Source organism: Sciurus carolinensis, chromosome 5 (assembly GCF_902686445.1).
Source record: "Sciurus carolinensis chromosome 5, mSciCar1.2, whole genome shotgun sequence".
NCBI classification, from domain to species: domain Eukaryota; kingdom Metazoa; phylum Chordata; class Mammalia; order Rodentia; family Sciuridae; genus Sciurus; species Sciurus carolinensis.
The window spans coordinates 43553491-43697669 of record NC_062217.1 but is presented as its reverse complement, the minus strand read 5'-3'; the positions used below and the strand labels follow the sequence as shown (position 1 = coordinate 43697669).

The window sequence follows — 144179 nt, the reverse complement described above, 5'->3', positions numbered from 1 at the left end:
AAGCACCAAGGATGCTGCAAGGAACAAAGCGGTATTCTAGTGGAGAGAAAATGATAATCACAATTATACAAATAAGATAATTTTGGATAGGGGCAAGAAGTTTGAGATGTGCTAGTGTCTGGGAATAGGGCTGTTGTACTTCTCCAAGAAGGTGACCTTTGAGCCAGATACCTGCACAATGAAAGTGCCAATCACACCAAGATCTGGGAGGAAAGCTTTCTGGGGAGAGGGGAAGGATCAAAAGCTCCAAGGAGAGGAGCGAGTTTGCTGTGTTCAAAGGAACTGGAAGGAGGCTGGTGGAGCTGGAACACAGAGAGGGAGGCTCAGAATGCATCTGGGAACAGCTGGAGAGGAGGAGGAGCAGATTTAAGCTGATCAAGCCCTGTGCCAGCCTTACACTGAAATGGAGAACACTTTTCCTTTCCCTTGGGAAAAATGTCATGGAGGCAGATGGGCCTTGGGTGGTGGTCGTGGTAGAAATTTTGCGAAAATAGTTAACACAGGCTTAGGGGCTGGGCATTATTTCACTCATTTCATATGTTCTACCAAGGTAGAAAAGACAGAGTAGTGGCTTCCATCTTGACTTCCTCCCCCCCTGTCCCTCTTCCTGTTTGTACCTGTGGTTGCCTCCCTATGCTCAGTGCCTTCCCAGTCAGTGCCTTTCCACTGGCATAGCCCGGCTCCTCCCCTGGTCTCACTCAGCCCCACTGACTCTCCTGGCAGCCTCCCAGCTCAAGGTTGAGCTCTCCTGGGGACTTTGCAGCAGCTTGTCAAGTTCTCAGGTTTCTATTCCAATTAAAATTAGAGCCCAGTTTCCTTTTGTGTAAAGGGGGACTGCTAGTTCTTGCCTTGTCCCCTCTCCTACTGTTTATTAAGTGACACCATCTGGGCTCATGTTTCCCTTGGAAAGGGAGGTGTCCTGAGCAGCAGAGCTAGTGAGTCAACTTAAATTAGGATTTCATTCCATTTTGGGTTTTTCTAATAAATGTCTCTAACTTTGGGTTTTTGAGGAAAGAAAAGCAGAACTTCCTCTCTCTGAGACTTACAGAGTGGTCATGTCTCTCTAGACACTGGCTGGAAAAGAATCTGGTGGGATTTGCTCCATTCATTAGTCTGTTGACATACGCCATATTGTGTGCCAATCCCTGGGGATACAATCAGGACTTTGAACTTTAGGGAGTCACGGTGGACTCCCAATGCCAGACTCAGTGTATAGAAATGTCCCCGTATATCGTCTCATTTGATCTTCATCATCAACCTATGAGGCTGGAGGGTTGTGAAGTGTGTATGTGTGGGGGGCTCCTCACAATGGCTGGCTTAGAAAAGGTGCTTTGTTCAAGGTCATGCAGCTAGTTCTTGGAAGAACTGGGCCCAACTCAGGTCTTTTTAATCTGCTTTTATCCCTGCGGAATCTTAATTTTTTGGACTTTAGAACTGGTGGATTCAGGATGGGGCCATCTAACAAACTGGCCCATTAATTTCTCAGATCAGATTGACATTTGAATTGTAAGGTTGCTGCTGGGATTGGGACTTTTCAGGTAGACAAGTACTGTTCCCCTACCAACTGGCTGGACTTTTTGGGTGACCAGAAGGGAAGGAGGAGGAATAGATGGTCAAGTGGTCTCTAAACATCCTGAGTAGGGATCACGTCTCCTGCTAGCCATGTGACCTTCTGTCAAACTGACCTGGTGAGGGATGGGGAGGGGTAGAAAAACTACCCGAAAGTACTGAGAGAGGAAATAAGAAAAGGGGGGGGGGAGAAAAAAAGTAAAAGACTCTGGAAAGGGGTCAATACTTGAAATAAGGTTTAGTTTCTGCTTTAGGGCTTCCCCGAAGACATACGACTAACATAAAGGGTATTAGGAACATTAGAGGAAGAGAGAAAATGGGACTGAAAAAACAGTTGAAGAAATAATGGTTGAAAAAAAATTTCCCTAAGTTGCTTAGGGTCTCACTGAAATGCTGAGGCTGACCTAGAACTTGCAATCCTCCTGCCTCAGTTTCTGGGATCACGAGTATGCACCAGAAAATGGTTCATATTTGGTGAAACACATTCATAGATAAAAGAAGCTGAGTAAAGGACTGGGGATGAATTTCAGTGGTAAAGTGCTTGCCCAGCATGTGCAAGGTTCTGCGTTCACTTCCCAGCAGCACTCACACAGGAAACAGGAAACAGCAGAATAAATACAAAGTAAGCCACGGTGAGGCACATCACAGAGGCTGTGGTTCAGATGTGGTTTGTCCCCTCAGGTTCGTGCAATGGAAGCTTGGTCCCTAGTGTGTCAGTGCTAAGAGGCAGTGAGACCTTTAGGTGTGGGGCCTAGTGGGAGGTCACGAGGTCATAGGGAGCATCACCTCAGAAGGGATTAAGGTAGTCTTTGTAGGACCCTGAGTTAGTTCTCTGGAGTATGTTGTTATAAAAATGGTATTGCTGGTTATCGGTGACGAGTTGTACTTCCTCAAATGTCAAAGTCTGAACGTTAGAGAAGCATGCTGAGGCAAGCATATGAAGCAGGTTTTATTTAAAAGTAGTAACACAGACTTTTCCTGGGAGGGAGAAGGAGGCTATAGCTGGTATTCTGTTTTTCCAAGAAATGAGAGCGTCCTGCCCCTTTTATATAATGTACTTTCTTTGACCTCCTGCTCTCTCCCCCCTTATCTCTCTCCTTCCTGGTGTGTAGGTGACTAGGCCCAGGAGATGCTGGTGGGTTGACCAAAAGGTGAGAAGCAGATGGACTGGAGGAAGGGCCAAATGGAGTGATCCAGGCTGGAAGCAGCCCAGGGGGCATTAATTAACAACTCCCTGTCTGCAGCCTTTCGGGAGGGGTAATATAGGCAGGTAATCTTGGACTCTGGAGACATTAACATTCCAATCTCCCTGGATTGGAATCGGCTTCCATTTTCTCAATCTGACCCGATCATCTATCTACACTAATTGCCTATCTTTAATTCTGGCTTCAAAAAGAGCAAGACGCCCCTTCCACTCTCTGACTTCCCATCTCTCCATGTGATTTCTTCCCCATGTGTTACCAACCATGAGGTCTTTGCCAGAACTGAAGATACTTGTGCCATGCCCTTAAACCTCCAGAACTATAAACCGAATAAACCTCTATTAGAAATAAAATATTCATGGCTGGGGCTATAGCTCAGTGGTAGAATGCTTTTTGCCTGGCACACGTGAGGTGTGGGTCAAATTCCCAGTGCCCCAAAATATAAATACAGTACCTAGCTCCAGGTGTTTCATTATAGTAACAGAAAATGGGCTAATATGATAGCCAGATTACTAAAAACCAAGATTAAATAAAAATAATTCAGGGCAATCAGTCACTTTCTGTACAGGAAAACAATAATTGGAGACTTCTCTTTAGAAACAATGAAGGCCAGAATACAGTGGACCAACATACGTAAAAGTGTTGAAAGAAAAGAAACAGAGAAATCTAAGAATGCTGATTTTTTTTTTTTTTTAAATTCAGAAAGACCAGCCATCAGGATCAAGGTGAAATAAAGACATGTTCAGATAAACAAAAACTAAGAGTGTTTCTCACTAGAAGACCTGTACTATTAGAAATGCTAAAGACATTTTTTGGGGATGGAGAGGAACCTGGATCTTTAGGAAGGAATAAAGAACATCAGAAATGATAAATATGCAGGCAAAGAGAAATATCCTTGGCAGTATGCTGCCCCAGGGGGAAGCTTACAGAGTCTGGGGAAGGTAATGCCCAGGTCCATCAGATTGCAGCTGGGTTTGTGTGGGCCAGCCTGGGTCTGGCAAGCCTATGGAAAGCCAGAGACTAGGGGCAGTTCCTGGGGGGAGCACAGGTTGAGGAAACTGGAGAAAACTGGGCCCTCTTCAGCTCAGTGAGTCCTGAAATGTGTAGGGATGGAAGGGGCCAGTGAAGTGTGTAGGGATACAATGGGTGGGAAGACTGTTAGAGGGTGTGAGGGCATCTTGCTATTGGGTCACCACCCAACAGGTCCACCACCCACTGCACTGGAGCTAACATCAAATTTCAGACACCCCACCTATTGGTGGAGAAGGGAAGTTGAGAAAATTTTTGAACACCAACGGAAGCAGTCAGTCAATTTTCCATTGAGATGTTCCTTCTTTTTTATTTATCCTTTTTTCCCTCTGTCTTATACCTTTACCATCTTTGAATCCAAATATTTTTCATGTATCAATTTATTGAGGAATGGGATACATGAATAGTATATGATAGTATTGTGTATTCTTATATTTTTACTTTTTAAAAAAATCTATACATATTTTTCTCTCACCTATCTTTGTAGATTCTCTTTCTTACTTCTCTCATACTAACAGCCAACCTCTATTAATTTTTCCCTCACTCTTACTATAAATTTTTACCTCTATCTTCTCTTCCTCTCCCTCATAAACATCACATCTTACACCACTTCTGTTCCCTTATTGTCCATTATTTGAAAACTAAACTCTATTAATAAACTTATTTTTTATATTGTAGACAATAATTGAACACCTCATTTCTGTCTATTGTGACAAAACTGTAAATGCCTTAATAGGGGCTATTTGGTTTAAGGTGGTTTATCATTTGCATTGGGTGCTATTCATATTGGTCTCCCCCTTAATGGTGAGGAACTAGAAGGCTTCAAGGACACTAAAAGACTACAGGGTAGAATCTGCACTGCCTGAGATCCATACTACTAGTTGAGAAGACAACATGAAAAAACAAGGGAACAAAATGCCTCAAACAAACCAAGATGTTCTAACAATAGAAAACAGACAATATAGTAGAAGAAATGTCAGAGGCATACTGATCTCCGACCGCCAGTGGAGCGCCAGCTGCCTGCTGTTGCCTGGAAGTTCACTGTTCACAGCAGGTTTGATTACACGTGGTTGCTGCCATTTTGAGGCAGCAGCCAGGCCCCATAAGACCCCTGATAGTCTGACTGAGCCCCGTCTCCAGGATTCCTCAGCCTGACCGATCACTCCCTGCCTCCGGGGTCCTCACATTGACTGACTGCTCCCTGCCACCAGGATCCCCAGACTGACTACTGCGCACTATCACCAGGACCCCCAGACTGACTGATTGCACCCTGCCTCCAGGACCCCTGCCTGACCAACCACACACCGCCTCTGGGACCTCCAGCTGACCGCGTCCACACCCGAGCTGCAACTCCCCACTTGCCAGCACATTTGGAAGCCAGAATAGCCATCTTGGATAATCCTGGAAGCCGTAGCCTCTTTAGGTGGTTCATATCCCATCCTGAGACGCCTGCTGGAGCTTTGAAGCTCATTGTCAGGTATCTCTCATACATCAGGCTACTGAACACTGGGAGGTTTGAATACTAAATGACTGTTATAGTGTAGATTTTCTTTTTTCCTCCTTATTGAAAAATTTTAAGTTTTTATTTCTTTACTTTTCTCGCTCTCTTTTCCTTTTGTTTACCTGTTTCCTCAGGGTCTTTTTCTCCCTTTTTGCATGCTAACAACCAACTTCTTTTGATTACACTGTCACTCTTTCTATTATCTAGAACTTCTATATATTCTTTCTCTTATCCCATTAACAGCTACATCCTACGCCCCTCTGCATCCTCTTTGTCCTCCATTAGAAACTGCAGACATTATTGCAAATATATTTGCTATATTGAAGATAATAATTGAACTCATTCTGTTTATTATGACAATATTGTTAATGTCCTCATAGGAGCTATTTGGTCTAAGGTTGCATACTGTCTGAACTGAGCACTGCTAATATTGATCTCCACCTTAAAGAAAAGGTTTAGGAAACCTATAGGGCCTCTATAAGCCTATAGGGGGGAATCTGTAATACCCCAGATCTGCACTGCTAGAGGGGAAGATATATGAACAACATGAAAAAACAAGGGAAGAAAATGATCCAAACAAACCTACATTCTATATTAATAGAATCCAATGAGAGTATGTTAGAAGAAATGTCAGAAAAGTACTTCAGATTATACATGATTAAGATGATTTGCGAAGCAAAGGATGAGATAAGAGAGCAAATGCAGGCAATGAATGATAATACCAATAAGCAGTTGAAAGAGCAACTGCAAGAAGCAAAAGATCATTTCAACAAAGAGATAGAGATTCTCAAAAAAAAAAAACAAAAACAAACAAAACAAAACAAAACAAAAAAAAACGGAAATCCTTGAAATGAAGGAAACAATAAACCAAGTAAAAAACTCACTGGAAAGCATCACCAAAAGACTAGACCACTTGGAAGACAGAACCTCACACAATGAAGACAAAATATTTAATCTTGAAAATAAAGTTGCCCAAACACAGAAGATGGTAAGAAATCATGAACAGAATCTCCAAGAACTATGGGACATCATGAAAAGACCAAATTAAAGAACTATTGGGATTGAGGAAGGGACAGAGATACAAACCAAAGGAATGAACAAACCATTCAATGAAATAATAGCAGAAAAATTTCCAAACCTGAAGGATGAAATGGAAACTCAAATACAAGAGGCTTACAGAACACCAAGTGCACAAAATCACAACAGATCCACACCAAGGTACATTATAATGAAAATGCCTAACATTCAAAATAAAGATAGGATTTTGAAGGCCGCGGGAGAAAAACATCAGATTACATATAGGGGAAGACCAATATGGATATCAGCAGACTTCTCAATCCAGACTCTAAAACCTAGAAGGGCCTGGAACAACATATTTCAAGTTCTGAAAGAACATAGTTGCCAACCAAGAATCCTATACCCAGCAAAACTAACCTTCATATTTGAAGATGAAATAAAATCCTTCCATGATAAACAAAAGTTAAAAGAATTTACAAATAGAAAGCCTGCACTACAGAATATTCACAACAAAATATTCCATGAGGAGGAAATGAAAAACAACAATGGAGGTCAGCAAAGGGAGGAAATACCTTAGAGAAAAACCACTCAAAGGAGAAATGGAGCCAACTTAAAAACCAAAAATAAGCCAAATGACTGGGAATACAAATCATATCTCAATAATAACCCTGAATGTTAATGGCCTAAACTCATCAATCAAAAGACATAGACTGGAAGAGTGGATTAAAAAGAAAGACCCAACAATATGCTGCCTGCAAGAGACTCATCTCATAGAAAAAGACATCCACAGACTAATGGTGAAAGGATGGGAAAAAACCTACCACGTACATGAACTCAGTAAAAATAGCAGGGGTTTCCATCCTTATTTCAGATAAAGTGGACTTCAAGCCAAAGTTAGTCAGAAGGGATAAAAAAGGACATTTCATACTGCTTAAGGGAACCATAAATCAGGAAGACATAACGATAGTAAATATTTATGCCCCAAACAATGGTGCATCCCTGTACATCAAACAAATCCTTCTCAATTCCAGGAATCACATAGACCACAACACATTAATTCTGGGTGACTTTAACGCACTGCTGTCACCACTGGATAGATCTTCCAAACAAAAACTAAACAAAGAAACCATAGAACTCAATAACACAATCAATAAACTAGACTTAATAGACATATAAAACATTCCATCCATCAAGGAGCGGTTCACTTTCTTCTCAGCAGCACATGAAACCTTCTCAAAAATAGACCATATGTTATGCCACAAAGCAGCCCTTAGGAAATGCAAAAAAATTGAGATACTGCCTTGTGTTCTATCAGATCATAATGGACCCAGAGTAGAAATCAATGACAAAATAAAAAACAGAAACTACTCCAACGCCTGAAACACCTGGAGACTAAATAATATGCTATTAAATGAAGCATGGATAACAGAAAACATCAGGGAGGAGATAAAAAAATTCTTATAGGTCAATGAGAAAAATATACAACATATCAAAATCTCTGGGACACTATGAAAGCAGTACTAAGAGGAAAATTCATTGCATGGAGTGCATTCCAGAAAAGAATGAAAAGTCAACAACTAAATGACCTAACATTACATCTCAAAGCCCTAGAAAAAGAAGAACAGAATAACAGAAAAAGTAGTAGAAGACAGGAAATAATTAAAATCAGAGCTGAAATCAATGACATTGAAACAAAAGAAACAATTCAAAAAATTGACAAAACAAAAAGTTGGTTCTTTGAGAAAGTAAACAAAATAGACAAACCCTAGCCACACTAACAAAGAGGAGAGAGAACACTCAAATCACTAAAATTCGTGATGAAAAAGGAAATATCATGACAGACACCACTGAGATACATAACATAATGAGAAGCTACTTTGAAAATCTGTATTCCAACAAAATAGAAACTACCGAAGACACTGAAAAATTTCTAGAGACATATGCTCCTCCCACACTGAACCAGGAGGGCATACACAATTTAAACAGATCAATATAAAGCAATGAAATAGAAGAAGCCATTAAAAACCTACCATCCAAGAAAAGCCCAGGACCAGATGGATTCTCAGCCCAGTTCTACAAGACCTTCAAAGAAGGACTCATTCCAATACTTCTAAAAGTATTCTAGGAAATAGAAAAGGAGGGTACACTACAAAACTCATTCTATGAAGCTAATATCACCCTCATACCCAAACCAGGAAAAGACACATCAAGGAAAGAAAATCTTAGACCAATATCCTTGATGAATATAGATGCAAAGATCCTTAACAAAATATTGGCAAACCATATCCAAAAACATATTAAGAAAATCGTGCACCCCAATCAAGTGGGGTTCATCCCTGGAATGCAAGGATGGTTTAACATCTGTAAATCAATAAATGTAATCCATCATGTCAATAGACTTAAGGATATGAATGATTGTTTCAATTGACATAGAAAAAACATTTGACAAAATACAACACCCCTTCATGCTCAAAACACTAGAAAAAATAGGGATAGTAGGAACATACCTGAACATTGTAAAGGCTATTTATGCTGAGCCCATGGCCAACATCATTCTGAATGGAGAAAAACTGAAACCATTCCCTTTAAAAAGGGTAACAAGACAGGGATGTCCTCTTTCACCACTTCTGTTCAACATTGTCCTCGAAACTCTAGCCAGAGCAATTAGGCAGACCAAAGAAATTAAAGGGATACGAATAGGAAAAGAGGAACTTAAACTGTCACTATTTGCGGATGACATGATTCTATATTTAGAGGATCCAAAAAACTCCTCCAGAAAACTTCTAGACCTCATCAATGAATTCAGCAAAATAGTAGGCTATAAAATCAACATGCATAAATCTAAACCATTTTTATATGAAAGCGACAAAACAGCTGAAAGAGAAATGAGGCAATAGCCTCAAAAAAAAATAAAATACTTGGGCATCAATCTAACCAAAGAGGTAAAAGATCTCTACAATGAAAACTACAAAACATTGAAGAAAGAGAATGAGGAAGACCTTAGAAGATGGAAAGATCTCCCATGTTCTTGGATAGGCAGAATTAATATTGTCAAAATGGCCATACTACCAAAAGTGCTATACAGATTCAATGCAATTCCAATTAAAATCCCAATGACGTACCTTACAGAAATAGAGCAAGCAATGGTGAAATTCATCTGGAAGAATAAGAAATCCAGAATACCTAAAGCAATCCTTAGCAGGAAGAGTGAAACAGGGTGTATCGTAATACAAGAACTTCAACTATACTACAAAGCAATAGTAACAAGAACAGCATGGTATTGCCACCAAAATAGACAGGTAAATCAATGGTACAGAATAGAGGACACAGACACACACCCAAATAAATACAATTTTCTCATACTAGACAAAGGTGCCAAAAATATGCAATTGAGAAAAGATAGCCTGTTCAACAAATGGTGCTGGGAAAACTGGATATCCATATGCAACACAATGAAACTAAACCCCTATCTCTCACCCTGCACAAAAATAAACTCACAATGGATCAAGGACCTTGAAATCAGACCAGAGACCCTGCACCTTATAGAAGAAAAAGTAGGTCCAAATCTTCAACTTGTTGGCTTAGGATCACACTTCCTTAACAGGACTCCCATAGCACAGGAAATAAAAGCAAAAATCAATAACTGGGACAGATTGAAACTAAATAGTTTTCTCTCAGCAAAGGAAACTATCAGCAATGCAAAGAGAGAGCCTACGGAGTGGGAGAATATCTTTGTCACTCATACTTCAGATAGAGCACTAATTTCCAGAATATATAAAGAACTCAAAAAACTCTACACAAAGAATACAAATAAATGAATCAACAAATGGGCTGAGGATATGAACTGATGCTTCACAGAAGAAGATCTATAAGCAATCAACAAACATATGAAAAAATATTCACCATCTTTAGTAATAAGAGAAATGCAAATCAAAACTACCCTAAGATTCTATCTCACTCCAATTAGAATGGCGATTATCAAGAATACAAGCAACAATAGGTGTTGGAGACGATGTGGGGAAAAAGGTACATTCATACATTGCTGGTGGGGTTGCAAATTAGTGCAGCCACTCTGGAAAACAGTGTGGAGACTCCTTAGAAAACTTGGAATGGAACCACCATTTGACCCAGCTATCCCACTCCTCGGCCTATACCCAAAGGACTTAAAATCAGCATACTATAGAGATACAGCCACATCAGTGTTCATAGCTGCTCAATTCACAATAGCCAGACTGTGGAACCAACCTATGTGTCCTTCAATTGATAAATGGATAAAGAAACTGTGGTATATATATACAATGGAATATATTACTCAGCTCTAAAGAATAATAAAATTATGGCATTTGCAGGCAAATGGATGAAATTGGAGTACATCATGCTAAGTGAGATAAGCCAATCTCAAAAATCCAAAAGACAAATGATCTCACTGATAAGCGGATGATGACACATAATGGGGGGTGGGAGGGGGGCAAGAATGGAGGAAGGAGGAGTGTATAGAGGGAAAAGAGGGGTGAGAGGGGTGGGGGGGAAGGGAAAAATAACAGAATGAATCAAACATCATTACCCTATGTAAATGTATGATTACACAAATGGTATGCTGTTACTCCATGTACAAACAGAAACAACATGTATCCCATTTGTTTACAATAAAATAAATTAAAAAAACATAATGAAAAAATAAATAAAAATTTAAAAAAAATTTAAAAGGTGACTAAAACAGAACCCAACCATAACACTCATCTGGATTTTCTTATCCTTTTTTTTTTCTCCCAAAGCAAAATCCAAACACATTTGGAACTAAGGAAGCAACCCTCTGGTGTCCCTTTCTTCCTGTTTACTGGAGTTACTGATGCTTGAGAATTTAATAACATCAGATGCAACCTTGTCCATAGTAACTCAGGGATGATTGTGGGTGGGCAGAACTTCATTTCCACCAGTGACCTCTGGCAGTGATTTCATGTGAGGCCCTAACCTCAGAGCCTCTACTGTACTACCTGTCTGACCTTGTCTTCCATCCCTTCAGTCTCAGTCATACTGGTCTCCTCACTATTCCTCATTCAACCCAAGCGCACTGACTTCAGGGCCATTGCATTTCCCAGAGGCCATGGTCTTGATTCTTAGATGTAGTGTTGCCTCTGCTCTCATCCAACTTGTGCTCCCATTCTCTCAGTCTCCTCTCAGACATGCCTTTCCCTGGCCACCCATCCAACACGGTGCCACCCCCTCCAACACGGTGCCATCTCTTCCAACACGGTGCCACCCATCCAACATGGTGCCACCCCGTCCAACACGGTGCCACCCATCCAACACGGTGCCACCCCCTCCAACACGGTGCCACCCATCCAACACGGTGCCACCCATCCAACACGGTGCCACCCATCCAACACAGTGCCACCCATCCAACATGGTGCCACCCATCCAACATGGTGCCACCCATCCAACACAGTGCCACCCCCTCCAACATGGTGCCACCCATCCAACATGGTGCCATCCCCTCCTACATGGCACCACCACCATCGTTCTCCTTCTTTTTTATGCTACTTTCTTCTTTTCTCTTTAGATAACGTCTTGCTAGGTTTCCCAGCCTCCCAAGTAGCTGGAGTTGTAGGTTCACACCATACAACCAGCTTTATTTTTCTTTGTAACATGTCTCATTGGGCAATATTTACTAACATGTTTGTTTACTATCTCTCTCTTCCTGTGTATGGGGTGAAGTTCAAGAGGAAAAGAACTTCAACTTATTCATTGTTACGTGCACTGTGCCTACTACAGTAGCTGCCATATAAATAATAAGTATGCATTGATTGTGTAATTTGTCTAAAAGAATATATATTTTTGAGAATGTACCTAAATGGGTACCTTAGAGCTAGGCTTTCAACCCAGTTTTTCCATTCTATGTGCTTAAATTGGTTTAAATCAAGAATAAGACTCTATAAGAATAAAGTATTGAGGAAATGACAGTAGGGGGATCTGATCTGCATTTAATTCATATTTTTGGCACATAGCGAATTTCCTGTAAGTTGTAAAATCAAGCTATAAAGAAGATGAAGTAAAATATCAATTGTATTAAGCACTAATTTTTTATTAGAAACCCTGGAAAATTGCTTCTTTAGATGGGTTTAGTTAGCACAAAAGGAAGTACAGATTGGGTAAAATAAAGAACCTATTCAGATAAAATCAGGGCATCTGATATCTAAGTTGGTCAAATTACATTGCTAATTTCTAAGTTTTTGTTTTATGTTGTGACAACCAGAGACAAACCCTGTTGAAGACTTCACTTTCTGCAATGATGAGAGAACGGGACAGGAGATTGTCTAGGTTCACCTACTTTAAACTGTGTCATACGCTTGACTTTCATATTTACATAAGGGCCTTTCACTGTGGTAAAACATTGCTGAGAAATCATTAGGAGGGAACTGGTCTGTCACATTTGGGAGTGAATCTATGGGTACAAAAGGATTCTGTGTAGTGGGTTGAATAATGGCCCCAAAGATGTCCAGGTACTAATTCCTGGAACCTATAAATATTAACTTACATGGAAAAAGAAATGTTGCAGATGGCATTAGGTTAGGAATACTAACACTTGAGATCATCCTATATTATCTAGGTGGTCCCTAATTATAACCACAAGGGTCTTTATAAGATGGAGGTAGAGGGAGACTTGACAATTGGAGAGGAGAAGGCAATGCGATGATAGCAGCAGAGATCAAATGGTACCTGGAAGTTGAAGGAAGGAATAAAGGCATCACTAGAAGTTGAAAAGAATAGAGAAACAGATTCTCCTCTCAAAGCCTCCAGAAGGAAGCAGCTCTGCCAACATCTTGATTTTGGCTCAGTGAGATTGATTTCAGATTTCTGACCTACAGAAGTGGAAGAAAATACATTTGTTATGTTTGTACTAAGTAACTAGATGTGATAACTTGTTACAGCAGCAGTAGGAAACTAATACATGTGTTTTCTGAGAGAATACTTTGCTTCCAAGGAGTGGATACCAGAGCATCTGAATTAGAAGCAAGCTTCCTAACTGACACCCAGGGACACTGACTGCTGCCTTCATCTTGTTTCCTAGAAAGCAGGACCTTTGGCAAAGGTTAGGATGCTAACATCTTATTGAAGGGTACACATCTGGGATATTAAGGTGAGAAAAAAGGGGAAGTGAAGCAAGAAAAGTTGCCTAAATTTACTATATTGACTCTAAGATATGTTGATTTCCTGGCCACTAATTTGTTTTTCTTTCTTTGTTTATTTTTGGTACTAGGGATTTATTCCAGGGGTGCTTTACCATGGCCTTGAACTTGTGATCCTCCTGTCTCAGCCTCCTGAGTCACTGGAGTCTCTCTCTCTCTCTCTCTCTCTCTCTCTCTCTCTCTCTCTCTCTCTCTCTCTCTCTCTCTCTCTCTCTCTCTCTCTCCCTCTCTTCCTGATGGTGATGTGAGCTGCTTCCCTCTACCATACTCTTTTGCATGATGTTCTGTCTCACCTCAGGCCCCAAGGAATGGAGCCAGGCTTCTGAGGACTAAGACCTCAGAAACTGTGAGCCCTCACATAAACCTTTCCTCCCCTACAATGGTGGGTTGGGCCTTTTAGTCACAGCTGCAAAATAGCTGACGAATATGCTTGCCGGGTAGCTGGCCAGGCTTTTTGGAGAGAGTTGGGGAGGTAGCATGAGGGAATCGTTTCTGGGTTGAGGCCTACAAAGTCAGGCTTCCCGCAGCTGAAAATGCAAGTTTCCCACTTGAGACTGGGAATTCCTTTCACCCGATCAGGACTGTCCCTCAAGAGATAAATCGAAAGCAGAAATCTGTCCGGACTTCCTCTACTCTATTGGATGACAGTGCTGACAGGCATCACAGTTACATCTTGTTTTCTTTAACTGATTCATTTACCCAGTTAGTCTAGCAGGGACCATGTCTGTTGGTTACCTGCTGTGTCCTGGTGCCTCAGTAAATATCAGCGTTATGAGTCAGAAAATGTAGACATGTGACTATGAATCCCACTAACTTTTTAAATATTTTTGAGTTTCTTTAAATACAGAGCTGTGTGTCCACAGAATTGGCATAGTGGCGAATCTTTTTTTTTTTTTTAATTGTAAACAAACGGGATACATGTTATTTCTGTTTGTACATGGAGTAACAGCATACCATTTGCGTAATCATACATTTACATAGAGTAATGATGTTTCATTCATTCTGTTATTCTTTCCTTCCTCCACCCCTCCCACTCCTCTTTTCCCACTATATAGTCCCTCCTTCCTCCATTCTTGTCCCCCTCCCACCCCCTATTATGTGTCATCATCCGCTTATCAGTGAGAACATTCGTCTTTTGGATTTTTGAGATTGGCTTATCTCATTTAACATGATGTTCTCCAGTTTCATCCATTTGCCTGCAAATGCCATAATTTTATTATTCTTTATAGCTGTGTAATATTCCATTGTATATATATACACCACTGTTTCTTCATCCGTTTATCAATTGAAGGACACATAGGTTGGTTCCACAGTCTGGCTATTGTGAATTGAGCAGCTATGAACATTGATGTGGCTGTATCTCTGTAGTATGTTGATTTTAAGTCCTTTGGGTATAGGCCGAGGAGTGGGATAGCTGGGTCAAATGGTGGTTCCATTCTAAGTTTTCTAAGGAGTCTCCACACTGCTTTCCAGAGTGGCTGCACTAATTTGCAACCCCACCAGCAATGTATGAGTGTACCTTTTCCCCCACATCGTCTCCAACACCTATTGTTGCTTGTATTCTTGATAATCGCCATTCTAATTGGGGTGAGATGGATCTTAGGGTAGTTATGATTTGCATTTCTCTTATTACTAAAGATGGTGAACATTTTTTCATATGTTTGTTGATTGCTTGTAGATCTTCTGTGAAGCGTCTGTTCATATCCTTAGCGCATTTGTGGATTGGGTTATTTGTAGACTTGGTGTAGAGTTTTTTGAGTTCTTTATATATTCTGGAAATTAGTGCTCTATCTGAAGTATGAGTGGCAAAGATTTTCTCCCACTCTGTAGGCTCTCTCTTTGCATTGCTGATAGTTTCCTTTACTGAGAGAAAGCTATTTAGTTTGAATCTATCCCAGTTATTGATTCTTGCTTTTATTTCTTGTGCTATGGGAGTCCTGTTAAGGAAGTGTGATCCTAAGCCAACAAGTTGAAGATTTGGACCTACTTTTTCTTCTATAAGGTGCAGGACCTCTGGTCTGATTTCGAGGTCCTTGATCCATTGAGTTGATTTTTGTGCAGGGTGAGAGATAGGGGTTTAGTTTCATTGTGTTGCATATGGATATCCAGTTTTCCCAGCACCATTTGTTGAACAGGCTATCTTTTCTCAATTGCATATTTTTGGCACCTTTGTCTAGTATGAGAAAATTGTATTTATTTGGGTGTGTGTCTGTGTCCTCTATTCTGTACCATTGATTTACCTGTCTATTTTGGTGCCAATACCATGCCGTTTTTGTTGCTATTGCTTCGTAGTATAGTTGAAGTTTTGGTATTGCGATACACCCTGTTTCATTCTCTCTGCTAAGGATTGCTTTAGCTATTCTGGGTTTCTTATTTTTTCAGATGAATTTCACCATTGCTTGCTCTATTTCTGTAAGGTACGTCATTGGGATTTTAATTGGAATTGCATTGAATCTGTATAGCACTTTTGGTAGTATGGCCATTTTGACAATATTAATTCTTCCTATCCAAGAACATGGGAGATCTTTCCATCTTCTAAGGTCTTCCTCATTCTCTTTCTTCAATGTTTTGTAGTTTTCATTGTAGAGATCTTTTACCTCTTTGGTTAGATTGATGCCCAAGTATTTTATTTTTTTTTGAGGCTATTGCAAATGGAGTTGTTTTCCTCATTTCTCTTTCAGCTGTTTTGTCACTTTCATATAAAAATGGTTTAGATTTATGCATGTTGATTTTATAGCCTACTATTTTGCTGAATTCATTGATGAGGTCTAGAAGTTTTCTGGAGGAGTTTTTTGGATCCTCTAAATATAGAATCATGTCATCCGCAAATAGTGACAGTTTAAGTTCCTCTTTTCCTATTCGTATCCCTTTAATTTCTTTGGTCTGCCTAATTGCTCTGGCTAGAGTTTCGAGGACAATGTTGAACAGAAGTGGTGAAAGAGGACATCCCTGTCTTGTTACCCTTTTTAAAGGGAATGGTTTCAGTTTTTCTCCATTCAGAATGATGTTGGCCATGGGCTCAGCATAAATAGCCTTTACAATGTTCAGGTATGTTCCTACTATCCCTATTTTTTCTAGTGTTTTGAGCATGAAGGGGTGTTGTATTTTGTCAAACGCTTTTTCTGCGTCAATTGAAATAACCATATGATTCTTATCCTTCAGTCTATTGACATGATGGATTACGTTTATTGATTTATGAATGTTACATCCTTGCATTCCAGGGATGAACCCCACTTGATCTTGGTGCACAATTAATGTTTTTGGATACAGTTTGCCAATATTTTGTTAAGGATCTTTGCATCTATATTCATCAAGGATATTGGTCTAAGATTTTCTTTCCTTGATGTGTCTTTTCCTGGTTTGGGTATGAGGGTGATATTAGCTTCATAGAATGAGTTTTGTAGTGTACCCTCCTTTTCTATTTCCTAGAATACTTTTAGAAGTATTGGAATGAGTCCTTCTTTGAAGGTCTTGTAGAACTGGGCTGAGAATCCATCTGGTCCTGGGCTTTTCTTGGATGGTAGGTTTTTAATGGCTTCTTCTATTTCATTGCTTTATAATGATCTGTTTAAATTGTATATGCCCTCCTGGTTCAGTGTGGGAGGAGCATATGTCTCTAGAAATTTTTCAGTGTCTTCGGTAGTTTCTATTTTGTTGGAATACAGATTTTCAAAGTAGCTTCTCATTATGTTATGTATCTCAGTGGTGTCTGTCATGATATTTCCTTTTTCATCACGAATTTTAGTGATTTGAGTGTTCTCTCTCCTCTTTGTTAGTGTGGCTAGGGTTTGTCTATTTTGTTTACTTTCTCAAAGAACCAACTTTTTGTTTTGTCAATTTTTTGAATTGTTTCTTTTGTTTCAATGTCATTGATTTCAGCTCTGATTTTAATTATTTCCTGTCTTCTACTACTTTTTCTGTTATTCTGTTCTTCTTTTTCTAGGGCTTTGAGATGTAATGTTAGGTCATTTAGTTGTTGACTTTTCATTCTTTTCTGGAATGCACTCCATGCAATGAATTTTCCTCTTAGTACTGCTTTCATAGTGTCCCAGAGATTTTGATATGTTGTATATTTTTCTCATTGACCTATAAGAATTTTTTTATCTCCTCCCTGATGTTTTTTGTTATCCATGCTTCATTCAATAGCATATTATTTAGTCTCCAGGTGTTGGAGTAATTTTTGTTTTTTATTTTGTCATTGATTTCTAATTTCATTCCATTATGATCTGATAGAACACAAGGCAGTATCTCAATTTTTTTGCATTTCATAAGGGCTGCTTTGTGGCATAACATATGGTCTATTTTCGAGAAGGTTCCATGTACTGCTGAGAAGAAAGTGAATCCACTTGTATATGTCTAATATCCACTGTATATGTCTATTAAGTCTAGGTTATTGATTGTGTTATTGAGTTCTATGATTTCTTTGGTTGGATTTTGTTTGGAAGATCTATCTAGTGGTGACAGTGGTGCGTTAAAGTCACCCAGAATTATTGTGTTGTGGTCTATGTGATTCCTGATATTGAGAAGGATTTGTTTGATGTACAGGGATGCACCATTGTTTGGGGCATAAATATTTACTATCGTTATGTATTCCTGATTTATGGTTCCCTTAAGCAGTATGAAATGTTCTTCTTTATCTCTTCTGAGTAACTTTGGCTTGAAGTCCACTTTATCTGATGTAAGGATGGAAACCCCTGCTTTTTTTGAGTTCATGTGCATGGTAGGTTTTTTCCTATCCTTTCACCTTTAATCGGTGGATGTCTTTTTCTATGAGATGAGTCTCTTGCAGGCAGCATATTGTTGGGTCTTTCTTTTTAATCCATTCTGCCAGTCTATGTCTTTTGATTGATGAGTTTAGGCCATTAACGTTCAGGGTTATTATTGAGATATGATTTGTATTCCCAGTCATTTGGCTCATTTTTGGTTTTTAAGTTGGCTTGGTTTCTCCTTTGAGTGGTTTTTCTCTAAGGTAGTTCCTCCCTTTGCTGACCTCCATTGTTGTTTTTCATTTCCTCCTCTGTCCCGACCCGCGGGACATCAACGAGGACGGCGAACCTAAGAGAGAAGGAATGAAGGGACAAGAGACACAAGGAGTGACAGCAAGACAGGAGTTCTGATCAAGCTGCAAATTTTTATTGTTCACACGGGTATTTATATCCTGAGGGAATGAGGGGTATGACGAGGTGCAGGCTGGTTGGCTGTGTTCTTCTATTGGGTTCCTGATAGGGTGCAAGTTCGCACTGGCGGGAAGATGAGTTCACGCCAGCAGGAAGGTGAAATCCTGGAAGAGAAGCAGGGATGGCCCCATATTGTTAGAACTGTCAGCCAGGAGGCGGGAGGGGCCCGCGCCGTGAATCCGTCAGCTGTCAGCTGCAGGGTGACCGCGCAGTGCGAAGCAAAGCAAAATGTTTCCTGGGCTGCCGCTCATCGAACGTTCTCGGAATGAGAACTTCCTCTTGGTCCCTGACACTCCTCATGGAATATTTTGTTGAGAACATTCTGTAGTGCAGGCTTTCTATTTGTAAATTCTTTTAACTTTTGTTTATCATGGAAGGATTTTATTTCATCTTCAAATCTGAAGGTTATTTTTGCTGGGTATAGGATTCTTGGTTGGCGACCATGTTCTTTCAGAGCTTGAAATATGTTGTTCCAGGCCATTCTAGCTTTTAGAGTCTGGGTTGAGAAGTCTGCTGATATCTGTATTGGTCTCCCTCTATATGTAATCTGATGCTTTTCTCATGAGGCCTTCAAAATCCTATCTTTATTTTGAATGTTAGGCATTTTCATTATAATGTACCTTGGTGTGGATCTGTTGTGATTTTGTGCACTTGGTGTTCTGTAAGCCTCTTGTATTTGAGTTTCCATTTCATTCTTCAGGTTTGGGAAATTTTCTGATATTATTTCATTGAATAGTTTGTTCATTCCTTTGGTTTGTATCTCTGTGCCTTCCTCAATCCCAATAATTCTTAAATTTGGTCTTTTCATGATGTCCCATAGTTCTTGGAGATTCTGTTCATGATTTCTTACCATCTTCTGTGTTTGGGCAACTTTATTTTCAAGATTAAATATTTTGTCTTCATTGTGTGAGGTTCTGTCTTCCAAGTGGTCTAATCTTTTGGTGATTCTTTCCAGTGAGTTTTTTACTTGGTTTATTGTTTCCTTCATTTCAAGGATTTCCGTTCGGTTTTTTTGGAGAATCTCTCTCTCTGTGTTGAAATTATCTTTTACTTCCTGCAGGTGCTCTTTCAGCTTTTTGGTATTATCATTCATTGCCTGCATTTGCTCTCTTATCTCATCCTTTGCTTCACGAATCATCTTAATCATGTATAATCTGAAGTACTTTTCTGACATTTCTTCTACCATACTGTCGTTGGATTCTATTAATATAGAATGTAGGTTTGTTTAGATCATTTTCTTCCCTTGTTTTTTCATATTGTTCATGTATCTTTCCCTCTAGCAGTGCAGATCTGGGGTATTGCAGATTTCCCCCTATAGGCTTTAGTGGCCCTATAGGTTTCCTAAACCCTGTCTTTAAGGGGAGATCAATATTAGAAGTGCCCAATTCAGACACTATGCAATCCTAGCCCAAGTAGCCCCTATGAGGACAATAACAAAATTGTCATAATAAACAGAATGCATTCAAATATTATCTTCAGTAAAACAAACAGGTTTGCAATAAGGTCTGTAGTTTCTAATGGAGGACAAAGAGGATGCAGAGGGATGGAGAATGTGGCTGTTAATGGGATAAGAAAAAAATATACAGAAGTTCTAGAAAATAGAAAGGGTGAGAGTGTAATCAAAAGAAATTGGATGTTAGCATGCAAAAAAGGGAGAAAGAGACTCTGAGGGAACAGATAAACAAAAAGAAAAGCGAGCAAGAAAAGTAAAGAATTAAAAACTTAAATTTTTTCAATAAGGAGAAAAAAGAAAATCTAAAGTATAACACTCACATAGTAATGAAACCTCCCTGTCTTCAGTAGCCTTATGCATGAGAGGTACCTGACAATGAGCTTCAAGCCTCCAGCAGACTCTCAGGATGGGTTTTGCCCCACCTAAAGATTGGAGCTATGGCTTCCTATATTATCCAAGATGGCCGCTCTGGCTGCGAAATGTGTTGGCAAATGGGGAACTTCAGTTCAGGGGTGGACGTGGTCAGCTGGATGTCCTGGAGTTAGGATGCGGTTGGTCAGTCAGGAGTCCTGGAGATCCAGTGTGTTTGGTGTGGTTGCGGGGATCCTGGAGGCCGGGTGCAATCAGTCGGTCTGGGGTCCCGGTGATAGGGTGCAGTCAGTTGGTCTGGGGGTCCTGGTGGCAGGGAGCAGTCAGTCGATGTGAGTGTCCCAGAGGCAGGGAGTGATCAGTTGGGCTGAGGGATCCTGGAGACGGCGCTCAGTGAGTCCGGCCAGGGGTCCTATGGGGCCTGACTGTTGTCTCAAAATGGCGGCAGCCACGTGTAGTCAAACATGCAGGTACTGTGACAGAGAACTTCCAGGCAACTGGTGCTCTACTGGCGGTCAGTGATCAGTTTGCTGACCATTGTCAGACGATCGGGAGGTGAACCTCATGCGTTGGGTGATGGATAGGTGTAAGGCAGGTGATGGACAGGCGAGAGGCAGGCAAATGGCGGATGATAGGCGCCTGACAGTGAACAATCTGCACTCAAAAAAGGCGTCAATATGCTGGCAGACTGCAGGGTCATCATAGCAGACAAATGGGGTAAACACCAGGGGATCGATAAGCAGCAAAAACTTCCTCACCAAGAAACAGATATCCTCTGCTTGAAACCGGAGTTACGGAACAACAAGGAATGCAGCCTCCCTCTAGTCTGCCATCTTGGATCTCTCCGGTGGCAAATCTTAAACATCGTCTTTTCTTCATGGAGTTTACATAATCATCAGCCACACAAGGAAAACCAAGGGTGCTGTGTGGTAGGAAAGAGAAAGGGGTGAGTTCTGTGGGATTTACAACAAAGCAATTTTTTTCCATATTTTTTAATTGGTGCATTATAATTGTGCACGATGGTGAGATTTGTTGTTACATATTTGTACATACACACAAAATAACAATATAATTTGGCCAATTACTCCCCAGTATTTCACCTTTATGTCCCCTCCTGCCTCCACCTGGTACCTTTCCTGTCCTCTACTGATCTCCCTTTGATTTTAATGAGATGTCCCCACATTCTACATTTTTTTTTCCTCTTTACCTTCCACATATGAAAGAATACATAATGGCTCTTGACTTTGAGTTTGGCTTATTTTCCTTAACATAATTGTCTCAAGTTCCATCCATTGTCCTGCAAATGACATAATTTCATCTTTCTTTGTGGCTGAGTAAAACTCCATTACAGCAAGGGAACTTAATCTGGGCTGGGGTAGGAGGCGGGTTTGCTGGGAATGAAAGGTTTAAGGAAGGGATTGTCCTCTGGAAGGTGGGTGCTCATCATGCACAGAGTGTGTGTGGCAGCTGAAAAGAAGCCCTGTGTGACTGGAGAGTGTGAATGAGAGAGAACACGTGCTGAGAGGTAAGCAGGAGCAGATCGTAGATGATGTTAAAACTATACAAACAATTTTGGGCTTTTCCTGCAATCTTCCTCTTGCTCTTGGGATAATTGCTTTTAACTTTGTATTTGGAGATGATTTTAGACTTATAAAAGTGTCGCAAAAATAGTTCAGAGAGCTCCCAAATCCCTTTCACTCCATTTCCCCCAATGTCAACATCTTATGTAATCATAGTACGATTAGTAAATCTCAGATATTAGCATTGGTCCAATCCCACTAATTATAGACTTTACAGATTTTTTTTTTCAGGTTTTCACTACTGTACTTTATTTGTTCCAGAAACCACTACGGAATTTCACATTGAATTTAATTATCATTCTTCTAAGTCTCTTCCAATCTCACACTCTGAACATGACATTTCACCCTTTACTATTTCAGCTTATCCTAATAATGAGGATGATAAACCATTATCACACCCCAAAATATCAACAATTCAATATTGTCTACTAGTAGTCCATTTTCATTTGTTGCTCTTAGAATGTCAATTATGGATAATTTTTCCATTCAGATTTTAGTTGAATTTCACAGCATGCATTTAATTATCTCTCTTTAGTTAGCTGAATTCTAGAACTTCTGTACCCAACATGGTGGCCACTTGCTCATGTGGCTATGTAAAATTAAATTTAAGCTTAGTAAAATTTAAATCCAGTTCCTTACTCACACTTGCTCGACTGTCACATGTAATATGTGGCTAAGGTATTGGAAAGCACAGATATAGAACATTTCCAGAAAGTTCTATTTGGACAACCCTGTTTTAGAATATTTTCCTCCTCTTTTTTCTATGTCATTAACTTTTCACAATAGAAGAGCAGTTGTCTCTTTGAGCAGGATTTCTCTACTTTGGTGCTGTTGCCTTTGTTGTGGGGAATGTCCTGTGCCTTGTAGGATAGTTAGTAGCATCACTCGCCAGTCAGAGGCCCCAATGGTGACAAATGAAAATGTCTCCAGGTATTTCCAAAAGTCCCTGGAGAGCTGAGAGCCACAATTTTAGGATGTTTTATTCTGTTTTAATTAAAAGTCTTAGGAGACCAGAAGAGATGAGCGTAATTTATACTGTATTGGTAGTATAACACTTGGTATGGATTCAATGAAGTTTGATGAATGAGTGAATAGATATTGAGATGTTAGGGGTTTTAGATTTAAGGGAAGAAGAATTACATAAGGAAAATCTATTGGCCCCTTGTTTCCTTCTTTCTCCTCCATTCTTGCCAAGTTTGATCAGGAATGTAGAGTGCAGAGGCCAGAAGATACCTTTTGTGGTTTACTTCCTGCGATACTTTTAGATTTTTTTTTTTTTTGATCAGTGATTTCACTGCTTAAAATGACCCCTGAGTATAGTGCTGGGGTGCAATTTTCCCTAAGCAAAAATAAGGTTATGACTATTCTTACAAAGAAAAAGGTTTTATAGACCTTTTGGCCTGAATTCAATGTTAAGAATAAAAAAAATATTAACTAGGGTGTCTTTAAACAGAAATATACATGAAATAAGGTTATAAATTGATCGGTTGCTGGAAGTGTGATTACCGGCTGCTCATAAGTGCCTGGCCTGTCTTCCCCAGGAGCAGGGGTTCAGCATTGGCTAATTCAGCACCACGGCACCTTGTGGAGCACACCAGTGCCCACGGTGAGGACCCGCTGTATTAACTTGCTTTTAAAAATCAGCTCTCGTGTGCCCTGGGCCTGAGGGATAGTGTGGGCAGATGCAGGGGTGCCAACTCCTCCCCTTCCCTCACCAGATGCAGCCCAGGAGGAGTGGGCATGGCGGCCCAGGCCTGGATTAGAATCCTGCTTGCCTGCTTCCTGCTTGCTTCCCCTGCCTTGACTTGACTCCAATTATTTGTGTTCTCATCAGTGAAATAAGGAAATAACAGTCCCCGCCTCACACGGTTTCAAGTCTGATAGAAGGTATGTCCAACATTCAAGCTGTGTATGGCACAGAGGAAGTATGGGAGAAAGGTTGCTCCTGTGGCCCTTGGGCCTTGGACATTTTCAAGGCCACTCTTTGGGGACCTTACTCAGAATCTGCAGTGTGCTGGTGCTGTGGTAGCTGTTTTCCCAATCATTATTTCATTAATTCTCTCAGTGTAGGTCAGTGACTATGTCACCTGGTATTCGCCTCAAGTCATGCTAATTAGAAAGAGAAGAGGCAGGAGTCAAATCAAGGATGATAAATACCCAACTCTCCACCCGGGCTCAGTTAGACCCTGGTGTGAGGGAGGGGCACCTAGGAGACTCCAGCTGGACCGCTTTCCTCTTAGTGGTCACTGTGGGGATGTTTGTCACATTCATCTCTACACCTCTTGTTTGTCGATGCATTTTATGACAGAGGTTTCCTAAAATAGTGCCTGTTTACTTCAGCAAATTAAAAAGTATGAAGAGCACCAATCACTCTCACCCACTGTCCAGAAATACTCAGCATTGACTTTTGGTGGCCATCTAGACTGTGTATGTATGAAATTTGTTTTATTAAATTTTTAAAAATTTTAACAGACTGCATTTGGATTAATTATACACAAGTGGGGTATAACTTTTCATTTTTATGGTTGTACACACTGTAGATTCACACCATTCATGTAATCATAAATATACATAAGGTAACACTGTCTGTTTCATTCTACTATCTTTCCATCCCCTACCCCTCCCACCCCATTTTCCTCTACACCAAACAATGGTGCATCCATGTACATCAAACAAATCCTCTTCAATTCCAGGAATCAAATAGACCACAACACAATAATTCTGGGTGACTTTAACGCAGTGCTGTCACCACTGGATAGATCTTCCAAACAAAAACTAAACAAAAAAACCATAGAACTCAATAACACAATCAATAACTTATACTTAACAGACATATATAGAATATTCCATCCATCAATGAGCAGATTCACTTTCTTCTCAGCAGCACATGAAACCTTCTCGAAAATAGACCATATGTTATGCCACAAAGCAACCCTTAGGAAATGCAAAAAAAAAATAGAGATATTGCCTTGTGTTCTATCAGATCATAATGGACTGAGAGTAGAAATCAATGACAAAATAAAAAACAGAAATTACTCCAACACCTGGAGACTAAATAATATGCTATTGAATGAAGCATGGATAACACAAAATGTCAGGGAAGAGATAAAATAATTCTTAGAGGTAAGTGAGAATGATGATACAACATATCAAAATCTCTGGGACATTATGAAAGCGGTACTAAGAGGAAAATTCATTGCATGGAGCGCATTCCAGAAAAGAATAAAAAGTCAACAACTAAATGACCTAACATTATATCTCAAAGCCCTAGAAAAAGAAGAACAGAACAACACCAAAAGTAGTGGAAGACAGGAAATAATTAAAATCAGAGCTGAAATCAATGAAATTGATACAAAAGAAACAATTCAAAAAACTGACAAAACGAAAAGTTGGCTCTTTGAAAAAGAAAACAAATAGACAAACCCTTAGCCACACTAACAAAGAGAAGGAGAGAGAAAACTCAAATTACTAAAATTTGTGATGAAGAAGGGAATATCACAACAGATACCACTGAGATACAGAACATAATGAAAAGCTACTTTGAAAATCTATACTCCTACAAAATAGAAAATATGGAAGCAATGACAAATATCTAGAGACATATGATCCTCCCAAACTGAATCAGAAGGACATACACAATTTAAACAGATCAATATCAAGCAATGAAGTAGAAGAAGCCATTAAAAGCCTACCATCCAAGAAAAGTCCAGGACCAGATGGATTCTCAGCCGAGTTCTACAAGACCTTCAAAGAAGAACTTATTCTAATACTTCTCAAAGTATTCTAGGAAATAGAAAAGGAGGGAACCCTTCGAAACTCATCCTATGAAAGGACTCAGGCCAATGCACTGACTTAGGATTTGGAAGTGGGATTACTGCTGCACATGTAACAGTGAAGCGTGTCCCAGAGATGTCCTCCTAAAAGGTCATTCCCTCAGCAGCAGGGATGAGCAGCCACCTCCCTACACCTCACCTGCCCTGGATCATCTAGATGTGTGACACTACAGAGGAGAACAGAGTCACTGCTTTAATATGCATTCCCTCAACTATTATGTAGATTAGTTTTATGTCTCTTGGTTATCTCCTTTTGTTTCCACGTATGATCTATTCTCATCCTTTTTCAGGTTTGTATTTTTCTCTCTGACATGTCAGGAAACTCTTTTGGATGCTGCTTCCTGGCATTGTATGTGTACTGCTTTAGTATTTACAAAGCACTCTTCCTGTGTGATCTTGAATCCAGTTCTGAGTTGCATTTTGTGGTTTCAGGACAGTTGGCCTGAAGAGATTCTGATCTGTCTTAGGTGTTCCTGCTAGTGACAGGTGGAGTCTTCTCTCCCAACCAGATTTCCAGAACCCAAATGGAATGTTCTCTTTGCTGCATTACAGTTTGCTTTGTGCACCTTCCTAATCCAGGAGTATTTTGGGAGGTTTCTATTTTTCCAACATCTGTTCCCCCATAGCAAAGCTTGTGAATGGCCACAATTTAAATTCCCAAGTCCTGCCAGAGTTTTCCCAGCTGCCATGAGGTCAAGTATGGTTTTATACCTTAAAAACAGTCATTGGAGTCTGTGAACCTTGCACAAGAATTGGAGGTGGCAGGCAGATCTGGATGGACTTCCAGCCTTGGTGTGACACTCAGTCTCTGATGTGCTTGGCAGAGTTAGTGAAGTGGCTCCAGTACTGTGAATACCTGGGGAAGTATTTCTGAGACTGCTGCCACTCATATGCAGAGTCCTGCATCCCTGCACGGATCCTGATGATGTGGGACTTCAGGAAGTACCCCGTCAGCAATTTCTCCAAACAGCTGGGGATAGCATATGGCACTGTTGAGAGCAGGGTGGTAACTGTGCTGCTAACTGTCTCAAGGACAAACAGGACTGCTGGGCCCCTGTGCTTACCAAGGTTGTTAAGAGATATTTGTCCGAGGAATGTGCGGTTGCCTGGAGACCTTATCTGTCAAGGACGGGAGCGGGGCTTAGCCCCGACTCATCTCCTGCATAGTTCACCCCTTCCCTCCTCCCTTCTTCCACTAGGACCGTTCAGTTCTGGCAGGACCCAATGAGAATCAAATAGATTGGCGGGACCCAACCAGAGGAGGACTAATGTTTAGCTGTTCAAATGTTAACCAATTAAAAGAACACTGTAAAACTGCTTGCCTTTCATTATAAAAACCCTGGGGCTGGGGAGATAGCTCAGCTGGTAGAGTGCTTGCCTCGCAAGCACAAGGCCCTGAGTTCGATCCCCAGTACCGCAAAAAAAAAAAAAAAAAAAAAAAAACCCTGCTAACGAGGGCTTGGGGCCTCTCTCTTAGCGTCACGGGTTAAGGACGCAGAGGACCAGGCTCGAGCTTGCTAATAAATGACTCTTTGTTGCTTGCATTGATCATGGTCTCTGGTGGTCTTTGTGGGGTCTCGAGCCTTTGGGAACAATAGCACCAACCCACTTTCAATCTGCTGAGTGTCAGCCAGAACCTGTGTGCAAAAGTCAAGGAAGTGGACATGGCGAAGGTGAGCAGGGGAAGTGAGTCTAGCTAAGTGTCCCAGGGCAGGAAACGTACCTCACTCTAGTTCTGGGGCATCCCCAGGCGGCCTCTGAAAGGCAGGAGGACTGTGAAGTCAATGAAGCTTGATTTTTGGGGCTCCTCATCTACACAGCCTCCTTTCCAAGGCCCCATTCTGAATTTTTACACTTTACATAGTTTGTGTTTTTCTTGAGGAAAGTCCCAAAGTTGTATAAAACTTCAGGCTCCACAAAACCTGGATCCATCCAGGACCCTCTGTGGATCCCTGGACTCAGTTCCAAATCCCTGCTATAGACACAGTTTGCTTTAAAGTCTTGTTTTCTCCAGGGGTGGCATTCCTCAGTGGTGAGAAGTAACCTCTCACTTTGACACGTACATTGCCAGTACTGTTGACCGTATCTAACTCCCCTCCTTTGGCTCCTCACCTAGGACTTCCAGGAGCAACTTTTTCATATCAAGAAGCTGTTGAAGACTTGCAGGTTTGCCGCCAAGTATGATTTTTGCCTGGGACAATCCATGTTCCCTCCTCAGCTGCTGGTTCTCTGAGTGCCTCTGGGGACCAGCTCCCCAGTTCACAGGGCTTCTTAGCACAGTGATTACCTCATGGCTGTCCTTGGGATCGCAGACCACCTCTCAAAATTGCTAAATCAGTAGTGGAGTAAGAAGAGTGGGTCAGGATAAGGATGAAGCAACTCTAGCCAGTGGCCTTTGATCATTATGAATAAATTATGGTGAATATATATGACCTCATATTTACATCTTCATCATGTTAAACGTGCGGTCCAGTGGTGCTAAGTCCATGATGTTGCTGTGCTCTTCTCACCCCTGTCCATCTGCAGAACTCTTTTCCTCTTGCAAACTTGAAACTACATATGCATTTGGCAGGATCCAAGATGGTGGACTAGAGGGAGGCTGTGTTCCTTGTCGCTCTTTAACTCGGGTTCCTGAGGCACACCTGGGTGGCTTCCCCTCTTTATGAATAATGCTGCTATGAGCATGGGGCCTGTGTAAATCCTCAGACAAAGAGACAGGAGGCATGTCAAACCTGGGCAGGATCATAGCCCTCTGACTCTACTTCTAGAAGCTTATCCTAAGGATATGCTTGCAGATATGGACAGAAATTTAGTTAAAATGTAGTTTTTAAAATAAGAAATCATGTTAGAAATTTACCAGGTGTTCAGTAACAGGATCATACTTAAATTGATATCACATGCATAGGATGGAATGCCAAACAGTCAGTAAAGTTTTAGGTATAAAATCAGTGAGATTTTTTTAATTCGTTGTATTTAGATATATATGACAGTAGAGTGTACTTTGACATACCTACATGGATTATAACTTCCCATTCTTGTGGTTGTACATGATGTGGAGTTAACACTGGTTGTGTATTCATATATGAACATAGTCAAGTTATGTCCAATTCATTCTACTGTCTTTTCTATTCCCACCACCCCTCCTTTCCCCTCATTCACCTTTGCCCAATCCAATGAACTTCTATTCCTCCTACTTATTTTGTGTTACCATCAGCACAGCAGGGAACATTTAACCTTTGGTTTCTTGGGACTGGCTTATTTAACTTATCATGACAGTCACCAGTTCCATTCATTTACCAGCAAATGCCATAGTTTCATTCTTTATGGCCAGGTAATATTCCACTGTGTGTGTGTGTGTGTGTGTGTGTGTGTGTGTATGTGTATAAATATATGTATACATATGTATGTATGTGTGTATATACATATATTTATATACACATACACACATCACTTTTGCTTTATATATATATATATATGTATATATATATATATACATACACACATATCCCATTTGCTTTATTCATTCATCTGTTGGTTCCATAGCTTAGCTATTGTGAATTGAGCTGCTATAAACATTGATGTGGCAACGTCACTGCAATATGCTGATTTTAAGCCCATTGGGTATATGCTAAAGAGTGGGATAACTGGGTCAAATGGTGATTCCATTCCAAGTTTTCTGAGAAATCTCCATACTGTTTCCAGAGGGGTTGCATCAATTTGCAGTCCTACAAGCAGTGTATGTGTAAACCTTTTTCCCCACATCCTTGCCAATGTTTTTCATTACTGGTATTCATGTTAAGTGCCATTCTGACTGGAGTGAAATGGAATCTCAGTGTAGTTTTAATTTGCATTTCCCTAACTAGAGATGTCGAACATTTTTTCATAATATTTGTTGACTGATTGTATTTCTTCCTCTGTGAAGTGCCTGTTCAATTACTTTGCCCATTATTGATGGGGTTATTTGTTTTTGTTTTTTTTTTGTTGTTGTTGTTGTCAAGATTTTTGAGTTCTTTAAATATTCTGGAGATTAATGCTTTATCTGTGATGTGGTTGGCAAAGATTGTCTTCCAATCTGTAGGCTCTCTATTCATGTTCTTGATTATTTCCTTTGTTGTGAAGGAACTTTAGTTTGCTACCATCCCATTTGTTGATTCTTGATTTTACTTCTTGCACTTTGGGAGTCTTGCTTGTTGAGGAATTTGGTTCCTAAGCCAACATGATGGAGAGTTGGGCCTACTTCTTCTTCTAGCAGGCACAGGTCTTTGGTTTAATGCCTAGGTCCTTGACCGCTCTTGAGTTGAGTTTTGTGCAGGGTGAGAGATCAGGGTTTAATTTCATTCTACTACATATGAATGTCAAGTCTTCCCAGCCTCATTTTTGAAGAGACTTCTTTTGTCCAACAAACGTTTGTGGCACCTTTGTCTAGTGTGAGATTACTATTTACATGGGTTTATCTCTGTGTCTTCTATTCTGTTGAATTGTTTTGGTACCAATACCATGACTTTTTTGTTACTACAGCTCTGAACTATAATTCAGAGCTCTGAACTATAATTGGTATTGTGATGCCTCCTGCTTCACTTTTCTTGCTTAGGATTACTTTGGCTATTCTGGTCCTCTTATTTTTCCAAATGAATTTCATGGTGGCCTTTTCTATTTTTATGAAGAACATCATTGGAATTTTAATAGGAATTGCATAAAATCTGCATAGTGCTTTTTGTAGCATGGTTATTTTGGCAATATTAATTCTGCTTATCTAAAAACAAGGGAAATCTTTCTATTTTCTAAGGTCTTCTTCAATTTCTTTCTTTAGTATTCCATAGTTTTCATCATAGAGGTCTTTCACCTCTTTTGTTAAATTGATTCCCAAATATTTTATTTTCTGGGTTACCGTGAATAGGATAGTTTTCTTAATTTTTCTTTCAATAGATTCATCACTGATGTATAGGGATGCAATTGATTCTTTAAGAGGAAGAAGAGTTGGTGACTTTAGAGGGGGTTAGGATGTTTGGTAATAATAAGTGAGGTCTTGGGCTTTCAAAATATTTTGTTTTGTTTTAAAGCTTTTTTTCATGATGACATGTTGCTTTTGGATTTAATTTTCTGGGAAGCAATGTGTCTCTGTAGTCGCTGGGCCCTGAGGCACCAGGGCCTTGTGGCATTGACCTGACAGGTTAATGCTTCTCAGGGCTTCAATTTTCCTCATCTAGGACATGTGGCAAAATCCACACATCCTCCCTTCTACAAAATTTCTCTAATTATCATTCTGTGCTTCAGATTAAAAAAATCAGCAAATCTATGTTAAGCCAGGGGGAAAGTCAGAGAGCTTACTGTCAGACTGTTATATACATGGGCAAGATGCAATGAGGATACAGAGGAGGCAATATGGAGCTCATCTAGGGATGGGGTGGGGTTAGGAGCAGGCAAGGATTCCTTGGGAAAAGTCTGAGCCTGGAGGGTAAGCTGGAATCAAGAAGAGGGATCTGGAGCCTTCATCAGAGGATGCAGCATGAGTGAGTGTTCCATGCTGGGTGGAGAATTAAGGCCAATATGGCATTAATAGAGTGCCAGGGTCAGCACAGGCCTTGGCTGTCTTGGGAAGACATTGAGCCATGCCATTGGTGACTGATTTAGGACATTCAGGAGGAGACCAGGTTAAGGCTCAGATGCCTTTGGGACACTCAGGCGACCATGACTGCTGCAACTTGGATGCCTAGTCTTTGGCCCAGTGCTGGACTCATGGATTTGGAGTCACACACCTGTCTGTGAGCAGTCATTCTCCTGCCAGCTGAGGCAACAGGCACTGGCACTGGTAGGCTTGGAATGAAGCTGGAATGAACAGGTAGTTATTTTGATTTCTTGAAATTCAAACAGTGTATGATACACATTTTTAAGACTTCTATATCAAATGTTCCATGGGAAGCAGTAGCACATGCCTAAGATCCTAGAAGCAGTCAGGAAGATTTCAGGTTCAAAGCCAGTTCTGGCAGATAAGCTAGACTCTATCACAAAATAAAAAATACAAATGACTGGGAATGTAGCTCCTTAATAGTAGCACAACCCTGGGTTCAATCCCCTGTACCAAAAAAATATATAATATCAAGTCTTCCATTTTCTCTTGTTCTGTGAGGGCCTGGGCAGCTTGCAAGCACTGCATTTCTCTGCTCATCCTTGGAGTTATCTTTTGTGGAATTTCAGTTTTTTCCTGGCTTCTAAGCATACTTTCAACATGTAGAGTAGTTAAGCAAGGTTCACTGATGTTCTCACAGCTGTATTTTTTTCTCATTGGTCAAAAAATTAAGGGTGAGTGCCAAGAAAAAGCACATGGCCCTGTTCTCTGCCCCTGTGTGCTGTGTGGGTGGCTTTCTGAATTCCTTTGCTTCCTTGCTGGCAAGTGCATCAGAGGACAGTGCAGTAAAGCAGAAAGCAATTCATAACTGATTTTAAGAGGATGGCATTACCAGATCATTCAATCAGAAAAGATGGTGCCAAAATAAAACAATGGAAGAAACCCAAGATTGGTTGGCCAAAGTCCATCATGAAATAGACATGAAAATCCCTATATAATAAGCTATTTCATTGACAAGTGTAGCAAAAATCACATCTATGGATAAAAACCTCTTAGAAAAATAGGAATAGATAGTGATATGGGTTGAATTATATTCCTGCAACCTAAGTTGCAACCTATCCCTGCAACTTATGCCCAGACTTAAGAAAAGGGAATCTATTTTCAGAAATGGCATTATTATGATATAATCACCCCAAGATGGGGTTATAAGGGAATAGGATGAGCTATTGGTTCAGTGTGACTTGCTTTCTTATAAGGAGAGCAGGGTGGGATGTTGGTACTGTTGCACTATTGTCCTTATAAGGAGAGCAGAGTGCGCTAGTGGTTCACTGGAACTTGTGCCATTATAAAAAGAACAGGGCTAGCACTTGATTCATTATACCTTTCATCCTTCTATGATTATCTTTTATCTAGTTGATTTTTGTAGTGAAACATTTGAACTCTCATCCCTTTCATTTTGGCTTTGTTCTCCAGGGATTTCTTTGTGGTTCCCACAAGGGTTCCTTTAACATGAGAAAGAGAAATCATCTGATGTGTGCATACAGCAGAACAACTTCAGTAATATAGAGAATGCTGGTCCTGTACATCTGCACTGCACATCTCACTGATGTCAGAAATGTAGCAAGTATATGCATTGTGTGTGGAATCAAGAATAACATGGGGGGCTGGGGAGATAGCTCAGCCAGTAGAGTGCTTGCCTTATAAGCACAAGGCCCTGGGTTCGATCCCTGGCACCCAAAAAAAAAAAAAAAAAAAAAAAAAAGAATAACATGGCCTCGCCTCTGAGGGTCTGTGTACCTTAGCATGGTGAAAAAACATTGTAGGTATCCTCTGGGTCAACAGAGGATTCCAGGATCTCTATTCAAAGAAATATTCTCTTCTGTATCTTGCGACTACCCTCAGTGGGTGTGGTCTTGCAAATTCCTGAGGTACCCTGAAGGCATCTTCCCTATTTTGTTCGTGCAAAGAACCTAGCATTTCTTTAGGATCTGTAATCTCTTCCACAAGCACATCTTCCTTAGCCTCAGTATTGCATGTGCATTTCTGTCCATGCTGAAAGTTTTGAAAATCCTTTAGGTCTGTTTGCTGCTGCCCATTCTCACAGTTAATTGGCTTAAATCTGCCAGCAATATCCATGCCAGTGACTGAATGCTGTGCTGTCTTGAAATTCCCTCCACCAGATTAATTAGTCCCTTGCTTTAATCAGCCTAAAACAGAGTCTCAACAAATGGGGAAAATGTAATCAAGTTCTTTGACAGAAAACAATGAACATGGCCTCTAGGTCAATTTCACATAGTCTTCATTTCCTTTGAAACTTTATTATTAGGGTCTGCATCCTATTGTATGCTGGTTTTCTGAGCCTCTCCCAGAATTAATTGCTCATTATGCTCTGCTTATTATACTCCAAAACTTTTCAGACTTTCAGCTTTAAAGTGTAAAAAATTCTTAGTACAAACTATCTCCAAAGGTTTCTGATTCATGTGGTCCAGGTGTCATAGAAATGACCTTATTTCTTGGTGCCAATTTCTATTTTTCAGCATAATTTAGCACTGTAACCTCCCTACCCAACTAGAACAACTTAGGGATGAAAACTTTATTTGGAGCACATACTTTCAAGGTCACAGTCCATAGATGGCTAAAAACATTGCTCTGGGCCCAACATGAGGCAGCACATGAGTCAAGGGCCAAGCAGTGGAAAGCTGCTCCTTTCACTACAAAAATGGAGTAGATAGAGCCGAAGGAGATACATGGAAGAAACGCCCTTTAGGGTGTTACTTAAGTGACCCACCTTCTCCAGTCAGGTTCTACCTGCCTACAGTTAACTAACCACCCCATTAGTCCATTGGAACTATGAGGGTCTGATTAGTACAACTCTCACAATCCAGTCATTTTTGCCTTCAAAATTCCTGCATTAATACAGCAGCTTTTGGGGAACACCTCATTGTAAAACCACAGGAAGCTGTAAGCTTGTCTACTTGGGACAATGAGGTAGGGGGAATCACATGTTCAAGCCCAGCCTGAGCAACTCAGCAAGACTCTTTTTTCACAATAAAAATCCTGGGGATGTATCTCAGTGGCAGAGCACTTGCTTAAAGTGAGAGGGGCTCTGGTTGAGTTGCCAATATGTTAAAAAGAAAGAAGGAAAGAAAAAGGATGAAGGGTTCTTGAGGGAATGAGTTGTTCCACCCTCTTCCCCTTCCATCATTTGAAGATACAGCACCAAAGTAGTGCTTTGACCTTGAACTTGCCAGGCTACAGAACTTGGGCCAGTTAATTTGTTAATAAATTACCCAGTCTAAGGTATTTGGTTAGAGTAGCATGAAGGTACCCAGTCTTCTTAGAATGCCTCCATCTCTTCCCCCTCTGGGAAGGACACTTTTACTGCTTCTAAGATCCTTGGCTTCCAGGGTTTGTCCTTTATCACTTTGAGTATTTCAACCCACTGTGTTTTTCTCCAGGGTTTCTTATGAGAGATCGGATGAGGACCTTATGGAGAAATTATGATGAACCCTTTTCCCCCTCAACTCCGTTGGTGTGCATACTGTGCCCTAGAGTGTCTTAGGGAACAGAGCATTATATATTATCATGATGTGAGTGAGGTGCTACCATTCTTTTGACACCCATTATTCAGAGTAGGAAATAAAGAAGGTGAATACCTTGAGTGTACATATAATGAAATCTTTCAAAGGCAAAGTTATGACAGACTTCTAGACTTGAAATGAAAAGTCCATTGAAGTACCATACAAAATTTAATTTTTAAGAAATACTATCCATTTCCATAACTCATTGAATTGAAAAGCTTTTGGAGTCTTTTCTTATTATTATTGTGAAAGTGGGAAAGGTCCTAGACCCAAAGGGAGATGCCCATGCTTGACTGGGTCATTTCTTGCTCTGACCTCACAAGGAGCCATTGTGAGGGAATGTCAAACACCAGGTATATAACTGAGTGGCTGCAGCTGGGTCTTTGTCCATAAGTACAGGAAGCTCTTGGTGGTGACCTGTCGGACTCCCAGATAGTTAGCGCGTTTGGTGGTTGGCGGTTGGCGGTTGGTGGCTGTGGTCTTTGGTGATTGGTTCTTTGATTTGGGTTTTTTGTTTTGTTTTTTGCTTTTGGTTTGTTGTTTTGGTTTTTTTTTTTTTTTAGCTAGCATCCTTAGTGGGTGTTCCTGCTTAGGATGGCTAGGAAGAGTAGAGAGACTAGTGTAGTGGTGCAGGAGGAGGCCTTCACAGACCGTTACCAGGTCTTGAGGGCCATTGGGCATGGGGCATTCGGTCAGGTGATCCTCGCCCGCCATCTGCTCACTGGAGCAGAGGTGGCAGTGAAAGTCCTGGAAAAGAGAATGGGGAAGAGTTTGGCCCGCTCTGAGAAACGGGCATTGATGACCCTGAACCACCCGAACGTGATCCAGCTCTTTCAGGTTATTGAAACCGACCAACATGTCTACCTGGTGATGGAGCATGGAGGCAGGGGATCGCTATTTGACTTCATCCCGGATGGGGGCATGCAGGAGGAAGAGGAGGCCAGGAGACTATTTAGGCAGATCACGTGTGCAGTGTGCTACTGCCACAAGATGTGCATCGTGCATGGAGACCTGAAGCCCGAGAACATTGTGCTGGATGCCAGGGGAGACATCCGACTCATCGACTTTGGCTTAAGCACCGTTGTCAAGCCTGGGCAGCAGCAGAACGAGTCCTGGGGCTCTCTCCAGGGCCCCACCGGGGACGTCTGGAAACTGGGTATCATTTTGTATTTTATGTTGACTGGGAACCGTCTGCTTAGGATCTTGTACCCAGAGTTGGAATTTCCCCTGCACGTGTCTGCTGAAGCACAAGAACTGGTCACGAAAATCCTGGCAGAGGACCCTGAAAGCAGGCTCTCGGTAGGGGACATCTTGGAGGACCCCTGGCTGAGTCAGGGTGAGGAGAACTCATCTTCCCATGACGAGCCCCTCCCCGGCCTCTCAGACCCCACAGTACTGACGGTCCTCTTTGACATGGGCTTCGACCCATACACTACCTGGGTGTCTCTATCCAAGAGGAGGTTTGACGATGCCATGGCTGCGTATCTCCTAGTGCAGCAGCAGATAAGCCAGGGGACAGGCTGCATGAAGCCTGTGAGGCGCAGGGTGGTGCCTCAGCCGTGCCCCAGGGATCCTTCCGTGTCCCCTGCCCTCCCAAAGAGGAGGGCGAGTGAGCCTGCCCTACACACCTCCCCCTTGCCCTGTGAACCTCAGCCACCTGAGGAGGCCGAAGAGTCAGGGCAGAAGGTTGAGAGAAGCTCCAGCGTCCCTGCCATTAGACTCCGCTTCCTGCATGACAAGACCCCCACTCCCAGCCTAGCCTCCCAGCCTGACTCTGTGTGCGAATCACCCACACCCTGCATATCAGCCGACAGCCATGTCTCCCAAGATGCCACCACAGCCCATCCCCAGGGCCACAGGAAGCGCTGGAAGCGGGTGAGGCAGAGGATCGCCGCCTGCCTCCGCCGACTGTGCTCTTGCATACCCTCCTGTTACGAAGACGAGGCCGAGACACAGGGAGACCAGAGACCTGCTAAGTTTGGAAACCGGGTGGTTCCTATCTAAATTCAGACCTCAGACGGACCAAACGAACACACAGCCAGCCAGAGGACCCTTTGCTCCGTGGATGCTGTTGTCACTATGTGGACATTGGTCACGAGGACTGAAACAGCTGCAGGACTGAGTGTGCTCACTGGCTCGGGCTTCTCCACTTGGAGTCCAACCAGGAGCACATCTGGATCTACCTGGACATCAGGTGTCTCCCCTGCCCCTACCTGGGGTACTTCCCCTGCTCTGCTCTTCTCTGTCCTTTCTCCCATGCTCCTGGGATGGCAGAGATATTTCTTAATAAATCTATTCCTCTCAAATTGCATAGTGAAGTTGATGTTGCAACAATTAAAAAAAGAAAACTGATATAAAAAAATGGGGGGAGGCTGTTCCAAGTGAGGCTGGAGTCCACCAGGCGTCCTCTCCAGGCCTGGACCCCTGTGCCTCCCTCTCCTGTTCAGTGTAGATAGATTTGCTCCCCAAGAGCCATTGTAAATGGGGCCTCAGTTGCCTTAGCTGGTGTAGAGGGTTTCTTTCTCTAGCCAGTGTAGATGAGCACTCACTTGCTTTGACCTAGAGCCTTGGAGACTTGCTCCCCTTAACCCAGTTGGATGGAGATTTTCCTTAGATCCAGTGTAGATGTGACTGAGTTTGATCCAGTGGCCATTGGCAGAAGGAATCCCTCCCTGCGGTCTGTGGAGAGGGTGTCACTGCTGGAGGAATCACATCTGAGAAGGCATTAGAGACCCAGAGTGTTCTGGCATCATCCCCTTCATCCTGTTTGCAGGGAAGGCAGAGGAGGGCCAGGGTATAGGGTGGGCCTGCCTGCAGGGGGACTGTGTGCCTCACCACCTGCCATGCTGCCTCACCACCCAAAATCACCTCAGGGTCCCTGCTGAAGGTACAGAGAAGGTAGCATATGGGTTTGGGGAGTGGAGGTGACAAGCCATCTTATAGAAGCTGTTTACATAAAAGCAAAGTGTACCCATATGCATTCGCTCTTTGCTTTGGGTTCTTTTGATGCTGAAGTTTATACATTGAATTGTGCACAAATGAAAAGTGGGAAATACTTGGGTTGGCCAGGATGGAGGCTCCTAACCCCTTCCTTCCCTGATCTCTCCCAGGACTGCACCCCAGACCTGCTCTGCAGCCTCTTGGTGGTCAGAAATGGACCTTTAAGAAATGTATGTCACATGTGTCATTTTAGTAGTGTGCTATTTTCTGATAGGACCCCAGCTGTGAAATTGTCAGATGCTTGGAAGTTTTTAAAAGAGAATCACTGTACATCTTTTTTTGTAGAAAAAATCCCAGTGGTGGTGAATCCCCCTAAGGCGAGGCCCCTTCCCAGCGTGAGGCTGAGGCACATGGTGTGCAGCCTGGAAATGGCCATTTTCTGGTCCAACCTTGCCCTAGGGAAGGGATTGCCTAATGGTTGCCTGAAAGCGTACAGTGTGCAGGAGGTTCTGGGAAGCAGGAGAGGCCCAGTGAGGATCATGGAGGAGTGTGGGCAAGTCCAGGCCCACATGGGGACAGTCACAGAGGCGTGCAGGGGTCCTGGAGGATGGGAGGGAGGAGTGTAGAGGAGGAATGGCTTTTTGCCTTTTGTGTGGCTTGTTCTCAGGAGCAGAAAGACAGGGTGTCCTAGCTGGAATTTTCCTCGAGGCCTGCCACTGGGCCAGGCTGGCACTTGTCAGGCAGGTGTTCTCCCTGTGGCTCCTAGAAACAGATGTTGGCCTTCCCTATGCGGGCAGTGTAGCTCCCGCTCTCTAGGTAAGAAGGAAGCGCTGTTTCACTTAATATTTAAATATTTGGATGCTGAGCTCCTTCACGCTGAGGCCTTACATCAAGTAGTGCCCAGACCATGGGATCCATCCTTGCAACCTGCACTCACTTTTCCACTTTAGGTTGCAGATGCCCATTGTCCCCAGGGCCTCCTTGCTCCACAACCTCCTGTGGCCTCTTCTTGCCTGCTGGGCCCAAATGCAGTCAAGTGGGGATGGTGGCTGTGGTCAGGGAAGGTCGCACATGACAGGAGGTTATTGGTGGTTGATTAATCCAGGTATGAAGTTCATCTTCACAAAAAAATTTTTTTTTTTTTTGCGGTGCTGGGGATCGAACCCAGGGCCTTGTGCTTGCAAGTACTCTACCGACTGAGCTATCTCCCCAGCCCCATCTTCACAAACTTTAAGTAGAACAGGCCTCATTTTTACAGTGAGAGCTAAATAAACCTGCTTTTTAATTTTTTAATGAATTATGCAGCCTCAGGGATAACACAAGAGTGAGAAAAAATTATTAGTGTGACTGAAGAACTTTAAACACACAGTCTACACAGTTTAGATGAAATAGGTCAGATTTTGGTAAACTATGAACTACCAGAAGAACATGAGCATTTACATGGTCCAGTGACCATTAAGAAAGTTAAGATCCTGATTTGAAAATTTCCAAGATCCTCAGGTATAGAAGTTATCAGTGGCAAGGAACTGGGTTCTGCCTACAACCCAAATGAACAGGCCTCCTCATGAGGAGAATAGAGACAATGTCCCTTGTGGTGACTGATGCACAGGAATACCTACGGTTAATACCTTCACCAGAAGCTAGAAAGCATTCTTAGTGGGAGAATGACCTTGAATGACCATCATGATTTTGGACATATATTTTCCAGAAGAATAAAGAGAATGTGTGTGCTGTTTTAAACCACTGACTTTGTGCTACCTGGTTGTGGCTGCCTTAGGAAGTCATACACAGGGGGCTTAACTTGATAAAGACCAACCAAACCATCATAGCTAATATTATACTTGATGGTGAAAGGATGATCAAGTAAGAGTGCCTACTCTCAACACCTTTATTCACCAGTACTGGAAGTTCTATCAGAGCATTAAGGCAAGAACAGGAAATGAAAGGCCTACAAATCACAAAGGAGGGGAGAAAGCAGTCCCCATTTGAATATGACATGATTTTACACAGAAAAAAATTTTAAATTTCCAAGAATTCCTACAACTTATTAGTAAGTTCAGTAGAATTTCAGGATTCAGAATAAGAATACAAAAATCCATTTTACTTCTGAATGGTAGCAATGAACTTGTGGAAAATTAAGGTAAACATGCAACATCACTTGCAGTTGCTCAAAAGAGGTACTCAGGTGTAGTTCTAACATTTATGGTATGGGCCTTTAATACTGCACAGCACCAAAGAATGAGGAAGAAAGTCAAGGAAGATCCAAATACAGGGAGGGGTATTCCATGTTTGTGAATTAGGAGATTCAGTTGTATTTGCCTGTTCATTTGGGTTGTAGGCAGAACCCAGTTCCTTGCCCTTGTGGGAGTGAGGGTCCTACTTCCTTTCTAGCTCTTTGCTGAGGAACATCCTAATTTTCTCATGTCCATCTGGAGTCCACCAAGAGTCCATGGCTCTTGTTCACCTTCCTTCATTTTCAGAATCAGTAAAGCGGCTTGAGACTCTCTCATATTTTGGCTCTTCCATTTCATCTTCCTCATCCAGTTTTGTTTTAGTTTTTAAGAGTCATGAGATTAGATTGGATCGATTGGGTAATCAGGATAATCTCCGTATTGGAAAATCATCTGATCAACAATCTTGTTTCATGCTTTACTACATGAGGTGATAATTTATAGTTTTGGGGGTTAGGTTGTACACATCTTTTGGTGGGCAGGGTGAGTACCTACACAGATGCCTAACCCTTTGGTGGCTGCCTGTTGCCTGAGGCATTGTTTGTAAGTTTTTCCATATCCCACACTTTTCCTACTTGGTTAGTTGAACGTCTGATTCAGCTACTGGTGGCGTTCATCACAGGCCATGTCTTTTATGGCTAATGTCTCTGTGTGTGTTCTCTCAGTAGAAAGTTCTCTCCTTTCTATGACTTAACCTTCAAGACTGGTCAGACGTCAGTGACTTTGAAATCACAGGAGAGAAAGAAATGTTATTTCTGTTCCCATAGCACCATAATAAAAGCACTTATTGCATTGTACAAATGATTTTGCTTCACATTTGTTTGAATTACTCGTGTGTGATGCTTTCAAGGGCACAGAACATATTTTATTAGTTTTGTGTTTCTTCTGTCTAATGCAGAATTAAGTGCACAGTGAGTCCTTTAACAAAGACTGTATTTGTTATTGACCACTTGATTTTAGTGATAATGAAGTTGCACACTTTGAGCAGCAGTAATTCACAATCTAAAGTGCAATGTAGGGAGGAATCCAGACTCATTGTGCTTGGTTCAGTATGGACACCAGTTCTGAAATCAGAATTGTCACTTTCAACATCAAAGTGGAGACAGGCTCAGTAACGCTGCCTAGAAGAAGTGTTCGTATTATGACCTTTTCTACATTATGAAGTAAGGGCATAGGCCTGGGAGTCAGCACACTTAAATGGTCTTTCTAAGAGTCCTTAACCTCTCTTGGATGACCCTTTATGACATACAAGATAAAAAAGGATTCATTTTCTTTTTAAACTATGTATTGAGTGCTTAGTCCATCCCAATGCCTGGTTGAATAAGAAATGGTTCCTATCCTTAGGGAATTTCACTGGGTAGAGTTGCTATTACAGCCTGGTAGATTTAACCCAGCTCTGACAAATCATGATGCATTTGTCTTTTCCTTCCTATGAAGCACATTTGGGAAGATGGGTAACAACTTTAATCAACTTTGAAAAAGTGTGGGAAGGTCATTGTTTGGGAGACATACTTGGTAGAGCTATGCTGCTTTGGGCAGGAGGGAAATGTAAGTCTGGCTAATGTCTCCATTGCTCTTTGAGGTGACTGGCTATATTTGCTTCCTAAAACCAATGAGATGTCAGAAACCACTTTACACACTTTTGATTTCATCCTGTGTCTCTGCAAGCAATAACTGAATTTCAAAGACTAATCTTTTTAACATTCATGGGTAGTTTGAACCTTGCGATTCTAGTCTTGCTCTTTGCTCTCTCCCCCTCTCCACGTCTGCCTCTTTCTCTTTCTTTCCCTTTCTTTTCTCAGTTACCTCTTTGCTTCTTAGCCTGCATTGAGACTCCTAGTAGGAAGTGCAACTTGATCATAGAAGTTTTCCTTAAGGCAATTAAGGAAGAGAAGAGTTTGATATATCCTGTTACAGAAATTTAAGAGGCAGATGTTGCCCTGGCATGTTGCCTATAATCCCAAAACCTTGGCAGCAGAGGCAGGAGGATCACAGTCTGAAAGGCATCCATAGCAAAATAGGGAGCCCCTGTCTCAGACTAAAATTAAACAATAATAATAATGAAACAGACTGGGGCTGCAGCTCAGCGGTGGAGGACCCTTGGGCTCAATCTCCAGTGCTTCTCTCTCTCTCTCTCTCTCTCTCTCACACACACACACACACACACACACACACACACACACACACAGGGGATTTTGTGTTAAATTAACATTTGCCACACTGTAGTTTGGTGTTTCCAATACTAATGTCACACTGACCTCTGTCTTTGGTGTTTGTGAAGCAGCATCAACACAGGGCTCATCCCCCGTGGATACAGTTTGTAGGTAAACCATGTACTGTCTGATGGTGCTGTGCTGACAGAGAGCTAACACTCTAGACTTTGTTTCCTGAAGACTGATCATTTATTGATCAGTTGACAGCTTTTTATTTTCCTGCTCATTTCTTACACTGATGAAAACTTTTTCACTTTTTTTTTTTTTTTTTGCAGTACTAGGGATTGAACCCAGGGCCTTGTGCTTGCGAAGCAAGCACTCTACCAACTGAGCAACATCCCCAGCCCCCTTTTCCCTTTTGTAGAAATCTGTGGATTTCAATAAATCTCAGTTAGGACTGCAGACATTAGATGTCTTTACAGTATTGCCCACCTGTCTGATTTTGTTGAAAAATTAATTCCCACAGTGAATTAAAAGACTGAAATATACAGAGATTTGGTCTAATGTCTCTTTACATGGTACTTTAAAGAGAATTAGTTTATATGTAATATACATGAGTAGGTGTAAATATTATTTTGATGATTCCTATTCTGTAGTTTAAAAGAGAGGTAGGTAGTAGGTTTAGAAATAGTTGATCAGAGACCTTCTATAGGTCCCATGATTCTAGTTTTAATTCTTATGTTAGGGGCGATAAATTTTAAATTGGTATGTTGTATTATTAATTATTCATATCAGAAAGCTTTACTGATTTACATGGATTGGCATGTTTTCTAAATGTTATAATGGGTCATAATAAGCCTATTAAGTGCAATACCATCTTTTGTTGCATTAACGTAATTTAAAAGGACTTTGTGTATTTTGGTGTAAGGCAGTTTGTGAATAGTAACATACCCAGTGAAGGTGGTAGCAGTATTAATAATCCTAATCATTTATATTAACTTTAGAATATCTGAATGGATATCCTTTGAATATAGAGTGGTTGAAACTTCACTACAAACAAAATATTGAAGGCCCACTGGAAGTTCTACCACAAGAGGGCTGAAGAGCACAGATTCTCCATAAATCTCAATGCCGACCAAGTCCACTCTCAAGTGACTCCTGATATGATTGATTTCAAGCTTCCCCACTGCCTGTAAATAAGAATAAATACAAAATAGAATGTCAACGAGGCAACCAGATAAGTGGATGCTTAGGTGTCCTCATGAGACATGAAAGCAAGATATGAAGTACCTACAGGCAGTCTGTCTATGCTGGTAGTGGAGGGTAGACTCTTTGATTTTGAAGTAGTATCTTAACTGGAGAACAGCAGCATCCATCTAACTATTTTTAGCCATAATAGCAGGCAGGCATCTGTCTTTTGGAGGGAGTATCTTTCCTATTTATGTATATTCTTGAATTACTTATCCTATGACTGTATTGGACAGAGAAATAGAAAATTATATTGACAAGAGATTGTCACTGTGACTGAATGGTATTCCAATGTTTCTATTTACCACATTTTCTTTATCCATTCATCAGCTGATGGATACTTAGATTGTTTCCCTATCTTGGTTATTGTGAATAGTGCTGCAACAGTCATGGGAGTGCAGAGGTCTCTGTGACACACAAATGTCATTTCCTTTGGATACATACTCAGTAGGGGAATGACTGGATCATGTGGGAGTTCTGGTTTTGAAGTTTGAGGAACCTCCATACTGTTTCCATGACAACCGAGCTCACCAGCCACTCCCACCAACAGTGTGTAAGGTTCTCTTCACTCCACATCCTTGTCAGCACTTGCTGCTATCTTGATTCTAGCCATTCATACTAGAGTGAGGTGACAGCCCATTGTGGATTTGATGGATATTTTTCTCATGATTAGTGATGTGGGACATTTTTTCCATGTACTTTTTTGTCTGTTTGTCTTATTTTGAGAAATGTCTATTTAGGTCTACTGCCCACTTTTAATTGGGTTGGATTTTTGCCTTTGATCCCTGGGAATTCCTTATAGATCCTGGACGTTAACCCTTTTCCAGAAGTAGAGTTTGCATATTTTCTCCCATTGTTTTAGGCTGGTTCTTCACTCTGCTCATTTTTTATTTTTCTGTGCAGAAGCTTTTGAGTTTGATGTAATCCCATTGTCTAGTTTTAGTTTTTGTTTTAGTGCTTTTTAGGTTCTTGTTCAGAAAATTTTTGCCCACTCCCATGTGCTGAAGCATTTCTGCTGTTTTCATCTACTAGATTCATAATTTCAGGTCTTACATTTAGTCTTTAATTCATTTGGAATTAATTTAAAAAATGGTGAGAGATAGGAGTAGTTTCACTCTTCTACATATGAAGTCCCTGGTTTTCCCAGCAACATTTACTGTAAAGACTGTCTTCTCTGCACTGCATGTTCTTAGCACTTTAGCTAAAAATGAGTTGATGATTAATTTTTTGGTTTACTTCTAGGCCTTCTATTCTGTCCTGTTTGTCTATGTGTCTGCTTTTTATGCAAATATCATGCTGTTCTCACAGGTTTAACTCTCCTTTAGTTGAAAATATAAAAAAGTAATTTTTTGACATGTGACTTAACCTTGTTTTTATCCTTTATGATATCCTTTTTATTATTTGATGAAATTTTGTTTCTAATACCTACTGTTCAAACTGTGTGCACAACATATGAAATCTTACATACAAACATGTATAAACATATATAAAGAGCTATATACCTACAAATCCTAGTTTAGCTTTCTACCCCACACAACAGTTTTGAAGACTGATTATTATCATTGTATTATTTATTTGTCTAGGCTTCCAAATCACCAGTGAAATAGGGTATTCATTTTTTATGAAGGTAGTTTTTCTGTGGTCAAGGTGAGCTGTTGTCTAGTGGTAACTATCCTGCCAACATAAACATCATGATTACATCAGTGGTTTTATAGAATAGGTGTCATTTGGTCAGGATGGAAATATTCATTAAAGTAAAAATAAAAGAAACATTCATTAAAATTAATTTTAGGCACTGAACTATGAAACCTAGGAAGTTCTTACCAATTAGTGAGTTTAGTAGTTTGGGAAAAGGCATCCCTTTTCTTATGTTGATTAAATATTGTCAGTAATCATTTTCTTGGTCAATGTGCATCTTTTCTCAACAGATCTTCATTTATTTGCCTATTTTCTACATTTTTAAGTAGATTGAGATGGGGCTTATCCTGTGGTGTGCTGGTAAACATTTTATAGTCCGATCCAGGAGGATGGGTGGGTGAAATCTGGTGTTTTTTGACATTTCCTGTATCTAAATAGTTATTATTGCTGTGGATGACTTCAAGTCACATACAAGATGCTACTGAACATGAAGCATCATTTGTATTTTTGTATATTTCTTCCTAGTAGGTACCCTTCTTCTTCCTTACTGAAAAGTTGGAGTTCATTTTTTCTATTGGAAATGTTGAAAAAAATCAAAGATGATGACAATCTTTAACACTTTACTCATAACTTAAGAATAGATTTTGGACAGTCTTTCAATGTTTAGTTTTGAGGTGAAAACCAAATTTGAGCAAAATGACTCTCATTATAGGTCTTTTTTCTATCTTGTGTATACCTGCCTGGATAGTACTCAGGACAGAGTGACTTGAAGATTTAGGAATTGCTAAGTAAAAGAGATTAGTTTGCTGTTAGGGTGTCTCATGGAGGCAAGCCCTGTCCCCCCAAAACCATCACAGTGACAATTATAAAATGTCACTGACAAAAGAAGATCTTTAGGGCCTACAATACCCCTTCCCCAAACCATTTTGCTGATTCCCTCTACAGGAAGTAGTTGTACAAGTTGAAATCATCCTGTAGTCTTGTTTTCCTCCTGAGAAAAATGCAGATGCTGCAACCCCTTTCATTCATATACAGGGGCTCCCAGCAACACTTCTCAGTGACTCTGAAAACCATTCAGTGCTTGGAGAGTCTCTCAACCTTGATAAACAGATTATTCCCTGGAATGAAAGAGAAATCCTGATGATGCGATTCATTTAGTTCTGGACAGCAAGGAGGAAAACGGGCATCGGCCACCAGGACGTGGATACTCCTAGGACCAGGGCATCTCAAATGGCAGCCAGGGAGCTTTCATTTTCCAGAAAATACCTGAGCCTGAAAGCATTTCCTGAGGCTGTAGGAATCAATCCCCTGGTTCTTCTTATTTGCACAAGATCTGCACATTTACAAAACACCTTCACATTTCCTTTCTCCTTAATGTTCTAATAGGTAATAATCCCAATTTAAGGGATGAGCAAATGCATGGCTGAGACACAGCTAGTGAACAGCTGGAACTGGAATCCACTCTGTCTGATTCTTCTCTGTGTTCTTCTGTACTTGGGGTCTGTAGTTATGGCCTCTGGGCCAAATTCTGCCAGTTTCATGTTCATTTGTTTTTTCTACTGCGTAAAAAACTCAAGTGCACTCAACCACTGAGACATATCCCCAGCCCTTTATTTCTTTATTTTGAGACTTGGTTTTCCTAAGCTAATTAGAGCCTTGCATGGTTGCTGAGGCTGGTGTGATCCTCCTCACTCAGCCTCCTGAGTCACTGGGATAATAGGTGTACATCATGGTACCTTGTTAGCCTCCACTTTTTATTTCAAAACTTTTGCTTTCCCAATAGCTGCTTTCTGATTACAGTGCCACAGATACCTTAGAGCTCTCAAATCCTACAACCTAGTCCTTCACCAAAAATTCACCAGATGGCCTTTTACAGCTCAAAGCCCCAGTTTTCCTTGCATCAGCCTCTTTCTTGAACAGGAAGAAAGGCACTTGAGTGATCCCGCTTGCCTTGGTTGTCATCTGTAAGTGCATGATTAGCAGAATATTTGCAGCATTTTGTTCTCATTTAGCAGGTTGGGACACTCACTCTTGTGGCTGTCACAGAAATGTTTGCCTTCAGTGTCGCAGTAAGAAAGCACATGGCAGAAATGTGCTTGTTTGAGGCTGGTCACTGCCAGGAATGGAGGGGCTAAGGGTGCAGAATGGACGATTCAGCAGGAGGTAACTTCTGCACTTTCTTCTCAGTTGTAACCAGAGGAAGACCATTTTAGAGAAGCAATGCTGATCTTTTTCAGATGGTTTTGTGTATTTAAAAGGAAGTTTGGGGTGAACCCGTAATTCTAGTAGTGTGCTTCTGGAATGTTTCCTCTGACTTTTCCACCTTATGACTCCTCTCCTCTTTCTACCCTGTTTGTCTCATTGTTCTCCACTCCAGTGGCTCTCCTGCGCTCTCTCTGGGGATTCCTCCCAGTTCTTCCAGTTCCTCCAGTAGCCTCCCATTTAGGTAAAACCTGCAAGAACTCCTACCACAAGGGTCCTTCTGCTGCAGCCCTCATTTATTCTAGAATTGTACCAAGTATATTTAATTAATTAATTAGCTTATTCATTTATTTTTATTTGCAGGACTTAGAACCTAAGCCCTAGGATTGTTTTGTTTTCTTAATCTTTGAACTTCCTTTCCTCCATTTCCAATGGCTTGCTATATTGCAGGTGCTGTTCAAATCAGGGGAGGAGCCATTTCTTGGAATTCCTTCTCACCAGAGCCATTTGTGCTGCCTGCTGACATAGAAAAGGTGACTGCTTTCTTCTTCTGCCTCTGTTTGAACACCCAGTCTTAATCCCTTAGGCAGTGCTGTTCTGATTTCAATCTGGAAGCTCCACCCTGGTGAGGCATAGCCAAGGTTTCATTTCAAAGTCTGATCTGTAGAGGATGCCGGAGTGCTTGGCAGAGGCTTGGAGGCAGGATCTGCTCAGCTGGAAAAACTTCCATGCTAGATGAGTAATGTTAGCTGTGGGGCCACCACCAATGTAGAGTTTTGTATGATAACAAGTTCAACTCGGGTCATCTGTTGACTACCAGGGGGTAGATGTATGTCTCTGGATGATGTGGGTAGAACTCATAGATGACCTATAATAACGTGGTTAAATAACACTATGTACATTAACTTCACTTCAAAGGAGTTTTTTGATTTTTTAGATTGAATATACCCTCCATTAAAAATGTTGATTGCCAGGCATGGTGGTGCATACCTGTAACCCCAGTGGCTCAAGAGTCTGAAGCAGGATGATTGGGAATTCAAAGCCAGCCTCAGCCACTTAGCAAGGCCCTAAGCAAGTCAGAGAGAATCTGTCTGTAAATAAAATTCAAAAAGGGCTAGTTCAATTCCTGGTACACCCCTTGCCCCATGTAGATTTTGCTTGTGAATATTTTTTTTTTTGTAGTTTCTTTTTATGTTTTTTATTTTTTTAAAATTTTTTATTGTAAACAAATGGGATACATGTTGTTTCTGTTTGTACATGAGGTAGAGGCATACCATTTGTGTAATCGTACATCTACATAGGGTAATGGTGTTTGATTCATTCTGTTATTTTTTCCTTCCTCCACACCCCTCCCACCCCTATTATCCTTCTATAGAGTCCCTCCTTACTCCATTCTTGCCACCCTCCAACCCCCCATTATGTGTCATCATCCACTTATCAGTGAGATCATTCGTCCTTTGGTTTTTTGAGATGGGCTTATCTCACTTAGCATGATATTCTCCAGTTTCATCCATTTGTTGCAAATGCCATAATTTTAATATTCTTTGTGGCTGAGAAATATTCCATTGTATATATATACCACAGTTTCTTTTCCATTCATCTATTGAAGGACATCTGGGTTGGTTCCATAATCTGGCTATTGTGAATTGAGCAGCTATGATCATTGATGTGGCTGTATCTCTGTATATGCTGATTTTAAGTCCTTTGGGTATAGGTCAAGGAGTGGGATAGCTGGGTCAAATGGTGGTTCCATTCCAAGTTTTCTAAGGAATCTCCACACTGCTTTCGTGGCTGCACTAATTTGCAGCCCCACCAGCAATGTATGAGTGTACCTTTTCCCCACATTCTCTCCAACACCTATTGTTGCTAGTATTCTTGATAATTGCCATTCTAATTGCAGTGAGATAGAATCTTAGGGTAGTTTTGATTTGAATTTCTCTTATTACTAGAGATGGTGAACATTTTTTCATATATATGTTGATTGCTTGTAGATCTTCTGTGAAGTGTCTGTTCATATCTTTAGTCCATTTGTTGATTGGGTTATTTGTATTCTTTGTGTAGAGTTTTTTGAGTTCTTTATATATTCTGGAAATTAGTGCTTTATCTAAAGTATGAGTGGCAAAGATTTTCTCCCACTCTGTAGGCTCTCTCTTTGCATTGCTGATAGTTTCCTTTGCTGAGATAAAGCTTTTTAGTTTGAATCTATCCGAGTTATTGATTCTTGTTTTCATTTCTTGTGCTATGGGAGTCCTGTTAAGGAAGTTTGATCCTAAGCCAACATGTTGAAGATTTGGACCTACTTTTTCTTCTATAAGATGAAGGGTCTCTGGTCTGATTTCGAGGTCCTTGATCCATTTTGAGCTGATTTTAGTGCAGGGTGAGAATTAGGGGTTTAGTTTCATTGTGTTGCATATGGATATCCAGTTTTCCCAGCACCATTTGTTGAAGAGGTTATCTTTTCTCCATTGCATATTTTTGGCACCTTTGTCACCTTTGTCACCTTTGTATTTATTTGGGTTTGGTCCGTGTCCTCTATTCTGTACCATTGATCTACCTGTCTATTTTGGTACCAATATCATGCTGTTTTTGTTACTATTGCTTTGTAGTATAGTTGAAGTTCTTGTATTGCGATATACCCTGTTTCACTCTTCCTGCTAAGGATTGCTTTAGGTATTCTGGATTTCTTATTCTTCCAGATGAATTTCACCATTGTTTGCTCTATTTCTGTAAGGTACATCATTGGAATTTTAATTGGAATTGCATTGAATCTGTATAGCACTTTTGGTAGTATGGCCATTTTGACAATATAAATTCTGCCTATCCAAGAACATGGGAGATCTTTCCATCTTCTGAGGTCTTCCTCATTCTCTTTCTTCAATGTTTTGTAGTTTTCATTGTAGAGATCTTTTACCTCTTTGGTTAGATTGATTCCCAAGTATTTAATTTTTTTTTTTGAGGCTATTGCAAATGGAGTTGTTTTCCTCATTTCTCTTTCAGCTGTTTCGTCACTTTCATATAAAAATGGTTTAGATTTATGTGTGTTGATTTTATAGCCTGCTATTTTGCTGAATTCATTGATGAGGTCTAGAAGTTTTCTGGAGGAGTTTTTTGGATTCTCTAAATATAGAATCATGTCATCCGCAAATAGTGACAGCTTACGTTTCTCTTTTCCTACTCGTATCCCTTTAATTTCTTTAGTCTCTCTAATTGCTCTGGCTAGAACATCGAGGACGATGTTGAATAGAAGTAGTGAAAGAGTACATCCTGTCTTGTTCCCCTTTTTAAAGGGAATAGTTTCTGTTTTTCTCCATTAATAATGATGTTGACCATGGGCTTAGCATAAATAACCTTTACAATGTTCAGGTATGTTCCTATTATCCCTATTTTTTCTAGTGTTTTGAGCATGAAGGGGTGTTGTATTTTGTCAAACGCTTTTTCTGCATCAATTGAAATAATCTTGTGATTCTTATCCTTCAGTCTATTGACATGATGGATTACATTTATTGATTTGTGGATGTTAAACCATCCTTGCATTCCAGGAATGAACCCCATTTGATTGTGGTGCACGATTTTCTTAATATGTTTTTGGATACGGTTTGCCAATATTTTGTTAAGGATCTTTGCATCTATATTCATCAAGGATATTGGTCTAAAATTTTTTTTCCTTGATGTGTCTTTGCCTGGTTTGGGTATGAGGGTGATATTAGTTTCATAGAATGAGTTTGGTAGGGTACCCTCCTCTTCTATTTCCTGGAATACTTTGAGAAATATTGGAATGAGATCTTCCTTGAAGGTCTTGTAGGACTCGGCTGAGAATCCGTCTGGTCCTGGGCTTTTCTTGGATGGTAGGTTTTTAATGGCTTCTTCTATTTCATTGCTTGATATTGATCTGTTTAAATTGTGTATGTCCTCCTGGTTCCGTTTGAGAGGAGCATATGTCTCTAGAAATTTTTCAATGTCTTCGGTAGTTTCTATTTTGTTGGAATACAGATTTTCAAAGTAGCTTCTCATTATGTTATGTATCTCAGTAGTGTCTATCGTGATATTTCCTTTTTCATCACGAATTTTAGTAATTTGAGTGTTCTCTCTCCTTCTCTTTGTTAGTGTGGCTAAGGGTTTGTCTATTTTGTTTACTTTCTCAAAGAACCAACTTTTTGTTTTGTCAATTTTTTGAATTGTTTCTTTTGTTTCAATGTCATTGATTTCAGCTCTGATTTTAATTATTTTCTGTCTTCTACATCTTTTGGTGTTGTTCTGTTCTTTTTCTAGGGCTTTGAGCTGTAATGTTAGGTCATTTAGTTGTTGACTTTTCATTCTTTTCTGGATTCTGCTCCATGCAATGAATTTTCCTATTAGTACCGCTTTCATAGTGTCCCAGAGATTTTGATACGTTGTATCATCATTCTTATTGACCTCTAAGAATTTTTTTATCTCCTCCCTGATGTTTTCTGTCATACATGCTTCATTCAGTAGCGTATTATTTAGACTCCAGGTGTTGCAGTAATTTCTGTTTTTTTTTTTTTTTGTTGATTTCTACTCTTAGTCCGTTATGATCTGATAGAACACAAAGCAGTATCTCTATTTTTTTGCATTTCCTAAGGGCTTCTTTGTGGCATAACATATGGTCTATTTTCAGGAAGGTTCCATGTACTGCTGAGAAGAAAGTGAATTCACTCGTTGATGGATGGAATATTCTATATATGTCTATTAAATCTAGGTTATTGATTGTGCTATTGAGTTCTATGGTTTCTTTGGTTGGTTTTTGTTTGGAAGATCTATCTAGTGGTGACAGTGGTGTGTTAAAGTCACCCAGAATTATTGTGTCGTGGTCTATTTGATTCCTGAAATTGAGAAGGATTTGTTTGATGTACAGGGTTACACCGTTATTTGGGGGCATAAATATTTACTATTGTTATGTCTTCCTGATTTATGGTTCCCTTAAGCAGTATGAAATGTCCTTCTTTATCTCTTCTGACTAACTTTGGCTTGAAGTCCACTTTATCTGATATGAGGATGGAAACCCCTGATTTTTTACTGAGTCCATGTGCATGGTAGGTTTTTTCCCATCCTTTGACTTTTAGTTTGTGAATGTTTTTTTCTATGAGATGAGTCTCTTGCAGGCAGCATATTGTTGGGTCTTTCTTTTTAATCCATTCTGCCAGTCTATGTCTTTTGATTGATGAGTTTAGGCCATTAACATTCAGGGTTATTATTGAGATATGATTTGTATTCCCAGTCATTTGGCTTATTTTTGGTTTTTAAGTTGGCTCCATTTCTCCTTTGAGTGGTTTTTCTCTAAGGTAGTTCCTCCCTTTGCTGACCTCCATTGTTTTTTTTCATTTCCTCCTCATGGAATATTTTGTTATGAATATTCTGTAGTGCAGGCTTTCTATTTGTAAATTCTTTTAAGCTTTGTTTATCATGGAAGGATTTTATTTCATCTTCAAATCTGAAGGTTAGTTTTGCTGGGTATAGGATTCTTGGTTGGCAATCATGTTCTTTCAGAGCTTGAAATATGTTGTTCCAGGCCCTTCTAGCTTTTAGAGTCTGGATTGAGAAGTCTGCTGATATTCGTATTGGTTTCCCCCTATATGTAATCTGATGCTTTTCTCACGCGACCTTCAAAATCCTATCTTTATTTTGAATGTTAGGCATTTTCATTATAATGTGACTTGGTGTGGATCTGTTGTGATTTTGTGCACTTGGCGTTCTGCAAGCCTCTTGTATTTGATTCTCCTTTTCATTCTTCAGGCTTGGGTAATTTTCTGATATTATTTCATTGAATAGTTTGTTCATTCCTTTGGTTTGTATCTCTGTCCCTTCCTCAATCCCAATAATTCTTTAATTTGATCTTTTCATGATGTCCCATAGTTCTTGGAGATTCTGTTCATGATTTCTTACCATCTTCTGTGTTTGGGCAACTTTATTTTCAAGATTAAATATTTTGTCTTCATTGTGTGAGGTTCTGTCTTCCAAGTGGTCTAGTCTCTTGGTTATTCTTTCCAGTGAGTTTTTTATTTGGTTTATTGTTTCCTTCATTTCAAGGATTTCTATTTTTTTTTTGAATCTCTATCTCTCTGTTGAAATAATCTTTTGCTTCCTGCAGTTGCTCTTTCAACTGCTTATTGGTATTATCATTTATTGCCTGCATTTGCTCTCTTATCTCATTCTTTGCTTCACAAATCATCTTAATCATGTATAATCTGAAGTCATTTTCTGACATTTCATCTACCATACTGTCATTGGATTCTATTAATATTGAATCTAGATTTGTTTGGGTCATTTTCTTCCCTTGTCTTTTCTGTTGCTCAAGTATCTTCCCCTCCAACAGTGCAGATCTGGGGTATTGCAGATTTGCCCCATAGGCTTATAGTGGCCCTATAGGTTTCCTAAACCTTTTCTTTAAGGGGAGTCAATATTAGCAGTGACCACTTCAGACACTATGCAATCCTAGACCAAATAGCCCCTATGAGAACGATAACAATATTGTCATAATAAACAATATGAGTTCAAATATTATCTTCAGTATAACAAACAGATTTGCAATAAGGTCTGCAGTTTCTAATGGGGGAAAAAGAGGATTCAGAGGGATGTAGGATGTAGTTGTTAATGGGATAGGAAAAGAATGTACTGAAGTTCTAGATAATAGAAAGGGTGAGAGTATAATCAAAAGAAATTGGATGTTGGCAAGCAAAATGGGAGAAAGAGACTATGAGGGAACAGGTATACAAAAGGAAAAGAAAGCAAGAAAAGTAAAGAAAATAAAAACTTAAAATTATTCAATAAGGAGAAAAAGGAAAATCTACAGTGTAACAGTCATATGGTAATGAAACCTCCCAATCTTCAGTAGCCTGATGCATGAGAGGTACCTGACAATGAGCTTCAAGTCTGCAGCAGGCTTCTCAGGATGGGATTTGCCCCACCTAAAGATCAGAGGTATAGCTTCCAGGATTATCCAACATGGCCGCTCTGGCTTCAAAATGTGTTGGCAAATGGGGAGCTGTAGCTTGAGGTGTGGACGTGGTCGGTTGGAGGTCCTGGAGGCGGATGCGGTTGGTCAGGCAGGGGTCCTGTAGGTCGGGTGTGTTTGGTGTGGTTGTGGGAACCTGGAGGCCGGGTGCAATCCATTGGTCTGGGGTTCCAGTGATAGGGCGCAGTCAATTGGACTGGGGGTCCTGGCGGCAGGGAGCAGTCAGTTGATGTGAGGGCCCTGGAGGCAGGGAGTGATCGGTCGGGCTGAGGGATCCTGGAGTCGGGGCTCAGTCAGTCCAGCCAGGGGTCCTATGGGGCCTGCCTGTTGTCTCAAAATGGTGGCAGCCATGTAAAATCAAACCTGCAGGTACTGTCACAGTGAACTTCAAGGCAACAGCAGGCAGCTGGCACTCCACTGGTGGTTGGTGATCAGTTTGCTGACTGTCCTCGGACGATCGGGAGATGAACCTCATGCGGTGGGTGATGGATAGGTGTAAGGCAGGCGATGGACAGGCAAGAGGCAGGCAAATGGTGGATGATAGATGATAGTAGCAATCTGCATTCAAAAAGGGTGTCAATTTGCTGGCAGACTGCAGTTGATCGCAGTAGACAAATGGGGTAAACAGCAGGGCTTGATAAGTAGCAAAAACTCCTCACCAAGAAACAGATATCCTCTGTTTGAAGCTGGAGTTACGGAGTGACAAGTAACGCAGCCTCCCTCTAGTCTGCCATCTTGGATCTCCTCACTTGTGAATATTTTAATTTTTTTCTCTGCAGGAAAATGCCTATGTTGCCAATATGATTATATCAGCCACAGAGAAAATGAAGTGCAACATCATGAGTCAACAGCGGGTAGAGAGCTGGAGCATAGAAGAAGCCAGTAGGTCCCTTGGAACGACCAAGCTCTGAAGTGACTGTTTATACCAACCCAAAGCAAGAATCTGGTCTTCCATGTCCTCCGACAGTGTCTGTGAAGGCAAGTTGGGCTGATGTGAGAACTTTGATGCTGCTGTCTCTGTCCACTTCTCCTCCCCTCTGTGCTGAAGTATGCTCATTTTTCAGCCTTTTGTCCATAACATCTTTAGTACCCCATGTAAGCCTCACATGGCTGCCATCTTACCTTGGGCTTGGTTATCATGCTGCATCCAATCTTTCAGATTCTGTGTTTTGTTCTGATTTTTCTTGAACTTCTTTCTGTTTCTTTTTCAGTGGTTGATGCCTTTCCTCATCTTCTTCTTCTTCTTTTTTTCCCCACACAGCATTCTCCTCTTTCCATATGTAGATTTTCCTTTTCCAAGTAGCTCTCTCTCCTTCTTCAGCAAACAGTGAACCTATGATGTGCTTAGTGAGTGCGGGCAGAGAGCTGTGCGGGCAGTGAGCTGTGGACAGGGTGTGCTCCTTCCCTCTGGGAGCTCACATGCTGGGATAGAGGGGAGCACTGGGTGCACTGAGCCTCCAAGTAGGAGAATCTTGCCCCATGTGGGGGCTCAGGAGTTCTCCAGGAGAAAAGGGCACCTATGCTGGCAACTGATATGAGTATTTGCAATTTGCAAATAGAACTTCCTTCAGTTCTATTTTTTTCTATATTTGCATCCTGGTTATATATATATTTGGTACTGGGGATTGAACCTGGGACACTTAACTACTGAACCACATCCCCAGACCTTGAAACAGGGTCTTGTGAGTTGCTTAGGCCTTTGCTAAGTTGCTGAGGCTGGCATTGAACTTGCCACCTTATGCCTCAGCCTCTTGAGCCACTGGGATTAGAGGTGGACCCTACTTCAGTTACTCCCTCCCAGTTGAAGGCTCCCAAATTTGTGTTTTCAGTCCTGCCTGTCTCTTCCACCTCTTTGCTCCATATGACTGGGACCTACTGACCTTGTCCAACTGGTTGGCCCCCAGAGCCTATAACTTAGCACTTTATTTCTGGGTGGCTTAAAAACACTTTACTTTCTTCATGGATGACATAATCACAGTGGGCAAAATTATAAAAGACAAAAAATGATGCAAAAAAGTAAATAAACCATACATTCATGTGAGTATATACACACACACACATGTATGCACACACATACATATGCACATGCACACACACACACACAACACATACACAACCAACAGTAGTTGAATTCTAATTTGTTCTGAGAGTATATGACAGGTTATAGGCAAAGACTACAGACAAAACATTGTCACCAAGTCTTTTTTCCACTCTTCTTGGTTTGTGTTATATTTGGGAAGCCCACTCCAGAGGTCTTAAAGGGGCTGTCGAGCCTGGTTGACTTGACCCATGGAGGTGCCTCGTAGACTCTTTTTGTTGTCTTTTACTTTAGAAAGGATAAGAAGAAGGTCTTTGGTGCTGTGGGGACAGAGAACTCATTGGCTCTCTAGACCTTATGAGAGGTCCCTTTTCTTGGCATGGAATATCTTCTCTCTAGGGTTTCTCTAGGTCTTTTCCAAGAGATAGCATATTTTTGCATTAGCCAGTTTTGGTGACATTTTACCACAATTGAATGTTAACCACTTTGTATTCCAAATCCCAGGTGAAATAGTGCATAGCAGTTCAGTAGGAAGCACTTCCATGGAATATTTCTTCACAGAAATGTTTGATAACTTCTTCTTGCATTACTTCTTTTCATTCAATTTCTCTGGATCCATTTGTGACTTTTCCAAAGACATCATCTTTCAGTGTCTGTCTTCCTGAGCTGTCTTCCACTGTAATATGGAGATAGATTTCTGTGCTTTGGTAGTGAGAAGTTCTTAAAGACCCCTTGGTAGAGTAGAAATGTGTGATTCTGACTCCTACTTTAAGGACAGAAGAGAGTTTTAAAGGGTTCTAGCTTTAAAAGATGCAGATAGTTCAATTAGAAAAATGCACTGAATAGTTCCATTTTTTTCCAAATGAAACATGACAAAATTAAGGTCCCAAGCTAAAAAACACATCATAATGTCCATTGGCCAAAAAATGTTCCATTGGCCACCTCTGAAATGTAATGATAACCATTTTCTGTCCTCAGGAGGGAGCTGGTGGTAGTGGTCCAGAACGCCTTCTGTGTTGGTGTGGAACTCCAATAGACCTTAGTAAGTGAGGATAATGCACTGCTTGTCTGTTACATGATAATACAGCAAAAAACATTGAATTTGGACACCACATTATTTTTTTTTTTGTGTGAGATGCTTTGACAGGGATTTGTTGTAAGAGATTTGTGGACTTGCTCCTTCATTCATGAAGAGGCCATAATGACCACAAGGCTGTGTGACTGACCAGGAAGCAGGAGGACCAGAGTCCTAATGGTCGCTCCATTAAGTACTTGGCTCCAGTCACATAGCTTCTCTGTTGAATCTTCAAGGACCAGCTCACTCTTGACTGAAGGACTGCATCTCTGTTTTTCTCCCTCCAGTACCCCCGACCACGACACTTCCATAGGCATACTTATGGCTAGTTCCTTCACTTTCATAACATGTTCACTCAAAAATCTTGGGGACTTCCCCAGATACCCTATGGAAAATGCCCAGTTTTCCATACTGGTCACAAGCATTACATGTATGCTTTGTATTAACCATCATTATGTTTTATTCTAAAATGATCTTCCTAGATTATTCTTTTCACTGATTTATCTCATTCACTGTCTCTATCACTAGATTTTAAGCTTCAAGGCAGATATGTTGCTGGTTTTGTTCTTTATCCCATTTTCATTTGTAGCTTTTAGAATATCAATTATGGCTAATTTTTCTCTTCATATTCCAGTTGAATTTCACACCATGCATTCAGTCATCTTTCTTTAGTTAGTTGTATTTTAGAACTTCTCTATCCAATATTTAGCCACTTGCTCATATGGCTATGTAAAATTAAACTTAAACTAAGTACAATTTAAATCTGTTTTCTTACTAACACTAGCTACATTCCAAGTGCTCAACTATCACATGTGACACGTGGCTACTGTTTTGGAAATCAAGATATAGAAAATGTCCAGAATGTTCTACTTGGACAACCCTGTTTTATGGTATTTCCCTCCTATTTTTTCCATGTTATTAACTTTTCACAGAAGAACAACAATTGTTGTTTAGAGCAGGATTACTCTACTTCAGTGCCTTTGTTGTGGGGGCTGTCCTGTGCCTTGTAGTACATTTGGCAGCATCACTTGCCAGTACCTATGCCCCAGTTGTGAAAATATTGTGCACTTGGATTTGTCAGGCAACTTTTTGGATACTACTTCCTGGCATTGTATATGTCCTCTTTTGGAATTGGCAAAGCACTCTTTCTGTGTGTGATAGTGAATCCAGTTCTGAGTTAAAATTTGGGGTTTCAAAAGGAATTCTGATCTGTTTTAGATGTTCCTGCTAGTAAAAGATGGAATCTGTTCTTGCAAACAGATTTCCAGATCCCAAATGGAATGTTCTCTTTACATTACAGTTTGCTTTGTGCATCTTCCTAATCCAGGAGTATTTGGGGAGGTTTCTGTTTTTCCAACATGTTTCTCCATAGCAAAGCTTGTGAATGGCCACAGTTTAAATTCCCAAGTCCTGCCAGAGTTTTCCCAGCTGCCATGAGGTCAAGTATGCCTTTACCACCTTAAAAACAATCATTGGAGTCTTTGCACAAGAATTGGAGGTGGCAGGCAGATCTGGGTGTGCAAAAGTCAAGGAAGTGGACATGGTGAAGGTGAGCAGGGGAAGTGAGTCTAGCTAAGTGTCCCAGGGCAGGAAACGTACCTCACTCTAGTTCTGGGGCATCCCCAGGCGGACTCTGAAAGGCAGGAGGACTGTGAAGTCAATGAAGCTTGATCTTTGGGCTCCTCATCTACACAGCCTCCTTTCCAAGGCCCTATACTGAATTTTTATACTTTACATAGTTTGTGTTTTTCTTGAGGAAAGTCCCAAAGTTGTATAAAACTTCAGGCTCCACAAAACCTGGATCCATCCAGGACCCTCTGTGGATCCCTGGACTCAGTTCCAAATCCCTGCTATAGACACAGTTTGCTTTAAAGTCTTGTTTTCTCCAGGGGTGGCATTCCTCAGTGGTGAGAAGTAGCCTCTCACTTTGACACGTACATTGCCAGTGTTGTTGACCATATCTAACTCCCCTCCTTTGGCTCCTCACCTTAGGACTTTCAGGAGCAGCTTTTTCATTTCAAGAAGCTGTTGAAGACTTGCAGGTTTGCCGCCAGGTGTGATTTTTGCCTGGGACAGTTCATGTTCCCTCCTCAGCTGCTGGTCCCCTGAGTGCCTCTGGGGACCTGCTCCCCAGTTCACAGGACTTCTTTGCACAGCGATTACCTCATGGATGTCCTTGGGAATGCAGACCACCTCTCAAAATTGCTAAATCAGTAGTGGAGTAAGAAGAGTGGGTCAGGATAAGGATGAAACAACTCTAGCCAGTGGCCTTTGAGTCATTATGAATAAATTATGGTGAATATATATGACCTCACATTTACATCTTCATCATGTTAAACATGCGGTCCAGTGGTGCTAAGTCCATGATGTTGCTGTGCTCTTCTCATCCCTGTCCATCTGCAGAACTCTTTTTCTCTTGCAAACTTGAAACTACATATGCATCAACACAATGCCCATTCCACCTCGACCCCTAGAAAATACCTTTCTGCTTTATGTCCCCCTGGATGTACTACTCTCAGTGCCTCAGATAAGGGGAATCTTAGAGTGTTTGTCTTCTTGTGACTTATTTCACTTAACATAATGTCCTCAAGGTTCATCCACATTGTAGCATGTGTCAGAATCTCCTTCCTTTGGGGTTGTGGATGTAGCTCAGGGGAAGAGGGCTTGCCTAGCATGTGTGAGGTACTTTGTTGGATCCTCAACACCACATAAAAATAATAAAATGAAGTTTAAGAAAAGAATATAAAAAAAGAATTTCCTTTCTATATAAGGCTGAATAATATTCCTGTGTGCCTATTTCCATGCACTGAAAGACACCTAGGTTACTACCCCTCTTTATGAATAATGCTGCTATGAGCGTGGGGCCTGTATAAATCCCCAGATGAAGAGACAGGAGGTATGTCAAACCCGGGAAGGATCGCAGCCCTCTGACTCTACTTCTAGAAGCTTATCCTAAGGATATGCTTGCAGATATGGACAGAGATTTAGATAAAATATAGTTTTTAAAAATGTTTGAAAATTTTTATTTGTTTTAATTAGTTATACATGACAGTAGAATGCACTTTGGTACATCATATATAATGGAGTATAATTTCTCATTCTGCAGGTTTTACATGATGTAGAATCCCACTGGTCACATAGTTATATATGTACATAGGTTAACAATGTCTGATTCATTCTATTGTCCTTCCTACCACTAGACCTCCTCCCCTCCCTTCAGAAATCATATTAAAAATATACTAGGTGTTCAGTAATAGGATGGAGATTAAATTGATACAACATGCATAGAATGGAATGCCAGTCAGTAAAGGTTCAGGTGTGAATTCACTGAGGGAGATTATTTTATTCTTTTTAGATATATGAGACAGTAAAATGTATCTTGACAAATTATACATACATGGAGCATAACTTAACATTCTTTTTGTTATACATGATGTGGAGTTATCCTTGTCATGTATTCATACCTGAACATAGAGAAGTTACGTCTGATTTATTCTACTGTCTTTTCCATTCCCATCCCCATACTCTTCCCTTCATTCCACTTTATCCAATACAATAAATTTCTATTCTTCCCTCTGCCCGCTTATTGTGTGTTGGATCTCCATATCAGAGAGAACATTTGATCTTTGGTTTTTTCGGAATTGGCCTATTTCACTTAGGATGATAGCCTCCATTTTCAAGCAAATGCCACAATTTAATCTCCTTTATGACTGTGTAATTTCTCATTATATGTATCACATTTTCTTTATCCATTCTTCTGTTCAAGGGCACCTAGTTTTGTTCCATAGCTTAGCTACTGTGAATTGAGCTGCTGTAACACTGATGTGGACACATCACTATAAAATGCTGATTTTAAGTCCTTTGTGAAAACTGAAGAGTGGGAAAACTAGGTCAAATGGTGGTTCCATTCCAAGTTTTCTGAGGAATCTCCACACTGTTTTCCACAGTGGTTACACTAACTTGCAGTCCCACCAGCTGTGAATCAGTGAACATTTTTACCCACATCCTTGCCAATATTCATTGTTACTGTATTCTTGATAATTGCCATCTGAGTGGAGTGAGATGAAATCTCAGTGTTGTTTTAATTTGCATTTCTCTAATTAATATATTTTCATTGATTTGTTGAACAATTGTGTTTCTTCTTCTGTGAAGTGTCTGTTCAGTTCCTTAGCCCATTTCTTGATTGGGTTTCTTTTTTTAATGCTACATTTTTTGGGTTCTCTATATATCCTGGAGATTAATGCTGTCTCTGAGTTGCAGGTGGCAAAGATTTTCTCCCATTCTGTAGGCTCTGCTTCACCTTGATTGTGTCCTGTGCTGTGAGGCAGGGTTTTAGTGTGGATCCATCCCATTTATTGATTTTTTATTTTACTTCTTGTGCATTAGGAGTCTTGTTGAGGATTTGGTTCCTAAGCTGACATGCTGTAGAGTTGGGCCTACTTTTGCTTCTAGTAGGTGCAGGGTCTCTGGTCCAATGCCCAGGTCCTTGATCCACTTTGAGTTGAGTGGTTTTGCAAGGGAAGAGATAGGGTTCTAATTCCATTTTATTATGTATGTATTTCCAGTGTTCTCAGCAGTATTTGTCGAAGAGGCTGTCTTTTCTCCAATGTGATGTTCATGGCCCTGTCTAGTAGGGCTTTGGGTTTGAATAAAGGAGGAATTGAGGCAGGGACCAGAGGTGCGCATAGTCAGCAGTGTTGGTCAAACTGGTCTCATTGATCATTATCTCACATCTGGTTATTTGCCATCCTGGAGAAGTCATTACCATCGCTGGAAGGGGTCACTGTATTCCCATGAGATGGTTCCCATGTTTAGAGGGGGAACCTTGGTTCCCATCATGGAGTGCTGCTTCCACTTATGGTAGTGATCAGTCTGTGAGGTTTTGCTGTTCCTGGAATCCTGGGTGAGTGCAGGTTACCAGCCATGACTGGAAACTTCTAGGCACCACTCTGGGGATTTGGAATAGGATACTTTATTACCTGGCAGCTGGGTATCCCTAAAAATCCTTGATAACATAGTTGTGTCTATTTTGCTGTCCTCAGCCTTAAAGGGGCAGGTTGCCATCTTTGGAAGAATACCCCTTAAATGACCTTTGTCTGCTCAGGGTCTGCTTCCTGCCTTCTCCCGGGGTCTTCACCTCATGGAAGGGACAAAGGCCTCTGGGCCCTCTTCTGTAAGGGCACTAATCCACCTGTGAGGGTTCTGCCCTCATGACCTAATCACTTTCCAAAGACCCTCACCTCCCAATACTGTTACCTCAGGGGTGAGGATTTCAGCCTGGGTATTTTTGGGGGACACCAACATTCAATCCTCAGCAGCACACAGACTCCAAGAACTCCTGCCTCTGCGTGACCCATTATGTCTGGACCTCCTCATATTGGAAATCAATGAATGAGCAGAGGGAAGGCAGCTCCCTGTCCCTCAGTCACCTTCAGTTTCACCACTCTGCTCTTTTGTGTAGCAGCACTTTTAAAGAAGTCTGTGCTTTTTGTGTTCATATCCATGACTCCTTTTTTCTCCTCAACCTGTTCCACTAGATGTTTGTCTCAACTGTCCCATCAGAATGTGCAGTTCACTAATAATACCCTCATTACCAAAGCTAACACTCACTTCTTTGCCTCTGCCTCAGGAATATCTGCCACAGTTACCTGCATTTGCTTTAAAAATAAAAGTTAGCATCAAATCCCATTTTAAAAATATAGAATGATCAACAGAGAAGACAGGCTACTATAAGATTTAAAATATTTTATTCATATGAACTGATTTTTAGACAGAGTCTTACTATGTGGCCCAAACTGGTTCCTAATTCCAGGGCTCAAATGATCCTTGTCCCTCAACCAAGAGTAGAGGCATGTCCCTCCATGCCTGACTTGAGGTTCATCTTATTTTAATGATGGTGCTAATTCTCTGTAAAGTGGGATTAGAATTATTTTGAAAAATTTCATGAGTTTACTGTACAGAACAGATGACACTTTAAGGATCAGATCAGTGCTCCAGCTGCACAGAAAGTGAAGCTCCCAGGTGCAGGGGTGCAGGCCTGAAATCTCAGGAGGCTGAGACAGGTTCATGGATAATTCAAAGCCAGCCTCAGCAATGGTGAGGTCCAAAGGAACCCAGTGAGATTCTGTCTCTAAATAAATTGCAAACTAGGACTGAGAGTGTGGCTCTGTTGTTGAGCGCCCCTGAGTTCAATCCCCAGTAACAAAAACAAAAACAAAACAAAACAAAAGAAAATAAAAAAAAGAAAGAAAAAGAAAGAAAGGAAAGAAAAAGAGTGATGCTTCCATTTCTCTGTCCTCTCTTGGGTACCATCCTCAACCCCATCTTCAGTGGGTACAAGGATGGAGGTGCTGCCTGGTATCCAAAGCTCCTCCTTCTCTTATTTTATGAAAGACATGCAAACACTTTCCACTTTTCCACCCTCAGGCACCTCTTTACTGAATTTCCTCTTGCCCTTTCCATGGTTTCCCCTCCTTGTAGCCTCAAATCTTCACACAGTTTCTCTTGGGACATAGTGAGTTATGGTGATGCAGGATCAGAATGAGAAAGTACTATCACTTCAATAAAATGACCTGTGATAGGTTGCTAAATTTCTGGAGACTCAGGTTGGGTACTTGTACAATAATGATAAACTATCTCAGCAGGAGTTGGGGTAGATTAATAATGAAATGTATTAAAAATGTCTAGCACTTTGTATATAAAACTCAGGGTTCATCCTCTGGCCTCCCAGCCCTGCTGCCCAGCCCCGTGTCAGACCTTCTCCCTCACCTCTTGATTCAGTCCTGGTTTAATTCCCACATCTCAATCCCTGTCCTTCCCTCCTTCTGACCTGACCCTAGGAGTCTTCCATAAGAAGGAAATCCGTGACTCAACGTCTCCTTTCCCCCTGAGAACTTGTCTCTGGGATGTGAAGGTGATTCTTTGGCCTGAGCATCGTGAGAACACAGAGCAGAAGGTTAGCAGTCAGGAAACCCATGAGTCAAGTGGGGTTCAGACACTTTGCAGTAGTGCAGCTGGGGCGAGTTACCTGACCTCTCTGAGGCTTTGACATTGGGTGTTGCACCGAGTTTGCAGGGCGGTGTGGGCATCAAAATCATGTAAGTGATAAGTCCGTATAAGTGAAGGTGTTACGATGGAAATCATGCTAAAGGGGTAACTTTGAAGAGTTAGTCACTCCGTTCTGATGAAAACCTGGTTCTGGTGGTTTTCACCTCAGAGCACAAGTAAATTGCCACTGGATTCCTTCAGTCCTTTCAGGCAGCCTTCCCTCAGTGTCAGAACTCAGATTGGCAACATTTGCCTGACCTTCCCTGGTCCCTGCCTTTGTATTAAAAATTGGGGTGGGTCGTGCACAGGTCCTATCAGGGTTGCCACATTTGGCAAAGGGAAATCCAGGTCACTCAGTTAAATTTGAATATCAGAAAAACAGAGTACGTTTTTACTATGATTTTGTCCTGTGTAATTTTTGTGTATTTCTAGCAAGCCTAAACTCTTCCGGAAGCTGGATGGATGCCTTTCCTCAGCTAAGGTCATTCGTGGTGGCCAGTGAGGGAAAGTGGTATTCTGACCATCTCCCAAGCAGTCTTCCGGGCACTTGACACTTCTTAGGCAGTTCTTATGCCAGGGGGCTGGTCTCAGTGGCCAGGGTCAATTGTGCATGATGATGGCGTGTGGATCTGCACAGAGTTCTCCTTGTTGAGAAGACTGTCCTCAAGTTTTAGGTCCCTTCTCTTAACCACGTCTTCTTCTCCTTATCCTGAAGTTGATGAGCATGTGACATGGTGTCTCTGTTTTAGTTCCCAGATGGCCAAACTGGCAGGACTGATCCTAGATGCCCCCTGCCAGACCCCCACCTCTCGCCCCTCCAGGTAGCTGGTCCATGTTGGGTTTCCACACCTCCACAGCAGTTCCCTGCAGAGAAGAAAAGCAACAACAATGGGAGGTTGGCTCCAGACATGGCAGGTTCAGTTAAGGCATAGATACTGGCTTTGCACCTCCCTGGGTTTTCTTGGTGATATCTCCTCCCCTTCTGTCATGGTGAATATGATTGGATTAAGAGATGCTGAAGATTAAGAGGCTTCTGGGTGTGTCACTGAGGGTGACTTTAGGAATGTTTGGCATGTGGGATAGCACAGTCCAATAGATTGGAGGCTTGACTGGAATAAAAGTCGTAAGAACAAAGAAGCAGCAGATGCAAGATCCATTCTCCTTGAAAGGGCCCTTGATTGCTGGTGTGATGCTCTGAGGATGTCAGGCTCTTTCCCCTTTACTGTTCCAAGCAGACCCTGCCTGTGATTCTCCAGGGAGTTTCCAGAGGACTTTGGTCTCAGACATGGTTAAAATCATTAATCCCTCTAGTTTTGTGGCGTCAGCCTCTTCCACTGCACAGATATTGGTTCCTCTGGTTCTATAGCCTTTAGATGGCCATTGTGTACTATCCAGGTTCTGGTCCTGTAAGCCAATCTAATAAATCCCCTTTCTGTAATCATACCTCCTGTTGATTCATTTCTTCTAGAGAACCCTACTGATAAACAGTCCATTCTGTCCTTGAGATTTCATGTCTTTAAATCCTTAATTGCTGTTTTGAGCAGTCTTTTTGCTCTTGCATTAGAGGGACATATATAAGAAAAGTTATATTCAGACTGTCTTCTTGGCAGAAGACTCAAGCTTGCTGTTTTTATGTTCATGCACCAAAACTAAACCTCTATGTTTCACTACCTCAGAAGCACTTTGAAGAGGGGAACACTATGTTTGAGTGTTCAGATGGTTGGTTCTGGTGATCGGTGATTTTTTTCAGCACCCACATATAGAACTTTTAAAAGAAAGCAACTATATTGAACTAAAACTTACATACCATAAAATGTAACCTTTAAGTGTATTGTTTAATGGAGTTTGACAAATATATACAGTCATGTGAATACCCCAATCAAGCCATAAAGCATTTCCTTTATTCAACAGGCATGAATTCCTCTTTGGAACTATAGAGTTAAAGAAACTAGTTAAAGGAACTTGACTTAACTGAGTAATAGTTTACCACACAAATTGACCAGAGTTTTTTTATTTTCATAAGGACAACATGTCACTGTCTTAAAAGGAAAAGGTGATTTTTTTTCCCAGTCTTTTTGAACATTTCAAAGCAACATGTACCATGAGTGGTTTCCTGAGAAGCCACATTCTCCTTCTGGTCATAGTGCTGCTGTGACTGTGTGTTTAGACATGGAGGAGCTGGGGGCAGGGAGGGGAAGTGCCTCAGTGTCCAGGGCACACCGATTTCAGTCCTGATTCTTTATTCACTGGTCATGTGAATATGTGCATTTTATTTAACCATTTGTCTCAGTTTCCTCCTGTATACAATGCTGGAAAGAACAGCACTTGCCATGTGAGGTGATTGTGCAAATTAAAAGAGTTGTAAATGTGAAGTGTGTGGATCAGAGCTGATGTAATGGCGAGCATTGTGTGAGTGAGAGCTGGTGTCATCAGCATCGTGTGTGGATTTCAGGGGTGAGAACGACCTTACAGAGCACCAAGTACTCATGTCCCCAAATCAATGTTATGGAAAATATGGCGCATGATGGCATTGAGAGAGACAAGTGGCGCTTGGAGACGTACAAGAGCAGGGTTTCTTCAGTACCCCTGAAGCAGCGCATCATGGGACAAGGGCCAAGCAAAAGAAAGCTGCTCCCTTCGTGGCAACATGAGAAGAGAGAGGGGGGAAGAAGACGCAGGGAATAAGCACCCTGTCAGGGCACTGCTGCAGTGACCCACCTCCCCCAGTCACGTCCCACCTGCCCACAGTTAACATCAGTTAGTCCATTGAACGGAGTAGGGTCTGATTAGGTGCAGATCTCACAATCTAGTCATTTTACCTTTGAATATTGTGCTTTAACACAGCAGCTTTTGGGGAACATGTCATTTTTAAACAAGAGGCTGTAAGTCTATAGGCTCAGGACTCTGAGGCAATGGATCATGTGTCCAAGCTCAACCTTAGCAATGGAGAGAAACCTTGTTACTTTCATGAGTGTAAAAGAAAATGGAGTAGTATAACTGAACAACAGAACACAAACTACAATTGAGATGAGATAAACCAATTTCTGGAATATTGGGGACTACCACAAGAACATCAACCTTTCAGTGTGGAATGATCTTAGAAAGTTATGTTCCTCATTTGAAAATCTCCAAAGGGATTTTTGGAAATAAATTATATTACTAGAGAATTCTACCTCACAATTAAAGAAGAATTGATGAAATTGTATGCAATTATTTCTGGGTGGTAGAAGAGCAGAGAACTATTCACAACTTATTTTATGAGGCAGGTATTATCAGATCATTAAGCAAAAATAAAGCAATGGAAGAAACCCAAAATCGAGTGTCCAAAGTCCATCATGAAATCGACATGAAAATCCCTGTATAATCATTTCATTGACAAGCATAGAAAAGTTATGCAGCAAAGTCAACATCTATGAATAAAAACTCTTAGAAAAAAAGAACAGATAATGATATGAGTTGAATTATATCCCTGCAAAACTCCATACCTAAGAAAAAGAGATTTTTTTCCAGAAATGGCACTATTATGATGTAATTACCCTAAAATTGGGTTCTAAAGGAATAGGAAGAGCTTTTTGTTCAGTGTTAGTTGCTTCCTTAAAGAGAGAAAGGGTGAGATGTTGGTACTTTTGAATTTGTCCTCAAAGAGAGAACAGAGTGGGTTCTGGTTCAATAGCACTTGTGTCCTTATAAGGAGGGCAGGGTGGGGAGCTGTTTCACTGTGACTTGTGAAGTTATGAGAAGAACAGGATGGGCAGCTGGCTTACTGGCCAGCACGTGTCCTTATAAGGAGAACAGGTTGAGCTTTTGGTTCACTGTGTCTTTTTTCCTTCTATGATTATCTTCTCTCCTATCTAGTTGATTTGTGTAGTGAAAGTTTGAATTGAGATCCCTTTAATTTCAGGGTTATTCCCCAGGTATTTCCTTATGGTTCCCATGAGGGCCTTTTACATAAGAAAGAGAAACCAGTCTGATGTGAACATATAGCAGCTTGTCAGTAACATGGAGAATGCTGCACATATGTATCTGCATCCAATCTCCCTTGGTTTCCTGATGTCAGGAAGGTAACAAGTGTATGCATTGTGTGAAATCAAGAAGAATGTGGCCTCTAAGGGTGAAACAACATTGTAGGTGTCCTTTCAGTTGGCAGAGGTTCCCACAATCTGAAAGAGTCTCCTCTGTACCTTGGAGCCACCCTCAGTGGGTATGGTCTTGCAAATTCCTGAGATACACTCAAGGTATCTTCCCTATTGTGTTTGTGCAAAGAACCTCGCATCTCTTTAGGATCTATAATCTCTTCCACAAGCACATCTTCCTTAGCCTCAGCATCGCATATGCATTTCTGTCCAAACTGCAAGTTTTGAAAATCCTTTAGATCAGTTTGTTACTGCCCATTCTCACAGTAAATTGGACTAAATGCTGCCAGCAATATCCATGCCAGTAACTGAATAGTGTGCTGTCTTGAAATTTCCTCCCCCCAATTAATGAGTCCCTTGCTTTAAAATTTAGCCTAAAACAGAGTCTCAGCAAATGGGCAAAATGGAATTGCGTTCTTTGACAGAAAACAATGGAAGTGACCAATGTCACATAGAGACTTCCTTTCCATCAACACTTCATTAGCATGTTCAGCATTCCTGTTGGTATTCCTTTTGACTCCTCCCACAACAGCTCATTAATCTCCACTTTCTACATTCCAAAACTTTTCAGGCTGACATCTCTAAACTGTTGAGTATTCCTGGTGCAAATCAGCTTTAAGGATTTCTGATGGATGTGGTACATTTAATCATAGCAATGACCCCACTTCTCAGTACCAATTTCTATTTCAATTAGTTCTATTTGGCAATGTAACCACCCAACCCAACAAGAACAATGTAGGGATGAAAACTGGACTTCAGGATTTCATAGATCTGTGTCCATAGATGACTGAAAACATTGCTATGGACCCAACATGGGGCAGAACATCATGGGACAAGGGACAAGCAATGGAAAGCTGCTCCCTTCATGGCAACAATGGAGCAGAAAGGGAAGGAGACACAGGGAGGAAGCATCCTTTCAGGGCATTAATCTAGAGATCCCCTGTTCAGTCATGTTCTGTGTGTCTACAGTTAACACCCATTTCGTCTATTGACACGAGTAGGGTGTGAGAGGCAAAGCTCTCGCAATCCAGTCATTTCACCTTTAAATATTCCTTAACACAACAGCCTTTGGGGAACACCTCTTTTTTCAAGCACAAGAGGCTGTGAGCCTGTCTACTTGGGACCTGGAGGCAGTGGGGATCCCATGTTGAAGCCCAGTTTGAGCAACTTAGCAAGAACTTTTCTCACAATAGAAAGCCTGGGGATGTATCTCAGTGGCAGAGCAATGGCTTAAAGTGTGAGAGACTCTGGGCTGATGGGTTGATTGCCAGTATATAACAAAATGGAAAAAAAAAAAAAAAAGACAAGGAAACAAAGAAACAGGGCACAGGGGAAGGGGTTCTTGAGGGAATGTGTTCCACCATTCTGCCCTTCCATCATGTGAGGACACAACACCAAAGTGCTTTTTCCTTGATCTTGCCAGTCTAAGGCATTTGCTTACAGAAGCATGGAGGGGCCAATTCATCTGGGAATTCTTCCATTTCTTCCCCCTGGGGGAAGAATACTTTCTTACTGCTTCTAGGATTCTTGGCTTTTAGGTTTTGTCCTTTATCACTTTGAGTATTTCAAACTACCATGTTTTGTGCCTCTGAGGTTTCTAATGAGAGATCTGATGAGTACCTTAAGGGGATTATGATGAACCCTTTCCTGCTCTCAACCCCGTAGGTGTGCATACTGTGTATAGAGTGTCTTAGGGAACAGGACATTATCATATTATCACGATGTGAGTGAGGTGCTACGATCCTTTTGACAGCCATTATTTCAGTGTTGGAAATAAAGAAGTCGAATACCTTGAGTGTAGTTACACTGAGGTCTTTGAAAGGCAAAGTTGTTACAGACATCTAGACTTGAAATAAAAAGTATATAGAAGTACTACACAAATTTTAATTTTTAAGAAATACTATCAGTTTCCATAACCTGTTGAATTGAAAAGCTCTGGATTCTCTTCTTACTATTGTGACCATGGAAGAGGTACTGTAGGTATAATGGGAGATGGCCAGTGGGGGTGATGACAGATGTGACAGGGCCATTTCTTGCTCTGACCTCACAAGGAGCCATTGTGAGGGAATGTCCAACACTGGGTATATAACTGAGTGGCTGCAGCTGGGTCTTTGTCCATAAGTACAGGAAGCTCTTGGTGGTGACCTGTCGGACTCCCAGATAGTTAGCGCGTTTGGTGGTTGGCGGTTGGTGGTTGGTGGCTGTGGACTTTGGTGATTGGTTCTTTGATTTGGGTTTTTTGTTTTGTTTTGTTTTGTTTTTTGCTTTTGGTTTGTTGTTTTGGTTTGTTATTTTTTTTTTAGCTAGCTTCCTTAGTGGGTGTTCCTGCTTAGGATGGCTAGGGAGAGTAGAGAGACTAGTGTAGTGGTGCAGGAGGAGGCCTTCACAGACCGTTACCAGGTCTTGAGGGCCATTGGGCATGGGGCATTTAGTCAGGTGATCCTCGCCCGCCATCTGCTCACTGGGGCAGAAGTGGCGGTGAAAGTCCTGGAAAAGAGAATGTGGAAGAGTTTGGCCCGCTCTGAGAAACGGGCATTGATGACCCTGAACCACCCGAATGTGATCCAGCTCTTACAGGTTATTGAAACCGACCAACATGTCTACCTGGTGATGGAGCATGGAGGCAGGGGATCGCTATTTGACTTCATCCCGGATGGGGGCATGCAGGAGGAAGAGGAGGCCAGGAGACTATTTAGGCAGATCACGTGTGCAGTGTGCTACTGCCACAAGATGTGCATCGTGCATGGAGACCTGAAGCCCGAGAACATTGTGCTGGATGCCAGGGGAGACATCCGACTCATCGACTTTGGCTTAAGCACCGTTGTCAAGCCTGGGCAGCAGCAGAACAAGTCCTGGGGCCCTCTGGAGGGCCCTGCAGAGGACGTCTGGAAACTGGGTATCATTTTGTATTTTATGTTGACTGGGAACCGTCTGCTTAGGATCTTGTACCCAGAGTTGGAATTTCCCCTGCACGTGTCTGCTGAAGCACAAGAACTGGTCAAGAAAATCCTGGCAGAGGACCCTGAAAGCAGGCTCTTGATAGGGGACATCTTGGAGGACCCCTGGCTGAATCAGGGTGAGGAGAACTCATCTTCCCATGACGAGCCCCTCCCCAGCCTCTCAGACCCCACAGTACTGACGGTCCTCTTTGACATGGGCTTCGACCCATACACTACCTGGGTGTCTCTATCCAAGAGGAGGTTTGACGATGCCATGGCTGCGTATCTCCTAGTGCAGCAGCAGATAAGCCAGGGGACAGGCTGCATGAAGCCTGTGAGGCGCAGGGTGGTGCCTCAGCCGTGCCCCAGGGATCCTTCCGTGTCCCCTGCCCTCCCAAAGAGGAGGGCGAGTGAGCCTGCCCTACACACCTCCCCCTTGCCCTGTGAACCTCAGCCACCTGAGGAGGCCGAAGAGTCAGGGCAGAAGGTTGAGAGAAGCTCCAGCGTGCCTGCCATTAGACTCCGCTTCCTGCATGACAAGACCCCCACTCCCAGCCTAGCCTCCCAGCCTGACTCTGTGTGCGACAAACCCGGACCCTGCATATCAGCCGACAGCCATGTCTCCCAAGATGCCACCACAGCCCATCCCCAGGGCCACAGGAAGCGCTGGAAGCGGGTGAGGCAGAGGATCGCCGCCTGCCTCCGCCAACTGTGCTCTTGCATACCCTCCTGTGTTAGCGAAGACGAGGCCGAGACGCAGGGAGACCAGAGACCTGCTAAGTTTGGAAACCGGGTGGTTCCCATCTAAATTCAGACCTCAGACGGACCAAACGAACACACAGCCAGCCAGAGGACCCTTTGCTCCGTGGATGCTGTTGTCACTATGTGGACATTGGTCACAGGGACTGAAACAGCTGCAGGACTGAGTGTGCTCACTGGCTCAGGCTTCTCCACTTGGGGTCCAGTCAGGAGCACATCTGGATCTACCTGGACATCGGGTGTCTGTCTCTCCTGCCCCCACCTGGGAGAGACATCAGATGAGACTGTTTTCCCTGGGATACTTCTCTGCCCTGCTCTTCTCTGTCCTTCCTCCCATGCTCCTGGGAGGGCAGAGATGTTTCTTAATAAATTTGTTTTCTCAAATGGCATAGTCAAGTTGATGTTCCAAAGATTAAAAAAAAAGACTGATATAAATAAATGGGGGGAGGCTGGAGCCCACCAGGCGTCCTCTCCAGGCCTGGACTCCTGTACCTCCTTCTCCTGTTCAGTGTAGATAGACTTGATCACCTTGAGCCAGTGTAGATGGGACCTCAGTTGTCTTAGCTGGTGTAGAGGGTCTCTTTCCTCTAGCCAGTGTAGATGAGCACTCACTTGCTTTGACCTTGTGACTTGGAGACTTGCTCCCCTTAACCCAGTTGAATGGAGGTTTTGCCCTAGAACTAGTGTAGATATGACTGAGTTTGAAACACCTAGTGGGCCCTGGCAGAAGGAATCCCTCCCTGAGGTCTGTGGAGAGGGTAGGTGGCCATTGTTGGAGGAATCACATCTGAGAAGGCATTGGAGACCCAGAGTGTCCTATGGTGTCATCTCCTTCATCCTGGATGCAGGTAAGGCCAGGAGGGCCAGGGTGTAGGGTGGGCCTGCCTGCAGCAGGGACTGTGTGCCTCACCACCTGCCATGCTGCCTCACCCCCCAAAGTCACCTAAGGGTCCCTGTTGAAGGTACAGAGAAGGTAGCACATGGGGTTTGGGGAGTGGAGGTGACAAACCATCTCATGGATCTATTTCCATAAAAGCAAAATGTACTCATGTGGAATTGCTCTTTGCTTTAAGGTCTGGGGTTAGGTTGGACAACTCTTTTTGTGGGAAGGGTGATTAACCTACCTACCACACATGCCAGCTTTTGTGGCTTCCTGTTGCCTGAGACATTGTAAGTTTTTCAAGATCTCACCTTTCCTCCTTGGTTGGTTGAACTTCTGATTTGGCTACCTGTGGCGTTCATCACAGGCCATGTCTTTTATGGCTAATGTCACTGTGTGTCTTCTCTCAGTAGAAACTTCTCTCTATGATTTATTCTTTAAGACTGGTGAAACATGAGTGGCTTTGAAATCACAGGAGAAAGAGGCATTGTACTTTCTATTCCCAAAGCACCATGATTATAGCACTTAATGCATTATAGAAATGCTTTTGCTTCACGTTTGTTTTAACCACTAGTATGTGATGCTTTCAAAGGCAGAGAACATATTTTACTCAGTTTTGCATTTCTTCTAACTAGTGCAGCATCAAGCGTGCAGTGAGCCCTTTAAAAAAGACTGACTGAACCTAATGAGCACTTGATTTTAGTGTTAATGAAGATGCACACTTTGAGCAGCAGTTATTCTCATTCTAAAGTGCAATGTAGGGAGGAATCCAGACTCATTGTGCTTGGGTCAGTATGGACACCAGTTCTGAAATCCGAATTGTCACTTTCAGCATCAAGGTGGAGATAGGCTCAGTAATGCTGCCTAGAAGAAGTAAGTGTCCTATTATGACCTTTTCTACATTATGAAGTAAGTGCATAGAACTGGGGGTCATATCTAGATGATCTTCCTAAGTGTCCTAGTAATCTCTCTTGGATGACCCTCTAGGCATTTATTTATTTATTTATTTATTTACAGTGATAAATTTTTAAAAATTCATTTTTATTGTAAACAAATTGGATACATCTTATTTCTCCGTTTGTACATAAAGTAGAGGCATACCATTTGTGTAATCATACATTTACATAGGGTAATAGTTTTTGATTCATTCTGTTATTTTTTTCTCCCCCCCCCACCCATCTTATCCTCCTATACAGTCCCTCCTTCCTCCATTCTTGCCCTCCTCCCACCTCCCATTATGTGTCATCATCTGCTTATCAGCGAGTCATTTGTCCTTTGGCTTTTTTTTTGAATTCTTTTTTCTTTGTAAACAAATGGGATACATGTTGTTTCTCTCTTTGTACATGGAGTAAAGGCATACCATTTGTGTAATCATAAATTTACATAGGGTAATATTGTTTGATTCATTCTGTTATTTTTTTTTGCCTGCAAATACCATAATTTTATTCTTCTTTATGGCTGAGTAATATTCCATTGTGTGTGTGTGTGTGTGTGTGTGTGTGTGTGTGTGTGTGTGTATTTATCCAGTCATCAGTTGAAGGGCATCTAGGTTGGTTCCACAATCTGGCTATTGTGAATTGAGCACCTATGAACATTGATGTGGCTGCATCACTGTAGTATGCTGATTTTAAGTCCTCTGTATATAGGTCAAGGAGTGGGATAGCTGGGTGAAATGGTGGTTCCATTCCAAGTTTTCTAAGGAATCTCTACACTGCTTTCCAGAGTGGCTGCACTAATTTGCAGCCCCACCAGCAATGTATGAGAGTACCTTTTTCTCCACATCCTCTCCAACACCTATTGTTGCTTGTATTCTTGATAATCGCCATTCTAATTGGGGTGAGATGGAATCTTAGGGTAGTTTTGATTTGCATTTCTCTTATTACTAAAGATGTTGAACATTTTTTCATATATCTGTTGATCTTCTTCTGTGAAGTGTCTGTTCATTTCCTTAGTCCATTTGTTGATTGGGTTATTTGTATTCTTTGTGTAGAGTTTTTTTGAGTTCTTTATATATTCTGGAAATTAGTGCTCTATCTGAAATATGAGTGGCAAAGATATTCTCCCACTCTGTAGGCTCTCTCTTTGCATTGCTGATAGTTTCCTTTGCTGAAAAAAAGCTATTTAGTTTGAATCTATCCCAGTTGTTGATTCTTGCTCTTATTTCTTGTGCTATGGGAGTCCTGTTAAGGAAGTCTGATCCTAAGCCAACAAGTTGAAGATTTGGACCTACTTTTTCTTCCATAAGATGCAGGGTCTCTGGTCTGATTTCAAGGTCCTTGATCCATTGTGAGTTGACTTTTGTGCAGGGTGAGAGATAGGTGTTTATTTTCATTCTGTTGCATATGGATTTCCAGTTTTCCCAGCACCATTTGTTGAAGAGGCTATCTTTTCTCCATTGCATATTTTTGGCACTTTTGTCTAGTATGAGAAAATTTTATTTATTTTTGTGTCTGTGTCCTCTATTCTGTACCATTGATCTACCTTTCTATTTTGGTGCCAATACCATGTTGTTTTTGTTACTATTGCTATTTTTTTAAAATTCTTTTCATACATGTATATAGGGTAATAATGTCTGTCTCAATCTACTCTCCTCATTCCCACTTGAATCACACCTCCCCTCACTCCCTTCTATAATATCTAAGGTTCCTTCATTCTTCCCTACCTACCCCCTCCTATGGATGACCATGTGCTTATCAGAGAAAACATTCCACCTTTGGTATTTTGGGATTAACTTATTTCATTTTGCATGATATTGTTCAGTTCCATCCATTTACCTGGAAATGCCCTAATTTTAATCGTCTTTAAGGCTGAGTTCTATTCCATGTGTATATGTACCACATTTTCTTTATCCAATCATCTGTTGAAGGGCATCTAGGTTGGTTCCATAGTTTTGCTATTGTTAATTGAGCTGGGAAAACATTGATGTGACTGCATCACTGTACCATGCTGATTTTAAGTCCTTTGGGTATAAACCAGGGAGTGGGAGAGCTGGGTCAAATGGTAGGTCCATTCCAAGTTTTCTTAGGCATCTCCTTACTGCTTTCCAAAGTGGTTGCACCAATCTGCAGTCCCACCAACAATGTGTGAGTGTACCTTTCTCCCCACATTGGATGGCCCTTTAATGACATACTAAATGCAATAGGATTCAGTTTCTTTCTAAGATATTTATTGAGTACTTAGTCCACCACAGTGCCAGGTTGAATAAGAAATGGTTGCTATACTGAGAGAATTTCACTGGGTAGAGTTGCTATTATAGCCTGGTAGATTTAACCCAGCTCTGATAGTTCATGATTCATTCGTCTTTTCCATCCTATGAAGTATGTTTGAGAAGATAGGTAACAACTTTAATCAACTTTGAAAAAGTGTGGGAAGGTCATTGTTTGGGAGACATACTTGGTAGAGCTATGCTGCTTTGGGCAGGAGGGAAATGTAAGTCTGGCTAATGTCTCCATTGCTCTTTGAGGTGACTGGCTATATTTGCTTCCTAAAACCAATGAGATTTCAGAAACCACTTTACAAACTCTTGATTTCATCCTGTGTCTCTGCAAGCAATAACTGAATTTCAAAGACTAATCTTCTTTTTAACATTCATGGGTAGTTTGAACCTTGTGATTCTAGTCTTGCTCTTTGCTCTCTCCCCCTCTCCACGTCTGCCTCTTTCTCTTTCTTTCCCTTTCTTTTCTCGGTTACCTCTTTGCCTGTTAGCCTACATTGAGACTCCTAGTAGGAAGTGCAACTTGATCATAGAAGTTTTCCTTAAAGCAATTATGAAAGGGAACAGCATGATACGTCCTGTTACAAAAATTTAAGAGGCAGATTTTGTCCTGGCATGTTGCCTATAATCCCAAAGAATTGGCAAGCAGAGGCAAGAGGATCACAGTCTGAAAGGCATCCATAGCAAAATAGGGAGCCACTGTCTCAGACTAAAATTAAACAATAATAATAATGAAACAGACTGGGGATGCAGCTCAGCGGTGGAGGACCCTTGGGCTCAATCTCCAGTGCTTCTCTCTCTCTCTCTCTCTCTCTCTCTCTCTCTCACACACACACACACACACACACACACACACACACAGGGGATTTTGTGTTAAATTAGCACTTACCATACTATACTTTGGTGTTTCCAATACTAATGTCACACTGACCTCTGTCTTTGGTGTTTGTGTAGCAGCAGCAGCACAGGGCTCATCCCCTATCGCGTCCCACCGCGTCCCTTTCTGGCCGCAGAAAGACACGACATACGTCTGAAGCTTCAGAAGTTTATTGTGCACGGTCTTTCTTCCTTCCTTTCCTTCCTTTCTGTCCCTCTCTCTTTTACTCTCTCTCTCTCACTTTCCCCCTCCTGCGCTCTCCTCTCTCCCTCTTACTTAGCCGTTCCTCTCCTTCTCTCACTCTGCTCTCGCCTGCTTCGGCCGTTTCTGCACTCTCCTGCTTTCATCCGCTTCTGCGACCGCCTTCCACCTCTCTCTTGCACTCTCTTCTGCATAACCCCCTCCCCCAGGAAGACGCCAAGCTTATATACACTTCAACCAATCAGGGGAGAGTACACGAGGTAAACGCGCGGACAGCTGCAGGCATAGAACAGTTACGCGAGGGAGGCATGCTCTAATCAATTAGCCACTCATCAGAATTTGCTGGTTGTTTACTGTATAGCTAGCCGCTTTTGGCCCAGCGCCAGGCGCCATCTTGACTATGCCCGAGGCTCCGGAAACCCCGACAGATCCCCCTTCTTTATTATTAAACTAAGGCTCGGGACCGTGTCTGTCTTAGGTTGAGTGGTCAGCATATGTCCTTACCCGTCATCAGAGTCTGCAGAGCATGCTGCAGCTCCTGTCTTAGGTCGGTACATAGCCACCTTCTTCATTACCCGTCTCTGACTACCGATCCAGCATCAAGAGCCACACTAATGGGGGGCTGTCGGCCTTTAGGGCGGTCATGGCCTGATGGAAGATAATTTGATCTTTCTATCGGCTAGCTCGTAGATGCATGCCAAAACAAATGGAGAGAAGGAGGCCAAGGCAGAGGAATACTATCCTAGCTCCTAAGCCTGCCCACTGTTTGACAAATCTATAAACATTAACAAAATAGACCGACAATTTTTCTAGGTAACCCAGCCGCGGTGCTGAAATACAATACGGATAACACAAACAGCTCTTAAAAAGTAAATACATCCCAGTCCCAAAAGTTCTTGCAAGGTATCCACTTGTTGTTGTAGCAAGTCCATTCTCCAATTTGCAAGAAGTAAACCTGCTGTTAGATGTTGGTTCAGAGTCTCTATGGTCTGTAAGGCCGCAGCTGTATTTTCGGCCAAATGATCGTTGTTACTGTATGGTTGTGTCATTGCTGCTACTGCAGAGACTGCAATGGCAGTGATCACGGCTGCTGCAATGCCAAAGCCTCTTCTGTTTCTTGATAATAGCACTGGCAATTCTGTATCTGCAACAGAAACTGGGACTGGTAGGAAAGTAGGAATGCACATCAGAATCCAGCACTGTGAGAGATATTAGTAGTGTTAGTTAGCAGAAACATGAAGAGAAGAAATACACAAGCTGGCATGGGAGGAAAGGTAATATTTCTGGTATAGTTAAGGTCAGCAGAACAAGTTGTCCTACTCTGGGTCTGATCAGCATGATTCCAATAGTAAAGTGCAAAGTTTCCTCCTGTTAAAGCAAAAAAGAAAAAGGCTAGAGATCGGTGTATTCTTGTCTAGGAATCACGAGTTGGGCTGGCAGACCTGTAGAGGGATTGGTGAAAATTAAGAGAAGGAAGGATCATCATTGCGAGGAGGAGCAGCATCACTTGCATGTTGTAAAACTCTGGTCAGCCTTTCTGGAATCCAGACTGGAGTCTGTTGATCCTGTGGGAAGATACAAACAGACCCTCGGACCCAACGAAGGACTGGATCCGGTCCTTTCCAACAACCTGTCAAGATGTCTTTCCATTTTGCCCATACTTGAGGAGCATCATGGGGATTATAGTGTTGATCAGCTGCAGAGTGGCCGTCCCTATCCAAAGTTAAGAAATTTAGAATGAAGAGAACTAAATTAAGTTTATCTTTAGGAGACTTGTAGGAGGCTCCTATTCCCCCCTTTTGCTTATAAAGAGTATTTTTGAGGGTGAGATGTGTATGTTCAACAATACCTTGTTTTTGTGGGTTATAAGGTACATCTGTGGTTAGAGTTATTTTAATTTTAGTGAGGAATTGGTTCTTACCAATTTTAGTTTTTAAAGAAAAATTTAGACTTTATAACGTAGTACAATTTTTAACAGTTGCTTAACCATAATTGTATAAACCCCTATTTTTAAGACAATTGTTCTAAAGAATAAAACTTAAGAGACATAAAGTTAAGAATGAATTAGTGTTATTAAGAAAACTTTGTTATATTACCATGTCATTTTACCATATAGATTAAACTTTGGCTTATATCAGAAATTAAATACATTTTAAACCCAGAACCTTTTATTTTTTCTATCCTATTTGTTGACCCCTTTTTGTTCACATTCTGAAACAACTCTTATGAAATTTTTGAATTCAGATACTCTAATTGAAACACAGTTGAAACTTTTGGGACCCTTTGTATACAGAATTTCACTTGTTAGGACATAACTCTTAGTAACCTTGTTTTTAGTTTAGTGATGACACAAAACAAGTTTAAACCCTTTTATTTACCAACCTATGAAAACACCAATAATGTTTAAGTATGTTACTCCATGTAATTTAAGGAGTTAAAAGTACTTGATGTTATTTAACAATTAGCATTTCAACTTTGTAAATTAACTAGACGTCTCTGCAAACACATTTGAGTAATCCCCTACATGTTAACTCCAATTTATTTATTTTATAAAAACCAAGATATCAGACAAGTGTCCTGAACAGGATTTGTTGCCTCTTTCCTGCTGAAGAAAAGTCCTAGAAGCAATTGATATTAGACATATTATTAACATCAATATTTTATTAGCTTAACCACCTAGAGAGTTGTGAGTTATTTTTAAAGACATTTTACTTTTATTAGTTTACCCAATTTAAATTGAACCTTTTTTAAATCACGTGAATAAAAGTATTTGGATCCATTTTTAAATTTTAATTTTAAGAGCGCTCAGTTTTGACAAAACATGACATTAGACAGCACAACATAACACATAACACAAAATCAAAGGCCTTGTAACTTTTATAGGTAAATGTTCATTGCAATGAAACAGCTGTTCAAAAACTTCAGTTGAATAAAAAATAGAACTGATCAAAAAGAAAAAAAATCATTAACCTAGGTATGCAGGATCAAAATTATGAGCTCAAAGATACAGCATTAAAGAAAAACAAAACAAACGAAGAATCCTAGAAAATAAGTTAGTTAAGTTTAAAACGGACACCTTTTTTTTTCTTTTCTTCAGGTTAACCCCCCCCTTTTCCCGCTGAGACTGCTGCTGTTTACATTCCATTGCAGGCTTTGACAAGGCCAGGCAGAGGGGAGGGAGGATCACCCAGGACTTTTTAACCCTTTTTTTTACCTGGTTGAGAAATTAGGTTAGGTTTGAATGCAGAAAATCATGAAGCAATTATCTCCCAATACTTGTGGGGACTATGGCTACTATATTATGTTCCCACTGTGGAATATTCCTATGATTAAATCTTACAGCACTAAGAGCTCCAAGCACACAAACAAGCCACACAACAAACACAAAAATAACACACCACACACACAGTTTGGTACCACTTCATAAATTGAAACTAACTAATTTTACCGGGCAACGAGTCTGCCTTCTGTGAACTTTTACCGGGCTTTCAGCCTATTAACCTCTCTCTGTTACCGGGCTTAAAGCCTATTAATCTCTCTCTGTTACCGGGCTTAAAGCCTATTAATTTTTCTCTGTTACCGGGCTTAAAGCCTATTAATTTTTCTCTGTTACCGGGCTTAAAGCCTATTAATCTTTTATACTTACTTCTTTCTTACCTTGGATGTACCCGGGGTCCCGGGTTTCGGCACCAGCTATCGCGTCCCACCGCGTCCCTTTCTGGCCGCAGAAAGACACAACATACGTCTGAAGCTTCAGAAGTTTATTGTGCACGGTCTTCCTTCCTTTCCTTCCTTTCTGTCCCTCTCTCTTTTACTCTCTCTCTCTCACTTTCCCCCTCCTGCGCTCTCCTCTCTCCCTCTTACTTAGCCGTTCCTCTCCTTCTCTCACTCTGCTCTCGCCTGCTTCGGCCGTTTCTGCACTCTCCTGCTTTCATCCGCTTCTGCGACCGCCTTCCACCTCTCTCTTGCACTCTCTTCTGCATAACCCCCTCCCCCAGGAAGATGCCAAGCTTATATACACTTCAACCAATCAGGGGAGAGTACACGAGGTAAACGCGCGGACAGCTGCAGGCATAGAACAGTTACGCGAGGGAGGCATGCTCTAATCAATTAGCCACTCATCAGAATTTGCTGGTTGTTTACTGTATAGCTAGCCGCTTTTGGCCCAGCGCCAGGCGCCATCTTGACTATGCCCGAGGCTCCGGAAACCCCGACAATCCCCCGTGGACACAGTTTGTGCTCACACCACGTACTGTCTGATGGTGCTGTGCTGACAGAGAGCTAGCACTGTGGAGTTTGCTTCCTGAAGGTGGATCATTTATTGATCAGTTGACGGCTTTATATTTTCTTACTTGTTTCTTACTCTGATGAAAACTTTTTCACTTTTGTAGAAATCTATGGATTTCAATAAACCTGTTAGGACTGCAGACATTAGAAGTCTTTACAGTATTGCCCACCTCTCTGATTTTGTGGTACAGTTCATTCCCACAGTGAATTAAAAGACTGAAATATACAGAGATTTGGTCTCTATACATGGAACTTTATTTTTATTTATTTATTTATTTTTTTTTTTACATGGAACTTTAAAGAGAATTAGTTTATTTGATTTTCCATTTCATTCTTCAGGTTTGGGAAATTTTCTGATATTTCATTGAATAGGTTGTTCATTCCTTTGGTTTGTATCTCTGTGCCTTCCTCAATCTCAATACTTCTTAAATTTGGTCTTTTCATGATGTCCCATAGTTCTTGGAGATTCTGTTCATGATTTCTTACCATCTTCTGTGTTTGGGTAACTTTATTTTCAAGATTGAATATTTTGTCTTCATTGTCTGAGGTTCTGTCTTCCAAGTGGTCTAGTCTTTTGGTGATGCTTTCTATTGAGTTTTTTATTTGGCTTATTGTTTCCTTCATTTCAAGGATTTCCATTTTTTTTTTTTTTTGAGAATCTCTATCTCTTTGTTGAAATATCTTTTGCTTCCTGCAGTTGCTCTTTCAACTGCTTATTGGTATTATCATTCATTGCCTGCATTTGCTCTCTTATCTCATCCTTTGCTTCACAAATCATCTTAATCATGTATAATCTGAAGTCCTTTTCTGACATTTCTTTTACCATACTGTCATTGGATTCTATTAATATCGAATCTAGATTTGTTTGGATCATTTTCTTCCCTTGCCTTTTCATGTAGCAGTGAAGATCTAGGGTATTGCAGATTCCCCCTTATAGGCTTATAGTGACCCTATAGGTTTCCTAAACCTTTTCTTTAAGGGGATATCAATATTAGCAGTGCCCACTTCTGATACTATGCAATCCTAGACCAAATAACCCCTATGAGGACATTAACAATATTGTCATAATGAACAGAATGAGTTCAAATATTATCTTCAGTATAACAAACAGATTTGCAATAAGGTCTGCAGTTTCTAATGGGGGACAAAGAGGATGTAGAGGGATGTAGGATGTAGCTGTTAATGGGATAAGAAAAGAATATACAGAAGTTCTAGATAATAGAAAGGGTGAGAGTATAATCAAAAGAAATTGGATGTTGGCATGCAAAAACTGAGAAAGAGACTCTGAGGGAACAGGGAAACAAAAGGAAAAGAAAGCAAGAAAAGTAAAGAAATAAAAACTTAAAATTGTTCAATGAGGAGAAAAAAGAAAATCTATAGTATAACAGTCATATAGTAATGAAACCTCCCAGTGTTCAGTAGCCTGATGCATAAGAGGTACCTAACAATGAGCTTCAAGCCTCCAGCGGGCGTCTCAGGATGGGATTTGCCCCACCTAAAGATCAAAGCTATGACTTACAGGATTATCCAAGATGGCCGCTCTGGCTTCCAAATGTGTTGGCAAATGGGGAGCTGCAGCTCAGGGTGTGGACCGTGGTCAACTGGAGGTCCTGGAGGTGGGTGCGGTTGGTCAGGCAGGGGTCCTGGAGGTCGGGTGTGTTTGATGTGGTTGTGGGAACCTGGAGGCTGGGTGCAATCTGTCGGTATGGGGTCCCGGTGATAGGGTGCTGTCAGTTGGTCTGGGGGTCCTGGCGGCAGGGAGCAGTCAGTTGATGTGAGGGTCATTGGATTCTATTAATATAGAATCTAGATTTGTTTGGATCATTTTCTTCCCCTGTTTTTTCATGTTGTTCATGTATCTTCCCCTCTAGCAGTGAAGATCTGGAGGTAGGGAGTGATTGGTCGGGCTGAGGGATCCTGGAGTCGGGGCTCAGTCAGTCCAGCCAGGGGTCCTATGGGGCCTGGCTGTTGTCTCAAAATGGCGGCAGCCACATGTAATCAAACCTGCAGGTACTGTCACAGTGAACTTCCAGGCAACAGCAGGCAGCTGGTGCTCCACTGGCAGTTGGCCATCAGTTTGCTGACTGTTGTCAGAGGATCGGGAGGGGAACCTCGGGTGGGGGTGATGGATAGGTATAAGGCAGGCGATGGACAGGCAAGAGGCAGGCAAATGGTGGATCATAGGCACCTGACAGTGAGCAATCTGCACTCAAAAAAGGCGTCAATATGCTGGCAGACTGCAGGTGATCACAGTAGACAAATGGGGTAAACAGCAGGGGATTAATCAGCAAAAACTGCCTCACCAAGACACAGATATCCTCTGCTTGAAACCGGAGTTATGGAGCGACAAGGAACACAGCCTCCCTCTAGTCCGCCATCTTGGGTCTCGTGTGTGTTCCTTTTTCCTTCTCATCCCAGGGACCTGTCCCTGCATCTCTGATACCTGATACTCTCATGGTCCTCAGCCATCTTAAAAAGAATTAGTTTATATGTAATATACATGAGTAGGTGTAAATATGATTTTGATGATTCCTATTCTGTAGTTTAAAAGAGAGGTAGGTAGTAGGTTTAGAAATAGTTGATTGGAGAGCTTTAATTTTTATGTTAGGAGTTATGCATTTTAAATAGCTATGTTATATTATTAATTATTCAGATCAGAAAGCTTTACTGACTTACGTGGATTTGCATGTTTTCTAAATGTTGTAGTGGGCCACAATGAACCTATTAAGTGCAATACCATCTTTTGTTGTATTAACGTAATTTAAAAGGACTTTGTATATTTTGGTGTAAGGCAGTTTTGTGAATAGTAACATGCACATTGAAGGTGGTAGTGGTATTAATAATCCTATATCCTTTATATTAGTTTCAGAATATCTGCATGGATATCCTTTGAATATAGATGGTTGAAAATATACCAGGAACACACTATTGAAGGCCCACTGGAAGTTCTACCACAAGAGGGCTGAAGAGCACAGATTCTCCATAAATCTCAATGCCGACCAAGTCCACTCTCAAGTGACTCCTGATATGTTTGATTTCAAGCTTCCCCGCTGCCTGTAAATAAGAATAAATAAAAAATAGGATGTTAACAAGGCAACCAGTTAAGTGGATGCTTAGGTGTCCTCAAGAGACATGAAAGCAAGATATGAAGTACCTACAGGCAGTCTGTCTATGCTGGTAGTGGAGGGTAGACTCTTCACTTTTGAAGTAACATCTTCATTGGAAAACAGCAACATCAATTTTAATTTTTTTTAGCCATAATAGCAGGCAGGCGTCAGTCTTCTGGAGGGAGTATCTTTCCTATTTATGTGCTTTCTTTAATTAGTTATTCTGTGACTTTTATTGGGCAAAGAAGAGAAGTAGAAAATCATCTTGACACTGCCAGTGTCAATGGCAAGATACTTGCTGTTTAGAATTTTTTCCTTTGTGTAATATCAGAATAATGAAAATTTGTAAGTGGCTAGGCTATTTCAGAGTGCAAATAAAGAAAATGGATTTTCATCAGTGTATATTTGTACATAAATTTATTTTTTGAAATGATACAAAGGAACCTAAAAATCATACACACTATAGGGTGTCATGTGATATTTTGATACATGTGTACATTGTGAAATGTTTAGATCAGGTTAAATATATCTGTCTCCTAAGCACATTTCTTTATGGTTAAAAAAAACTTCAGAATTCTTCTGACGTTTGCAGATACTCTGTTCAAATTTGTTAAGTTACCCAATAGTACAAGGGCACATCAGGTGTCCTTGCTTCTACCTTAATTGTGACTTGGTGCCCTTTGATCAACACTCGTACGCAGCATTCTATTTCCAACTCCCGTGAGATTAACTGTTCTAGATTCCTCATATCTGTGAGATCATGCAGTACTTGTCTCCTTGCACCTGACTTCACTTAATAATCCCTAATTTCATCAGTGCTGTCACAAGGGCCAGGATTTCCTCCTTTTTACGGCTAAATGGTATTCCAATGTGTCTATTTACCATATTTTCTTATCCATTCATCAGCTGATGGATCCTTAGATTGTTTCCCTATCTTGGTTGTTGTGAATAGTGCTGCAACAGTCATGGGGGTGCAGAGGTCTCTGTGACACACTGATTTCATTTTCTTTGGATACATACCCAGTAGGGGGATGGCTGGATCATGCGGTAGTTCTGATTTTGATGTTTGAGGGGCCTCCATACTGTTTCCATGACGACCGAGCTCACCAGCCACTCCCACCAACAGTGTGGAAGGTCCCCTTCACTCCACATCCTTGTCGGCACTTGCTGCTGTCTTTTTGATATCAGTCATTCATACTAGAGTGAGGGAACGTCTCATGGAGGGTCTGACGTGTATTTTCCTCATGATAAGTGTTGTCCTGAAGAATTTCTGCTGTTTTCATCTAGTGATTTCCATAGTTTCAGGTCTTATCTTTAATCTTTAATCCATTTGGAATTTATTTTTTTAAAAAATCTGGTGAGAGGTAGGAGTAGTTTCACTCTTCTGCATGTGAATTTCCTAGTTTTCCCAGAAACATTTTCTAAAACAACTGTCTTCTCTGCACAGCATGTTCTTAGCAGTTTTGTTGAAAATTAGTTGGTGATTGATTTTTTGGGTTACTCCTCAGTCTTTGATTCTGTTCTGTTTGTGTGCATGTCTGCTTTTATGCAAATATCCTGCTGTTCTTACAGCTTTTACTCTCCTTTAGTTGGAAATGTTTTACCTTATGTAAAAAAAGTAATATTTTCTAACATGTGACTTAAACTTGTTTTTTTCTTTTATAATGTTTTATTATTAGATAAAATTTTGTTTCTAACATCTTACTGTTCAAACTGTACACAACATATGAAATCTTACATCTTGGTTGGTAGGCTTTTGATGACTTCTTCTATTTCATTGTTTGAAATCAATCTATTTAAATTGTGTTTGTCCTCAGATTCAGTTTGCGTGCATCATGTGTCTCTAAAAACCTGTCAATGTCTTTGAGATTTTCTATTTTGTTGGAGTATAGATTTTCAAACTAGCTTCTATTGTTTTGTATTTCAGAAGTTTCCATCATGATATTTCCTTTTTCATCACAAAAGTAATTTGAGTTTTCTCTCTCCTTCTCTTTGTTAGTGTGGTAGGGTTTTATTAATATTACTGATTTTTTTCAAAGAACCAACTTTTTGTTTTGCCAATTTTTTGAATTGTTTCTTTTGTTTCAATTTCATTGATTTCAACTTTGATTTTAATTATTTCCTGTCTTCTACTACTTTTGGTGTTTTTCTGTTCTTCTTTTTCTAGGGCTTCGAAGTATAATGTTAGGTCATTTATTTGTTGACTTCTTCTTTTCTTGAATGTGCTCCATACAATGAATTTGCCTCTTAGTACTGCTTTCATAGCATCCCAGAGAATTTGATATGTTGTATCGTTGTTCTTGTTTACCTCTCAGAATTTTGTTATCTCCCCCCTGATGTTTTCTGTTATCCATGAAACATCAATAGTGTATTATTTAGTCTCCAGGTGTTGGAGTAGTTTCTGTTTTTTACTTTATCATTGATTTGTAATTTCATTCCCTTATGATCTGATAGAATACAAGGTAGTATCTCTTTTTTTTTTTTTTTGTATTTGCTAAGAGAAGCTTTGTGGCATAGCATGTGGTCTTTTTTAGAGAAGGATCCATGTGCTGCTGAGAATATGTATTCACTCATTGATGGATGGAATATTCTATATATGTCTGTTCAGTCTAAATTATTGATTGTATCATTGAGTTTTATGCTTTCTTTGTTCAATTTTTGTTTGGAAGATCTGTCCAGTGGTGAGAGAGGTGTGTTAAAGTCACCTGGTATTATTGTGTTGTGATCTATTTGGTTCCTGGAATTAAAGAAGGATTTGTTTGACATACATGGATGTGCCATTGTTTTGGGCATAAATATTTATGATTGTTATGTCTTGCTGTTTTATGCTTCCCTTAAGCAGTATGAAATGTCCTTTTTCCCTTCTAACTTTGGCTTGAAGTCTAGTGAGTCCATGTGCATGGTATGATTTTCCCATCCTTTCACCTTTAGTCTGTGGATGTCTTTTTCTATGAGATGAGTCTCTTGCAGGCAGCATATTGTTGAATCTTTCTTTTTAATCCAGTCTGCCAGTCTATGTCTTTTGATTGATGAGTTTAGGCCATTAAAATTCAGGGTTATTGTTGAGATATGATTTGTATTCCAGATCATTTTGGCTTAGTTTGGTTTTTAACTTGACTTGGTTTCTCCTTTATTTGGCTAATACTTTAGGGGGTAGTTCCTCCCTTTGCTGACTTACATTGTTGTTTTTCATTTCTTCCTCATGGAATATTTTGCTGAGAATATTCTGTAGCACAGGCTTCCTATTTGTAAATTTGTTTAGCTTTTGTTTATCATGGGGGAATTTTATTTTGTCATCAAATCTGAGAGTAAGGTTTGCTGGATTCTTGGTTGGTATCCATTTTCTTTCATAGAGAAGTATGTTGTTCCAGGCCCTTCTAACTTTTAGGGTCTGGGTCGAGATATATGCTGATATCCGTATTGTTTTCCCCCTATATGTAATCTGAAGCTTTTCTCTCACAGTCTTTAAAATTCTATCTTTATTTTGTATGTTAGGTATTTTCATTATAATGTGCCTTGGTGTAGATTTTTTGTAATTTTGTACATATGGTGTTCTGTAAGCCTCTTATATTTGATTTTTCATTTCATTCTTTAGATTTGGGAAATTATTTGATATTGTTTCATTGAATAGATTATTCGTTCCTTTGGTTTGAATCTCTGTGCCTTCCTCAATCCCAATAATTCTTAAATTTGGTCTTTTCATGATATCCCATAATTTTTGGAGGTTTTCTTCATGTTTTCTTAACCATCTTCTCTGTTTGGTCAACTTCATTTTCAAGATTAGATATTTTGTCTTCAATGTCTGAGTTTCTGTCTTCCAAGTGATATAGTCTATTATATTTTCTATTGAGTTTTTTATTTGGTGTATTGTTTCCTTCATTTCAAGGATTTCTGTTTGTTTGTTTTTCTGAATCTCTATCTCTTCATTGAAATGATCTTTTGCTTCCTGCACTTGCTCTTTAACTGTTTATTGGTGTGATCATTCATTGCCTGCATTTGCTCTCTTATGTCATCGTTTGCTTCTTGGATCATTTTAATTATGTACATTTTGAACTTCCTTTCTGATGTTTCTTCTGCCATGCTGCCATTGTTTTCTATTGATGTAGCATCTATGTTTGTTTGGGACACTTTCTTCCCTTGTTTTCTCATGTTGTTCATGTATCTTCCCCTCTAACAGTGTGAATCTGAGGTGTTGCAGTTATTCCCTGTAGACTTATAGTGTTCTTGAGGTTTCCAATACCTCACCTTGAAGTGAGAGATCAATATTAACAGCATACCACACAAACAATATGCATCCTTAAGTCAAATAATCCCTATTAAGATATTAACAATGTTGACTTAATAAACAGAGATTATGAGTTTGATTATTATCTACAGCTTAACCAAAATGTGTAAATAAGGACCACAATTTCTAACGGTAGACAAAGAGGATGGGGAGGGGTGTAGGGTATAATGTTAATGAGATAAGAAGTGAGTCTATAGAGGTCCTATGTCCTAGGAATTGTGTAAGTGGAATGAAAAGAAATTGGTTGTTAGCATGAGAAAAGGGAGAGAGAGAGTCTCCAAGGAAACAGATAAGAGGAAAATAGGGTGATAAAAATATTAATGAAAGAAAAGAAAAGTAGGACTAATAGTAGGTATAATAGGAATAATCATAATATTACTAACAAAAAACTCTATAATAAACCTATACTGTACTGTTGAAACCTCCTAGTCTTGAGTAGCCTGATGCTGAGAGGAACTTGATAATGTGGTGTCCCAAGAAGTGTGCTGCCCCACTAGGGACGGTGGCCTCCAAGTCAGGAATAATCCCTGCCAGCGGGCAGAGGTCCACGTGTTGTTAGATGGTCAGCCGCAGTGTGGGCACAGGTGCTGGAGACCAAGGCTGGGGCTGGGCCTCCTGGGCACTGGAAATGGTGGGCACTGGAAAGGGCAGGCACTGGGCCTGGTGCCTGGGCTGGGTTGGGCCTCCTTGGTGTGGGAGATGGTGCGCAGGCAGTACTGGTCCTGGTCCTGAGATTTACATTAATACATAGTTTGTGTTTTACTTGAAGAAATTCCCAAAGCTGTGTAAATCTTTAGATTCACAGAACCCGGATCCATCCAGGACCCTCTGTGGATCCCTGGACTCAGTTCTGAACTCCTGCTATAGACACAGTTTGCTTTAAAGTCTTGTTTTCTCCAGGGGTGGCATTCCTCAGTGGTGAGAAGTAGCCTCTCACTTTGACACGTACATTGCCAGTGCTGTTGACCATATCTAACTCCCCTCCTTTGGCTCCTCACCTTAGGATTTCCAGGAGCAGCTTTATCATATCAAGAAGCTGTTGAAGACTTGCAGGTTTGCCGCCAGGTGTGATTTTTGCCTGGGACAGTTCATGTTCCCTCCTCACCTGCTGGTCCTCTGAGTGCCTCTGGGGACCAGCTCCCCAGTTCACAGGGCTTCTTAGCACAGTGATTACCTCATGGCTGTCCTTGGGAATGCAGACCACCTCTCAAAATTGCTAAATCAGTAGTGGAGTAAGAAGAGTGGGTCAGGATAAGGATGAAGCAACTCTAGCCAGTGGCCTTTGAGTCATTATGAGCAAATTGTGGTGGATATATATGACCTCACATTTACATCTTCATCATGTTAAATGTGCGGTCCAGTGGTGCTAAGTCCATGTCGTTGCTGTGCTCTTCTCACCACCATCTGTCTGCAGAACTCTTTCTTTTGCAAACTTGAAGCTACATATGCATCAACATAATGCTCCTTCCAACTCGACCCCTAGAAAATACCTTTCTGCTTTACGTCCCTATGAATGCGACTACTCTCAGTGCCTCATATAAAAGAAATCTTAGAGTGTTTGTCTTCTTGTGCCTTATTTCACTTAACATAATGTCCTCAGGGTTTATCCACATTGTAGCATGTGTCAGAATCTCCTTGCTTTGTGGCTGTGGATGTAGCTCAGGGGAAGAGGGCTTGCCTAGCATGTGTGAGTCCCTGTGTTGGATCCTCTGTATCACATAAAAATAATAAAATGAAGTTTGAAAAGAAATATTAAAAAGAATTTTCTTCCTTAATAAGGCTGAATGATATTCCTATGTGTCTATATCCATCCCCTGAGGCACACCTGGGTGGCTTCCCCCTTTATGAATAATGCTGCTATGAACTTGGGGACTGTGCAAATCCCCAGATGAAGATGCAGAAGGCATGTCGCAGCCCTCTAACTCTACTTCTGGAAGCTTATCCTAAGGATATGCTTGCAGATATGGACAGAGATTTAGATAAAATATAGATTTTTTAAAGTTTTGAAATTTTTTATTTGTTTTCATAGTTATACATGACAGTAGAATGCACTTTGGTTCATCATATATAATGAAGTATAATTTCTCATTCTTCTTGTTTTTACATGATGTAGAATCCCACTGGTCACATAGTTATATATGCAGATAGGGTACAAATGTCTATGCATTCTCCTATTCTTTCTATCCACATACCTGCTCCCCTTCCTTTGGAAATCATGTTAGAAATACACCTGGTGTTCAATAATAGAATGTTAATTAAATTGATACCACATGCATAGAATGGAATGCCAGTCAATAAGGGTTAGGTGTGAATTCACTGAGAGAGATTGTTTTATTTGTTCTTTTTGTATATATGTAACAGTTGAGTGTATCTTGACATATTATACAAGCATGGAGTATAACTTAACATGCTTTTTGTTGTACATGATGTGGAGATATTCTTGTTGTGTATTCATACATGAATATAGGAAAGTTCCATCTGATTTATTCTACTGTCTTTTCTATGCCCATCCCTCCAATTTTCCCTTCATTCTACTTTTTCTAATCCAATAAACTTCTATTCTTTCTTCTGCCCCTTATTGTGTGTTAGATCTACATATCAGAGAGAACATTTGGCCTTTGGTTTTTTTGGGATTGACTTATTTCACTTAGGATGATAATCTCTATTTACAAGCAAATGCCACCATTTTCTTTTCCTTTATGTCTGAGTAATATTCCATTATATGTGTCACATTCTCTTTATCCATTCTTCTGCTCATGGGCACCTAGTTCAGTTGCACAGCTTAGCTACTAAGAATTGAGCTGCTATATAAACATTGCTGTGGCCACATCACTACAGTATGCTGATTTTAAGTCTTTTGGTCATATACTGAAGAGTGCCGTAAATGGGTCAAATGGTGGTTCCATCCCAAGTTTTCCCAGGAATCTCCACACTGCCTTCCAAAGTGCTTGCACTAATTTGCAGTCCCAGCAGCAATGTATCAGTGAACCTTTCTTCCCACATGCTTGCCAACATTCATTGTTACTGTATTCTTGATAACTGTCATTTGGAATGGAGTGAGATGGAATCTCAGTGTTGTTTTAATTTGAGTTTCTCTAATTGATAGAGATGTTGAGCAGTTTTTCATTTATTTGTTGACCAATTGTATTTCTTCTTCTGTGAAGTGTCTGTTCAGTTCCTTAGCCCATTTATTGATTGGGTTATTTGTTTCTTTTTCTTTTCTTTTTTTTTTTTTTTTTTTTTTTTTTTTTTGGTGTTACGTTTTCTGGGTTCTCTACATATCCTGGAGATTAATGCTGTATCTGAGGTGCAGGAGGCAAAGATTTTCTCCCATCCTGTAGGCTCTACTTCACCTTGATGGTGTCCTGTGCAGTGAGGCAGCTTTTTAGTTTGAATCCATCCCATTTATTGATTCCTGATTTTACTTTTTGTTCATTAGGAGTCTTGTTGAGGATTTGGTTCCTAAGCTGACATGCTGTAGAGTTGGGCCTACTTTTGCTTCTAGTAGGTGCAGGGTCTCTGGTCTAATGCCCAGGTCCTTGATCCACTTTGAGTTGAGTGGTTATGCAAGGGAAGAGATAGGGTTCTAATTCCATTTTACTATGTATGTATTTCCAGTGTTCTCAGCAGTATTTGTCGAAGAGGCTGTCTTTTCTCCAATGTGACGTTCATGGCCCTGTCTAGTAGGGCTTCAGGTTTGAATAGAGGAAGAATGAGGACAGCGGCAAGAGGTATGCACAGTGAAGAGGTGTTGTTCAAACTGGTCTGGTTGATTGTTATCTCAGGTGTGTGTATTTGTGGTCCTGGAGAAATCACTACCTCTTTTGAAGGGGTCACTGTATTCCCATGAGATGGTTCCCATGTTTAGAGGGGGAACCTTGGTTCCCATCATGGAGTGCTGCTTCCACTTATGGTAGTGATCAGTCTGAGAGGTTTTGCTGTTCCTGGAATCCTGGGTGAGTGTAGGTTACCAGCCATGACTGGAAACTTCTAGGTACCACTCTGGGGATTTGGAATAGGATGCTTTATTATCTGGCAGCTGGGTATCCCTAAAAATCCTTGATAACATAGTTGTGTCTATTTTGCTGTCCTCAGCCTTAAAGGGGCAGGTTGCCATCTTTGGATGAATACCTCTTAAATGACCTTTGTCTGCTCAGGGTCTGCTTCCTGCCTTCTCCCAGGGTCTTCATCTCATGGAAGGGACAAAAGTCTCACTGGGTGCTCTTCTGTAAGGGCACTAATCCACCTGTGAGGGTTCTGCCCTCATGACCTAATCACTTTCCAAAGGCCCCATGTCCCAATACTGTCACCTCAGGGGTGAGGATTTCAGCATGAGTATTTTTGAGGGACACCAACATTCAATCCTCAGCAGCACACAGACTACAAGAGCTCCTGCCTCTGCGTGACCCACTATGTCTGGACCTCCTCATATTGGAAATCAATGAATGAGTAGAGGGAAGGCAGCTCCCTGTCCCTCAGTCACCTTCAGTTCCACCACTCTGCTCTTTTGTGTAGCAGCACTTTTAAAGAAGTCTGTGCTTTTGTGTTCACTTCCACGCCTCCTTTATTTCTAAAACCTGTTCCACTAGAGTTTTTGTCCTACCGGTCCCACCAGAATGTGCAGTTCACTAATAATACCTTCATGACCAAATCCCATAGTCACTTCATTGCCTCTGTCTCAGGCATATCTGCCACAGTTACCGGCATTGTCCCTAAAGAAAAATTTATCATAAAATCCCATTGTAAAAATATAGAATGATAAACAGAGAAGGCAGGCTACTCTAAAATTCAAAATATTTTATTCCTATGAACCTATTTTTGACATAGTATCTCACTATGCGGCCCAGGCTGGTTCCTAATTCCAGGGCTCAAATGATCCTTGTCTCTCAGCCTCACAAGTAGCCAGGAGTAGAGACACATGTGACTTGAAGTTCATCTTATTTTAACGATGGCACTAATTCTCTGTAAAGTGGGATTAGAATTATTTTGAAAATTTTCATGAGTTTACTGTACAGAACAGATGACACTTTAAGGATCAGATCAGTGCTCCAGCTGCACAGAAAGTGAAGCTCCCGGGTGCAGGGGTGCAGGCCTGAAATCCCAGGAGGCTGAGACAGGTTCGTGGATAATTCAAAGCCAGCCTCAGCAATAGTAAGGACCAAAGGGACCCAGTGAGATTCTGTCTCTAAATAAATTGCAAACTAGAACTGGGAGTGTGGCTTTGTTGTTGAGAACCCCTGAGTTCAATCCCCAGTAACAAAAACAAAAACAAAACAAAACATCAACAACAACAACAAAAAAAGAAAATGAAAAAAGAAAGAAAGGAAAGAAAAAGAGTGATGCTTCCATTTCTCTGTCCTCTCTTGGGTACCATCCTCAACCCCATCTTCAGTGGGTACAAGGATGGAGGTGCTGCCTGGTATCCAAAGCTCCTCCTTCTCTTATTTTATGAAAGACATGCAAACACTTTCCACTTTTCCACCCTCAGGCACCTCTTTGCTGAATTTCCTCTTGCCCTTTCCATGGTTTCCCCTCCTTGTAGCCTCAAATCTTCACACAGTTTCTCTTGGGACATAGTGAGTTATGGTGATGCAGGGTCAGAATGAGAAAGTACTGTCACTTCAATAAAATGACCTGTGACAGGTTGATCAAATTTCTGGAGACTCAGGTTGGGTTCTTGTACAATAATGATAAACTGTCTCAGCAGGTGTTGGGGTAGATTAATAATGAAATGTATTAAAAAGTCTAGTACTTTGTTTTTTTTTATTGTAAACAAATGGGATACATGTTGTTTCTCTGTTTGTACATGGCGTAAAGGCAAACCATTTGTGTAATCATAAATTTACATAGAGTAATGCTGTTTGATTCATTCTGTTATTTTATCCCTTCCCCCCCACCCCTCCCACCCCTCTTTTCCCTCTATACAGTCCTTCCTTCCTCCATTCTTGCCCCCCTCCCTAACACTAACTCTAACCCTAACACTCACCCCTCCCACCCCCCATTATGTGTCATCATCCACTTATTAGCGATATCATTCGTCCTTTGGTTTTTTGAGATTGGCTTATCTCACTTAGCATGATATTCTCCAATTTCATCCATTTGACTGCAAATGCCATAATTTTATCATTCTTTATGGCTGAGTAATATTCCATTGTATATATATACCACAGTTCCTTTATCCATTCATCAATTGAAGGACATCTAGGTTGGTTCCACAATCTGGCTATTGTGAGCTGAGCAGCTATGAACATTGATGTGGCTGCATCTCTGTAATATGCTGATTTCAAGTCCTTTTGGTATAGGCCAAGGAGTGGGATAACTGGGTCAAAGGTGGTTCCATTCCAAGTTTTCTAAGGAGTCTCCACAATGCTTTCCAGAGTGGCTGCATTAATTTGCAGCCCCACCAGCAATGTATGAGTGTACCTTTCTCCCCACATCCTCGCCAACACCTGTTGTTGCTTGTATTCTTGATAATTGCCATTCTAATTGGGGTGAGATGGAATCTTAGGGTGGTTTTGATTTGCATTTCTCTTATTACTAGAGATGTTGAACATTTTTCCATATGTTTGGTGATTGCTTGTAGATCTTCTTCTGTGAAGTGTCTATTCATTTCCTTAGCCCATTTGTCAACTGGATTATTTGCATTCTTGGTGTAGAGTTTTTTGAGTTCTTTATAGATTCTGGAGATTAGTGCTCTATCTGAAGTATGATTGGCAAAGATTTTCTCCCACTCTGTAGGCTCTCTCTTCACATTTCTGATAGTTTCCTTTGCTGAGAGAAAGCTTTTTAGTTTGAATCTATCCCAGTTGTTGATTCTTGCTTTTATTTCTTGTGCTATGGGAGTCCTGTTGAGGAAGTCTGGTCCTAAACTGACATGTTGAAGATCTGGACCTACTTTTTCTTCTATAAGATGCACTGTCTCTGGTCTGATTCCAAGGTCCTTAATCCATTTTGAGTTTAGTTTCGTGCATGGTGAGAGATATGGGTTTAGTTTCATTCTGTTGCATATGGATTTCCAATTCTCCCAGCACCATTTGTTGAAGAGGCTATCTTTTCTCCAATGCATATTTTTGGCCCCTTTGTCTAGTATGAGAAAATTGTATTTATTTGGGTTTGTGTCCGTGTCCTCTATTCTGTACCATTGATCCACCTTTCTATTTTGGTACCAATACCATGCCGTTTTTGTTACTATTGCTTTGTAGTAGAGTTGAAGATCGGGTATTGCAATACCCCCTGCTTCACTCTTTCTACTGAGGACTGCTTTAGCTATTCTGGGTTTTTTATTCTTCCAGATGAATTTCATAATTGCTTGCTCTATTTCTGTAAGGTACATCATTGGGATTTTAATTGGAATTGCATTGAATCTGTATAGCACTTTTGGTAGTATGGCCATTTTGACAATATTAATTCTTCCTATCCAAGAATATGGGAGATCTTTCCATCTTCTGAGGTTTTCTTTAATTTCTTTCTTTAGTGTTCTGTAGTTCCCACTGTAGAGGTCTTTCACCTCTTTTGTGAGATTGATTCCCAAGTATTTTATTTTTTTCGATGCTATTGTGAATTTCTCTTTCTGAAGATTCATCACTTATGTATAAAAATGCCTTAGATTTATGTGCATTGATCTTATATCCCACTACTTTACTGAATTCACTTATGAGATCTAAAAGTTTTCTGGTGGAATTTCCTGGTCCCTCTAAGTATATAATCATATCATCAGCAAACAGGGATAGTTTGAGTTCTTCTTTTCCTATTCGTATCCCTTTAATTTCTTTGGACTGTCTCATTGCTCTGGCTAGAGTTTCAAGGATGATATTGAAAAGAAGTGGTGAAAGAGGGCATCCCTGCCTTGTTCCAGTTTTAAGGGGGAATGCTTTCAGTTTTTCACCATTTAGAATGATATTAGCCATGGGCTTAGCATAGATGGCCTTTACAATGTTAAGGAATGTTCCCACTATCCCTATTTTTTCTAGTGTTTTGAGCATGAAGGGGTGCTGTATTTTATCAAATGCTTTTTCTGCATGTATTGAAATAATCATGTGATTCTTGACTTTAAGTCTATTGATATGGTCAATGACATTTATTGATTTCCTGATGTTGAACCAACCTTGCATCCCTGGGATGAAACCCACTTGATCATGGTGCACTATCTTTTTAATATGCTTTTGTATGCGATTTGCTAAAATTTTGTTTAGAATTTTTGCGTCGATGTTCATTAAGGATATTGGTCTGAAATTTTCTTTGCTTGATGTGTCTCTGTCTGGTTTAGGTATCAGGGTAATATTGGCTTCATAGAATGAGTTTGGGAGGGTTCTCTCCTCTTCTATTTTATGGAATATTTTGAGAAGTATTGGAATGAGATCTTCTTTAAAGGTTTTGTAGAACTCGGCTGAGAACCCATCTGTTCCTGGACTTTTCTTTGTTGGTAGGTTTTTGATGACTTCTTCTATTTCATTACTTGAAATTGGTCTATTTAAATTGTGTATGTCCTCCTCGTTCAGTTTAGGCAATTCATATGTCTCTAGAAACCTGTTGATGTCTTTGAAATTTTCTATTTTGTTGGAGTATAGGTTTTCAAAATAGCTTCTAATTATGTTTTGTATTTCAGTCGTGTCTGTTGTGATATTTCCTTGTTCATTCCGAATTTTAGTGATTTGGGTTTTCTCTCGTCTTCTCTTTGTTAGTGTGGCTAAAGGTTTATCAATTTTGTTTATTTTTTCGAAGAACCAACTATTTATTTTGTCAATTTTTTGTATTGTTTCTTTTGTTTCAATTTCATTGATTTCAGCTCTGAGTTTAACTATTTCCTGTCTTCTACTACTTTTGGTGTTGGTCTGTTCTTCTTTTTCTAGGACTTTGAGCTGTAGTGTTAGGTCGTTTATTTGTTGAGTTTTACTTCTTTTATTGAATGCGCTCCATGAAATAAATTTTCCTCTAAGTACTGCTTTCATAGTGTCCCAGAGATTTTGATATGATGTTTCTTTGTTCTCATTTACCTCTAAGAATTTTTTAATTTCCTTCCTAATATCTTCTGTTATCCATTCATCATATAATAGCATATTGTTTAATCTCCAGGTGTTGGAGTAGTTTCTGTTTTTTACTCTTTCATTTATTTCTAACTTCAATCCATTATGATCTGATAGAATACAAGGTAGTGTCTCTATCTTCTTGTATTTGCTAACATTAGCTTTGTGGCATAATATATGGTCTATTTTAGAGAAGGATCCATGTGCTGCTGAGAAGAAAGTGTATTCGCTTTTGGTTGGATGGTATATTCTATAAATATCTGTTAAGTCTAAATTATTGATTGTGTTATTCAGATCTATGGTTTCTTTGTTCAATTTTTGTTTGGAAGATCTGTCCAGTGGTGAGAGAGGCGTGTTAAAATCACCTAGTATTATTGTGTTATGGTCTATTTGGTTTCTAAAATTGAGAAGAATTTGTTTGACATACGTGGATGAGCCACTGTTTGGGGCATAGATGTTTATGATTGTTATATCTTGCTGATTTATGCTTCCCTTAAGCAGTATGAAATGTCCTTCTTTATCCCTTCTGACTAACTTTGGCTTGAAGTCCACATTATCTGAAATGAGGATGGATACTCCAGCTTTTTTGCTGAGTCCATGTGCATGGTATGATTTTCCCCATCCTTTCACCTTTAGTCTATGGGTATCTCTTTCTATGAGGTGAGTCTCTTGCAGGCAACATATTGTTGGATCTTTCTTTTTAATCCAATCTGCCAGTCTATGTCTTTTGATTGATGAATTCAGGCCATTAACATTCAGGGTTATTATTGAGATATGATTCGTATTCCCGGTCATTTGGTTCATTTTTAAAATTTTATTTATTTGTTTATTTTTTTGACACAACTTGGTTTCTCCTTTATTTGACAGTTCCTTTAGGATAATTCCTCCCTTTGCTGATTTGCTTCTTTGTTTTTTATCTCTTCCTCATGAAATATTTTGCTGAGAATGTTCTGTAATGCTGGCTTTCTTTTTGTAAATTCTTTTAGCTTTTGTTTATCATGGAATGATTTTATTTCATCGTCAAATTTGAAGGTAAGTTTTGCTGGGTATAAGATTCTTGGTTGGCATCCATTTTCTTTCAGAGCTTGAAAAATGTTGTTCCAGGCCCTTCTAGCTTTTAGGGTCTGGATTGAAAAATCTGCTGATATCCGTATTGGTTTCCCCCTGAATGTAATTTGGTTCTTTTCTCTCACAGCCTTTAAAATTCTGTCTTTATTTTGTATGTTAGGTATTTTCATTATAATATGCCTTGGTGTGGGTCTGTTGTAATTTTGTGTATTTGGAGTCCTATAAGCCTCTTGAACTTGATTTTCCATTTCATTCTTCAGATTTGGGAAATTTTCTGATATTATTTCATTGAATAGATTGTTTATTCCTTTGGTTTGTTTCTCTAAGCCTTCCTCAATCCCAATAATTCTCAAATTTGGCCTTTTCATGATATCCCATAGTTCTTGGAGATTCTGTTCATGATTTCTTACCATCTTCTCTGTTTGTTCAACTTTGTTTTCAAGGTTAAATATTTTGTCTTCAATATCTGAGGTTCTGTCTTCCAGGTGTTCTATCCTATTGGTTATGCTTTCTATGGAGTTCTTAATTTGGTTTATTTTTTCCTTCATTTCAAGGATTTCTGTTTGTTTTTTTTTCAATATCTCTCACTCTTTATTGAAATGGTCTTTTGCTTCCTGTATTTGCTCTTTTAACTGTCGATTGGTGTGATCATTCAATGCCTGCATTTGCTCTTTCATCTCATCATTCAATGCCTGCATTTGCTCTTTCATCTCATCGTTTGCTTCCCTAATCATTTTAATTATGTACATTCTGAACTCCCTTTCTGTCATTTCTTCTGCCATGCTGTCATTGGATTTTATTGATGTAACATCTAGATTTGTTTGGGGCATTTTCTTCCCTTGTTTTCTCATATTGTTCAGGAATCTGTGGGTCATTAAGATATTGCAGATTTCCTCTATTGACTTATAATGTCCCTGAAGATTGCTAGTATATCCCCTCTTATCCTTCAGTAGCCTGAAGTCTTGGAGGAAGTTGATAATGCAGTGTTCCACAAGGAAGCTGCCTCTCTAGGAGTGGTGACCCTCAGGTGGGGTATATTCCCTGATAGTGGGCAGAGGTGCCTCCACTTGTTGACCAATGGTCATCTAAAGGGGAAGTAGGCTGCGGGCTGAGGCAAGGCCTGTTTGTGCCTGTGTCTCTGGTTTTACCGTCCTTGTGGGAAAACTTCATCTGTCGGGGAAGACTCACTCGGTGGGGAAGTCTCGCTGGTCAGTTCCCCTCCTAGAGGTTCCCTTCAATCTACAACTACTGCCTGGGCTGGGCTGCCTTCCTCTGCAATGTTCCCAGGGGCCCGGACCTACCTCCTGGGCCTGGGAGCCTCACTCTTTGCAGATGAGTCTCCTTAGGCTGCCTCTCCTCAGAGAATCTGCCCGCAGTCCTGGAAACTTCGCTCCGCCCCTAGGCGTGTCTCTGTGTGGCTCTTCCACCAAGAAGCCGCCTAGGTCCTGGGACCCTGCTCTGCACCTAATCGCCTGGCTATGCGGCCCCTCCTCTGAGCCGCCACCTGGAGCCCCGTACAATAGCTCTGAGACCCAGAGACCCACCACACACCTCTTCCTCCGAACAGCCGCCCGGTGTTCCGACGCAGTCACTAGGAGTCCAAGCAACTCACTTCGCATCTCCTCCTCCCACCAACCGCCCGTAGCCCTAGGCAGTCACTCCGAGTCCAAGAGTCCTGCCCTGTTCCTCCTCCTCCTCGAGGTAGCCCCCGGGTATTCAGGAGCGGGTGCTCGGAGACCAAGCGACCCACCGCGCTCCTCCTCCAGGCAGGCCACCGGTGTTCAGGAGCGGTCGCTTTGAGTCCAAACAACTTACCACTCGCCTCCTCCTCTGGCAACCGCCTGTGGCTCTGATGCAGTCACTCCTAGACCAAGCGACCCGCCGCGCTTCACCTCTTCCTCCAGGCAGCCCCCCCGGTGTTCAGAAGCGATCGCTCTGAGTCCAAACAGGTTGCCATGCAGCTCCTCCTCAGGCAGCTGCCCGGAGCCCCAGTGGTTGTTCCGAGTCCAAGCGCTGTGCTGAGCCGCCTCCTCTACGATGTTCCCAGTGGTCCGTGTTTACTGCTCCAGTGTGGGGAGGGGTGCCTTGTTGGGCAACTCTACTTCACAAAGTTCCCTGCGTTCCGGGGCTACCGCCCCATCTGGGACACCTCCCCAATGGGAGAGACTCACCCGGCGGCTTTGAGTTGGTCCCAAGTCTCTCACTACCTCCTCTTTTGAATCCTGCATCCTGGAGCAACATGAAATGCAGCCGCCATCTAGTCCGCCATCTTGAAACCTTAGCACTTTGTATATAAAACTCAGGGTTCATCCTCTGGCCTCCAAGCCCTGCTGCCCAGCCCAGTGTCAGACCTTCTCCCTCACCTCTTGATTCAGTCCTGGTTTAATTCCCACATCTCAATCCCTGTCCTTCCCTCCTGACCTGACCCTAGGAGTCTTCCATAAGAAGGAAATCCGTGACTCAACGTCTCCTTTCCCCCTGAGAACTTGTCTCTGGGATGTGAAGGTGATTCTTTGGCCTGAGCATCGTGCAAACACAGAGCAGAAGGTTAGCAGTCAGGAAACCCATGAGTCAAGTGGGGTTCAGACACTTTGCAGTAGTGCAGCTGGGGCGAGTTACCTGACCTCTCTGAGGCTTTGACATTGGGTGTTGCACCAAGTTGGCAGGGCGGTGTGGGCATCAAAATCATGTAAGTGATAAGTCCATATAAGTGAAGATGTTAAGATGGAAATCATGCTAAAGGGGTAACTTTGAAGAGTTAGTCACTCCCTTCTGATGAAAACCTGGTTCTGGTGGTTTTCACCTCAGAGCACAAGTAAATTGCCACTGGATTCCTTCAGTCCTTTCAGGCAGCCTTTCCTCAGTGTCAGAACTCAGATTGGCAACATTTGCCTGACCTTCCCTGGTCCCTGCCTTTGTATTAAAAATTGGGGTGGGTCGTGCACAGGTCCTATCAGGGTTGCCACATTTGGCAAAGGGAAATCCAGGGCAGTCAGTTAAATTTGAATATCAGAAAAACAGAGTACGTTTTTACTATGATTATGTTCCTGTGTAATTTTTGTGAATTTCTAGCAAGCCTAAACTCTTCCGGAAGCTGGATGGATACCTTTCCTCAGCTAAGGCCATTCGTGGTGGCCAGTGAGGGAAAGTGATATTCTGACCATCTCCCAAGCAGTCTTCCGGGCACTTGACACTTCTTAGGCAGTTCTTATGCCAGGGGGCTGGTCTCAGTGGCCAGGGTCAACTGTGCATGATGATGGCGTGTGGATCTGCACAGAGTTCTCCTTGTTGGGAAGGCTGTCCTCAAGTTTTAGGTCCCTTCTCTTAACCACATCTTCTCCTCTCCATCCTGAAGTTGATGAGCATGTGACATGGTGTCTCTGTTTTAGTTCCCAGATGGCCAAACTGGCAGGACTGATCCTAGATGCCCCCTGCCAGACCCCCACCTCTCGCCCCTCCAGGTAGCTGGTCCATGTTGGGTTTCCACGCCTCCCCAGCAGTTCCCTGCAGAGAAGAAAAGCAACAACAATGGGAGGTTGGCTCCAGACATGGCAGGTTCAGTTAAGGCATAGATACTGGCTTTGCACCTCCCTGGGTTTTCTTGGTGATATCTCCTCCCCTTCTGTCATGGTGAATGTGATTGGATTAAGAGATGCTGAAGATTAAGAGGCTTCTGGGTGTGTCACTGAGGGTGACTTTAGGAATGTTTGGCGTGTGGGAATGCACAGTTCAATAGATTGGAAGCTTGGATCGAATAAAATTTGGAAAAACAAAAAGCAGCAGATGCAAGATACATTTTTCTTGAATGAGTTCTTGATAGCTGCTTTAATCACCAAAGCAGATTCTTGCTCCTTTACTCCTCCAAAGTGGACTATGCCAGTGATTCTTCAGGCAGTTTCCAGAAGGCTTGTCTCAGAGTGGAGTAGCATCTTTGATGCCTCTAGTTCTGTGGCTTCAGACTCTTGGACTGCAGAGCTACTGGTTCTTCCAGCTCTCCAGCCTGCAGATGGCCCTGTGGAACATCCAGCTTCTGGTTTTGTAAGCCAATCTAATGAATCCTGTTTTCATAACCATACTGCCTGTTGATTCTACTCCTCTAGGGAACCCTGACAAACACACCATTCTTTCTGTCCTTGTGAGTTCATGTATTTAAATCCTTAATTGTTGCTTTTGGGCCACCTTTTTGCTTTTGCTTTAAGGGGACACACAAAGAACAATGTGTTCAGGCTTCCATCTTGGCAGAGAGCTCAAGCTCGCAGTGTTTATGTGTGTGCAAGTCAGCTGCATTCTTAACTGGGACACTAAACCTCTATGTTTCACTTGTCTCAGGAGCACTTTTTAACAGGGAACTGCTGTGTTTGGGTCTCTAGAAAGTTCTGGTGATGTCATTTTTTTTTCAGGACCCAAATACAGAACTTTAAAAAGAAAGCAATTATATTGAGCTGAAAATTATATACCATAAAATAACATTTAAGTGCATAGTTTAATGAAGTTTGACAGATATATATATATATAAGTCATGTGAATACCCCTATGAAACCATAAAGCATTTCCATAATTCAACATGCAATGAATTCCTCATTGGAACCACAGAGGCTCTAGTTAAAGAAACTGACTAAACTGAGTAATATTTTACTACACAAATTGATTAGAATTTTTTTATTCTTATAAGGACAACATGTCACTGTCTTAAAAGGAAAAGGTGATTTTTTTTTCCAGTCTTTCTGAACATTTCAAAGCAACATGTACCATGAGTGGTTTCCTGAGAAGCCACATTGTCCTTCTGGTCATAGTGCTGCTGTGACTGTGTGTTTAGACATGGAGGAGCTGGGGGCAGGGAGGGGAAGTGCCTCAGTGTCCAGGACACACAGATTTCAGTCCTGATTCTTTATTCACTGGTCATGTGAATATGTGCATTTTATTTAATCATTTGTGTCTCAGTTTCCTCCTGTATACAATGCAGGAAAGAACAGCACCTGCCATGTGAGGTGATTGTGCAAATTAAAAGAGTTGTAAATGAGAAGTGTGTGGATCAGAGCTGATATAATGGCGAGCATTGTGTGAGTGAGAGCTTGTGTCATCAGCATTGTGTGTGGATTTCAGGGGTGAGAACGACCTTATAGAGCACCAAGTACTCATGTCCCCAAACCAATGTTATGGAAAATATGGAGCATGATGGCATTGAGAGAGACAAGTGGCGCTTGGAGACGTACAAGAGCAGGGTTTCTTCAGTACCCCTGAAGCAGTGCATCATGGGACAAGGGCCAAGCAAAAGAAAGCTGCTCCCTTCGTGGCAACATGAGAAGAGAGAGGGGGAAGAAGATGCAGGGAATAAGCACCCTGTCAGGGCACTGCTGTAGTGACCCACCTCCCCCAGTCACGTCCCACCTGCCCACAGTTAACATCAGTTAGTCCATTGAACGGAGTAGGGTCTGATTAGGTGCAGATCTCACAATCCAGTCATTTTACCTTGACCTTAACACAGCAACTTTTGGGGAACATGTCATTTTAAACGACAAGAGGCTGTAAGTCTATAGGCTCAGGACTCTGAGGCAATGGATCATGTGTCCAAGCTCAACCTTAGCAATGGAGAGAAACCTTGTTACTTTCATGAGAGTAACAGAAAATGGAGTAGTATAACTGAACAACAGAACACAAAGTACAATTGAGATGAGATAAACCAATTTCTGGAATATTGTGGACTACCACAAGAACATCAACCTTTCAGTGTGGAATGATCTTTAGAAAGTTATGTTCCTCATTTGAAAATCTCCAAAGGGATTTTTGGAAATAAATTATATTACTGGAGAATTCTACCTCACAATTAAAGAATTTGTGAAATTGTATGCAATTATTTCTGGGTAGTAGAAGAGCAGGGAGCCATTCACAACTTATTTTATGAGGCAGGTATTATCAGATCATTAAACAAAAATAAAGCAATGGAAGAAACCCAAATTGAATGTCCAAAGTCCATCATGAAATCGACATGAAAATCCCTATATAATAATGCATTTCATTGATAAGCATAGAAAAATCATGTGGCAAATTCAAAATCTATGGATAAAAACTCTTAGAGAAATAAGAACAGATTACAATATGGGTTGAATTGTATCCCTGCAAAACATGCTTAGGTTATAACTCCACACCACTCCACAAGAAAAAGGAAATTTTTTTTCAGAAATGGCATTATTATGATGTAATTACCCAAAAATTGGGTCTTAAAGGAATAGGATGAGCTTTTTGTTCAGTGTTAGTTACTTCATCATAGAGAGAAAGGGTGAGATGTTGGTACTGTTGCATTTTTGTCCTCAAAGGGAGAACAGAGTGGTCTGTTGTGTCTTTATAAGGAGAGCAGAGTGGGGAGCTGGTTCACTGGGACTTGTGACCTTATGAGAAGAATAACATGGGCAGCTGGTTTACTGGCACTTATGTCCTTAAATGAAGAATGGGTCAGGTACTAGTTGGCTAGGTCTTGTGCCCTGATAAGGAGAACAGGATTCACTGTGTCTTTTATACTTCTATGATTATCTTCTCTCTTATCTAGTTGATTTTTGTAGTGAAAGTTTGAATTCCCATCCCTTTCATTTTGGGGATATTCCTGGTATTTCTTTGTGGCCCCTATGATGGTCTTTTTATATGAGAAAGAGAAACCAATTTGATGTGAACATATAGCAGCCTATCAGTAACATGGAGAATGCTGCACATATGTATCTGCATCCCATCTCCCTTGGTTTTCTGATATCAGGAAGGTAATAAGTAAATGCATTGTGTATGAAATAAAAAATAATGTGACTTCTAAGGGTGAAACAACATTTTAGACATTCTCTGGGTTGGCAGAAGATCCCACAATTTCTTTTCAAAGAAATAGCCTCCTCTATACCTCAGTGGGTGTGGTCTTGCAAATTCCTGTGATACACTCAAGTCATCTTCCTTATTGTGTTTGTGCAAAGAACCTCGCATCTCTTTAGGATCTGCAGTCTCTTCAACAAGCACATCTTCCTTAGCCTCAGCATTGCATATGCATTTCTTTCCATACTGCAAGTTTTGAAAATCCTTTAGATCAGTTTGTTACTGCCCATTCTCACAGTAAATTGGACTAAATGCTACCAGCAATATCCATGCCAGTGACTGAATGGTGTGCTGTCTTGTAATTCCCTCCACCCAATTTAATGAGTCCCTTGCTTTAAAATTTAGCTAAAACAGAGTCTCAGCAAATGGACAAAATAGAATCAAGTTCTTTGACAGAAAACAATGGAAGTGGTCAATTTCACATAGATTCTTCCTTTTCTTTGAAACTTCATCAGCATGTTCAGCATTCCTGTTGGTATTCTGGTGTTCTGACCTCCTCCCAAAATTGCTCATTAACCTCCACTTACTACATTCCAATACTTTTCCGGCTGTCATCTCTAAACTCTTCAGTATTCTTGGTACAAATCAGTTTTAATGGTTTCTGATGGATGTGGTCCATTTAGTCAGTACCAATTTCTGTTTCAGTTAGCTTTATTTGGCACTGTAACCACCCAACCCAACAAGAACAACATAGGGATGAAACTTTTAACTGGATTTCAGGATTTCAGAGGCCTCTGTCCATAGATGGTTGAAAACATTGCTATTGGCCCAACATGGGGCAGCACATCATAGGACAAAGGACAAACAATGGAAAGCTGCTTTCTTCATGGCAGCAAGGGAGCACAAAGAGGGAAGGAGACACAGGGAAGAAGCATCCTTTCAGGGCATTACTCCAGTTGACCCACTGTTCAGTCATGTTCTATACATCTGCAGTTACACCCATTTAGTCCATTGACATGAGTAGGGTCTGAGAGGCAAAGCTCTGGCAATCCATTCATTTCACCTTTGAATATTTATTAACACAACAGCTTTTGGGGAACACCTCTTTTTTTTAAACCACTAGAGGCTGTAAGCCTGTCTGCTTTGGACAAGGAGGCTGGGGAATCCCATGTTCAAGTTCAGTCTGAGAAACTTAGCAAGACCTTTTCTCACAGGAAAAAGCCTGGGGATGTACCTCAGTGACGGAGCACTTGCTTAAAGTGTGAGAGGCTCTGGGCTGATGGGTGGAGTTGAAAGTATATACAATAAAATAAAATAAAATAAAACAAGAAAAGAAAGAAATAGGGTGGGGGGGTTCTTGAGGAAAATGTTCCACCCTTATGCCCTTCCGTCATGTGAGGACACAATACAAAAGTACTTTGACCTTGAACTTGCCAGTCTAAAGAAGTGGGAGAAGTGGGAGTAGGTAATCTGTTAATAAATCACCCAGTCTAAGGCATTTATTTTCAGAAGCGTGAAGGGACCAAGTCATCTGGGAATTCCTCCATTTTTTCCCCCTCTGGGAGGGACGTTTTTTTATTGCTTCTAGAATTCTTGGCTTCCAGGGTTTGTCCTTTATCACTTTGAGTATTTCAAACTACCATGTTTTGTGCTCCAGGGTTTCTAATGAGAGATCGGATAAGGACTTTATAGGGAAATTATGATGAACCTTTCCCCCCTCTCAACCCGTAGGTGTGCATACTGTGTCTAGAGTGTCTTAGGGAACAGAACATTATCATATTATCATGACATGAGTGAGGCGCTACCATCCTTTTGACAGTCATTATTCAGTGTGGGGAATAAAGAAGTTGAATACCTTGAGTGTGGATATACTGAGTTCTTCCAAAGGCAAAGTTATTAGAGACTATTTCTAGACTTGAAATGAAAAGTCCATTGAAGTACTATAAAAATTTTAATTTTTAAGAAATACTATCCATTTCCATAACCCATTGGATTGAAAAGCTTCTAGAGTCTTTTCTTGTTCTTATTGTGAAGGTAGAAAATGTTCTATAGGCTCAAAGGGAGATGGCCAGCGGGGGTGATGACAGATGTGACAGGGCCATTTCTTGCTCTGACCTCACAAGGAGCCATTGTGAGGGAATGTCCAACACTGGGTATATAACTGAGTGGCTGCAGCTGGGTCTTTGTCCATAAGTACAGGAAGCTCTTGGTGGTGACCTGTCGGACTCCCAGATAGTTAGCGCGTTTGGTGGTTGGCGGTTGGTGGTTGGTGGCTGTGGACTTTGGTGATTGGTTCTTTGATTTGGGTTTTTTGTTTTGTTTTGTTTTGTTTTTTGCTTTTGGTTTGTTGTTTTGGTTTGTTATTTTTTTTTTAGCTAGCTTCCTTAGTGGGTGTTCCTGCTTAGGATGGCTAGGGAGAGTAGAGAGACTAGTGTAGTGGTGCAGGAGGAGGCCTTCACAGACCGTTACCAGGTCTTGAGGGCCATTGGGCATGGGGCATTTGGTCAGGTGATTCTCGCCTGCCATCTGCTCACTGGGGCAGAAGTGGCGGTGAAAGTCCTGGAAAAGAGAATGTGGAAGAGTTTGGCCCGCTCTGAGAAACGGGCATTGATGACCCTGAACCACCCGAATGTGATCCAGCTCTTTCAGGTTATTGAAACCGACCAACATGTCTACCTGGTGATGGAGCATGGAGGCAGGGGATCACTATTTGACTTCATCCCGGATGGGGGCATGCAGGAGGAAGAGGAGGCCAGGAGACTATTTAGGCAGATCACGTGTGCAGTGTGCTACTGCCACAAGATGTGCATCGTGCATGGAGACCTGAAGCCCGAGAACATTGTGCTGGATGCCAGGGGAGACATCCGACTCATCGACTTTGGCTTAAGCACCGTTGTCAAGCCTGGGCAGCAGCAGAACGAGTCCTGGAACCCTCTGGAGGGCCCCGCAGAGGACGTCTGGAAACTGGGTATCATTTTGTATTTCGTGTTGACAGGCAACCGCCTGCTTAGTATCTCCGATGCCGACTTGGAATTTCCCCAGCACGTGTCTGCTGAAGCACAAGAACTGGTCATGAAAATCCTGGCAGAGGACCCTGAAAGCAGGCTCTCGGTAGGGGACATCTTGGAGGACCCCTGGCTGAGTCAGGGTGAGGAGAACTCATCTTCCCATGACGAGCCCCTCCCCAGCCTCTCAGACCCCACAGTACTGACGGTCCTCTTTGACATGGGCTTCGACCCATACACTACCTGGGTGTCTCTATCCAAGAGGAGGTTTGACGATGCCATGGCTGCGTATCTCCTAGTGCAGCAGCAGATAAGCCAGGGGACAGGCTGCATGAAGCCTGTGAGGCGCAGGGTGGTGCCTCAGCCGTGCCCCAGGGATCCTTCCGTGTCCCCTGCCCTCCCAAAGAGGAGGGCGAGTGAGCCTGCCCTACACACCTTCCCCTTGCCCTGTGAACCTCAGCCACCTGAGGAGGCCGAAGAGTCAGGGCAGAAGGTTGAGAGAAGCTCCAGCGTGCCTGCCATTAGACTCCGCTTCCTGCATGACAAGACCCCCACTCCCAGCCTAGCCTCCCAGCCTGACTCTGTGTGTGACAAACCCGGACCCTGCATATCAGCCGACAGCCACGTCTCCCAAGATGCCACCACAGCACATCCCCAGGGCCACAGGAAGCGCTGGAAGCGGGTGAGGCAGAGGATCGCCGCCTGCCTCCGCCGACTGTGCTCTTGCATACCCTCCTGTGTTAGCGAAGACGAGGCCGAGACACAGGGAGACCAGAGACCTGCTAAGTTTGGAAACCGGGTGGTTCCTATCTAATTCAGACCTCAGACGGACCAAACGAACACACAGCCAGCCAGAGGACACTTTGCTCCATGGATGCTGTTGCCACTATGTGGACATTGGTCACATGGACTCAAACAGCTGCAGGACTGAGTGTGCTCACTGGCTCGGGCTTATCCACTTGGGGTCCAGTCAGGAGCACATCTGGATCTACCTGGACATCGGGTGTCTGTCTCTCCTGCCCCCGCCTGGGAGAGACATCAGATGAGACTGTTTTCCCTGGGATACTTCCCTGCCCTGCTCTTCTCTGTCCTTTCTCCCATGCTCCTGGGAGGGCAGAGATGTTTCTTAATAAACTTGTTTTCTCAAATGGCATAGTCAAGTTGATGTTCCAAAGATTAAAAAAAAAAAAAAAAAAGACTGATGTAAATAAATGGGGGGAGGCTGGAGCCCACCAGGCATCCTCCCCAGGCCTGGACCCCTGTGCCTCCCTCTCCTGTTCAGTGTAGGTAGATTTGCTCACCTAGAGCCATTGTAGATGGGGCCTCCGTTGCCTTAGCTGGTGTAGAGGGTTTCTTTCTCTAGCCAGTGTAGATGAGCACTCAATTGCTTTGACCTAGAGCCTTGGAGACTTGCTCCCCTTAACCCAGTTGGATGGTAATTTCGCCCTAGAACCAGTGTAGACATGACTGAGTTTGAAACAGCCAGACCACATCTCTTCCTGACTTGACCACATCTCTCCCTGACTTGTGTGGAAAGGGAGGGTGGCAACTGGTGAAGAAATCACATCTGAGAAGCACTGGAGACCCAGAGTGTTCTAGGATCATCTCCTTCATTCTGTTTGCAGGGAATGCAGCAGAGGGTCAGGGTGTAGGGTGGGCCTGCCTGCGGCAGGGACTGTGTACCTTATCACCTGCCATGCTGCCTCACCACCCACATCATCCTCAGGGTCCCTGCTGAAGATACAGAGAAGGGAGCACATGGGTTTGGGGAGTGGAGGTGACAAGCCATCTTATAGATGCTGTTTACATAAAAGCAAAGTGTACCCATATGCATTCGTTCTTTGCTTTGGGTTCTCTTGATGCTGAAATTTATACATTGAACTGTGCACAAATGAAGAGTGGGAAATACTTGGGTTGGCCAGGATGGAGGCTCCTAACACCTTCCTTCCACGATCTCTCCCAGGACTGCGCCCCAGAGCTGCTCTGCATCTTTTTCCTGCTCTTCCCCTCGGTGGTCAGAAATGGATCTTTAAGAAATGTATGTCACATGTGTCATTTTAATAGTGTACTATTTTCTGATAGGACCCCAACTGTGAAATCGTCAGATGCTTGGAAGTATTTTAAAGAGAAACAGTGCACATTTTTAAAAATCTATTCCTTTCTCTTTCTTTCCTTTTCTTTTCTCTGTTACCTCTTTGCCTCTTAGCCTACATTGAGACTCCTACTTGGAAGTACAACTGGATCATAGAAGTTTTCCTTAAAGCAATTAAGAAAGAAAACAATTCCATGTGTCCTGTTACAGTATTTTAAGAGGCAGATTTTGCCCTGGCATGTTGCCTCTAATCCCAAAGGACTTGGAAGCAGAGGCAGGAGGATCACAATCTGAAAGGCAGTCATAGCAAAATAGGGAGCTCCCTGTCTTATATTAGAATTAAGCAATAATAATAATGAAACAGACTGGGCATGCAGCTCAGTGGTGGAGGACCCTTGGGCTCAATCTCCAGTGCTTCTCTCTCTCTCCCTCTCTCTTTCTCTCCCTCTCTCTCTCTCTCTCTCTCTCTCTCTCTCTCTCTCTCTCTCTCTCTCACACACACACACACACACACACACACACACACATAGAACAGTTTTTGGCCGAATCAACATTTACCATTCTATCTATATACAAATATCATACTGATCTCTATGTTTTCTATTTTTTAAGAAGCAGCACTAATACTGTGCTCATTCCTCCATGAATACAGTGTACAGTTCAACCACAGAATGTATGATGGTGCTGTGCTGTCAGAGCAAATAGTGTACATTTTTTTCCTGAAGAGTGATCATTTATTGATCAGTTAACACATATTTTTTCCTCGTTGTTTCTTACACTGATGAAAAATTTTCATTTTGGAGAAAGGTATGTATTTCTATGAATTTTACCCTCTGTTAAGACTGCAGACATGATAGGCCTTAACAGCATTGCCCACCTCTCTGATTTTGTTGTTGTTGTTGTTGTTGAAAAATTAATTTCCGCAGTGAATTCAAAGATGGAAATATACGGAGATTTGGTCTAATGACTCTTTACATGAAACTTTAATAAGTTTTGTCTCATAGAGAATTAGTTTATATGTCATATACATTAGTAGTTATCAATTTCATTTTAATGATTCATATTCTATAGTTTAAAAGAGATATGTGGTAGGTTTAGAAACAGTTGATTGGAAACCTTCTGTATGTCTCAATATTCTAGTTATAATTTTTATGTTAGGGGTGATACATTATAAATAGCTATGTTGTATTTTTAATTATTCATATCAGAAAGTTTTACTGATTTACATGATTTGATTTGTTTTCTAAATTTCATTGTGGGGTTATAGCATAAACCTATATAATGCAATCTTTTGTTGCATTAACATAATTTAAAAGGGTTTTTATATTTTGGTGTAAGTCAGTTTTGTAAATAGTAACATGCACATTGAAAATGGTAGCAGTATTAATCATCCTATATCCTTTATATTAGCTTTAGAATATCTGCATGGATATCCTTTGAATATAGATGGTTGAAAATATACTAGGAACACAATATTGAAGGCCCACTGGAAAGTTCTACCACAAGAGGGCTGAAGAGCACAGATTCTCCATGCACCTCAATACCAACCAAGTCAGCTCTCAAGTGACTCCTTATATGTTTGATTTCAAGCCTCTCTGCTGTCTGTGATATAAGAATAAATACATATACAAGGGTAATACTGTTTCATTCTACTATCTTTCCATACCCCACCCCTCCCATCCCATTTTCCTCTACACCATCCAAAGTTCCTTCGTTCTTCTCTTCCCCCATCACCCCCTCTCATTATATATTTTCATGCACTTATCAGAGAAAACATTCGACCTTTGGTTTTTGTGGCTTGGTCTATTTCACTTAGCATGATATTTTCCAACTTCATTCATTTACCAGCAAATGCCATAATTTTATTCTTCTTTATGACTGAGTAATATTCCATTGTGTATATATATACCAGTTTCTTTATCCATTCTTCAATTGAAGGGATCTAGGTTGATTCTACAACCTAGCTATGGTGAATTGAGCTGCTATGAACATTGATGTGGCTGCATCACTGTAGTATGCTGATTTTCAGTCCTTTGGGTATGATTACATGAATGGTGTGAACAACCATAGAAATGAAAAGTTGTATCTATATATGTATGTGTACAATGAATCAAAATGCATCTGTAAAAATAAAAAAGATTTTTAAAAAAGAATACAGGTCAGCAAACTGACCACCAACCACCAGGGGAGCACCGGTAGCCTCCTGTTGCCTGGAAGTTCACTGTGACAGTACCTGGAACACTTGGAAGAAAGACACTTGAAAGACAGAACCTCAGACAATGAAGACAAAATATTTAATCTTCAAAATAAAGTTGCCCAAACAGAGAAGATGGTAAGAAATCATGAACAGAATCTCCAAGAACTATGGAACATCATGAAAAGACCAAATATAAGAATTATTGGGATTGAGGAAGGCACAGAGATACAAACCAAAGGAATGAACAACCTATTTAATGAAATGATATCAGAAAATTTCCCAAACCTGAAGAATGAAATGGAAAATCAAATACAAGAGGCTTACAGAACACCAAATGCATAAAATCACAACAGATCCACACCAAGGCACATTATAGTGAAAATGCCTAACATTCAAAATAAAGATAGGATTTTGAAGGCCGTGAGAGAAAAGCATCAGTTTACATATAGGGGGAGACCAATACGGATAGCAGCAGACTTCTCAATCCAGACTCTAAAAGTTAGACGGGCCTGGAACAACATATTTCAAGTTCTGAAAGAACATAGTTGCCAACCAAGAATCCTATACCCAGCAAAACTTACCTTCAGATTTGAAGATGAAATAAAATCCTTCCATGATAAACAAAAGTTAAAAGAATTTACAAATAGAAAGCCTGCACTACAGAATGTTCTCAACAAAATATTCCATGAGGAGGAAATGAAAAACAAAAATGGAGGTCAGCAAAGGGAGGAACTACCTTACAGAAATACCACACAAAGGAGAAACCGAGTCAACTTAAAAACCAAAAATAAGCCAAATGACTGGGAATACAAATCATATCTCAATAATAACCCTGAATGTTAATGGTCTAAACTCATCAATCAAAAGACATAGACTGGCAGAATGGATTAAAAAGAAAGACCCAACAATATGCTGCCTGCAAGAGACTCATCTCATAGAAAAAGACATCCACAGAGTAAAGGTGAAAGGATGGGAAAAAACTTACCATGCACATGGACTCAGTAAAAAAGAGGGGGTTTCCATCCTTATATCAGATAAAGTGGACTTCAAGCCAAAGTTAGTCAGAAGGGATAAAGAAGGACATTTCATACTGCTTAAAGGAACCATAAATCAGGAAGACATAATGATAGTAAATATTTATGCCCCAAACAATGGTGCATCCCTGTACATCAAACAAATCCTTCTCAATTTCAGAAATCAGACCACAACACAATAATTCTGGGTGACTTTAACACACTGCTGTCACCACTAGATAGATCCTCCAAACAAAAACCAACCAAAGAAACCAGAGAACTCAATAACACAATCAATAACCTAGACTTAATAGACATATATAGAATATTCCATCCATCAACGAGCAGATTCACTTTCTTCTCAGCAGCACATGGAACCTTCTCAAAAATAGACCATATGTTATGCCACAAAGCAACCCTTAGGAAATGCAAAAAAATTGAGATACTGCCTTGTGTTCTATCAGATCATAATGGACCGAGAGTAGGAATCAATAACAAAATAAAAAACAGAAATTACTCCAACACCTGAAACACCTGGAGACTAAATAATATGCTATTGAATGAAGCATGAATAGCAGAAAACATCAGGGATGAGAGTAAAAAATTTCTTACAGGTCAATGAGAAAGATGATACAACATATCAAAATCTCTGGGAAACTATGAAAGTGGTACTACTAGGAAAATTCATTGCATGGAGCACATTCCAGAAAAGAATGAAAAGTCAACAACTAAATGACCTAACATTACATCTCAAAGCCCTAGAAAAAGAAGAACAGAATAAAAGCAAAAGTAGTAGAAGACAGGGAATAATTAAAATCAGAGCTGAAATCAATGACATTGAAACAAAAGAAACAATTCAAAAAATTGACAAAACAAAAAGTTGGTTCTTTGACAAAGTAAACAAAATAGACAAACCCTTAGCCACACTAACAAAGAGAAGGAGAGAGAAGACTCAAATTACTAAAATTTGTGATGAAAAAGGAAATATCACGACAGACACCACTGAGATACAGAACATAATGAGAAGCTACTTTGAAAATCTGTATTCCAACAAAATAGAAACTACCGAGACATTGACAAATTTCTAGAGACATATGCTCCCCCCAAACTGAACCAGGAAGACATACACAATTTAAACAGATCAATATAAAGCTATGAAATAGAAGAAGCCATTAAAAATCTACCATCCAAGAAAAGCCCAGGACCAGATGGATTCTCAGCTGAGCTCTACAAGACCTTCAAGGAAGATCTCATTCCAATATTTCTCAAAGTATTCTAGGAAATAGAAAAGGAGGGCACCCTACAAAACTCATTCTATGAAGCTAATATCACCCTCATACCCAAATCAGGCAAAGACACATCAAGGAAAGAAAATTTTAAACCAATATCCTTGATGAATATAGATGCAAAGATCCTTAACAAAATATTGGCAAACTGTATCCAAAAACATATTAAGAAAATTGTGCACCACGACCAAGTGGGGTTCATCCCTGGAATGCAAGCATGGTTTAACATCCGTAAATCAATAAATGTAATCCATCATGTCAATAGACTTAAGGAAAAGAATCAAATGGTTATTTCGACGCAGAAAAAGCGTTCGACAAAATACAACACCCCTTCATCCTCAAAACACTAGAAAAAATAGAGATAGTAGGAACATACCTGAACATTGTAAAGGCTACTTATACTAAGACCATGGCCAACATCATTCTTAATGGAGAAAAACTGAAACCATTCCCTTTAAAAATGGGAACAAGACAGGGATGTCCTCTTTCACCACTTCTATTCAACACGGTCCTCGAAATTCTAGCCAGAGCAATTAGGCAGACCAAAGAAATTAAAGGGATACGAATAGGAAAAGAGGAACTTAAGCTGTCACTATTTGCTGATGACATGATTCTATATTTAGAGGATCCAAAAACCTCCTCCAGAGAACTTCTAGACCTCATCAATGAATTCAGCAAAATAGCAGGCTATAAAATCAACACACATAAATCTAAAGCATTTTTATACGCAAGCAATGAAAGAGTTGAAAGGGAAATGAGGAAAACAACTCCATTTGCAATAGCCTCAAAAAAAAAATACTTGAGAATCAATCTAACCAAAGAGGTAAAAGATCTCTACAATGAACACTACAAAACATTGAAGAAAGAGAATGAGGAAGACCTTAGAAGATGGAAAGATCTCCCATGTTCTTGGATAGGCAGAATTTATATTGTCAAAATGGCCATACTACCAAAAGTGCTATACAGATTCAATGCAATTCCAATTAAAATCCCAATGACGTATCTTACAGAAATAGGACAAGCAATGGTGAAATTCATCTGGAAGAATAAGAAACCCAGAATAGCTAAAGCAATCCTTAGCAGGAAGAATGAAAAAGGGGGTATCACAATACCAGAACTTCAACTATACTACAAAGCAATAGTAAAAAAAACGGCATGGTATTGGCACCAAAATAGACAGGTAGATCAATGGTACAGAATAGAGAGGACATGGACACAAACCCAAATAAATACAATTTTCTCATACTAGACAAAGGCGCCAAAAGTATGCAATGGAGAAAAGATAGCCTCTTCAACAAATGGTGCTGGGAAAACTGGAAATCCATATGCAACACAATGAAACTAAACCCCTATGTCTCACCCTGCCCAAAAATCAACTCACAATGGATCAAGGACCTTGAAATCAAACCAGAGACCCTGCATCTTATAGAAGAAAAAGTAGGTCCAAATCTTCAACTTGTTGGCTTAGGATCAGACTTCCTTAACAGGACTCCCATAGCACAAGAAAGAAAAGCAAGAATCAATAACTGGGATAGATTCAAACTAAATAGCTTTCTCTCCGCAAAGGAAACTATCAGCAATGCGAAGAGAGAGCCTACAGAGTGGGAGAATATCTTTGCCACTCATACTTCAGATAGCACACTAATTTCCAGAACATATAAAGAACTCAAAAAATTCTACACGAAGAATACAAATAACCCAATTGACAAATGGGCTAAGGATATGAACAGACACTTCACAGAAGAAGATCTACAAGCAATCAACAAACATATGAAAAAATGTTCACCATCTTTAGTAATAAGAGAAATGCAAATCGAAACTACCCTAAGATTCCATCTCACCCCAATTAGAATGGCGATTATCAAGAATACAAGCAACAATAGGTGTTGAAGAGGATGTGGGGAGAAAGGTACACTCATACATTGCTGGTGGGGCTGCAAATTAGTGCAGCCACTCTGGAAAGCAGTGTGGCGATTCCTTAGAAAACTTGGAATGGACCCACCATCTGACCCAGCTATCCCACTTCTCGGCCTATACCCAAAGGACTTAAAATCAGCATATACAGAGATACAGCCACATCAATGTTCATAGCTGCTCAATTCACAATAGCCAGATTGTGGAACCAACCTAGATGTCCTTCAATTGATGAATGGATAAAGAAACTGTGGTATATATATACAATGGAATATTACTCAGCTATAAAGAATAATAAAATATGGCATTTGCAGGCAAATGGATGAAGTTGGAGAATATCATGCTTAGTGAGATAAGCCAATCTCAAAAATCCAAAAGACGAATGATCTCACTGATAAGCGGATGATGACACATAATGGGAGGTGGGAGGGGGGCAAGAATGGAGGAAGGAGGGACTGTATAGATGGAAAAGAGGGGTGGGGGTGGGGGGAAGAGAAAAAATAGCAGAATGAATCAAACCTCATTACCCTATGTGATGTACGATTACACAAATGGTATGCTGTTACTCCATGTATAAACAGAAACAACATGTATCCCATTTGTTTACAATAAAAAATTTAAAAAAAGAATAAATACAAAATAGGATGTGAACAAGGCAACCAGTTAAGTAGATGCTTAGGTGTCCTCATGAGACATGAAAGCAAGATATGAAATGCCTATAGGCCGTCTCTCTTTGCTGGTAGTGGAGGGTAGACTTCGCTTTTGAAGTACCATCTTCACTGGGAAACAGCAACATTCATCTAACTGTTTTTAGCCATAATAGCAGGCAGATATCTGTCTTTTGCAGGGAGTATCTTTCCTACTTATGTGCATTTTTAAATTAGTTATCCTGTGACTTTTATTGGACAGTGAAGAGAAATAGAAAATCATTTTGACAGGAGATTGCCAATGTAAATAGCAAGGAATTTGCTGTTTAGAATTTTATCCTTTTTTGTAATATCAGAAATTCTGAAAATTTGTAAGTGGTTAAGCTGTTTCAGAGTACAAACAAAGAAAATGGATTTTAAACACTGTATTTTTATACTTAAGTTTATTTTTTCAAACTGAGACATTGGAACATAAAAATCACACATAATGGGGTGTCGTGATATTTTGATACAGGTGTACATTGTGAAATGTTTAGATCAGGTTAAACATATTTGCCGCCTCAAACACTGTTTTTATGGTAAAAGAAAAATTTCAAAATCCTTCTGGCTTTTGCAGATACACAGTTCATTATTATCTGCTGTTACCTGTAGTTACCCTGTAGTACAAGAGCACACTGGGAGTCCTTGCTCCTACCTTAATCATGACTTAGTGCTCTTTGATTAACTCTTCCCCTTGCCTGCATCCTGCTACTCTCCCCAGTCACTGGCAAATACCATTCTATTTCTAACCTCTATGAGATCAGCTCTACCAGATTTCACATATTTGTGAGATTTTCAGTATTTGTCTTCCTGCACCTGGCTTATTTCACATAATCTCTAGTTCCATCAGTGCTGTCATATATGCCAGAATTTCATCCTTTTCATGACTGAATGGTATTCCAATGTGACTATTTACCACATTTTCTTTATCCATTCATCAGCTGATGGATCCTTAGATTGTTTCCCTTTCTTGGTTATTGTGAATAGTGCTGCAACAGTCATGGGGGTGCAGAGGTCTCTATGATACACTGATTTCATTTTCTTTGGATACATACCCAGTAGGGGGATGGCTGGATCTTGTGGGAGTTCTGGTTTTGAAGTTTGAGGAACCTCCATACTGTTTCCATGACGACCGGCCTCACCAGCTGCTCCCACCACCAGTGTGGAAGGTCCCTTTCACTCCACATCCTTGTCAGCACTTACTGCTGTCTTTTTGATTCTAGCCATTGGTTTTAGAGTGAGGTGATGTCTCATTGTGGATTTGACATGTATTTTCCTCATGATTAGTGATGTCCTGAAGCATTTTCCCTGCTTGCAACTAGTAGTTTCAGAGTTTCAGGTCTAACATTACTCTTTAATCCTTTTGGAATTTATTTTTTTAAAAAACTGATAAGAGGTTAGGAGTCTAGTTTCACTCTTAAACATATGAATTCCCTAGTTTTCCCAGCAACATTTACTGAAAATACTGTCTTTTCTGCATGTTCTTAGCACTTTTGTTGAAAATTAGTTGGTCATTGATTTGTAGGTCTACTTCTAGTTCCTCCATTCTGTTATGTGTCTGTTTTTATGCCAGTATCATGCTGTCCTTTTAGAGCTTTTAGTCTTGTTTAGTTGGAAATGTTGTGCCTTATGTAATAAAAAAGTAATATTTTCTGATATGTGACTTGTTTTCCTTCTATTATGTCCTTTTTTATTATTTAATAGAATTTATGTTTCTAACATCTCACTGTTCAAACCCTGTACACAATATATAGAATCTCACACACAAATACATTTATACAAATAAATAGACACCTGTGGATCCTAGTATAGCTTTTTCTCCTCCACCCAACTCTTTTGGAGACTGATTATTATCATTGTATTATTTATTTATCTAGGCTTCCAAATCACCAGTGAAATAAAGTGTTAATTTTTACCAAGGTAGTTTTTCTATGGTCAAGGTGAGCCATTGTTACTGGTAACAATGTCCTACTTACTTAAATATCATAGTTGGATCAGTGGTTTCATAGAACAGTTGGAATTTAGTCAGGATGGAAATATTTTAAAATTATTTTTAAGAAACTGAACTATGGGGGGTGGGCCAAGATGGCGGACTAGAGGTCGGCTGCATTTCACGCTGCTCCACGACGCAAGATTCAAAAGAGGAGATAGTGAGAGACTTGGGACCAACTCAAAGCTGCCGGGTGAGTCTCTCCTGTTGGGGAGGCGTCCCGGATGGGGCGGTAGCCCCGGAACGCAGGGAATTTGTGAAGTGGAGTTGCTCAGCGAGACGCCCCTCCCCCCGCTGGAGCAGTAAACACGGACAACTGGGATCATCGTAGAGGAGGCGGCTCAGCATAGCGCTTGGACTCGAGCAGCCGCTGGGGCTCCGGGCGGCTGCCTGGGGAGGAGTTGCGTGGCAAGCTGTTTGGACCCAGAACAACCGCTTCTGAACACCGGGGGGTTGCCCGGAGGAGGAGGAGAAGCGTGGCGGGTCGCTTGGTCTGGGAGTGACTGCATCAGAACCACAGGCGGTTGCCAGAGGAGGAGCTGCGTGGTGAACTGTTTGAACTCAGAGCAGCGCTCCTGAGTGCCGGGAGGTTGCCCGGAGGAGGAGGAGGAGTGCGGCGTGTTGCTTGACCTGGGAGTGACTGCATCAGAGCCGTGGGCGGTTGCTGGAGGAGGAGCTGCGTGACGAGCTGTTTGAACTTGGAGCAGCTGCTCCAGAACACTGGTGGCCTGCCTGGAGGAGGAGAGCGGTGGGACGCTTAGCCTGGGAGTGACTGCATCAGAACCACAGGCGGTTGCCAGAGGAGGAGGCGAGTGGTGAGTTGATTGGACTAAAAGCGACTGCTCCTGAACACCGGTGGCCTGCCTGGAGGAGGAGCGTGGTGAGTCACCTGGTCTCGGAGCCACCACTCCTGAACACCCGGGGGGCTACCCCAAGGAGGAGGAGGAGGAACAGGGCGGGTCACTTGGACTTGGAGTGACTGCCTAGGGCTACGGGTGGTTGGCGGGAGGAGGAGACCTGAAGTGAGTTGTTTGGACTCCTAGTGACTGCGTCGGAAACTGGGCGGCTGTCCGGAGGAGGAGGTGTGTGGCGGGTCTCTGGGTCTCGGAGCTATTGTACGGGGCTCCAGGTGGTGGCTCAGGGGAGGGGCTGCATAGCCAGGCGATTGGTGCAGAGCAGGGTCCCAGGAGCTAGGTGGCTTCTTGCTGGAAGAGCCGCACAGAGACACGCCTAGGGGCGGAGCGAAATTTCCAGGGCGGCGGGCAGATTCTCTGGGAGAGGCAGCCTAAGGAGACTCGCCTGCGAAGGGTGAGGCTCCCAGGCCCAGGACATAGGTCCGGGCCCCTGGGATCGTTGCAGAGGAAGACAGCCCAGCCCAGGTGGTAGTTGTAGATTGAGGGGAACCTCTAGGAGGGCAACTGACCAGCGAGACGTCTCCACCGAGTGAGTCTTCCCGGCCGGGGGAGGTTTTCCCACAGGGACGGTAAAGCCAGAGACATAGGCACAAACAGGCCTTGCCTCAGCCCACAGTCTACTTCCCCATTGGATGACCATTGGTCAACAAGTGGAGGCACCTCTGCCCACTAGCAGGGAATATATGCCACCTGAGGGTTACCACACCTAGAGAGGCAGCTTCTTCGTGGAGCTCTGCATTATCAACTTCCTCCAAGGCTTCAGGCTACTGAAGGATAAGAGGGGATATACTAGCAATCTTCAGGGACATTATAAGTCAATAGAGGAAATCTGCAACATCTTAATGACCCACTGATCCCTGAACAATATGAGAAAACAAGGGAAGAAAATGTCCCAAACAAATCTAGATGTTACATCAATAAAATCCAACGACAGCATGGCAGAAGAAATGACAGAAAGGGAGTTCAGAATGTACATAATTAAAATGATTAGGGAAGCAAACGATGAGATGAAAGAGCAAATGCAGGCATTGAACGATCGCACCAATCGACAGTTAACAGAGCAAATTCAGGAAGCAAAAGATCATTTCAATAAAGAGTTAGAGATATTGAAAAAAAACCAAACAGAAATCCTTGAAATGAAGGAAACAGTAAACCAAATTAAGAACTCCATAGAAAGCATAACCAATAGGATAGAACAGCTGGAAGACAGAACTTCAGATATTGAAGACAAAATATTTAACCTCGAAAACAAAGTTGAACAAACAGAGAAGATGGTGAGAAATCATGAACAGAATCTCCAAGAACTATGGGATATCATGAAAAGGCCAAATTTGAGAATTATTGGGATTGAGGAAGGCTTAGAGAAACAAACCAAAGGAATGAACAATCTATTTGAAGAAATAATATCAGAAAATTTCCCAAATCTGAAGAATGAAATGGAAGATCAAGTCCAAGAGGCTTATAGGACTCCAAATACACAAAATTACAACAGACCCACACCAAGGCACATTATAATGAAAATACCTAACATACAAAATAAAGACAGAATTTTAAAGGCTGTGAGAGAAAAGAACCAAATTACATTCAGGGGGAAGCCAATACGGATATCAGCAGATTTTTCAATCCAGACCCTAAAGGCTAGAAGGGCCTGGAACAACATTTTTCAAGCTCTGAAAGAAAATGGATGCCAACCAAGAATCTTATACCCAGCAAAACTTACCTTCAAATTTGACAATGAAATAAGATCATTCCATGATAAACAAAAGCTAAAAGAATTTACAAAAAGAAAGCCAGCATTACAGAACATTCTCAGCAAAATATTTCATGAGGAAGAAATAAAAAACAAAGAAGCAAATCAGCAAAGGGAGGAATTATCCTAAAGGAACTGTCAAATAAAGGAGGAACCAAGATGTGTCAAAAATTTTAAATATGAACCAAATGACTGGGAATACAAATCATATCTCAATAATAACCCTGAATGTTAATGGCCTGAATTCATCAATCAAAAGACATAGACTGGCAGATTGGATTAAAAAGAAAGATCCAACAATATGTTGCCTGCAAGAGACTCACCTCATAGAGATACCCATAGACTAAAGGTGAAAGGATGGGGAAAAACATACCATGCACATGGGCTCAGCAAAAAGGCTGGAGTATCCATCCTCATTTCAGATAATGTGGACTTCAAGCCAATGTTAGTTAGAAGGGATAAAGAAGGACATTTCATACTGCTTAAGGGAAGCATAAATCAGCAAGATATAACAATCATAAACATCTATGCCCCAAACAGTGGCTCATCCATGTATGTGAAACAAATCCTTCTCAATTTTAGAAACCAAATAGACCATAACACAATAATACTAGGTGATTTTAACACACCTCTTTCACCACTGGACAGATCTTCCAAACAAAAATTGAAAAAAGAAACCATAGACCTCAATAACACAATCAATAATTTAGACTTAACAGACATTTATAGAATATACCATCCAACCAAGAGCAAATACACTTTCTTCTCAGCAGCACATGGATCCTTCTCTAAAATAGACCATATATTATGCCACAAAGCTAATGTCAGCAAATACAAGAAGATAGAGACACTACCTTGTATTCTATCAGATCATAATGGATTGAAGTTACAAATTAATGAAAGAGTAAAAAACAGAAACTACTACAACACCTGGAGATTAAACAATATGCTACTATATGATGAATGGATAACAGAAGATATTAGGAAGGAAATTAAAAAATTCTTAGAGGTAAACGAGAACAAAGAAACATCATATCAAAATCTCTGGGACACTATGAAAGCAGTACTTAGAGGAAGATTTATTTCATGGAGCGCATTTAATAAAAGAAGTAAAACTCAAAAAATAAATGACCTAACAGTACAGCTCAAAGCCCTAGAAAAAGAAGAACAGACCAACACCAAAAGTAGTAGAAGACAGGAAATAGTTAAACTGAGAGCTGAAATCAACGAAATTGAAACGAAAGAAACAATACAAAAAATTGACAAAATAAATAGTTGGTTCTTCGAAAAAATAAACAAAATTGATAAACCTTTAGCCACACTAACAAAGAGAAGACGAGAGAAAACCTAAATCACTAAAATTCGGAATGAACAAGGAAATATCACAACAGACACGACTGAAATACAAAACATAATTAGAAGCTATTTTGAAAATCTATACTCCAACAAAATAGAAAATTTCGAAGACATCAACAGGTTTCTAGAGACATATGAATTGCCTAAACTGAACGAGGAGGACATACACAATTTAAATAGACCAATTTCAAGTAATGAAATAGAAGAAGTCATCAAAAGCCTTCCAACAAAGAAAAGTCCAGGACCAGATGGGTTCTCAGCCGAATTCTACAAAACTTTTAAAGAAGAACTCATTCCAATACTTCTCAAAGTATTCCAGAAAATAGAAGAGGAGGGAACTCTCCCAAACTCATTCTATGAAGCCAATATTACCCTGATTCCTAAACCAGACAGAGACACATCAAGGAAAGAAAATTTCAGACCAATATCCTTAATGAACATCGACGCAAAAATTCTCAACAAAATTTTAGCAAATCGCATACAAAAACATATTAAAAAGATAGTGCACCATGATCAAGTGGGTTTCATCCCAGGGATGCAAGGTTGGTTCAACATCAGGAAATCAATAAATGTCATTCACCATATCAATAGACTTAAAGTCAAGAATCACATGATTATTTCGATAGATGCAGAAAAAGTATTTGATAAAATACAGCACCCCTTCATGCTCAAAACACCGGAAAAAATAGGGATAGTGGGAACATTTCTTAACATTGTAAAGGCCATCTACGCTAAACCCATGGCTAATATCATTCTAAATGGTGAAAAACTGAAAGCATTCCCCCTAAAAACTGGAACAAGGCAGGGATGCCCTCTTTCACCATTTCTATTCAATATCGTCCTTGAAACTCTAGCCAGAGCAATTAGACAGACCAAAGAAATTAAAGGGATACGAATAGGAAAAGAAGAACTCAAACTATCCCTATTTGCTGATGATATGATGGTATACTTAGAGGAACCAGGAAATTCCACCAGAAAACTTTTAGATCTCATAAGTGAAAAGTAAAGTAGCGGGATATAAGATCAATGCACATAAATCTAAGGCATTTTTATATATAAGCGATGAATCTTCAGAAAGAGAAATTAGGAAAACTACCCCATTCACAATAGCTTCGAAAAAAATAAAGTATTTGGGAATCAATCTCACAAAAGAGGTGAAAGACCTCTACAATGAGAACTACAGAACACTAAAGAAAGAAATTCAAGAAAACCTTAGAAGATGGAAAGATCTCCCATGTTCTTGGATAGGAAGAATTAATATTGTCAAAATGGCCATACTACCAAAAGTGCTATACAGATTCAATGCAATTCCAATTAAAATCCCAATGATGTACCTTACAGAAATAGAGCAAGCAATTATGAAATTCATCTGGAAGAATAAAAAACCCAGAATAGCTAAAGCAATCCTTGGCAGAAAGAGTGAAGCAGGGGGTATCGCAATACCAGATCTTCAACTCTACTACAAAGCAATAGTAACAAAAACGGCATGGTATAGGTACCAAAATAGAAAGGTGGATCAATGGTACAGAATAGAGGACACGGACACAAACCCAAATAAATACAATTTTCTCATACTAGACAAAGGGGCCAAAAATATGCAATGGAGAAAAGATAGCCTCCTCAACAAATGGTGCTGGGAGAATTGGAAATCCATATGCAACAGAATGAAACTAAACCCATATCTCTCACCATGCACGAAACTAAACTCAAAATGGATTAAGGATCTCGGAATCAGACCAGAGACCTTGCATCTTATAGAAGAAAAAGTAGGTCCAGAGCTTCAACATGTCGGCTTAGGACCAGACTTCCTCAACAGGACTCCCATAGCACAAGAAATAAAAGCAAGAATTAATAACTGGGATAGATTCAAACTAAAAAGCTTTCTCTCAGCAAAGGAAACTATCAGCAATGTAAAGAAAGAGCCTACAGAGTGGGATAATATCTTTGCCAATCATACTTCAGATAGAGCGCTAATCTCCAGAATCTATAAAGAACTCAAAAAACTCTACACCAAGAATGTAAATAATCCAACTGACAAATGGGCTAAGGAAATGAATAGACACTTCACAGAAGAAGATATACAAGCAATCAACAAACATATGGAAAAATGTTCAACATCTCTAGTAATAAGAGAAATGCAAATCAAAACCACCCTAAGATTCCATCTCACCCCAATTAGAATGGCAATTATCAAGAATACAAGCAACAACAGGTGTTGGCGAGGATGTGGGGAGAAAGGTACACTCTTACATTGCTGGTGGGGCTGCAAATTAGTGCAGCCACTCTGGAAAGCAGTGTGGAGATTCCTTAGAAAACTTGGAATGGAACCACCATTTGACCCAGCTATCCCACTCCTTGGCCTATACCCAAAGGACTTAAAATCAGCATATTACAGAGATACAGCCACATCAATGTTCATGGCTGCTCAGTTCACAATAGCCAGATTGTGGAACCAACCTAGATGTCCTTCAATTGATGAATGGATAAAGAAACTGTGGTATATATGTACAATGGAATATTACTCAGCCATAAAGAACGATAAAATTATGGCATTTGCAGGCCAATGGAGGAAACTGGAGAATATCATGCTAAGTGAGATAAGCCAATCTCAAAAAACCAAAGGACGAATGATATCGCTAATAAGTGGATGATGACACATAATGCGGGGTGGGAAGGGTTAGTGTTGGGGTTGGAGTTGGGTTTAGGGAGGGGGGCAGGAATGGAGGAAGGAAGGACTGTATAGATGGAGGGGAAGGGTGGGAGGGGAGGGGGGGAAGGGAAAAAAAAAAAAAGAAACTGAACTATGAAACTTAGAAAGTTCTTGACATTTAGTGAGCAGCATTTCAGTAGTTTGTGAAATTCTCCTACATCATCCCTTTTATTATGTTGATTAATATTTGTCAATAATTTTTTCTTTGTCAACGTGCATCTTTCCTCCAGAGATCTTCATTCATTTGCCCATTTTCTGTTCTTTGAAATAGTTCAAAATGGGGCTTATCCAGTGGTGTGTTGGTAAATGTCTTGTTGTCAGATCCAGGTGGATGGGTTGGTGAAAGTGTGGTCATTTTTGACAATTCCTGTGATGTAAATACTTGTTATTTGTTGTGGATGACTTCCAGCTACCAACAAGATGCTGCTGACCAGAGTGCAAGCTGAATTGCTCACCCCATCTTACCCCTTCTTCTACCAAGATTATGAATCATGAATGATTTTCTAATTGGTGTTATTCTCATACCATGGCTATGATTATGAGTATAGCAAGTATCAATACTTGTGGGCATAAAGCATTATCATGATTTTCCAAAATAATAACTGACAATGTGTAACCCCACTTTTTCCATTTCTCAGTTGGGTGGAAAGCTTTGCATGTGAGGGACTTGGATCATTACTAGACATTTTAGAGACAGTGATTACTGGAAATACATAAATATTGTAAATAATTTTCAATTCAACTACATTTGTATTTACACTTATAATTCCTTTGTTGATATATTTTACATTAATATACCCAAGAAAAAGTTGTAAAGAAGAATTAGCACAAAGTGACACTGTCTCTATAGGTCCTGATGTCTTTGTAGTATAAGAAGGGGCAAGCTGGAATAAGCAATTCAGTTTGCACTGGTCTGTGAGAGCCCATCTCTTCCATGCTCTGTGGTCAGTAGCAACCACAACAAATAACAAGTATTTACACAGATATTCATATAGCCAATTAGTACTTGTCCATCACCAATTCTCATGTGAGTTAGAGGTTTGCAAATTAGTATTTTATTTGCATTAAAAAAAGTATTATTCTCATGTGCTTTATGGTACATAATGGAAATATTGAATTGGATTCCAATTGTGTATGAAACAAACTGTCTTGCAACATGAGACACTTGAATTGAATGGACCTTCTTCTGATGTTTAACTCCTGATATGCATAAACAAATCTAATAATATATCCAAGTAAATTTTTTTATGACATTCAATTGGACTAAAAGTTTTATTAAATGGGAGAATATTATAAATGCTTAGGAGGAAGAAAATAAAAGTAAGGATGGATAGTTTATCTATTTAAAGGTAATTAAAGCAGACCTCATTTTGATTGGTTAAATGTCTGGGTGTTGTTTTGAAGTGTGCACACACAAGGGGATCTGCTTCTGAAGCCAGCTCCTTTGCTCACATTCTCTCCACCGTTGGGATTAATTCACTGCAGATCGTTGCTCACCACATTCATGTAGCATGGTCCCAGACGATGGGCATCCTACATAGGGATCTGTCACACCTCTCTGGCCTATAATAGCCTTCATTAAAGGCACTTTGTTGCTATCACTAGTAATTTGACTACTTCTCACATAGAGTCAAAAATTTTTCTCTGCTTTGTTTTGTAAATAACTGAATGAGAACAATTTTATACAAGTAGGTGGTAATAGATACTGAATAGTGGTAATCCAGCCTCAATCCAGTCTTAAACTGAGCACTACACATTTTTACATTAACAAAATCAGAGGATATTGCTTGTGGTGGGTCTTTGGAGTCACAGGATGCTGGTTAATACCATGAAATCAGAAAAGGCTCATATTCTACCCTTCACACATAATTTAAGAAAAGAGGGTTTGGCAGAGCAAGTAGATAGTACCACTTGGAGGAGATCAACATAAGTCATCTTGAGTGACTGGAGGAGCTACATGGTTTGATTCAGAAGGACAGACACTGGTTAAGGACAACCAAGTGAGTGGGAATTGAAGGGGAAATTCTGGGTACAAGCTTTACTTAATCCTCAGGTTTATTAGGACAGAACAGCTGTTTGGCACTCGTTAATCATTGACTGACCTTCTGAATCAGATCTAAATGCTACTTCATACTCTGCTGACAATGCCTATGGTTATTGTGGCATGTTGTAGTCTCTGACCCAAAGCCTGCTGTTTTGTTTCCAGTTATGAAATAGCCTAGAGCATCGCAGAAGTAAGCATTTCCTGACTGGTTTGGCTGTGTCTGTAAACATTTTCCCATATCGGAGACAGACAAATCTTTCCAAAAGTCCTATCCTGGGCACCTTTGACCCATACGCTTGTACTTTTTTCTACTCTACCTATGTTCCTTAGATAGTGGTTTAAAGCAAATGCAATATTTCAGCACAGTGTGAATATTTCTTTACATAGATGTCATATGTAAGCTTAGAAAGATATAAATGGGACTTCATAATAGTCAAAGCATTTGGGTCTAAGCTTGTTATTCTTTGACTTTGGTGCTTATATCTATGGCTAGGTTATAGGTTCACAGTTGAAATTAAGCCCCCTTTTTAGTGCTTACCAGTATCTCTGATCAATCACTTTCTTCCTCCTTAGAAGGATCCTTAGGGTGCATGATAGATAACTAGCATTATGTTATTGCTTCTGTTCATCCTGTTTGTTTTGACTGTTATACAGATTATAAGTAGGTCCAAGAGATGTATACAACCTTAAAACACTGTGTCATTAATATAGCTCCTTGTTTTCTAATTGGATATGACATTCTGGCAATAGCAAATAGATGATCCTCATTCCCAAATCATCCAATTTTTATTTTTGTGTTTACAACTGCATTGCCTTCTTGGTGATCATGATCATTGGGATCAGGATACACACATTCACTGTGGCATTTTCTATATGGTCCTTCCTCAGATTGTCCTTCAACTTTGCTGGTTTATGAACTAAGTGTTACTCTTTAGGCCTGCACAGTGTAATATGGTAGCCAAATTAGGCTTTTGAGTGCTTGAGATGTATCTAATCTGAAATGAGATGTGCTGTTAAGTGTAAAATACACCTGGATTTCAAATACTTAGGGGAAAAATGTGAAACTTCTCACAAATAAAGTGTTTTACATTGTTCACGTGCTGAAATGATATTTTGGTTGTAGTGGATTTAAATGACATCTGACTGTACACAATGTGTCTTACCTCGTGTTTCTCTTCAACAGTGCTCTTGTGAGCTTATTTATGGTTGTAGCTCTCTTACCAACCTTCTTCCCCAGGAAAAAAATCTTCACAGTCACAGTGTATGTTTTAGTATTGACCTGGTTTTTTTTTTGGGGGGGGTGGATCTTTGGTTATTTATTTTTGAGCATGATGCCTATGTATAGTATTTGGGTTCCTTTTGATAAAATTATACATATGAGGAATTTGATTTCAATCCCCTCTCCCCTTTCCTAACCTCCTTTCTCCCCCTTTTCTCCTTCTACTGATCTTTCTTTCACTCCTTTATTTATTTTTATTTATGTTTGATTGGTACTTTCCACATATACATAAAGGAGACATTTCCTTTGGTACATTATATATGTATATGATGTGATTCTGTTAGAGGCACTCCATATTTCTTTCCCTTACCCTTCATTCCTATTTCCTTCTCATCCTACTTCTACCCCCTGACCTTCCCTATATCTTTAAGATATCTGATCCCCTCCCCAACTGCCTTCTTTCCCTTCTTTTGCTTTAGCTTATACATATGAAAGAAAACGTTTCAATCATTGATCTTCTGAGTCTGGCTTATTTCAGTTAGCAGGATTTTCTCCATTTCCATTCATTTAACATCAAATTCCATTACTTCATTCTTCTTTATGGCTGCGTACAACTCGATCGTTTATATGTACCACATTTTCTTGATCCGTTCATCTGTTGGTGGGCGTCTGGGTTGATTCCATGATTTGGCTATTGTGAATTGTGCTGCTATAAACATGGTCGTGGGTGTATCACTATATTATGCTGATTTTAGTTCTTTTGGATAAACACTGAAGAGTGGGATAGCTGGATCATATAATAGTTCCATTCCTATTTTTTTTTGTGGAATCTCCACTCTGCTTTGTGGAGTAGTTGTACTTGCCTGCAGTCCCACCAAAAATGTATGTGTGTACCTTTTCCCCCACATCTTTGTCAGCATTTATTATTATTGTATCCTTGATTATTGCCATTCTGACTGGAGCGAGATGAAATCTTATCGTAGTTTTGGTGGGCTTTTCCCCGATTGCTAGAGATGTTGAATATTTCTTCATATATTTGATAGCCATTTGTGTTTCTTCTTTTGAGAAATTTCTGTTTTGTTCTTTTGTCCATTTATTGATTTGGGTTACTTGTTTTTTGGCATTGAGTTTTTTAAGTTCTTTATGTATTCTGGATAGTAATCCTCTGTCAACTGGCAGAGATTTTTTTTTTCCCCATTCTAAAGGTTCTCTCATCACTCTCTTAATCATTTTGTTTGCTGTGCAGAAATTTTTTAATTTCATGGCATCCCTCTTACTGATTCTTGGTTTTATCTCTTGAGCTTTATGGGCCTTGTTGAGGGAGTCAGTTCCTGCACCTATATGATAGAGTGTTGATCCTATGTTTTCTTTTAGCAATTGCAAGGTTTCTGGGCTAATTTCTAAGACTTTGATCCACTTTGATTTGACTTCTGTGCAGGGTGAAAGATAAGGATCTAAATTCATTCCTCTACACATGAATATCCAGTTTGCCCAGCATCATTTATTAAACAGATTGTCTTTTCTTCAACATTTATTTTTGGAAACTTTGTCAAGTATCACATGAATGTATAAATTTGGGTTTGCCTCTGTGTCTTCCACTCTGTTCTACTGTCTATTTTGATGACAATACCTTGCTGCTTTTGCTACCGTAGCTCTATAGTGTAAATTGAGATCATGTATAACAATGCCTCCTGCCTCACTTCTTTTGTTCAGAATTGTTTTGGCTATTCTGGGTCTCTTCTTCCAAATTGATTTAAGGACTGTTCTGTGAAAAATATCATGGGTATTTGCACTGAATCTGTGTATTTTTTTTTTACCTTGTATTTGTTTTGTGTGTGTGTGTGTGTGTGTGTGTGTGTATGTGTGTGTGTGTTTTCTCACCAGTTATACATCACAGTAGAATGCATTTTGACACATCATACATAAATGGAGTATAGCTTCTCCTTTTTCTGGTTGTACATGAAGTAGATTTACACCAGTCGTGTAGTCATATGCACACTGGGTAGTAAGTCTGATTCATTCTACTGTTCTTCCTACCCTCATGACCTCCCCTCCCTTCACTCCCCTGTCTAATCCAAAGTACCTATATTTGTCCCTAGCCACTCCCACCCTTTATTGTAAGTTAGCATCCATATATCAGAGAAAACATTCAACCTTTGTTTTTTTGGTATTGGCTTACTTCACTTAGCATGATATTCTCAAGCTCCATCCATTTACCTGAAAATGCCATAGTTTCATTATTTTTTATGGTCAAATAATATTCCATTGTGTGTGTATGTGTGTGTGTGTGTGTGTGTGTGTGTGTGTCACATTTTCTTCATCCATTCATCTCTTGAAGGGCATATAGGTCAGTTCCATAGCTATCTATTGTGAATTGAGTTGCTATAAACATCAGTGTGGCTATATCACTGTACTATGCTGATTCTGTCCTTTGGGTATAAATGGAGGAGTGGGATAGCTGGGTCAAATGGTGGTTCCATTCCAAGTTTTCTGAGGAATCTCCATACTGCTGTCCAGAGTGATTGCACCACTTTGCACTCCCACCAGCAATGTATGAGTGTACCTTTTATCTCACATCCTCACCAACACTTATTGTTATTGTTATTGCTATTCTTCAACAAATAGTGCTGTGGAAACTGGAAATCCATATGTAGTAGAATGAAATTAAACCCCTCTCTCTCACCCTGCACAAAACTCAACTCAAAGTGGATCAACTACCTAGGCATTAGACCAGTGATCCTGTGCCTACTAGAAAAAAATTAGACCCAACTCTCCATCATGTTGACATAGAAATCAGCTTCCTAAATGAGACTCTCAAAGTACAAGAAGTAAAATCAAGAATGAATAAAGGGAATGGTTTCAAACGGAAAAGCTTCTTCACAGCAAAAGAAACAATCAAGAAGATGAACAGAGAGCCTACAGAATGGGAGAAAAACTTTGCCACCTGCACCTCAGAGCATTAATCTCCAGGATATATAAATAACTCAAAAATCTTAACACCAAAAAAAAAAAATAGCCCAATCAATAAACTGGCAAAGGAATTGAATAGGCATTTCACAGAAGAAGAAATGTGAATGGTCAACAAATATATGAAAAAATATTCAACATCTCTAGCAAGTGTAGAAATGAAAATTAAAACTACACTGAGATTCTATCTCACTCCATTCAGAATGGCAATTATCAAGAATACAAGTAACAGTAAATGTTGGTGAGGATGTGGGGAAAAAGGTACCCTTATACATTACTGGTAGGACTGCAAATTAGTGCGATCACTGGACAGCAGTATGGAAAGTCCTAAGAAAACCTGGAATGGAGCCACCATTTGACCCAGTTATCCCACTCCTCAGTTTATACCCAAAGGACTTAAAATTCTCATACTATAATGACACAACCCTGTCTATGTTTATACCAGTTCAATTCACAATAGCTAAGCTATGGAACCAAACTAGATGCTCTTCAACAGATGCATGGATGATGAAAATGTGTACACAATGGAATATTAATCAGCTATAAAGAGGAAGGAAATTATGACATTCACCAGTAAATGGATGGCACTGGAGAATATCATGCTAAGTGAAATAAGCCAACACCCCAAAACCAAAGGCCAAAAGATCTCTCTGATATGTGGATGCTAATCCACTGCAAGGAAGAGTGAGGAGGGGAAGAATAGAAGTTCATTGGATTAGACAAAGGGAAATGGAGGGCAGGGAGGGGGAATGGGAATAGGAAAGACAGTAGAATGAATCGGACATAAGTTTCCTGTGTCCGTGTGTGAATACACAACCAGAGTAACTCCCGGTCTTGTACAAGCTCAAGAATGGGATCCTAATTAGAATAAGTTATACTCCATGTATGTATAATTATTCAAAATACACTCATGTTTATTTAAAAAGAACAAAGTTTTTTTTTAAATGTGAAAAACAAAAAAGAGTAATAAGCAACACAGCATGACAGACCTCTCACCAATTAACAGACACTTACACTGTTGAAAAGCTGAGCCAGTACATATAAGAAGGGCCAAAATTCCAAACAGATCCAGACAGGGAATGTCTAACCTTAAACAGGGGCCCTAACCATTGTATTTCTAAAGAGATTTCCATGTAAAATAATCTACTGACTCTAGCATTGTCATTTTTCCAAAACCAGTAAGTCTCTCTAAATACTTTGGAACTTATTCTTCATGGAATTAATATTTCAGTTTTGTTTTGTTTCACAAGTTTTTAAGATTACCTTTTTCTGTAAGTACTGTAGGTCTTACTCCAGGAGTCCTCTCTAGTATATTCTTTTCCTAGAAAATGTTCCCAGTCTGTTGATTATCTATACTTGGTCCACAAATAGCATAAGTCCTCTTCAGTTCTCCTCGTCCTTTGTCTTCATCCAAGCGTGTGCCTGAAGACTGAAACATGTGCATACATACTTTGGAGGAACAAAGCAGAGGTGAGTTAGAAGAGGAAGTGTACTGTTATGTTAGCAATTTGCTGTAATCCCAGTGGTTATCAGAGGTCAGGACTGGGTAGGAAGACTCCTCAAACAGGAATTAACAGACAATTTCTGTTTCTATCTTGTCCTTTTTGATCGTTTATGTGTTTTTCTTTTTAAATAAAGCAATCAAGTGTTTGGGTACTTTGCTTCAACAAACTAGTTATGTTACTTTAGAAATGTTACTTTCTGAGGGGGCGGGAGGGCAGCCTGCAAAACGCAAATTCTGTGAAGAGACGTGGGGAAGATTCGATTCCGAGAAGAGGAAGAGCCCGACTGAAAGGGAGCGAGGCCGCTGAGGGGGAGGGGGCTGCCAAGATGGCGTCAGCCTCCTCCGGGCAGTCGGCGGTCGGATTTTCATCCTTTGATCCCGGGGTCCCTGTCAGTAACTCGGCCTCAGAGTTTGTGTAATTCAGGAAAAATAGAAACTTAAAAAGTTAATCTGATCCCACCATCTAGAGATGTTATATTTTAACATTTTGGTTTCAACTTTCTATGCTGTGGGGTCAACCGTAAGAGAGCACCAGCACCTGGAATCAAGAGACCCATGGCATCTGCTTCTGAGGTGCCTTGTGCCTCTACATTGCCCATCAAGAAAATAGGCCACCGAGGTGTGGATTCCTCAGGAGAGACAACATATAAAAAGACAACCTCATCAGCTTTGAAAGGTGCCATCCAGTTAGGCATACTGTGGGGAGCCTGAGTACCAAACCAGAGCAGGATGTCCTCATGCAAGATTTCTACGTGGTGGAGAGTATCTTCTTCCCCAGTGAAGGGAGCAACCTGACCCCTGCTCATCACTATAATGACTTCCGTTTCAAGACCTATGCACCTGTTGCTTTCCACTACTTCAGGGAGCTATTTGGCATCCGGCCTGATGATTACTTGTATTCCTTATGTAGTGAGCCACTGATTGAATTCTGCAATTCTGGAGCTAGTGGTTCCCTTTTTTACATGTCCAGCGATGATGAATTCATTATCAAGACAGTTCAGCATAAAGAAGCAGAGTTTCTGCAAAAGCTGCTTCCAGGATATTACATGGCAGGTAGCAAGAACATACGAATTGTGGTGATGAACAATCTTTTACCACGGTCAGTCAAGATGCATATCAAATATGACCTCAAGTTCAACATACAAACGACGGGCTTCTCAGAAAGAGCGAGAGAAGGTTCTCCCCACCTATAAAGACCTGGACTTTCTGCAAGACATCCCTGATGGCCTTTTTTTGGATGCTGATATGTACAATGCTCTTTGTAAGACCTTGCAGCGTGACTGTTTGGTGCTGCAGAGTTTTAAGATAATGGACTACAGTCTTTTGATATCAATTCACAACATAGATCATGCACAGCGAGAGCCCTTAAACAGTGAAACACAGTACTCAGTTGACACTCGCAGACCAGCCCCCCAAAAAGCTCTATACTCCACTGCCATGGAATCCATTCAGGGCGAGGCTCGACGAGGTGGCACCATGGAGACAGATGATCATATGGGTGGCATCCCTGCCAGGAATAGTAAAGGGGAAAGGCTCCTGCTTTATATTGGCATTATTGATATCCTGCAGTCTTACAGGTTTGTTAAAAAATTGGAGCACTCTTGGAAAGTACTTGTACATGATGGGGGCACTGTATCAGTGCCTCGTCTAGGCTTCTACGCTGAACGGTTCCAACGCTTCATGTGCAACACAGTGTTCAAGAAGATCCCCTTGAAGCCCTCTCCTTCCAAAAAGTTTCGGTCTGGCTCATCTTTCTCTCGGCGATCAGGCCCCAGCGGCAACTCCTGCATTACTTCCCAACCATCGGTCTCGGGAACACAAAGCACAAGTGACAACAAAGGCGGAAGTGGAGCCAGATGTTCATCTTGGTCGTCCTGATGTTTTACCTCGGACTCCACCTTTGGAAGAAATCAGTGAAGGGTGCTCACCTGTTCCTGGCCCCAGTTTCTCATCTGTAGTTCCAGAGACTTTGCAAATGCTAAATACAAGTTCAATGTTGCAAAAGCTTGAAGTTACGGAGTCAGAGTTCTCCCATTGAGCAACAAATCGTAGAAGACCTGAAATAAGATTCTGCTATCTCTGTGATCCTAAGATGTCAGCCTTTGCCCCAGAAATGCTGAGTTTTCTTCTGCTTGGTCATGAAAAAAGGAGTATAATTTGGAAGCTAGGGGAGCTCTCCATTTCCTACTTGAAGAAGAATTTATTCTCCGTGACCTTCCTCTGAATGGGCATTAGTGCCTTGGACAATTGAAGACAGCAGTATCCCCTCCACTTGAGTTGGGTAGCATGAATTTTTAACTGGCCTGCCTTGACTTCTACAACTGAAGTTTTTCAAAGCCCCAGTCTTTGTGCTGGTAGTGGGGTTGCTGGACTTGGTGGTTTTCTTCCCTCCTCACCTGCCTGTCACCAGGAGCTGGACTTTTATTAATTTCCTCAGGACAGACTGGCTGATTATTCCCATCTTAGCTTTTTCTCTGATCCCTGAAATAAGATCCCTGCACTTTTTATAAAGGTTTTTGGGAGAGTAAGGGTGTTTAACCACCTCCGAACCTTCTTTTTTTCCTTTAAAAAGGAAAAGAACAAACAGTCCATAGCACAATTTCAAGGCAGTTTCAGATCAAACTCCAGAAGTGTCAGAGTTGCCTATTTATATGGTTTCCACAAGAGCCCTGGTGTTCGTAAAACAGAAATGTGGTGATTGCTCTGAAAGCAGCAGTTCTTTAACTCCTCTTGAATTTCTCAAAGGTTGAAGGAATAGAGATAGTACAACATGGGGTTATTTTTACTCGTTTTGTTAATACAGTGGAGTGGATATGGGGCTCTTCAAAGCTCTTCCTAGGGAGGACACTGTTCATTGCCAGGCCATATAATTATTACTGTTTTGCAACTTGAAATGTATTCTGGTTGTTTTCTAAAATTGAGGACTTTACCATTCTCCAAAGGAGATTTCTTTGTTCTTCCAATTTTTCTACAACAATGTTCTATTGTTCATGGAGCTAAGGTGGAGGGAGACACCTGTGTCTGTTTAACAGGCAGTCCATACCTATCAGACTTGAGAATTTTTTCTTAAACTCTTGGGGAGCCAGCAGACTCCTGGTAAGGTTATTGCTGTGCTACACATTCTGCCTCCTGTCTTCATGCAGGGAAGTTGGAAATGGGAGCTATATAAGCACTCACCTACCCATCTCTAAGAGTTGTTTGTGGCTGTCCATCTGATCCGTCCTTTCTTGTCAGGGGAAGAAGAAAGCTTTGTGTCTCAGGCAGATTGTTGAAGTCTCACAATATCCCTTCTCCATCCCACTGGATAGTAGGTTAACCCATACACCAATTAACTGTCTATATTAGACACCTCCAAACCAGTTTCTGGCTGCCTGTCTTTGCTGCCATGTTTTTTTACAAGAAGGAAAGAAACAATTCTTGCTATTTTTTTTTCATAATTTACTATTTATGATGTATTTAAATGTTTTATTCAGGACAGAGTTCTGTAAGGGGTAGGAGGGGATATTTGAGGGAGGGCTGGGTCTTAGGGAAAGGAATAGGGGACTCATCGTTTTTATGAAGTGTTACTATTTGCCTCTACTTTGTATTGTTCAGAAATGGCAAATGTGATATAAAAGTAATAAATATCTGATTTTAATGTACAAAAAAAAAAAGAAATGTTACTTTCTTTTTTAAAAAAGTCTCTATTTTCATTATTGTCAGGATGATCAACTGGATTGACTTCTTATCTGGGGAAGTGCTTTTGTTTCAGTTGCCCTTAAACAACAGATGAATCTTTTTAAAGTTTCAGACTTTGAATATTCTATCTTCTATTTTGAATACAGAGAAATCAGAAATCAGACTGAACTCCAATTTTAGCATTAAGTAGTTGAATCACTAAATAAAGCTATTCTAGTGTATCTTTTAAATTGGCAAAGAGCTAAAACTGGTGATTTTTAAATTGCAAGTATAGTTTCTAGATCACTGAACATGATAGTCTACATGTTTCAGTCAATCTACCAACACTGAATGATTGCTTTTTCTTGCTGGGTTGATTTCTTTTCCTTCTTAGTCTAGCCATTTTTCGGGTTTAAAACATTCAGGTTTATTGAGCAAAGGGAGTATTCTTAAAAATTCTTTCCATCTTGGTTTATGTAAGTGTACAAGCAGGAGAATTTTATCACTCCCCAGGTAACTATGAGCCACTGGGCTCTGGCTGCCTGTTAAATTAGTTCTTTTGATTTATGGTGTACGTACATAAGGGAGAGCAAAAGTTGGCTCCTGTGAGCTTCTCTACGCCTGGACACTGCTTTGCTCATGCTAAAAACACTGTCATGAATAGGCTGTCACAGACTCAAAGGTCACTTTTCCATTTTGTTCATATTGAGAAATGCTTTAGGAAATTATCTTTTTTACCTAAGAAGTTTAGGAGAACGGGAGGATGTTGCCTGGTTTCCTTGAATTTTATTTGCTTGGCTACTCAGGACTCTCTAGAAATTGTAAATCAGAGTGTCCACGCAGTCCACATAAAGAGCATATTGCTTCCAAGCACGGCCCACCCATGTGCTGTTCAGAGACTGCGGGGGGAAGGGGGGTCCGATAAGGGTGAGGACTTATGATGCCTACCTAGTACACTCAGACATCGGAGACTGGGCTCTGAAGGCACAGATCTAATTTTACTTAGGATTGTACAAGACATTTATAGGCACATTATCCAATCAGATTAACATGCTTATTAAAGCATAACAGAATCATCCTATAGGTGAACTATGTGTCAAGGTAGTGTAAACAAACCAAGTATGCCTACGTAATTCTGCCCAGCAACAAGTCTGAGACAAAGGACTGGGGGGATGGTAAGCTCCTGCACACGACATGAAGCAAGGCAGGGTGAGCGAGCTCATAGCACAGCTTGCTGGGATGCTTGATGAGCAAGGCCTCCCCTTAGCTTCTAACTCAGCCTCAGCAGCTGCAAAGACCTTCATTCCATGGTGAGTCTTTACCATTACCTCAGTTTCCCTGTCCAGTCTGTTTGGCTTACTTAGACCATGGTGTCAGTGACTGCTGTCAGATAAGTTGAGGACTGTTCCCTATAGTTGTCTTGCTGTTTCTGGCGACACTTTGTTCTTGCAAAGATACCTCACTCAGTGCCACCAGACTTCCTCCGCATGTGTAAAGTTAATTTGTATACACCAGATGACACTTCCCCTTTGATTTAAGTGGTCATTTCACAGCTCGCGTTTAGTGAATGACACACTGTGCAATACAGCTGTGAACTAAGGACTTTTGACTTGGTTAGCAGTGGATATAGCATACAGGATTGATGGCTACTGTAGCCAAAGAACAACATGAGATTTACCAAGTGCTCTGAAAGCCCAGAGGAATGAAAGCATCTTTTGTTTGGGAAATTCAGGTTTAACTTCTGGGAGGTACCAGGTACAGGGTGGTTGTCTTCATGTTGGAATACTTGCAATTTGTACAGGAAGTAGCATTAGATTCCACTGATCTAGCCTCTGTTCCTCTTTCTTGGATCTAGCACTTCTAACTTAATGTCTAGCACTTAATGTCTCCCAAATGATGGCTATTCACCCCAAAACTTCCTTTTCAAGGCACCCATTTGGAAATTCTTTAGGGATGAAAAGGAGGAGTCTGTTAAGCCTAATCTTTATAGTCTCACTCAGTCTTCACATTCTTCAGACCTCAAACCACTCTCCCACAAATTCTCAGACATTATCTTACAGTTCCCAAAGATCAAGTCTCCTATTACTCTCTCTAACTTGCATAATTCTAACCCTGCTCACAGCAAAACTGTTGTGCCCAAAGGCTCGAGACCCCGCAAAGACCACCAGAGACCACGATCAATGCAAGCAGCAAAGAGTCATTTATTAGCAAGCTCGAGCCTGGTCCTCTGCGTCCTTAACCAGTGACACTAAGAGAGGCCCCCAGCCCTTGTTAGCAGGGTTTTTATAATGAAAGGCAAGCAGTTTTACAGTGTTCTTTTAATTGGTTAACATTTGAACAGCTAAACATTAGTCCTCCTCTGGTTGGGTCCTGCCAATCTATTTGATTCTCATTGGGTCCTGCCAGAACTGAACGGTCCTAGTGGAAGAAGGGAGGAGGGAAGGGGTGAACTATGCAGGAGATGAGTCGGGGCTAAGCCCCGCTCCCGTCCTTGACGGATAAGGTCTCCAGGCAACCGCACATTCCTCGGACAAATATCTCTTAACAACCTTGGTAAGCACAGGGGCCCAGCAGTCCTGTTTGTCCTTGAGACAGTTAGCAGCACAGATACCACCCTGCTCTCAACAAAACGTCTTCCAATATGTGTCTACATGACTTGTCTACTGCCAGACCTCCGTTCACTCACCACTCGATATATGACTTTCATCCCCTCCTCCCTCTCTGCAGAATCGTCCTTGCTCAAGTCATGAGTACCCTCCAGGTGGCTAAATTCAGTGTGCCCTTTTTGGTCACCATCTTATTGGTACCTGAGCTGCATTGAACTCAGCACACTCCTTTGGAGTTCAGTCTTTCCTTGGCTTCCATGATAATCTCATCCCAATTTCCCTCCCGCCTCTCCTGTCGGCTCCTCCTACATCTCCTTTGCAGATTTATTTCCCTCCTGGTCCACTGTCCTTTTCATTCTAAATTCTCTTTTCAAGCAACTTACTTGCTTCCTTGATTTCAGGAGGTCAGTGGTTGTAAAGCACACAAACAAAAATAGCCATAGAAATGGCAGGAAATTATAAAAATGTACTGTAAATATGTAAAATGAGTTCTCCTTTCATCTGTTTTATTTTCATAATGTTTCTAATGTGTATATATTTGAGTAGTACTTCACATTTTTCCAAACTATTCTTTTTTTTTTCTGCTGTTGTTATTGTTTTTTTTTTCTAAACCATTCTTTTTTTTTTTTTTTTATTGTGAACAAATGGGATACATGTTCTTTCTCTGTTTGTACATAGAGTAAAGGCATACCATTTGTGTAATCATACGTTTACATAGGGTGATGTTGGTTGATTCATTCTGTTATTTTTTTTCCCCTTCCCCCCACCCCTCCCATCCCTCTTTTCCCTCTATGCAGTCCTTCCTTCCCCCATTCTTGCCCCCCTCCCTAACCCTCACTCTAACCCTAAAACTAACCCCTCCCACGCCCCATTATGTATCATCATCCACTTATCAGCGAGATCATTCTTCCTTTGGTTTTTTGAGATTGGTTTATCTCACTTAGCATGATATTCTCCAATTTCATCCATTTGCTTGCAAATGCCATAATTTTATCATTCTTTATGGCTGAGTAATATTCCATTGTATATATATGCCACAGTTTCTTTATCCATTCATCAACTGAAGGGCATCTAGGTTGGTTCCACAATCTGGCTATGGTGAATTGAGCAGCAATGAACATTGATGTGGCTGTATCTCTGTAGTATGCTGATTTTAAGTCCTTTGGGTATAGGCCAAGGAGTGGGATAGCTGGGTCAAATGGTAGTTCCATTCCAAGTTTTTTAAGGAATCTCCATACTGCCTTCCAGAGTGGTTGCACTAATTTGCAGCCCCACCAGCAATGTATGAGTGTACCTTTTTCACCACATCCTCGCCAACACCTGTTGTTGCTTGTGTTCTTGATAATCGCCATTCTGATTGGGGTGAGATGGAATCTTAGGGTGGTTTTGATTTGCATTTCTTTTATTACTAGAGATGTTGAACATTTTTCCATATGTTTGTTGATTGTTTGTAGGTCTTCTTCTGTGAAGTGTCTGTTCATTTCCTTAGACCATTTGTCGATTGGATTATTTGTAGTCTTGGTGTTGAGTTTTTTGAGTTCTTTATAGATTCTGGAGATTAGTGCTCTATCTGAAGTATGATTGGCAAAGATTTTCTCCCACTCTGTAGGCTCTTTCTTCACATTGCTGATAGTTTCCTTTGCTGAGAGAAAGCTTTTTAGTTTGAATCTATCCCAGTTGTTGATTCTTGCTTTTGTTTCTTGTGCTATGGGAGTCCTGTTGAGAAAGTCTGGTCCTAAGCCGACATGTTGAAGATCTGGACCTACTTTTTCTTCTATAAGATGCAGGGTCTCTGGTCTGATTCCGAGGTCCTTAATCCATTTGAGTTTAGTTTTGTGCACGGTGAGAGATATGGGTTTATTTTCATTTTGTTGCATATAGATTTCCAATTTTCCCAGCACCATTTATTGAAGAGGCTATCTTTTCTCCATTGCATATTTTTGGCTCCTTTGTCTAGTATGAGGAAATTATATTTGTTTGGGTTTGTGTCCGTGTCCTCTATTCTGTACCATTGATCTACCTGTCTATTTTGGTACCAATACCATGCCGTTTTTGTTACTATTGCTTTGTAGTACAGTTGAAGTTCAGGTATTGCAATACCCCCTGCTTCATTTTTCCTGCGAAGGATTGCTTTAGCAATTCTGGGTTTCTTATTCTTCCAGATGAATTTCATGATTGCTTGTTCTACTTCTGTAAGGTACATCATTGGGATTTTAATTGGAATTGCATTGAATCTGTATAGCACTTTAGGTAGTATGGCCATTTTGACAATATTAATTCTGCCTATCCAGGAACATGGGAGATCTTTCCATCTTCTAAGGTGTTCCTTAATTTATTTCTTTAGTGTTCTGTAGTTCTCATTGTAGAGGTCTTTCACCTCTTTTGTGAGATTGATTCCCAAGTATTTTATTTTTTTCGAGGCTATTGTGAATGGAGTAGTTTTCCTAACTTCTCTTTCTGAAGATTCATCACTTATGTATAAAAATGCATTGGATTTATGAGCATTGATCTTGTATCCTGCTACTTTACTGAATTCACTTATGAGATCTAAAAGTTTTCTGGTGGAATTTCCTGGTTCCTCTAAGTATATAATCATATCATCAGCAAATAGGGATAGTTTGAGTTCTTCTTTTCCAATTCGTATCCCTTTAATTTCTTTGGTCTGTCTAATTGCTCTGGCTAGAGTTTCAAGGACGATATTGAATAGGAGTGGTGAGAGAGGGCATCCCTGCCTTGTTCCAGATATTAGGGGGAATGCTTTCAGTTTTTCACCATTAAGAATAATATTAGCCATGGGCTTAGCATAGATGGCCTTTACAATGTTAAGGAACGTTCCCACTATCCCTATTTTTTCTAGTGTTTTGAGCATGAAGGGGTGCTGTATTTTATCAAATGCTTTTTCTGCATCTATTGAAATAATCATGTGATTCTTGACTTTAAGTCTGTTGATATGGTGAATTACATTTATTGATTTCCTGATGTTGAACCAACCTTGCATCCCTGGGATGAAACCCACTTGATCATGGTGCACTATCCTTTTAATATGTTTTTGTATGCGATTTGCTAAAATTTTGTTGAGAATTTTTGCGTCGATGTTCATT

At 40.8% G+C, this 144179-nt stretch overlaps 4 protein-coding genes across 4 annotated transcripts; all 4 read left to right on the top strand.

The window, feature by feature from the left end:
• Positions 1-35658: 35658 nt before the first annotated feature.
• On the top strand, positions 35659-37068 carry LOC124985571 (putative sperm motility kinase W). The gene has a single exon (XM_047554303.1). The coding sequence runs from the start codon at positions 35659-35661 to the stop codon at positions 37066-37068; it is 1410 nt and encodes a 469-aa protein (XP_047410259.1).
• A 34005-nt stretch (positions 37069-71073) lies between these two features.
• Positions 71074-72486, top strand: LOC124985570 (putative sperm motility kinase W). The gene has a single exon (XM_047554302.1). It carries the CDS (start codon positions 71074-71076, stop codon positions 72484-72486), a length of 1413 nt encoding a protein of 470 aa, XP_047410258.1.
• A 36088-nt stretch (positions 72487-108574) lies between these two features.
• On the top strand, positions 108575-109987 carry LOC124985569 (putative sperm motility kinase W). The gene has a single exon (XM_047554301.1). It carries the CDS (start codon positions 108575-108577, stop codon positions 109985-109987), a length of 1413 nt encoding a protein of 470 aa, XP_047410257.1.
• A 25065-nt stretch (positions 109988-135052) lies between these two features.
• On the top strand, positions 135053-137231 carry LOC124985152 (phosphatidylinositol 4-phosphate 5-kinase type-1 alpha-like). The gene is given in 5 exon segments (XM_047553598.1): positions 135053-135224; positions 135343-135503; positions 135506-135947; positions 135949-136632; positions 136634-137231. Coding segments are annotated over 5 exon segments (1590 nt in total). The 5' UTR covers positions 135053-135141; the 3' UTR covers positions 136854-137231.
• The last annotated feature ends 6948 nt before the right edge of the window (positions 137232-144179 follow it).

Excerpts from the sequence above, each read along its gene's own strand:
- LOC124985571 (XM_047554303.1), top strand. The coding sequence starts at position 35,659 with ATGGCTAGGAAGAGTAGAGAGACTAGTGTAGTGGTGCAGGAGGAGGCC.
- LOC124985570 (XM_047554302.1), top strand. The coding sequence starts at position 71,074 with ATGGCTAGGGAGAGTAGAGAGACTAGTGTAGTGGTGCAGGAGGAGGCC.
- LOC124985569 (XM_047554301.1), top strand. The coding sequence starts at position 108,575 with ATGGCTAGGGAGAGTAGAGAGACTAGTGTAGTGGTGCAGGAGGAGGCC.